This window comes from Leptidea sinapis, chromosome 9 (assembly GCF_905404315.1).
Source record: "Leptidea sinapis chromosome 9, ilLepSina1.1, whole genome shotgun sequence".
NCBI classification, from domain to species: Eukaryota; Metazoa; Arthropoda; class Insecta; order Lepidoptera; family Pieridae; genus Leptidea; species Leptidea sinapis.
This window is the reverse complement of record NC_066273.1, coordinates 1,118,874-1,234,143: the sequence shown is the minus strand read 5'-3', so window position 1 is coordinate 1,234,143 and position 115,270 is coordinate 1,118,874. Positions and strand designations below refer to the sequence as shown.

Here is a 115,270-nt window from a genome sequence, read left to right as displayed (position 1 = left end):
AAGTTAATATAAACTTTGGTAAAAATTCTTCAATCAAGTGAATGTCAAAACAATATAATGAGTACAAAAATATAATACTAGACTTGGACAATGGTGCTGATGGGTTAAAATATATATAAATAAATATTGTAAAATTCATTACACGTAAATATTGTTGTTTTATATTTTTAATAATTTTAAATATAATATTTGATACATTTTAATTTTACTAAAATTATTAATGTAACCCAAGTTACATAATATAGAAAGGTTACAGTATTTAAGGTTACAGTTTTTTTAGTAAGTACTTAGTTTATGTATTAGTGTGCAATTATTGGGTTTCCGAATAAATAAATACATATCAGCTCAGGATTAATTAAAAAAAATGGAGTCTTCTGATTTTTAGCATTATTGATGCTGCGCTGAGAGTAAAAAAGAAAAAAAAATGTAATTGTATTAATCACTATTATGGATAATCCTCCCGCCCCGTGCCACTAATTTGTTAATAGTTTCTGGTATAACATGATTTAAAAATTTAAATTGGATGATATTATAAAACTAATCACAATTTCCCTTCAAAATACAAATAACTATCTTATTATATTTATAAAAGGTACTTGTAATCACTTAGATAGTAGATATGTTAAGTTTTTATTTTTAATTTATGTTCCATTTTTAATTTATGAAGCAAAAAGTTTTTACCTGATTCTATTCTAGTACTCAATAAGTGAATTTGTTATTTTATTTAGTATTGGTATGATATAACGGTAATAATAATTATTTTCTCTTTTTCTTCTATCGCTATTAAGCGAAGTAAAACACTAATTTTGAACCACACATATCGCTAAATGGAATAAACTAGCGTCAAACCACATCAACAAGTTAAAAGTTTATCAATATTTTTGAATGTAAATTGTCCTGTGGTGATATTTTTTTATTGATTGTAGAGAACAAATAGGCCGCTGGTTTCCCTGATAGTGGGTTATCACCTCTACCCATGTTATTTTGCAACACCAGAGAAATCTAGCTTGTTTTAATGTGTTTGTTAATAAATTCCAGCAAGATATAGTATATATAACCACTTCTAAAAAATAGGTTTATGAAGTCATTGCAAAATTCTACTTATGGTTCAGGCATTAGGAGATCACCTACCAATCCAATTCTAACGTTATTAACATAACATAAACATAACACACTTAATATCTTATATCTCAAGTTGACGAGCACAGTTGTAGTGCTGCTCAGAATTTTTGGGTTTTTCAAGAATCTTGAGCGGCACTGCATTGTAATGGGCAGGACGTATAAATTACTATCAGCTGAACGTCCGTCACGTCTCGTCCCTTATTGTCATAAAAAATATCATTATGTCACATTTTTGTTATGTTAGGGACATTTATATATAACATTTTCAGTTAGTACACAATTCATATCAAGGGCCATCCATAAATTACGTCACACGAATTTCTTGACCTTATTGTCACTTTTGGTCACATTTGCTACTCTATCAAGTGCAATATCACAATCTAACATATAGAAATTTATGAAATTAAAACAGCAGTGTTCCGAAATTATTTTTATTTCTATTTAAATTAGTTTTCAATAAAATTAACATTAAATCAAAAAAGGGCATGAAAATCAAGAAACATAAAAAAATATATTATACTAACGGACCCGACAGGCGTTGTTCTGTACATACGTCTTAAATTTTAAAAATCAGTCCAGCATTTAGGTGGAGTTCACTAACATACACATGGGCTGGAGAATTATATATGGACTGAATTGAGAATCTAAACCAATCTAAAATTTACTGCACCACAGAAAAAAATCATCAAAATCGGTCCAGCCGTTTAGGAGGTAGTTCAATTGTGAATCTAAGCCATTCTCGAATCCACCTGAAGACACACATAAAGTTTCATTAAAATCGGTCCAGCCGTTTAGGAGGAGTTCAGTTACAACAGACGCGAAAGACATAAGAAATATATATATTAAGATTTGCAAGTTTAGGAGGTATGTAGTTTAAATTTAGTGTTGTTATACTTAGAGATGTAAAATATTATATTTTGAAAAATTGAGACATCACAAAAATTTGGGACATCACCCCCTTCACGTGTGACGTAATTTATGAATGGCCTTTGATACGATTTCTTGTATTATTTCAAAAGTTAAATTATGTTCTTTTATACATGGTCCTTTTCAATTTCAAATTGTAAAAACGAATACTTAATGTAAGTTGACTATGTTTTGACACTAGTTGTGAAAGAAGCTTCATAATACTTGCATCAAACGCGCATTTTATTCTATATAATTAAATTAAATTATCATACAAAACTTAACGCAATATATACATTAAAAAGAAGCCAACAGTTCGAATTTTAAGTATTGAATTACATCAAGTGACAGGATTTAAGAAATTCCCTAATGTGATCTGGAAATCCGATTGTCCCCCCAAATTATTATTGACCACAGTTACTCAATCCGGCGTGTGTTCTCTTTGTTGGGTCTCCTTTCATACAAATAACCACAACCTGTAGTTCGGCGCGCACTCTCGCGAACCCCTTCACCGCTGTCAGATTTCAGCGTTCGAATTTTAAATTGTAATAAAATGAAGGTGTTATTTGTTTTTGTTGTGTGTGCTGCCAGTGTCTATGGGAAAATATTGCGTAAGTTTCTGATGTTCTTAATTTCAAATAAAAATGTTCCAAATTCTAATAATGACGTCGGTTTAATATTTATGTTTTTTGAAGTTCGAAATTAAACTTATTTTGCTATTATTCGTGTAGTGTATATGAAACTTGAACTTATGTATTCGTTTATTTTAATTTAATTTAAATGTTAAGTAATACTTAAGAATAGATATTAATTTAAGTACATAATTAATTTTGTTAATGATATGCTTTTTTTTTTTTGTAATTCAAAACATATTTTAATGAGTTGTAAAAATATTCGGCACGTAATTTCAGAATAAACACTAAATTTATGGGAGTGTTTAATATAAAAAAATTTTAATACTACTCGTTTGATTTTTAAAATGCTATTGATGTCATTTTACTAATTAGGTAACATACTTTCAATATTAGTTTAAAGTTTTTTGAAAATTGTAATACTTACGGAATAACGGCGTGGTCACACTTAACTATTACATCGTATATAATATAGGTTTGGGGCTTATGTAATTTATACGTCTATAGAGTGCTGTTAGACAACCGATCAAAACAGGCCAGGAATATTAGTTTAGTGTGTGTGACAAGCTACGTCTTGCGATTTGTATGACACTTTGTGTTAGTGTGCGTGCTCAAAATAGAGGTTAGTTCTAAATTTTTTTTTTCGACCTTTTCACAACTGTCATAGTTTATTAGGGTTGGTGTCCATTTAATGTTCCTAGGATTAATCATATTTAATTAGTTTCTAGCATGTAATTAACAGCCAGTATTTTTTCCTCCCAGCCTTGCTGTTTAATTTATTACTATTATCAATTTCTTTTAACTTTCCTATCGACAAGTAGAGTTGGTGCTTGCCTCCCACGCCTTCGCTTTGGGTTGCATATTACATGCGGTTTGAAATGAACTCTTCCCTCCGGAGATGCGTATACAATTTTTTATATACATGTTACCAGAAGATTGCTTTTTTAACTTTTGTAACGCGTAACGTTACGAAGCGGTTTACCCTTCCATAAGAAGTTATCACTTCAAAAATAAGCTGTAAATAAATCAAACATGTTGCTCGAGAAAAACTACTACTGTTAAGACGTTTATTGCACGAAAAATTTAATAAAAATTATGAGTTGCCTGAACAATAGTGATAGTTTCTGGAGACACTAATTGTGTAATATTTCTTTATGTAAGATCTAAAAATACATTTAATCACATAGTACTTCTTTATGACGTACTTCTTAAATAGTGGAGATTGGCCGTCAGTGAACTTTGTCCTTCTATTTTGCCAAGCCAGTAGATCGAATTTGATTTGATTGATTGCAACAGAATATTGGAATTTGAGATGTGAACAACTTTAGTCTTTTTTTATGAAAATAAGGGACGAGACGAACAGGACGTTGAGTTGATGGTAATTGATACGCCCTACCCATTACAATGCAACCTCTCAGGATTATTGAGACCTTGAGACATAAAATGTAAAATCTCATCTGTCTGGTAATTTCAACGCTACGACGCTCTTCGGACCGAAACACAATAATATTTACACATTACTGCATCACGGCAGAAATGGGCGCCGTTGTGGTACAATCTAGCCGGCATCCTGTGCAAAGAAGCCTCCTACTGGTAAAAGTCTGTTGGTATTGGCCCATTCCCAGATGCTTCGAATCCTTCATTTCTTTTGTCAACGCTTCGGTATACTTGTATTGTGCCCATTATTAAGAGTTTTATGTCGTATCTCTCATGACGTACGATGAACGTACATACAGATTTCGAATATCAGGATCACCTGATCGAATGCCATTTCTGCAATTCATACTTTCTTATATCACAGATTGACAACAATCACAATAATATGTTGGTTTCCGATCCTTAAGACATTGAATAAAAGTGCCTAGGAATTCAAAAATATATATAAACACATTGGTACGTGGCGGACGAGGATCGAACTGGGGCTCTGTGGTGATAGTCGATGGTGCCACATATAGCGCCACTGAAACTTCTAGACATGACCTATTTTATATAAATTTAATATATCTATTTAAACCATAACCTTATGAGGTATTTTGATAAAAAAATATTTTATTTCCAGCTGATTATTTCCCACAATGCAAGAAAAGTGATCCACAGATAGAAAAATGTCTGCTGGAGGCGATTGAAGTGGTCAAACCCAGGATAATAAACGGTGTTCCTGAGCTGAACATCCCTTCTCTAGAACCCTTCAACGTACCAACCTTGAAGTTGGACAGAACAGGGTCAAACTTACGTTTGAAAGCTACAGTTAAGAATATGAAAGTTTATGGTGGCAGCAACTTTAAGATTGAAAAGATAAAGTGAGTATAGTATTGTAAGTATTTCTTAAAATGTCTATTCCACAGATTGAGCCTACTAAGAAGACTCCAAATACTTAGATATTCGGAATGCAAACAATAAAGTCAATCAACTGAGGTAAGCGGCCGCGGGGTACTAAACACTCCTTGTTCAGGTAACTGTCATAACTTTTTTGATACGCCCTGCCCATTACAATGCAGTGCCGGTCAGGATTCGTGAAAAAACCCGAGAATTCTGAGCGGCACTACAATTGCGCTCGTCACCTTGAGACATAAGATGTTAAGTCTCATTTGCCCAGTAATTTCACTAGCTACGGCGCTCTTCGACCGCAATATAATAATGCTAACACATTACTGCTTCACGGCACGTTGTCGTACCCAATTATAAACGTAAACAATCGCTAATGGCTAATTTTAATAGGCGTCTATGAGATCGGTGTACAAACGAACAGTACTAGAATTTATAATTACATCTGGGCGGAGCGCAAGGGTTGGGAATTAGTACATACTAAAAGATTGACGACGTGGACGGCGCGGCGGAGCTAATATAGCTCGGACAGCAACCAGTTGCAGCGGCGGACGACGTGGCACTCAATAGAAATCCCGAGAAATCGCCAAAATAGCGTATAATTGAAACCATTTCTTGACGGTTTATGTAAAGCTTTTATTTTTACAAAAAATAATTATATGTCTACAGAATATGAGAAGAAAATTAATTTTTTCTTTACATTTCTATCTTTAAACTAAAGTACCTCTTCACTTATACAGTTGGAACCATGCTTATCATTCAATCTAGATAAAAACTGTATGAAAAATTATGATCTGCTTACGAATACTATTTAACATCTCATAGTTTTGTTATTTTTGTAGAGAAAATTGTATTTTGTTTGTAATAAATTAAAAATGCTTCTAATTCCAAAATAAAACTATGGCGATCTTTTGCGAGAGAGGTAATCTAGCACCGCTCGATTCCTCAAGGCCGTTGGCTTGGTCCCCAGTCTTAACGGCCGTGTAAATCGTGTGTATGTGTGCATGCGTCGATTCGGGCGCTCTAGTATGAAGGTAAAGTACTGTTCTCTTACTGTACTGTGACGAAGGTTAATATTCTTACACGCCTTGTACCTCTCTATGCAAACTAATTTTCTCTATCTTCGAGACCCCTGTTTTAGTTGAAAACTTACCCACGTCTCAAGCATCAATAAAGGGTCTGCTATATATACTATACGGCGGATAGTTTTTTTTCTAAAATATGGTCTAGAGAAGCGATAGCTCGTAGTGTGTCATGTTAGCGAAAGGGTTTATTGTAATAGTAAAAAGGGTGAACCTCTGACCCCGAAGCTATTTTAAAACTGTATTTTCTGGGTTAATGATGACGCGACAGATGACAATGAGAAATAAAAAAAAATTAAATGGTTGTGAGTCTGTGTGTGTACCTATGTGTTTAATTCATAGTAAGTAGGTTACATAAGTCTTTCCGTTTCTGAATACGATAATTGCTTACGACGCTCAGCTTAAGTGAAGAACTATTATGCAATACAGTAATGAAATATTTTTTTTTTGATATAATTCAAGTTAATCAGAAACGTATGACGCACTGATACAGTAACTACATAAAATATATCAATTTATCAAAATGTCTCGTAGTTAAATATTTTTCTACGAAGTAAAAAGTAAAGTATAAGATTTACCAGTGGGAGGCTCCTTTGCACAGGATGTCGGCTAGATTATGGGTACCACAACGGCGCCTATTTCTGCCGTGAACCAGTAATGTGTAATTATTACTGGGTTTCGGTCTGAGGGGCGCCGTAGCTAGTGAAATTACTGGGCAAATGAGACTTAACATCTTACGTCTCAGGATGACGAGAGCTGAAAGTCCTGCTCGTCTTCTCCCTTATTTTCATTAAAAAAATCTCAGTCGTAAATGTAATAACAATAATGAATTATGAAATTATTAGTATGGCATTAATGGTTTCTTTTACTCACGTAGAACTAGTCACTACGGAACCCAAGCCAATAACAACGTGAACGTTGTGAAAGTTTAGCCATTACATAATTTATAAGTTGCAGAAATAAATTTAGCAGTGCGTGAAGTACAATGTACTAATTTGTTGTGCTAGAAATCTCAACCTACTGTAGGGCTTAAGCATAGTTCATAACTTTTACTATTGAAACCACAGACATACAGTATATTAGTGTATAAACAAACAAAGCGTGTGACAGAGGAGTACATCTCTTCAAGAGAATGTATGTGTGTACTTATGTTCACCTAAGACGCCTGAAACACTAGCCCAATTGAAATGAAACCTTGTAAACTTTTTTCTTTTAAGCCATAGGTTGAATTGATATGAATGTAAGCATAAATATTGTTTTTGAAAAAATCTGTTATTACCAGAAAAGCTTCACTTGCGTCGATGTCTTTCATATGAACCTTAAATGATTGTATGACTATTTCAATTATGATGGAACGAGAGGTTTTTTAATGTACTGTTTTCTATAAGAAAATGTTATTGGTCTTTTCACTATAAGGGACGAGTATTGAGCGATTTATTAATTAATTATTGATATAAATAGTCAAAATACATGATCGGATTTGGTCCGTACCATCAGACGCGGTCTGCGGTGCTATTCTCTTAATTTCAAAATCGTAGACGTTAAGTTCCGATCCCCTATAATCTCCCTAGAACGTTAACTATAATTGGATCGCAGCCGCGCGTCGACGAAATTTGAACGACTAGCTCACATGAAGTGAATATTATTCTACCAAATCTAAAATATTTCTACTACTATTTTAAGGGTTATTATATTATATGCTCTATTAAATGAAGTTTTAAGTTGTCATTCAACCAAACGTCAAGATTTTGCAGAATAAGCATATCCCAACAATTGATATTCGATCTTTTTTTTTACGAAAATAAGGGACGAGACGAGCAGGACTTTCAGGTGATGGTAATTGATACGCCCTGCCCAAAATAATGCAGTGCCGCTCAGGATTATTGAAAAACCTGAAAATTCTGAGCGGCACTACAATTGTGCTCGTCACCTAGAGACATAAGATGTTAAGTCTCATTTGCCTAGTAATTTTACTAGCTACGGCGCCCTTACTGCTTTGCGGCATTGTGCAGTTGCAAATAGGCGCCGTTGTGGTACCCATAATCTAGCCGGCATTCGGTCCAAAGGAGCGTCCCACTGGTAAAATCTTGTAACGAGAACACGCATCACACGATCTCCCTAAATACCATACATTACTGATCAATATAAGACCTATACGATACAGGAACGATGGCTGGTCTATGCTTCAACTCGTGAACGGGTGCTGCTTGTGGTGCCAAGTCGACCTGTTATAGTTAATAAATTATTGTATTTTTTGGATGCAATTATTAATTATGACAGTAATCACGACCATCATGTTCACGAACTAGCCTTACACAAGCAATGAATTCCAGCTCTAAAGGTTGATGCATCCAATATACGACAATTTATATTTATACAGTTTATTCGTTAGTAATTTTATGCAATATTTGATAAACGCTTTTAACTTCGAACACGATTCATATATTGGACGCAGCACCTTATTAACTAATTTGTTTTGTATATTACAGTCATTGTATAATACTCACTTTTATTTAAAAGAATGTACGTTGAGTTTCTTGCATGTTCTTCTCACGAGCTCTACTTTTTATGAACACATAGATAAATAATTCACATTACTTAAAGAAAAAATAAGTAAAAATACTGATGATTTAAAAAGCGCTTAGTTTAAGCCTGATTGAATAATCTTTATTTGAATTTTCTTAATCTTAATTTTATTTTAAATATCTTTCTGTATGTAAATTCTATTATTTCTGTGTTATCCATTTATCTTAATGTTTTCAGATTGAACTTGAATAACAAGTATGTGGGTGAGGTTAGGTTGACAATGCCCAGGCTGGTGGTGGTGGCAGAATATGACGTGCACGGATCCAGGATATTGACACTCGACATCAATGGGAAGGGGAAATTCAGGAGTAACTTCAGTAAGTTGCGTTGCAATCTCGTCGTGTTATATTCAAAATTGCAATTTCAGCTAGAAGACACCCTGCCTGACTGCTGGAGACAGGTCTTCCCCAGTGATCTCCATTTGTCCGTCGAGCTATGTGCCCTGCCCACTGCCACTTCAGTTGCGCAACCGCGTCATATAATCCACGTTAATGAAACTTTGTCAAAGTAATTAACAATGACAGTTTTCGAGCAAAATTGTGTTAACCAGAACCTGTAAAAAATCAATTATATTCTGTAAATATAAATCGACTTAATACTAATTCCTGGTAGACGTAGTGTTCGAAGGCCCCCCAACGACGACGAGTCGTCCCCCCTAGAAATTAGGTGAAGTTATTGAGTATTTTTTTTTGATGACTGATGAACAAGATATGGTCAAGATCGCCAGAATAGGTTGAATAATGGCAGGGCAGGCCCGATCGTCATGTCGATCTTTGGGAGAGGCCTTCGTCCAGCAGTGGACGTCTTCCGGCTGAAATGATGATAACTGATTTATTCTTTAACTTAAATACTGAAACTTTACAACTAAGCAATAGATATTTACAATTTGGATGTGTACACTGTACACTTAAAGGCTAAGCGCATATTCGGATTTTGCACAGCCGAACCATCGGACGCTGTCTGGTAACGGACCAGACCAGTGCGATGGTAGGTCTATTTTTCCATCACACAAAATTATTATTATAACATTTGCATAAACATGTTAGATTGATGTTACATAAATATTATAAAGTACATGTTTGCCACATTTATGACGTGCAAATTTTACAAAAAAACCTTTCTAAATCATTAGTTACAATAATATCAATTTAACAATAGATTAGTAACAATATTATTTATTAATATTAAATTATTTAAAAAAAAAAAGTCATTTTTTTAATTTAAAAAATATTCGTATATTTTCAATTTAGATGAGAAATTTCTATTTGACGATACCTCTCTTATTATCTTTGGGATGTGATCATAGATTTTTATGCACATACAAAAGCAGTTTCTCTGAAAAAATGTACTTCTACAGCAAGGTAGTTGTAGTTTGGTGGGGTCCCTGGATGGGAAAAGAGACTTAAGAACCTTAATTTTTTGCAAAATTTATATACCTCCTGTTCAAGACGTAGTTTTCCACGATAACGTTATTGTATAAAATATGTTGTTTTCAGCTGGAATAACAGTAGTGGCCAGAGGTTCTGCAAAACCAATAGAGAAAGAAGGGATTGAGTATCTACAAGCAGAGAAGATGATCACCAAGCTGAAGATAGGACACGGCCAGCTCACTTTAGACGACACCGAGAGACCAGCAGCTGGTATGTGATTGATTTTTTTTTGGAAGAGTGGGACAAATGAGTGACGTCACCTGATGTTAAGTGATCACCGCCGCCAACGTTTTCTTGCAATACCAGAGGATTGACAGTTGCGTTGCTGGCTAGAAAGGTATATAAAAAACGGAAACACTGCACAAGGAAGCTCATTCTACAAGTTGGTTGAACGTGGAAGAAAGTTCCTTGAAAACCGCACTGTGGAGGAACGTCACACATCCATCAATATGATTTAAAATCACTTATTGAACGTCAAAATCTAGCACCCACTCAAAATAGTACCTATACCTCAGACCTGAGAAGCAAGGCTGCAAGAAACTCAGCGGGATTATTTTTGACAGTTGATACATTATACATATACTTATATATACTATATTACATATACATATTTTTGACAGTTGACCTGCTCAATTCCAATAATTGCTACGAAATCGACTTAAGATATCGCTCTAAAAAAATCTCAGCGATATGTTATTTTTTAGTGGAATATTTACTTCTGGTATTCAAACTGTTATCAATAAATTTAATTTTTGTTACGATTAATACAATAATTATCTTTTTCTTATATCTGCTTAAATCTTTATCTCTAGTTGAACTCTATATATATATACACAACTGATTTTTTGTTCCTAAATTGCAGTATCTTGATTTAACAATAAAATAACTTGTTCAATTTACTTAGGCTGGGCTGCATAATATTAGCTGTTATAGGTAAAGATTAAATCAAATTTAACGTTAACAGTAACTCTGACTTTGACATAGACATCTGACAGGTCACTATTTATCTACATAACAATAACATTAGCATTAACCGGCGACAATTGGACGGTTACGGTTGATAGTTAATAGTTATGATGTCATCTTAAAATTGTCAAATGGTGCTACTCATATTTTGCTTAACCGGTAGTTTAATATGTTTGTAATTACTAAAGTTAGTTGGTGCAACCCATCCTAGGCTTACTGACTCTTTGATGACTCACATAACGAAACTTTTAATTGAATGTTATTGTAATCTGAGTATTTCTTATGTTAACAGCAAAATCGGCAGCAGCATTCTTCAACGCCAGTCCTGGTATAGTGTTGGACATTCTGAACCCCCTCATCGAAGAGAGCATCGCTGCCATTTTGAAAGCCTTCTTCAACAAATCGTTTGGTGTCATTCCACTTAAGGAAATATTGCTCGAAGACTAACATAGTAATAGTAATGAGTCTGTTTGAAAGTGTTAACCTAACAATTATGCGGAATTTCTTTCCATATAATTTTTTTATATTTAAAAGAAACATGTTAGCATTGAAACTATGATAATTTTTACGTTTGGATAGACTGTGACAGCTGTGAACACGTTGATAAAAAAAACGGCGAACTGTTAGCCTCACACAACAATCGCGTGTGTAAGACGTAGCTGTCATGCACACTAACCTAATAAACCTGGCCTATTATCATGCGTTGCTTAACAGCAAGAGGCTCTCATTGTCACGTGTCAGTTAAATTGATAATAGGTATTTATTTTTCCACCATTCAACTATCATTATTTTTTAATTTAGTATCTCGTATTTTGTTGAACAAGTATTAGATTGACTCTATTGACTCGACCTGTACTTGAAACAAATTGTCAATTAATTGTAAACAAAATTTTCCACACATATACATACATAACATTGCATTTGCTTATTTAGTAAACAAAGCAGAAAATGCAAAAACTCCTACATGTAAGTTTATTTTTTTGTAGTATAGTTTCCAACTTAAACGAGCTGATAATGAGTTAGTTATAATAATTACTAACTCGTTATTAGATAAACGCAGTAAATGTGTGATAGTATGTAATTAATTATGCACATAATATTGTGTGCACTAAAATATGGGATCTGATGGTAAAATGGTTGCTAACAATGTGGTCACAGCTAAAGGAATTCAAATCAAATCAAAATCACTTTATTCATGTATGTCACGGAAATGACACTTATGAATGCCAAAAAAATCCTATTGTATCTACTGCTACTTCGTAAAGGGTTGAGCTAATGAGAACAAGTAACAAGAAACTCATTGCCACTCTTTTAAATCATTTTATTACAAAAAAAATAAACTATTTTGAATAAGAAACTCTGCAATATTAGTAACAACAGATTCTGTGTTGTTAGTGACAGTATCACTTGCAAAATAAATATCTTGATTATAGATATCACTTCATGCTATACTACAGCATGGAAGCGAAGTTGACTGACTTCATGGTGATGGAAAAACACTCTCATTTTTTATTTTTTTTTGTTAAGTGGAAATGTTGTTCAACTTAAAATAGAACGACATTTTAATCCTCACAGCGTCATAACGCTGTGAGGAATTAATCAGTGATGTGGCGTGAATTTTCAGCGGGCAATAATACCTTATAGCCTAAACAAATGATCGGATTTGGTTCGGTTGAACCATCGGACGTGGTCTGGTAGCGGACCATACGCAATGGTATGTCGCATTGTCCATCGCACAAAATTATTATTATTACAGTCCGGACCTTACCGAGTACGACGCGGTACCAATTGGTGCGAAGTGCCCACCGGACCGTCCAATTGTCCAGCCGTACCAAATCCGACCATGTGTTTAGGCTTTAAGACGTGTGTAACACGATAATTTAAGATGACAAAAAGTTTGTTACTCCAAGTTAATATCGTTGTACTGAAATACTAGTATATTAAGCTATGGTTATTTATTTGACTGAATAAACTTATGATTGATAAATTGGGCGCTGTTATTTCATACCTGTTCCTTTAAATTGTATTGTTTTTAAATTTCGTTTGTTTAATAAGATGATACATTTTTAATTTACATGTAAAAGTATATTTTTTATGGAAGTGGAAGACAAACTGGTCAACTGTTGTTGTGAGTAATCACCGCCGCTCACATTTTCTTGTAACACCAGGGGAATCACAGGAGCGGCCTTATCCATGGCGTATTGTCTTGGAAACATCGCAAAAGGAGGCTCAGTGTGAGTATATGATTTCATTTTATCACCTGCCAATAAGAAAAATATAAATATACAAGTTTATTTTCTTTATCTTTCCTACACGACCCACAAGATGGATTGACGATCTGGCCTAGATCACCGGAATACGTTGGATGAGGGCAGCGCAGGACCGATCGTCGTGTAGATATTTGGGGGAGGCCTTTGTCCAGCAGCGGACGTCTTCCAGCTGATGATGATAATGATGATGAAATAATTTTAAAAAACCTTGTATGAAAATGAAATACATTTTGAATTTGAATATTTTTATTTTACAAATTTAGACCTCGCTGATTTAAATTTAAGAATTTTCTCATTTATGCTACTAACTGAGGATATGAAGGGAATGGACGTAATCTAACTTAAGGTCATATATGCAGGCAATCCGATATCTCCGGTATATAATAGAGTCTACGGTACAAGGCTAAACTATTTCCGTATTTACGGAAGTAAACTTAGTGTGAAAATAAAGTTTTTACTTAAAAATTGTTTCCGGCTTTAACCGACTTCAACGAATACTGGATGATAAGAAGTCGTGTGTATTTTGTATATGTTTGTTGCCCAAGAGCTCACTTGACATCGATGGAGGCAAGGTAAGTGAGAAATTAAAATCAGTTTATTTATATTGGTCAAGGAAATGACACTTATGACTGTAATTTTTTTTCGTTTCACAAATCATTTTAATTACAATATATGTAAAGTGATAATAATACTGCGATGTATATTATATATGCGAGCTCTAATCAAAAAGAGATAATAAAAATATTGACTAGTATAATAAAATAAAATAAAATAAATTTAATTTTAATAACACGAAGCAATGTTCTGGTAACAGGATCGCCCAGCCTCCACAAGTAGCACCCGTTCACGAACATGGTGCAAAGACCAGCCATTGCACATTCCACCATATTAAAATCAAATCAAAATCACTTTATTCATGTAAAATCTTGTTTGCTTTGTTCAACTCTCAGGTTGTGGCTTCATCTACATTATCGACTTTACAGTTGATAACCTGCTCAACCCCAATATTTGCATATTAGGAAATTGACTTGAGATGTCGCTCTAGTAAACTAAAGTCACCGAAATAGCCCAAATGATTGCGAAACAGAAGTGGCAGTGGGCAGGGCACATAGTTCTACGGACAGATGGCTGTTGGGGCAGTAAAGTCCTCAAATGGCGACCACGTACCGGAAGACTCCGTGTTGGTAGGCTCACCACAAGATGGACGATCTGGTCAAGATCGACGCAATACGTTGAATGTGGGCAGCGCAGGACCGATCATCGCGTATATCTTGTGGGGAGGCCTTTGTCCAGCAGTGGCCGTCTGCCGGCTGAGATGTATGTGTGTCAATATTAATATTATCCACTTTAACAATTTAGTTTAATTTTTAACATTTACCCACCTAACAATTTGTTGAAAACTACATTATAAATATAAACATAAAAAATAGAGACCCGCTGGCGTAGGCTCACTACAATTCCGCCGGTGGTAAGGACAGACTAAGGAACTCCCGCACGATAATGTATCTAGGACGAGCCTCTGTAGATGGGTTGAGGCTCTTTGCTATAAAACCGTTTACGGAAACAACTGTCTACACAATTATTGTTGAATCAACAACCAAACATGTCAGTAACCTCGTGTGCTACTTGCTAGGTCTAGATACCTCCACAATTTGTCTATCCCAGCTTTTACGAGGTTATCATCACACAGAACGGTGATATTAACAATAATGTCAAGTTATTTCAATAATAGTTCTGTTTTTGATTATGAATTGTTTTCAGTCGAGTTTGGCACGGCCGTTTTCCAGACTCTGGAGTATGCTCACAAAATTGGACTTCAAAATACTGTGCCATACTTAATGATGTACTGCCGTTAATTATTCGTCTTGATTTCAACAGTGGGAGACTCCTTTGTACAGGATGCCGGCTAGATTATAGGTACCACAACGGCGCCTTTTTGTGCCGTGAAGCATTATTGTGTTTCGGTGTGAAGGGCGATTTAGCTAGTGAAATTACTAGGCAAATAAGACTTAACATCTTATGCTTCAAGGCGACGAGCGCAATTGTAGTGCCGCTCAGAATTTTTAGGATTTATCAAGAATCCTGAGCGGCATTGTATTGTAATGGGCAGGGTGTATTAATTACTGAACGTTCGGCTTGTCTTATCTCATATTTTCATAAAAGAAATCCTGTCTCAAGGTGACGCGCGCAGTAGTTGTGCCGCTCAGAATTTTAGGGTTTCATAAGGTAATTTATTTTGGTTTTCAGTTTCATGGGCAGGGCGTATCAATTACTATCAACTGAACGTCCTGCTCATCTAGTCCCTTATTTTATTTTATTTATTTGGAAAACCAACAGCTTCAAAAACTTAAATGATACTTAAGATAATTACAGAGAGCCACTTAGAGATTCCCACAATTAGTGCTAGAGTACAAAAATTGAACTAACAAGTGAGCATATGCAATTCGAAAATTACAATTTACATTATCATTAAAGTTAAAGTTAATGTAACAACTTAAGAAGATGTAGGGTTATTAGTAAAGAATTTATTGGCTAATGCACGTGTTACAGAGTCTACGCTTGAACAGAAGAGATCTAGATTATTATCACTACTTGACAGATTGTTGAAGCTATTGCTTGATCGCCAAGTAAAAGTATTTCTTTTATAGTTTATGTTAGTGTGTTGAAGTCTTAGTAAATCATGCTGTCGCAGTAATCTAACAGGGGTATTGAACTGAAGCTTAGCAAGAAGGTCTGGACAGTCAATTAGCCCTTGGGCTACTTTTAAAAGGAGAGTAATGTATTTCACGACGATTCTTTAAAGGCAGGAGATGATGTTTACTGTAAAGATTGAGGTAGTCATCAGAGCGGTATGTGACTTTCATACGACAGCAAAGATGTTTGAGGAATTTCCTTTGAATATTTTCGATGCGGTTAACATACTTCAAATAAGATGGGTTCCAAACCTGAGAGGCGTACTCCAGATTGCTCCTGACAAATGAACAGTACAGAATTTTTAAAGTTTTGATATTTTTAAAGTATTTAATAAAGTATGTGATAAAGTACTTATTTTCATAAAAAGAGAACCCGATGAATCCGTGTACGTAGCCTTTGAAAAGATTCTGGGTACTTATTATTATTATCGTATTAATATAAATTACAATGTTTTGTTGGAGCAAAAGCTGATGTTTTTGCATATCTCAAAACCTAGTTAGATACGATCATTGCAATCCACTTAAGGTCATTAGTCTTGCAAGTATTCATCTCCTGTAGACCTTAGGTGCGAGGCCGAATCTCTACCACATATGGCCTATACTAGAACTAGTCCGGCACTATTATAAAGACTCAATGAATTGATTTGTAAACATATCTAGATGTGCTCGGTCGAGTTGCGGTCAATATGTTGAAATCTATCGTTAAGTTTGTATTAGTTGTAAGTCTTGGTTGTGTTTTGGGTAAACATGTGAGTAAAGATGGTACTGATGACAAAATGGAACAAATTGGTAAGTTATAAAATATGTTTGGATTAGGTTCAGGAAGCAATTAAATCAAATCAAATCAATATCGTTTGATCATTTAGGTCAAAGAAATGACACTTATTAAGTTGTATTATAAAATTTTACAATTTATCACCATTTTGGGGAAGGTGGCAATAGACTCATTGCCACTCTTTTAAATTGACATTTACAGCTTCATCGCTTTACAAATTATTTTAATTACGATATTTGTAAAGTGTTGCACCAAAAATACCCAAACGTTTTTTATATATTATTATTTTGAGTTATTGAGTATATTAAGTGCATCAACATACAATATAAATAAATATAGGTATTATTTCATTGTCAGTACATTTATGAAAACTTAATATACGTTCTGAAAAATCGTCGCCTTTTTGCTCTTAATAGTGATTTTTCATTATTATAACACTAGAATTAAGGGATTGCTTGTAACTAATTCTACCAGGCTTCATAAGATAGGCTTTAAGGGTAAATGTATACACTTTAAGTCCCAGCCACTGTTCAGGCATTATCTACAAATAAATTTAAATCTTTTATAAAAAAAGTGGCTATGTCGTAAATCCTATTACTCCACAGCTGAATATTTAAGTGATCGGACAGCCTGTGACTAGTTTATAATTATTTTATAGCAATAGCAATGAAGAATCCTGGGAGAGTTTTTTGCTGTAAGGCGGTAGTAGTATCTAGTATATTAGAAATGACATCAAAAGGAATTCTAAAGGAATCAATTTTGAGAAAATAATTGACTTTTTATTGAAGCATTACATTAACGAAAATAAAGATATATTGATAACCTGATAAAAGATAAACTATTAGGCTAGTCTATTCTTGATACAGCTTCTAAACATAAGAGCGATGGCTCGTCAGATTCAGAATAACGTCTAGAAAAATGTATCGAAACTATGTGTTAGCACATAAAAATTGCAATTGTTATTAGCAAATTAAGACAAAAAACATAGCATTTACTTTTTTGTAAGTAACTCAAAAACTAAAAAATAATAAATTTTGAAAAAGAGATCCTTAAAGAGGGAGAAATCCGACTCCCGGAACTCTAAATATATTGATAGCGATATTATTTACAATTATAAATAAAATTAATAACATCTCTTAAATTTTAATAATATTCTTTTGTGTTATTAACGAAAAACTAAATGATATCTTTTTTTTTTCATATCAATTAATTTCAATTGCAACTTTTATCATACATTTTCTATTTTTATCTAGACGTTATTCCGAATCGAATGATCCATTGCTCATATTATTTTTATTACGAGCTTTATCAAAAAAGTGTCTGAATCAGGTTCTAAATTCATCATACTTGAACTGAATTTATATTTTACATTGCTGCTTATTGACCAAGAATATTTTCAACAACTGCAGTAAATGCGGTAATGTATAGCAGTCGAAGCTTGTTAGGGTGTAATTTGTGGCATGTTCAATATATCTTTGTTTTAATATGACTTGATTCATTTATATATATATAACTTTTTTATTATCTATAATATTACTTTAAATTTTAACTACATGAAGCAGAGTGCTATTTCAGTTGCGAAATTTCATTATTTTTATATCATCTCCCAGCACAGAAACCAGTATGCCACTACAGTGATCCAGGAGTTTCGGGATGCATCATCAGAGTTGCAGAACAAGCCAGAAAATTGCTCGCGCATGGCATTCAATCGTTTGGGATCCAACCCCTGGAACCTCTCAAAATACCAAGCATTCGACTCCGCCAGCACAATATGCCACAGAACAGGTTCAAATACGACGCGTGGCTCTCCGATGTCTCTCTGGAAGGACTCACGAACTACACATTCAACAGCTTAGAGTAAGTGTTATCAAGAATCATCAGCATCATCATTTCAGCTGGAAGACGTCCACTGCTGGACAAAGGCCTCCCCCAAAGATCGCCATGACGATCGGTCCTGCGATACCCTCATACAATCTATTCCGGCGATCTTGACCAGATCGTCGGTCCATCTTGTGGGAGGCCTACCAACACTACGTCTTCATTTCACTTCATTGTCAAGAATAACACGATCTAATTGGTGACTTTTAATTGACGCATTATTTTCTCAAAAATGAATTCCTTTCCAACACTTTTTATTTGAATATTTTTTTATATACGAGAGGGTAAACGGGCAAGAGGCTCGGCAACATCCACAATACCAGGAGTTAAGAGATGCGTTGCCGGCCTTTAAAATATGTTCTTTTTTTGAAGGCCCCTCAGTCGTATATATAGTATCGGGATAACAGCAACCGGTAATCAACTCCACAAAAATCATTGTACGTGTTTTTTTAAATAAGATACGAGACGAGCAATACGTATAGCTCATGGTAATTGATACGCCCTGCCCATTACAATGTAGTGCCGCTCAGGCTTCTTGAAAAACCCAAAAAGCGCTACTACAATTGAGCTCGTCACCTTGAGACATAAGATGTTAAGTTTCATTTGCCCAGTAATTTCACTAACTTCGGCACATTACTACTTCACGGCAGAAATAGGCGCCGTTGTGGTACCCATAATCTAGCCGGCATCCTATTCAAAGGAGTCTCCTACTGATAATGTGTTGGATGCGGTTACTGACTACTTAGTAACCGCATTCTGTTAATTAAATTAATTACTGTCCTTAAGACAGTAAGATCACGACCGTTATGTTCACGAATCATCCAATTTAGAGTTAGATTAATATATATACAATTTATTCATTAGTAATTTCATGAAATATTTAATAGTTAAAACGCTTTTAACTTTCAGCACTATTCATAATATATTAGCACCTTACATAATAATTTGTTACATTATATATATTAAAATACTCTATTAGATTTAAAAAGAGTGGCCGTTGAGTTTCTTGTATGTTCTTCTTACGAGCTCTACTTTTTTCAAACATATTCTTTTTTAGATTCTGTAATTTAAAGAACTTTACCATTTTTCATGACAATTCAAAACACTTAGTTTAAGGCTAAATTTATTAAATATAATAAAGTTTATTTGATCCTGACTTTGTGAAGATAGTTGCAAATTGTGTGACATTCTTCATAAATATTTTTTTTTACAAATAAAGAGCCATCGAAAACATAACTCTGCTCTTCTACCCTAAAAAGTTGCAGGGCCCATGTAATACCGAGTCGGTCAATTTATTCAGTCCTAACTTAAGGGTCCTTCTACGTCTTAAGTTATTGTAGCAGTGTAAGTATTGAACACCAACAACGGATTTTCTTAAAGCCCACACTCTGTCTTATTAGCTTTTCTTATTTTTGTAGGTAGGGTTCTTATTTTGCTTTTCAGGTGCTATTATTAGTGATTCAGCTACGAATAAGACATTTCTTGGGAATGAGTGCCGCTGATCATGGCCACATACTCTAGGTAATGCCTTTTACTAATGAGCATAGCCTGGGTGTCTCATTGTGTCATTTTTTCATTATTTATATTTTTTTTCTTTGTTTTTATTTCGTTTCGTCTCCTTTGCTATTTAATTCAGACATGCTATTATATGTTATTTTTTTTATTTTAAATGGATATATTCAGAATAATAATTATTTAATATTAAAATATTTTTAGCTTAGAATAAGTGAACTCGCTATTCCTCACATAATCACTTAAGTTACATGGGGATAAGTCTTGAAATAAAATGCTTCTTAGTCTATCACAAATTGAGGATTATTGCACTTTAATACTTCCAAAGTCAACATTAATTAGATGTACCAGTTATGTTACCAGTGGGGGGCTCCTTGCACAGGATGCCGGCTAGATTATGGGTACCACAACGGCGCCTATTTCTGCCGTGAAGCAGTAATATGTAAACAATAAACATTAGTGTGTTTCGGTCTGAAGGGCGCCGTAGCTAATGAAATTACTGGGCAAATGAGACTTGAAACTTATGTCTCGAGGTGACGACCGCAATTGTAGTGCCGCTCAGGATTTTTGGGCCTTTCAAGAATCCTGAGCGGCACTGCATTGTAATGGGGAGACGTATCAATTATCATCAGCTGAACGTCCTGCTCGTCTCATCCTGTATTTTCATTTAAAAAAATGTAAGTCGCCCAGACTGGTTATTCTCAAAAGCATGCAAAAGCACAAACTGCATTAATTACTTTGTATTCCCATATATTTTATAAAAGACCCATATTGCACTTATTTTGGTTTTTCCTTGATTTGTACACTAAATACTAATTGTATTCTAAATTTGTTTAGTTTAAGCTTCTATGTCTGCTAGAAGTGCCTTAGAGTTTTGATGATCGGTCTGTCAGTCGGTCAGTAATTGACGAAATTAAGAAACTTTGACTAGTTTTTATTCTTAAGTTACTGGTTTAAATTGAATGAAATTTTGTTCATACCATATAACAACGCCTGTTTGGTTACTAAAATTCACAACTTAGTTATAGGGGGTCGAAAATGGCCTGATCTGCTTCGAGAAAAGGATAGTAAGACCGACGTGTTAATCTTATTTGAATTAAAAAATTGATCTATAGTAAAAAACCAAGGCAAATAGTCGAGGACATTTGTATGGAATTCAAGCCTATTTATATTATAGATAGGTATTGATAGACCAACAAAAAATTCATGAAATATTAAAATTTATGTGAATGACTCGTTAAATGTTTATTTATCATAAGTTTCACAAAAAATGTAATGACGGACAGACGCAGCAGATTTATACATATAGTAGTATATTCCAACATAGAATAATAACGCTCAGAACGTTAGTTTCATTCATAGTTCCTGTCAATAAAGAAGTAATATTTTAAATAATGTGTGCGTGTGCGTCACATACTTACATTCGCCAACACGCACACAGACAGCCAAATAATGTTGCAAGTGAATAGACATTTCCCTAAATCAGTAAATTGTAAGAAATACTGGCTTATATGTAATAAATAAAGAAGAAATAAAATATAAATTAAGAATTTAATAAAAACATCACGTATTTAATAATTATTGTTGCAACAATTATGTACTTACACTTCATGTAAGTAAAGAAGTTCTTTAGAATTGTTGTTTTTTGAAACTCGATGAAACGAAAAAGCGAGACGATTGAGGCGCCGTTCCCAGCTATATCAGGTGCAGAGAACGAATTTGGGATCATTTTTTAAATCCAAGATGGCCGCCGTGCAAAATTATGATTTCAACAATATGGATATCGTATCCGAGGTTCTCGAGGGTGCAGAGAACGAATTTGGGATCATTTTTTAAATCCAAGATGGCCGCCGTGCAAAATTATGATTTCAACAATATGGATATCGTATCCGAGGTTCTCGAGGGTGCAGAGAACGAATTTGGGATCACGTTTGAAATCCAAGATAGCCGCCGTGCAAAATTATGATTTCAACAAATATGGATATCGTATCCGAGGTATCCATTAAAATCATAAATTTGCGCGGCGGCAATGTTGGATTTAAAAAAACAAAATGGCGCGTAACCAAAAATCGTGACGATTTGCAATAAAATTTCTCTCATACGTTGATAAAGAAGTTTCACTTCAAAAATATACCGACATATTGAGAACTTCCTCCTTTTTTGAAGTCGGTTAAAAAGAGTGGCCGTTAATGGTCTCACGAGCTCAACTTTTTCCGAACATATTATGGTTAATTCAGTAATTTAAAAGAAATATTTATAGTGACTTATTAAATCGCTTAGTTTAAGCATAATTGAACTGAGATTATTTGACTTTGAATACTTATAACATCATGTGGCGTCCTACATTACTGCCTCCTATCTACCAATAAACACAAAAATCTATCCCAGCGGAGCATCTCGGGGTATTTAGTACTTTCATAGCTGGCAACATATTTTTTAATGGCGTCTGTCTTGTTTACAAAATATTTTGCTGTTTTGACGAATGTATTAGCTTAAATTAAAAGTTTTGAAATAGTATTTAGGTGTGAAATGCGATTTTCTTATCATAATTTTTGTTATAAGACGCTTTGTGACACCCTTTCACTGCACAGTAAGTCATTTTTCAATTAAATTTCGCGCACTGATTGTCCTGAAAGTTGACAGAATGACACTGACGCGGCGGGAAAGGTATGTGGTCATAAAAGACCACATTGATACTGCTTCATTTCGCTTGGGCCTACGGGCGCAACAAACTCAGCGGGCTCTTTTTTCTTAATTTCGTTACAATATAAAATATCGTACACTAAAATTTATAATTAAATAGCCTGAGGGCATTCGCTCCATTCCCAGTCTGTGGTATCAATAAGAAAATCATTTATGTTATAATAACCTTTACCACACAAATGTTTTTTACACGCTTTTTATTAGCTTCACCTGTATGTTTGTTTGTTTGTAACCGACTCATCTGGGCGCGATTTAGACCCACTTTTAACGGCCAGATTTCGTTTAAACTTCGTATATTTATCGAGGACGGGTGACAATACATTTATCTGATAAAATTATTCCATTTTTTATTTGCAAAATCTATAGTTTTCAGCTCGGTTTTATATAAAAAGCGTGTTTTTTATTTTTTTTAACAATAATATTGAATTTAGTAATACATTTTCGGGGATCATCATAAACAAATTACTTCTCTAAAATGTAAAGTACATGAATTATTTGTTATCATTCCAGCGTTTATCCAGATGAGTTAAGAGTCAGCGGTAACATAAGTCTACCACATCTGATGATGTCTGGAGAATACGTGGTGATCGGAGAGTTCCAGATGTTGCCAGTAGAGTCCACTGGATTGATTTATGCAAATTTCAGTAAGTTAACTGTTAAGGCGAGGTTTTCCCAACACTTTAGGCAAAAAGTGCTCGAACGTATATATCTATAGCGTTAGATATACGTTCGACGCGGGCATGGCTGAGACACTAGCTAAGTGATGCGGGTCAACGACCCCACCCCGGAAGGACCGCGTAATATTTTATAAAACTTATAGTTGCGCAAGAGTACGAAATGCTGTGATATTTTTATGCATTTTGAAGTAATACTTCTTTAGGCGCATGAGGGTAATTTTTTACAAATGAAACGGAATACAGCGTCACGGAAATTTGAGAATCTTATTCAAGAAGAGGCGGAGGTTTTTGTTCAAGGGAGAGAGCGATTGACACCGATTGAGGGAGAGTATTTCTTACTCTCGGGCTTCCCTACTAGTCTTGTATCGTGCAAGTTTTTTTTTTAAATCCAAGATGGCCGCCGCGCAAAATTATGATTTCAACAATTTGGATATCAACAATTAATGTATATTACATTATATTATATGTGCATCAGTAAACCCGAGTACATCTACTGCGCCCGTCAACATAACACAAGTGCTTCACTATCGAGTGGCTGTAATTGTAGCCGTAATAGCATACTATATTACGTAATAAATTACTATGACACTCCTTAGGTATACTTAATATTGAAAGACACTTGATTGCATACCAAACAGACTTAAGAAAAAAAATTATAAACAGATTTTAAAAATACACAGTTTATACAAAGTTTGATAATTATTTAACATTTTATTCATATTTATTTCAAAGATTAATTCAGACTCAGATCATATAATTTCGATAAAGCTAGTGGTGGTAGCAAGAAATAAATACTTTGGTTTTAATATGGTCAATATATCTTCGGGATACTGCGTCAATTACTGTTTTTGATACAGTGCGACTGCTGCATATTTTCAAATATATGGCGTCCAAAAACTCAATCAACGGAATCGCTGTATCCGATGCAAAATTTACATTAAAACTCTAAATTGCATATGAAGCCCTGGTGCAATTTGCTAGGATAACACATGATTTCAACCGCTATGAAAGACATTACTATCACCGCTACCATATTTATGTTCTCCTGGTGTCTTTATAGTGATCATCGTGCGCATAACGTCAGAATATATTAAGCTATACTCGCGTCATAGGTAAGACGATCTCTTCTTCAACCATCCCCTGGTACCAAAACACTGCATAATGCTTCCTATCTCATTTTATCCCACGTCAAATTTTATGAATTTGTGTCCTGTCTCTTTCTACTGTCTCGCTTTTTCGTTTCATCGACTTCCAAACCTACAACAACGAACCTTAACAAGTTTTCACTTCAATAAATAAAAGAAGCGTCCTGTTAGAAGAAACTAGTGAAAATACTGGTACTCGTTTAACAAAAGCAGCTTTGAAGATTAAATGAACTACATATAGAATAACATAATATTTTTTTAACAGCTTACTGTACGGCAGCCCTAGAAGCAGTAGGTGCGAAGGTTCACAAGAGAATCGTGATTAAAGACGCTAACGTCAAGATGCGATGCACCGGACCTGTCGACGCCAGTCTGAAAGAAGCTCACTCCACCACGGGGGAAATGGGTATGTGAAGATACTGATAATAGATACAATATTTAAAGTTAGTTTGGAGATTTACTAAAATTCACCACGTAAATAAATATAAAGGCCTAAGATCACTTATAAATTTAGGTTGTGACAGCTGTGAAAACTCGGTAAAAAATGAGGTTGACAGTTGGCCTCTATTTTGAGCAATGCACGCACACTAAAGTAATATACCCGGCCTGTTTTATCGTTTGTCTAGCAGTAAAAGGCTCTATCTAGACGTATTAATTATCTTAGAGTACGTACCTGGTAATTATTATATATTCAATAAATAATAAAAAAAATATTAAAGAGTTTCTTGCGCTGCTTCTTCTCTCTCAGTGCGTCATTTGTTTCTGAAGCGGTGTAAGTGTTAGAAATAACATCAAAAAGAATTCTAAAGGAATCAATTTTGAGAAAATGAATGCCTTTTATGCCTTTTAATTCACAGAAATGGTGACGAAGCATATAGTGCACATGCATGCTATGGAGTTGACTAAGGAAGTCCAACCAGCGGTGGAGACAGCACTATCCATGGTGCTTGAAGACATCGCTAACAAGTTCCTCAAACATGTTCCACCAAACATGGTGTTTCCAGCCTAGAGGATCTATCATTAATTTACTTGTAAAGATTTATAAATTATCAGTCAATTTCTTAGGGTAATAACATACTTGAGTATTTATTAATAATTTATTATGTAATTGTTAAGTTCAAATAAATATTATGTTGTTAATCCATCTTTTTATTTCAACATTTTACTATTTTTTTGTGGGAATTACGGGGAGTGCTCAGAGGAGCTGTTCGGGTTGATACCAGCGGCCGAATTTCATCACCGGACATTACGTCCAAAATACAACCTGCATCACGTTGACGACTGGCAGTCCACAACCGCGCGTTTTATAAGAATTTTCTTTCCTTATACAGTGTCTTTGTGGTTTCAATTACCAGTTGCTGTTTTCCCTAACCGATACGACTTAGTGACGTTCCAGAAAAGAGCATAGTCCCCCTTTAACTTTTTTATATTCCGTACAACTAAAAAATATATTAGTAATAATTATTATTAAATGTGTTAGTTTCAGATGCTAGAATAAAATGTATGAAAACAAGCTTAACAGTTTAATAATGAATTATATTCTATGGGTGTTCAATCTGCTAACCCTGACGACGTCGGGGTAGGAGACGCGGAGAGAGAGAATGTTCGCTTCTCGACTCAGGTCCCGAGTTAGGTAGCCTGGCTTGTAAATTTTTTTTTGCTTATGATAATAAGGGACGAAACGAGCAGGACGTCCAGCTGATGGCAATTGATACGCCCTGCCCATAAAGGCATAAAGGCATTTATTTTTTCAAAATTGATTCCTTTAGAATGCTTTTTGATGTAATTTCTTAAACTACTAGATACTACTACCGCTTCGGAAACAAATGGCGCTCTGAGAGAGAAAAAGCGGCGCAAGAAACTCTCCCAGCATTCCTTTTTTTTTGCGCTCTTTTCAATAAAAATATACAATATTGTACAGTCATTTCTATCGCTATAAAATAATCACAATCAAGTCCCAGGCTGTCCGATCGTTTAGATATTCAGTGGAGTAATAGGATTTCCGACAGAGCCATTTTTTTATAAAACATTTAAATTTATTTATAGATAATGCCTGAACAGTGGCTGGGACTTTATTGTAGAAGTTTCATTTACCCTTAAAGCTATTATGTATCTTATGAAGCCTACTAGAATTAGTACAAGCAATCCCTTATTTCTAGTATTATAATTATGAAAATCAGTATTAAGAGCAAAAAGGTGACGATTTTTGTGAACATATATTAAATTTTCATAAATGTACTGACAATGAACAGTCATAATATTTATTTCTTTAAATTTTTCTTTGAGAGACTGTCTATAACCAAGCTGATATATAGCACGAACAGCTCTCTTTTGCAGTGCAAACACTTTATCAATGTCAGCAGCATGACCCCATAGTAATATACCGTTCGTCATGATGCTGTGAAAATAACCAAAGTACACTAATCTAGCGGTCGCAACATTCGTGTACTCTCTAATCTTTCTAACTGCATATGCCGCAGAGCTGAGTCTATCTGCTAGATGGGCAATATGTGGACCCCACTGAAGCTTTTTATCTAACGTGATACCCAAGATGACCGCAGTGTCCACAAGTTCCAATCTCTGGTCATTTATAAGTACGTTGGTTTGTACCTCCGCTATGTTTGGTGTAATAAACCGTATACACTTTATTATTTTTTACTGTTTAAGTGCAGGATATTCGTCTCAAACCAACGCACTATCTTTGAGAGTGCATTGTTTACCTCGTCATCAATATCCGCACGTCGCTTCACTTTAAAAATAAGTGAAGTATCATCAGCAAACAATACAATCTCATGGCTATCATCTACCACAAACGGTAGATTGTTAATATATATAAGAAACAAGAAAGGACCGAGAAACACCTATTCCCACAGGTTTACCCGAAGACCGTTTGCCATTTACATCGACTATCTGAACTCTTTCGCTTAAATATGATTTTAACAGATTTAGGGCTCTATTTTTCACTCCATAATGTTTTAGTTTTAGGAGTAAAGTTTCATGGTGGACGCAGTCAAATGCTTTGGACAAATCACAAAAAATACCCAATGCATCCTGTGACTCTTCCCAGGCGTCAGAGATGTGCTCAATGAGTCTAGTACCCGCATTAATTGTTGATAAGCCCCTAGTGAAACCAAACTGATTTTTGTTCATTAATTTACAAAAATGCATTTGTAGCTGTTGAAGCAAAAATTTTTCAAAAATTCTACTAAAAACAGGCAGCACTGAAATAGGTCTGAAATTAGCAGGGTCAAAAGAACTGCCCGATTTAAGCAAAGGTATAACTTTGCTTTCATGAGGTCAGGGAACACAACTTCATCTATGCATTCATTAAATATTATTGCTAATTCAGGTGCTACAATTTCAATTATGTATTTTATAATATTAGTCGAATGGCCCCATAGGTCTTTTGTACTTTTAGGTTAATTAATTTGAATATTTTAATTATATCGCTACCTGTAACATACTTAAATTTCAAATCAGTGGAAGATACTGGTACGTGTAATTTAAGCTTATCATATGCTGCTTTTGACGAAGAGTTAAGGTCTTTGGTCGTGACAATCGGGATTTCGGAGAAGTATTTATCAAATTCATTTGCAATTTCGCGATTATTAAAATTTGAACAGATAGAGGTGTTACGGCAATTCGATCTACCAGTTTAATTGTTAATTACACTCCAAGTCGCTTATACTTTATTATTATTGTTTTTAATTTTATCTGCAATGAAACGTGTTTTCGCTTCATGACAAACTACTTTAAAGAGCTTGGAGTATTTTTTTACATATATTTTAAATTCTTCACCATTATTGTAATGTTTCTCATAATAAAGGTCATATAAGCGTTTACGACTTTTGTGGATACCCATTGTTGCTCAATCATTAAAACAATGTTTGTTGTTTACTGTCACCGTTACTGGAGTAAAAATCCTGTCAAATTCCTCACAGAAGGAATTGAAGACTAAGTTATAGTGAAAATTAGCAGTTTCACCACAGTGTAAAAATGGTATCGTATTTACCAAATTATTTCTAAGCCTCTCAAGACGGCTACCCGTAACTGGTATAATCGTCACCTTTTTTGGTCTGACATTGTCCAATCTTGTATTTACTTTTATAAGTTGCCCACAATGGTAGGACTGAAGATTATTAATTATGAGTTTACTAGTAATAGTAACATCTGTAAAAATATTATCTAAACAGGTTGCTGTTGTAGAAGTGATTCTAGTAGGTTCCCAAAATACATTGAACAAATTAAAACTTTGAAAAAAAATTTTAAGGCTAGTACAATTGGCCGAAGGTTCAAGCAAGTTTATATTAAAATCTCCACACAATATAATTGACTTGCTGGTTTTGCTAAATTTTAATAGTACCTCCTCCATTCTATGTTGGAATTGTTCATATGATGCAGTGGGGGGGCGGTATACACTTACAATAATAAATTACTCTAGTTCTATACAAGCTGTCTCAATTAGTTGTTCTACAGAGAGATTAACAATATCTCTTCTATTTTTACATTTTAATCTATTATTAATAATAATTAGGGAACCTCCATGTATTGCCCTACTTCTACAAAACGAACAACATAACAATTCAGTGTCGCTCAGGATTCTTGAAAAACCTTTACTTTATTTACTTACTGCTTCACGGCAGAAAAAGACGCCGTTGTGATAACCATAATCTAGCCGGCATCCTGTGCAAAGGAACCTCCCACTTGTATCTAAAATAACATGAACATTTAAAAGCAAAGCAAACAAATTGATATTAGTCAACGTACAAAATCTATTACCGAAACTCGTAGTTTTGTGCCAGATAAAAGTATGCCAGTACGGCAACAGCGGTCACTCACCCAAATATTACGTCACTCATTACACCACTGCAATTCTTGTACTCTGCTTAACGATCTATATACTATTAAGTGCAATCTAAGTTATTTAGTAAAAACTGTTGTAAATATGTTGTTTTTATGTTAGCGTCTATCATTTTTACTTTATCAATAATACTTTTGGACCTTATGAATAAATCTCACTCTTTATTAAATTTTTAAACATTTATGGATGATTTATGCGCGAGAATTGAACCACCGCTTCTAGGGATACACCCCAGCGCTCAAACGGTCCAGATGACACATATTTATTATGGTATAATATATAATCAACCTAAATGATAACTCCTAAAAAAGCCATACACAAACTAAAAGTACAAAAAAAACTTGATATGTTTGTGTAGCTTTTGAGTTGTCGCGGATCATTGGATTAGTCAAGTTTATGAAGTCACTGACATAGCCCAGATGGTTGCGGCACATAGTTCGATGGACAGATGGCCGTTAGGGCAGTAAAGTCCTCGAATGACCACGTACCGGAAGACGTAGCATTGGTAGTATTGGAGTGGCCAACCGACGGGCAATAACATTAGAGAATGCAAGAAGTCTGCAAACAGATAGAAAGTGAACTTCTGGAAGGAGCTGGGCTGGTTCTAGTAACTGGTTAACACACACGCAAAATGGAACCAACTAAGTGTTTTAATTGTGGAAACAGGAGCCCCTTTACCATACCAAAGATATTATGACAGTAATCACGACCATAATGTTCACGAAGTATCCTTACACAAACAATGTATTCAAGCTCTAAAGTTTTAATCCAATATAGGGTAATAAATTATATTTAAACACTTTATTCTTTATTACTTTTTATGAAATATTTGATAATTAAAACGCTTTTAACTTTGAATACGATTCATATATTGGATGCAGTACCTTATAAAATATTTGTTTTGTATATATAGCCATGTAAAATACTCTAGTGATTAAATAGAGTGGCCGTTGATATTCTTGTATGTTCTCTCACTTCTCACGATCTCTACTTTTTCCGAACATATGGTAGGAGTAAGTATTTATAGTGACGATTAAAAAGCACTTAGTTTAAGCCTATAAAGAGTACTGGGGCGTGTCCCTAGCGGGGGCTTGAATTTCCCATAAGGAATAAGCTTTGCTGAATAAATTGTATATTTAATCCCAGGAGTGAGTGAATTCACTTAAGTTAGAGATTTGTTATATCTCACAGATAGACGTTGCAAAAACAACATAATCTGAGTTAATCCTCACATTAACATATTTAAATCAAATCAAATGAAATTCGTATATTTCTCCCAATATGTAGTATAGTTACAAATAGTACAGCAATAATTATTATTAAAATGTTAAACTACCCCTGTAGTTTATTGAGTGAGACAGGAGCTCAAACTAGGTAGAACCTGTGCTATGACTCTCGTTGCCCCCCACTCTTAATTAATTATATAATTGTATTTTACTGTCTATATTATTGAGACTAAATAAAAATATGTTGTTGTGTGTATATGTTTGCGTTTGATTATGAATACTTCCAAGAGAGTGTCATTCTCTTTTCAGTTTGTGTGTGTGTTCAGTGTAAAGATGATATTATTATACATTATATGAACCCATATGTCTCCTACCTACGATATGTATATCTCTATTTATTTGTATTATATTAACATTGGGGCCACATTACATTAACATATTGTCTGTGTGTGAATCACGATCAGATAGCACGTAGAGCTAAGTAACGTTCCAACTATTTCACTTAATATCATCACGTATCTGTGATAAGGTATTAATGAAATCATTAGATAGTAATTTTAGTAATGTGCATTATTGTTCAGAATGTTGTGGGGCTTGGTTCTATTCTTCTTGCTCAGTTCTGTGTGGAGTTTGGAAAAGAAGTTCATAAACTGTAAGAAAAAATTTTTCTTCCTCTTAAGGCTAGACCGTACACAAATACCGTACCAGTGGGAGGCTCCTTTGCACAGGATGCCGAATAGATTTTGGGTACCACAGCGCCAGCTATTTCTGCCGTGAAGCATTAATGTGTAAGCATTATTGTGTTTCGGTCTGAAGGGTGCCGTAGCTGGTTAAATTACTGGGCAAATGAGACTTGACATATTTTGTCTCGTCCCTTATTTTCATAAAATATATATATTATAGTTTTTGACTTTCAATAAGATGTCACATCCTATATTTAATACATTTCGCATATTCTTGGTTTATTTTCAAGTATAACTTTATGCTAAGTTTATTTGTAAGGCCGTTCGAGTTTAATGTACGTTAAACCTCCGATAATTCATTATGAATAATACCAATTGTGTTGTAATTTATATAAATTTAAGCTAGGTACCTATATATAATTATAATTATGTGTAAATTCATCTGATAAATTTTGCTCTGACAGTACTATACAGCGTGACATTCCAATCTTATTTATAATGCACATTAAAAGTGTATAAACGTGTAAAGTAGTTTTCACTCCAAAAACATCCGAGAAAAGCCAAAGATTACCTGCCAATCAAGTAACCCTGTGCTCATGCGTTGATAAAATGACAAGTTCTTTATATAATATTCAAAAGAGCGCAAAAAAGAATGCTGGGGGAGTTTCTTGCGCCGCTTCTTCTCTCTCAGAGCGCCATTTGTTTCTGAAGCGGTAGTAGTATCTAGTATATTAGAAATGATCAAAAAGAATCCCAAAGGAATCAATTTTGAGAAAATAAATGCCGTTTATGCCTTTTATTACAGTTGGTGGTTTTGTTTGCCCTCGAGAAGAAAAAGCGTTAGGGATATGTCTCCGAGATGCTCTGAATGCCTTTATACCACAAATTGCATCAGGTATGATTTTGTGTTTCGTTATTTACAAAAAAAAATAGACATAACTATTATATTGTAACCTCTAATCACTCTATATTTTATACATTCTAATATAATCTGGATTAAATGACTTGTGTCTTATGCATTTAATATATGAATAAAAAATTTCAATAATATAATATCTAGTTTACATGCAGAGAATTATTGTCGGGGACCCAGTTCTCTGTGAATTGATGGATCAGTTGATCAGTTGCTTCATTGTGTGTCTTCTACCGCATTTATCACGTGGAGTCTTCCGAAGAGTTGTTTCACCTGCTTCCTGCCGCCAAATTCCACCTTCGCACGACATGCCACAAATTGGGATATCATCCCCACCATCCTCCACAGTGCGGTTTTCAAGGAGCTTATTCTGCGTATTATTAAGCTGTGAAATGAGCTTCCTTGTGCGGTGTTTCCGGGACGATACAACATGGGTACCTTCAAAAAAAGCGTGTACAACTTCCTTCAAGGCCAGCAACGCTCCTGTGATTCCTCTGGTGTTGCAAGAGAACGTTGGCGGCGGTCAATTCACTAAAATGAACACCAGGTGACCCATACGCTCGTTTGTCCTCCTATTCCTAATTTCTAAATAATTATAATTAAAAATTCCTCGACAAAGGAACAAAGAGTTGGCAGAAATATGAACTAATATGGCAATATCCGTTTTGTAATTGTTATTGTTGTTTTATGAAAGAGGAGGACAAACAAGCGTACGGGTCACCTGATGTTAAGTGAGCACCGCCACCCATATTCTCTTGCAAAACCAGAGGAAACACAGAAGCATTGTCGGCCTTTCAGAAAGGTGTACGCGCTTTTTTGAAGGTACCCATGTCGTCTTGTCTCTGAAACACCGCATTGGGAGCTAACAACACTGATTGGTTGTACGTGGAAGGATGTTCCTTGAAAACCGCACTGTGGAGGAATGCCACATATCCAGATAGTGTGGTTGTTAATGTAATTTGTGGCGTGTCGTATGAAATGTTCCATCTAGGCGTTAGATTCCTGGTTCCCTATCTGAAAGATTCCAGGCAGAAGTTGGTGCCCGCGTCTTAGGATTAGTACAGGATATTTTTATTTTATCGAAGAGGAGGATATACGAGCGTCCGGGACAGCTGTTGTTAAGTGCCGCCCACATTCTCTCGCAACACCAGAGTAATCCCAAGATGGCTTTTAAGAGTTTTCATGCTTATTTGTATCGTCCTGGAAACACCGCGGCTGGAAGTTCATTGAACAATTTGGTTGTACGCGGAAGAAACTTCATTGAAGATCCAGAGAATGCCAACTATTCTCATTAACCTTATTTTGTAAACTACAGTACATAAACTTACCAGTATTAATTACAAAGTAAAAGAGAGAAGAGAATTAGAATGATTCTTATTTTCAGAGATTTACCTTTGGATAGCATATTTACACAAATACCGAATTCAAGCTAATAAGGCTTCTTATAATCAATTAAAAACTTTTTTTAAATTATGACAATACTTATATGTTATGAAGTATACAACTCAAGAGGATGTAAATACTACATAATACGAAGCGCAACTGCCTAAGTAAAAATTTAAAGGACATCATTCATTTTTGACTAAAAAATGAAAGTGCCGGGCAAAAAAAAAAGTACTATATTCGCATAGAACACATAATTTCTATCATTTTTTGCTATGACGTCCAATCTGTGCGCACAACGTCGTAATAAAAAAATAAAATTTTTTTTTTTTATTAATTCTTTGGTGATAAAAAAGGTTGGAGTGTTTGATGTTTGAATATTTTAGAATCGCAGCAGCATTAAATAATGCTTATCACGTGTTGATAGTGGATAATGTCCATGCATCTGATTTCTTACAAATAATCCTGAAAAGGATAAACATGCCCAATACACTGGCAGATCTTGTCGCCAGACGTAACTTGAACAGAATGAGAGCACAGTTCCAGCCCATGTCTGCGGATATGGCAGAGTTTAATGGCTTTCCTACGCTGACCGAAGAAGAATTAATATTATTTAGCCTTGGTATATATCAGCTGAAACAAGCGAGAAGTTACTATGGAGAGCATGTTCAACCAGATGGAGCTTTTAGCATTGAGCTCAGTGGTAGAATTCCTCTAGAGCTTGTAAGGGAATTGGAGTGAGAGGACTTGTGGTTGATTTAGAGGGTGAATACAATGCCGACAAATCAGATCCAAAACATACTATGTGTATATTGTCCTGGATAGAACAGCAACCGGGCGTCGAGCAATAAAACATTATTATTGCACATGCCATATAGGAAAGAGAACCATCAGATGTTGCTCCCATACTATGTGCATAATCTGGTACATGGGTTATGCTAAACATGACCTCAGCCCACCCGCAATAAGCTTAGATGACGTATTTGTAAGACTATAAGATGTGTAATCGTACGTCATTAACTGATTTTAAGCAGGAATGTTAAGGTTAATATTGTTTATTTCTCCCAGCGCCATCACACCTTGCCAGAGCGTTTTTTTCTTAGTTAGTAATGTTGCCCTTACCTTGTAAAAGCGATCAAACAAAATAAATGCTGTTTAGTACTTGATAAATATTTTTTATTTTTATTTTATGAGTAAATATTTTTTTCCAACACTATTCATCAACCTTACCACTGTGTTTTACTATCAAGTATTATATCATAACGTAAGATATCCATGCTTTTAATAGTGACACTTCAACCGTTTTATCAACAAAGGATTTTTTTTTAATTATTTTATTACGACGTAACCATTGTGCCCACAGATTGGACGTCATAGTAAAAAATGTTAGGAATTGTGTATTCTATCCGAATATATACTTTTTCTTTTTGGCCAGCATTTTCATTTTTTGGTCCAAAAATGTATGAAACGTGAATGATGTTCTTTAGTGTAGTATGAAACGTGCAGTGATCTGACATAAGTTTGACAAAGTACTAATTACAGTATGGTGATTGGCGACGAAGAATAATCCGGCTAAGTTTGAAAGCAAACAGTTGCTTATAGCGTAGTTGATTTCAGCTATCTCCGTTTTCTTCAAAATTATAGCCGTCATCTGTCAATCTATCAATGACTGCCCGTTTCATACAATCAAGTGAATCACGAAATTTTCTTATAGAGTTTCTCTAGGCTGACCAACTAAATAATAGAGAACTTTAAAATTTTTAGGAATCCCTCAATTTAACGTCCCGCCGTGTGAACCACTGCTCATAAAGTCCATTTCTATCAAGCAAGGGGCAGGACCAATAACGTTGACGTCATCATTCTCTGACGTAACAGTTAGAGGACCTTCAACACTTAAAATAAAGAATGTAGTGTGAGTATATTAACCGTTATTGACACGATTTTAGTCATAAGTATTATAGGTTCTGGCACAATACAAGTATTAGAACAGTAGCGTACCTCAGCTAGGGTTGGTACATACAGCAGTCTCATGCCAGAGTTTGGTGAGTCAACATCTACTGAGGGTGATTCGTGTAGTCAAAACATTTGGACAATTATGGATTTCCGCACAATAACGCCTACTTCAATAAATTTTCTTGGTAAATACAAAAAGAATGACGACGTGGACGGCGCGGTGGCACTAATTTCAATCGCACAGTGCCCAGTTTTTGCGGCGCACGGCATGGCACAGTTTTGTCTTCCCAAGATTGCTTAGCGGTAGTGTAAATCGTGTGTATGTGTGCGTGCGTCGATTTGGACGCTCTAGTATGAAAATTAAGTACAGTTCTATTAATGTATTGTGTTTCTGGTGATTCCATCTACTGTAGAGGTATTATACTCTATTAGCCATATTCACACTGTGTCATTGTATTTTCAACTTTCCTCTTCATCTTTCTATCAATAAACAACTATACTTCCAAACACCTATTAAAAGGCTGTCAAAAAATATCCAAACTTTGAAAAACATTCATTCAAATTTACACCTTATTTCGTGGCAGTGATGTTCAAAGTCTTTTGTATACGCTCATTAGAAACTCGGACCTGAAGACGAGGCAGGAATATTTTGTTTTAGCAATTGAAATTTAATAATTTAGCAAAATGAATAAAAACGTTTGAAACATAATTTTGTTAATTTAAGCACTTACCTAAAATACGACTCTCCATCATTTTAAGTTTGTATCTGATGTTATTTGGACAGTTTTTCATTCAGCACTTTGTCATTGCGTGGCGTTGTATTCAAAGCACGGTCGAAACACAACTGAACAATAAATCTGCCTAATAGACGTGTAGGCAGAGTTTTTGGGTGTGATTGTGAGTCTAGAGTTTAGTTAATTATTTCAGTAGTAATTTCACTAAATAAGGGGCGCTTCAAACCGAAACACATTTTCATCATTTTTTATTTCATTATTAAATTTACTCTTAACCGTGTTTATGCAGCGTTCAACCAGAAAAACAGAGGGTCATAGCAAAATTACACTTTGCTGAGTTAAAGATGAAAGGCCATTACTCTATGAAGGGACAGATCTTGATGCTTCCAGTGGAAGGCGACGGTGAATTTACTGCCAAATATGGTAATTATTTTAACAATTATTTAAAAAGTGAATACTATCAAAATTAATAACAAAGCTGAGGTCACTAAATTAGAATTTGTTATTGAAGAAAAAGTTGAAGGATTGGCTATTAGTCTTAGTTCTGCGGCATATGAGGTTGAAAATATTAGACAATTTACTGATATAGATACGGTTTGCCTAGTTTGCTTTCATTGTTTTTATAATAATATGTCCTATGGAGAAATGCAGCCGATATTAATACAATCTTTGTACTGTAGAAGAATAGTCCACGATATTTATAACCTTTCTCCTAAAGAATCATTAATCAACTAATAGAACAATTTAATGAAATAAATATTTTTACTGTTGCCTCTCAATAATCTCTTGATAATGTTCATGGCATGTTAAAAATCTACATGTGGTAAGGGTTACTATAACCTAAATGAATTTCTTAATCCAATCCACAGATTGAGAATTTCGAATATTCAGGAAATTAAATTAAAATAAAAGTAATTTAACAAATATCAATAAATGATTTAAAATCCCATTTTGAATATCCCTAAAAATTTGAATTTGGAATTCTTATGATAGAACACTATAGAGTATATAGATGAATATGATTATTTATTCATCTATATACTCTATAGCATAGAAAAGAGACCTCTCAATCGCTTAGTACTCAATTTTGTCATCTACGGTTTATACCTTTGAATACCATGTTGACAATAACGTAAGCCAATCTTTACTCAGATTAATCCAATTTTATATTTTCGAGATAGCCACACCTACTTTTGGAATTGATATTAGATGTATTCTAATCAAATATATGGTTTATTTAAGTTTTCCTCCTTCATGCATTCGTTGCTCAAGATGCTATGTTAAATTTCTTTCTCATCAAACACCCATGCTCAAGATTTTTTAATTATGTATTATAATGCTTTTTTCTTTTCATGAACTTTTGTTTTGGATAAATGCGCTTTACTTTTCAGGAAATATCGATGCAACAGTCACCATAAAATTAGGTAGAAGACCGAGGGCCAACAGTTCTGATGCACTGTCCTGTGAAGATCTTCATGTTAAATTTCACATCGGTCAGGCCTCCATGCATCTTGGCAGTTTATTTGGCGGTGATAATGAACTAGGTATTTCATTGCATGCATTTATTTTCGGAATTGGGTAATTTCCATATTAATCAATTCATCGTTTCAGCCGGAAGACGTAAACGCCTCCCTCAAAGATCCCCTTGACGATCGGTCCTGCGCTGACCTCAAATTCAAATATTTTTATTTAAAATTACTTATTGAACGTCAAAAACTACAACCCATTCAAAAAAGACTGCCTCATCCAATGTATTGCGGCGATCTTGACCAGATCGTCAGTCCATCTGGTGGGATGCCTACCAACCCCTAATGAGTCTTAGTCTAGTTCTTAGACCTTACTCAGACTTTACTTACAAGTAATTTTACTGAGTGTGATAAAATCGCGATGTTGACTTTTGCAATGGGCTGTCCTAGCTTAAGCTAAGCTTCAGATGTCAAATGACTATTAAAACGAAATCAAAGATTATGCTAATCTGCGCTGCCCTCATCCAACGTATTCCGGCGATCTTGACCAGATCGTCGGTCCATCTTACCAACACTACGTCATCAGGCACCTAGTCGCCATTCGAGTACTTTACTGCCCCAAACGGCCATCTGTCCGTCGAGCTATGTGAACTTCAGTTTCGCTACCGTTTGTGCTATATCGGTAACATTGACTTTCCAACGGATCTCCTATTGCTGACAATAAGCTTCCTCATAATATTTCCATATCAAAACGTTGATTCCCCAACTAGAATAAAAGATAATAACATGTTTAAATAGAATATACTTCGTAAATTGCAACTCGATCATTTTGCATCGACGATGCAGAAACTACTCTCTCTAACATGGAATCTTTTCATTACTATACTAAAAACTAAAAAAAAATTCTCGTCATAAATTTCCGAAAGAAAACGTTGAAAATATTGATACTACATAGTTAAATAATATTTCCGTATTTGCAGGTAACGCAATGAATAAGTTCTTTAATGACAATTGGGAGCCAATCTCCGAAGAACTCCGTGAACCAATGGAAGAAGCATTGAGAGACTTTCTCCGACCTCTAGCAGACCACACTTTTGGAATACTGGACGCTGATGATATTTTATTACCTGACGACACAGATAAAGAAACAAGTGATAAAAAGCATTAAAATGATACAGAATATTAACAAGTAATTTATTTAAAAAAAAACGTATAATGTATACCTGTAGTGTAAACCTCACTCAGTGATATGATTGATCTGTTTTGTTTGTTAAAATAATTTTATGAAATAAACAGTTTACCTTCCAATATGATAGATTAAATCAATTCAGCAATCGAAACATAATAATAAGCGGTTATACTTTTTGTTTAGTTACTTATTATAAAATTTAATAAATATTTTAGTTTTACTGCTATTTTTATTCGAGTAACATATGAATTTAACATATTTTACTACCAATAAACAAAATTAGGTTACAGATTTTCCAAATGAAAAAAATTACAAATAATTGCAATTTCAAAATAGTTATTCAAAATGAGATAACTAAAATGTTTAATTCTACAACATTTTTAAGTTAGTGCCCAGTTAAACATAAAATATGACATTCACTTCACATTTTTTTAGTAATGCTGATGCGATTTTATGATGTTCGTAAGAGCGTTCAGACGGAACCCGAGAGGCGCGGGTTCGAGTACCGCATCGTTCATAAATTTTGGTACGAATAAATTTTTTATACTTATATACTTACCTTGGCCTTTTCTGCGACCCTTAAACTATACTGCAATGTTTGCGTGTATGTTATTTAGGTCAAACCATGGAAGCTGAACCAATTTCTTATAGTTTATATACAGTCGTGGTCAACTTATTAGGGACACTCTGTAGTTAAACCAAATTGTGAATTAATTTTTATTTTCCAACAAGTCTAAACAAGATTTCATATCCCTTACATGTAAGTATAATTAGTCATTTATGTGCCCGATTATACAAACAATAACAACTTCCTAAACATTAAAACTCTTTACAGTATAGCTGATAGATTATCACAGTGCTATTTGTTCAAAAAATGCTGGCTGGTCATTTAATTAGGGACACTGAGATATTGCGTTCTATTTTATAAATTTGAATCTCAATATTTTTTTATTTCTTCTCCTATTGTTTCGTGGTAGATTTGGCAGCAATCAAGATTATTAATTTTAAATTTTGAAGAAAAATGGGCAAAAATAAAAGTTGCGATGCAACACTACGAAAAATCATCATGAAGTTTGTCGAGCGTGGTTGGTATACCGAGGGATAGCAGAATATTTAAATAAATTGTTAAAGAAACTATGCAGTGCAACATTTCAGGCGCAACAACACAGCTTTAAATGTGTCCAGATAAAAAAGATCGAGAAAAACAACTCCGCAAGAAGGTAGAATGATAACCAGGTTAGCTAAGAAAGATCCATTTTTAGGCTCTGTTTTAATTAAACACGAAGTGTTTGGGGCGGACGAAAGAGCCGCTGTTACAGCGAGGACCGTTAGACGATGTCTGATAGAAGCAAGGATGTTACAGGGGGGGGGGGGGGGGCTCGCAAAGTACCGTTGTTGAAGAAGGAACATAGAAATGCACGTTTGACGTTTGCACGTAAATATTTACGAGGACATTGGACCTACGCCCAATGGCAACATGTATTATTCTCTGACGAAGCCAAGGTTAATTTGATTTCTTCAAATGGAAGGAAATACGTACGGCGGGCTGTAAAAGCGGAAATGAATCCAAGATTCACAAAAAATCAGGTGAAACATGGCGGTGGAAACATTAAAATGTGGGGTTCATTTTCTGGACGGAGAGTGGGACCTGTGAGGAAAGTTCAGGGTAATTTAGACCAATATCAATACAAGGCATGTTATTTATGCATCCCAGTGATATCAAATGAATGAGTCTTCTGAGAAGAATGCTAGAAAGGTTTCAACAACAAAAGACCAAACAAATCTTTTGAGATATGTCTTAAATGCACTACGTTTGAAATTTTCGCAAAAATCATAAGACTCTTAACCTTTTCTTTGTCATATATAGGTCAATTTGTTTAACATTAAGGGCTACTAGAAACTCAAGTGCTGTTATTTGACATTTATTTTTGACACACTTCCTTGTAATATTAGTTTTTATTTTATATAAGCATATTAAGTATTGCAAATAAGTTTTGTTTTGATAATATTCCTTTATACAAGTGCTGACCAGGTAAACATTGTTTTGCCACATAAATTAAATACAATGCGCCCGCTCATTGTATCAATTATAATATGTAATGTAATGTTATTTATTGAATTATTTGTATTGCTAATATATAATATGTATTTTTTGCGAATTTAAGGTACTAAAAAAATAGGTTCTGGGTAAGTTATATAGGTACTAAAACCTTCTCCAAAACATGCTACATCTTTATTATTTATTTATTTATTTATTAGGATTTCCAACAACAAGTACACTAATACAACAAAAAAAAACAATACAATTAAATTAATGCTAAGTGTCTTATCACTTACAGGAAATCACAGCATGCACAAAATTTTACTTAATTAAGATAACAACACACTTATTTTTTTATTACATACATAAAATAGTAGAAAAATTAGTAAGCATAGATTTAAGATCCTGTTTGGGTAATATTATTAAAGATATCTCTTTGAAGAATAATTTTCTTAAAGTTTGAGGAAGCGAAAATATCTAAGGAATCCTTCTTATACTGATCATACAGGGTATACATTTGTGACAATGGGCAGAATTTTCTTAGATTAGTGTGACAATTTGGTAATGAAAATAAGATTTGTCGCTGACATGATCTTGGAATTCTATTTGGTATTTGAAATCTAACATTGCTGAGCAAGTCGGGATAATTAATTAGGCCAGTGCATATTTTTTTTAGAAATACTATGTCCAAATAATTTCTTCGTTCTTCTATGGAGTTCATGTGGAAATATGATAGTCGTTCTTCATATGTTTTAATCTTTTTAAGAACTCCATGACCAAACGCAAGATGCCGTACCATCTTTTTTTGGATACGCTCAAGTCTAGCAACATTTGTTTTAAATTTAGAATAACTTTACTTCGCGTTTATTAATAACATAGATGGTGTATTACTTACTCCAATCAGTTCAGTAATCGCAATATAACCGAAATAATAAAACGGCGCTTCTTTTATTAGTCAAAGTCAAATAAACTTTATTCAATTAGGCTTAAACTTAGCGTTTTTGAATCGTCACTACAAATATTTCTTTTAAATTAATGAATTTACCATATTTCCTTACATATTTGAGCTCGTGAAAAGAACATAATATAAGAAACTCAACGGCCACTCTTTTCAATCAAATAGAGTATTTTACAATGGCTGTAATATACATAACAAATTAGTTTGTAAGGTACTATATCCAATACATGAGTCGTGATTAAATAATATAATATAATATAAAATATATTTCATAAAATGTAATAAAAAATTAACTATATAAATATAAATTATCGTATATTGGATGCATCAACCTTTAGAACTTGAATTCATTGTCTGTGTAAGGATGCTTCGTGAACATGAAGGTCGTGATTACTGTCACAACCTGTCAGACCCGGCACCACAAGCAGCACCCGTTCACGAGTTGATGCATGGACCAGCCGTCGTTCCCGTATCGTATAGTTCTTTTATTGATTTGTAATGTATGATATTTACTTGAAAGGTAAAACTACGCAATCTCGGCACACTCACAGACTTGTTCATAATAAACACTTACTTAATTTAGCACGTGCAATCTTAATTACACAACTTGGCTATAATATTACTGTCACGTATACAAGTATAGGTAGCACACTGAATTAGTTGTTGCGAGATTTATGATGAAAGGGATCTTGTGCAAGATGAGATGCACTAACCATGCCATATTATTTAAGGCGAAGAGTAAGCAGAAAACACGCATTCAAGGTGTTTTTAAACAAGTGTTTTGGTGAAAATATAGCATTTCGAGTTATGAACACTACTTAATCCTTTTACACATATCCTTAAGTCTTATTTGTAGGTTTCTTATGCTTGCTGTTGGTTATAGTTAACACTCCAGAGCCTTTTTGAACTACCACTTTTCCTTGCAGTTAAATAAGTTTTTTTGCATGGCATGACGCATTTTTTTAGTACAACTTTCAGAAAAGTTATTCTTATAGCTTGTACTTGTAATAACGAGGATTGTAATCATATAAACTATTTTCCACCCAAGAATTTTTAAAATATTGGCTTTGTTACATAGATGGCGGCCGGAAACCGTGAACTGAAATCGCTCAAGGTCGCTGGCATTTAGTGTCGCCTTAATGGAATAACGAATAACGAATGGATATCGGAGTGCGATACATATACAGCGGTACATCCCGCCCGTGCCAGTAAATTCTTTTTGGTATAATTTAAATTGAATTGTATGATAATTGAATGTTAAATAATTTAAGGCTAATCGCAGCTTCCACTTCAAAATATAAGTAACTTCCTTTTAATATACTTAAAAATATAATATGTATTGTGTAGTATTGTTTGAACCACAAACACCACTAATATAATAATTCATATGTAATATATAAAATGAATTAATGGGATAAACTGGCATTAACGATTTATGACGAATAATTTAGCGTTATCGCTATATAGGCGACATATAGGGTATTGAGTTTTTTACGACCTTATTAAGATTGTAAACAGAAAAATGAATACATTCTTTTGCTAAAAATATCTATAAAACAATTATTACTACTGTATTTTACCTATTAAACCTCTAAAACCAAATAGTTTCACCTTATTGATGTATCTTAAATATATAATAATATAATATAATATTGACACACTTTTTACACAAATTATCTTGCCCCAAATTAAGCATAATATATAACCTGGGTTATGAGTTACAAGACAATGATATATTTAATACAATATACTTACTTAAACATACATAAATTCATATAAACATACATAAATACATTTAAACATCCATGACTCGGAAACAAACTTTCATATTCATCATATAAATGCATGTTAAATTATTTAGGGGTTTTATTTTTGTTGTCCTTAGTATTCGATTTATATGGATTACCACGACACACCTAAACGGCTTCAATATACTTGGAACAATGCTCTTAATTTTTTTTTATGGAATAGGAGGACAAACGAGCGTACGGGTCACCTGTTGTTAAGTGATCACCGCCGCCCACAATCTCCTGCAACACCAGAGGAATCACAGGAGCGTTGCCGGCCTTTAAAGAAGGTGTACGCGCTTTTTTTGAAGGTACCCATGTCGTATCGTCCCGGAAAGTACGTGGAAGAAAGCTCCTTGAAAACCGCACTGTGGAAGACCGCCACACATCCAGATGGTGGGGATGATATCCTAACTTGTGGCGTGTCGTGCGAAGGTGGAAATCGGTGGCAGGAACCAGGTTAAACAGCTCTTCGGAACACTCCCCGTGATAAATGCGGTAGAAGACACACAATGAAGCGACATTTCTACGCAACGCCAAGTGATCCAGCCGTTCACAGAGCACTGGGTCCCCGACAATTCGAGCTGCTCTACGTTGCACGCGGTAAAATGGATCGAGCTGATACTGGGGTGCGTCAGACCAGAGATGGCAGCAATACTCCATGTGTGGCCGGACCTGCGCTTTGTAGAGCGCTAGAATGTGGGCTAATAAATAATAAAACTAGATCTTATATAACTTTCGATCGTTTTAAGCCATTAGAAACATGGTATAAATCCTAACTCACACAATCTTAACTCTATATAAGTCGATAGCCACATCCAGTCCTTCTTATTCCGTATAAATATAAAATATATTGATGTTTTTTTGTTGAGCAATTTTTATCTACCTTAATTTTTTTGTAATTGTTCACTTTGTTTGTTTTGTCATAGAAACCTAAAGTATTATATTTAGTAGTATATTTACTTGTTAGTAGATTTTATGTTAAATCTCATGACAATAAATGCCTTTTAACCGAACTCAAAGTAAAACCACACAATAATAATAGTATAACTTTAATTCTCATTACATCGTATATACATTAACTTACTCGATTTATTAATGGTATTTGTACATCACTAAAACTAAATATAGCTTAAACTAAATAAATAATTATTAGATTTAGTAAGTCCGGTTTGATATCTCAATATTTCTATCACTAGGAAATTTTTAATCGGCACTTTTGAATCTATTTAATAATTACAGTCTTAAACTTGTTTTAGTAATAACTATATTATGATATCCGTAGTTACATTACTTTGATTTGAAATTGTACTTTATTATTTGTTCGTTGTTCATACCATAGACATACAATATACCAGCAAATAGACAGACTAAGCATGCGAGATAGAAGAACATGCCTATCGGAGATACAACAAGATAGAAAAGTAAAATTTATAAACGATGCGGGACTTAAACCCGCGAGCACTCTCCACTGAGCCAACCGTTCGAGTGACGTATCGTTGAAAAATATGTCTCGATCAACTATCAGGTTGTGGCTTTTAATTAATCCCAGAAGTGAGGGTTATCACTTTTAAAAAACAACAAATTGTTAAGATATAAAAGGTAAGCAAAATCAATGTTACTGTAACCGAATTTGATTGACAGGTCGTAAACAGTCAGCCACACTTGGCATGAGTCCTTAAAATTAAAATTTTAGAACACTATCTAACTTACTGTTTGACAAATTAAAATAGGTCTCGTATTATCGGCCTGTCAGGAAGTCTATACGCTAATATATCCTAAGTCTATGGTTCCATACATAAAAGACTTAATTATACGAAGAAATCAAATATGTGTAGCAGACTTCGGAAAGCTTATTATGTCAATTGTATTGTTTACATTTAAATAGATTTGAATGATTTGAATTAGGTAGCCAAATGTGCCTTATTTTATTTCAAATTTCATGGTATTGGTCATGATCGTTGAAGTATCTTCCATTCGCTTTTAGATACAAGAAACATATATACAAGATACAAGTTAATTATTTACGCTCTAAATCCATAAACTCAATCAGTATTATTAATAAACGTGAAGTAAAGTTATTCCAAAAAAAAATTGTCTTTATCTTAACTTTGTTACTACAGAATTACTTGACATGGAGAAGTAATTTTAAACTTGAAGTAACTTGACATTGCGTTTATTAATAAGTTTGTTGTTCACTGCCTCATAATGTTTGTTGAAATATTTTGAGTTGAGATCTCAATCTGCTTTAGAAATATACTTAGATACAAGATAATACCGCTTTGAATGCGTTAGCCCTGTGCAACATCAGCTCAGGGTATCAGCCAGAGATCCACTGGTATTCTCTCGAAGGCTGCGTTGAGGAACGTCTTGAAGTGCTTCGCGATCGCGGCTGATGCTGCAGGTCTCATCTCATCTATGATCTCTGCTGCATTATTGTTCAAAAACTGGTTCATTGCTTCTCCTGCAAACATATCGCGTATATTTATTTATATATAAGAAAAGAGCAGACTTCAAATTCAAATAAACTTTATTCAATTAGGCTTAAACTAAGCGCTTTTGAATTCTCACTATAAATATTTCGTTTAAAGGGATGAATCTACGATATGTTTGAAAAATGTAGAGCTCGTGAGAAGAACATACAAGAATCTCAACGGTCACTCTATTTAATTAATAATAATTAATAGAGTACATTGGCTGTAATATATATATAACATATGAAACTTGTTCCAACTTTAAAGCGTTTTTAATATCAAATTTGTAACTTTTTAAATTTGAGGTAACAAACATAAAAAAAAATACCGACGAATTGAGAACCTCCTCCTTTTTTGAAGTCGGTTAAAAAAATGAAAAACTTTTCTCTTTTTCTGTAAATATATTACACATCCGTCGTTTTATATCATTGTTATACTAGGCTAGCTTAACCCCTAAATAATTGCGAGGGTAAGACGTAGCTTGTCCCGCACACTAAAGTAGAAAACCTGGCCTGTTTTCATCGGTTGTCTAACAGCAAGAGGCTCTATCTAGACATACTATAGTGTAGATAGACTATACACTATATAAGGTGTAACCATATTTATACTGCCACATGCATATACACAAAACATCCATATTTATCACTCATGATTAAGGCAGCGATCAAATCAAATAAAATCAAAAATATTTTATTTCGTAGGTAAATTGCACTACAATTGTAATATGTCTTTTTTTCATAGAGCTCGTTCGGATGGAATATTTCCTTAGAGAAGAACGAGCAAGATATTCTTAGGTTGCTTTTCAAAACAGAATGGTATTACAATTTCTTATTTTCAATTAAATTTAATAATCAGTTCAATTACAATATATGCAAAGTGATGCAGCAAAAATACTCAAACGTCAATTACTAAATGCCTTACATCAGTAAGTCAAATAAAATGTAAATTAATAAGTATTAACTTTGTTACAGTTATTGAGTACATACATATGTTACAATACAGAAGATGTATCAATCTACACATACCGTAAATAAAAAAAGGCATTATCCAAGCATATAAGCTATTATATATAAAAGATATATAATAACTTTAGTTTAAAAATTGAAGAAAATAAAAAAAACATGAAGCAAACTTCCCGTATAGAGGATCCAACAGATATTATTGAAAAATTATCGTTTAAAAACATTTTTTTGTTAAAATTGATTCCTCTAGAATTCTTTTTGAAGTCAGTTCAGACACGCCACAAGTTAGGATAGCATCCCCACCATCTGGATGTGTGGCGGTCCACCGTGCGATTTTCAAGGAGCTTTCTTCCACATACTACAAAGCTGTGGAATGAGCTTCCTTGTGCGGTGTTTCTGGGACGATAAAACAAGGGTACCTTCAAAAAAGTGCCTACACCTTCCTTAACGCTTCTGTGATTCCTTTAGTGTTGCAAAAGAATGTGGGCGGCGGTGATCACTTAACACCAGATGACCCGTACGCTCGTGTCCTCCTTTTCCATAAAAAGAAATGGCGCTCAGAGAGACACAAATTGGCGCAAAAACTCTTCCCGCATTCTTTTTTTGCGCTCTTTTTATCTAATTTTCAATACAGATCAAACTCATTAACGTACCAATAACACTTCCGTGGTTGACAGTATCTCTGACTTTGAACCGGGAGCCCCTCAGCTTGAAGTCGACCACCATCCGGTCGGCCGTCATAAACTTGGTATTCTTCTTAGTGAACTCTTTGCCAAAGATCTTCACAATAGCCGCAACGTCACCTGAAACGTACGATGCGAGTGGAATTTTGAAATAATTCGAGGAGCTTCGTGAACTGTCAACGAAAGTTCCGAACGGGAGTGGATTACGTGTTTCTTTAACGGAATATCGTAGGAATGCCAGTAATACATAAAAACTAAACAAATGTATAGTATGTAATAGATCCGAACTGTAAAGAAATAAAATAGAACAATTATAAGATGGATGAAGTGGGCAAATGAGACTTGACAACTTGTGTCTCAAGGTGACGAGCGCAGTTGTAGTGCCGCTCAGAATCTTTGGGTTTTTCAATAATCTCGAGCAGCGCTGCAGTGCAGTCCTGCTCGTCTCGTCCCTTATTTTATAAAAACAAATGAGCATCGATGAGTTAACAAAACCTTGCACAACTCGTAAAACTGCCCTTCGAACTCCAAAACCTTATATAACTCAACACATGAGCAGAGAATTATATTATATGGACGGAATTGAAAATCTAAACCAATCTCAAATTCACTGGAACACACAAATAAAACATCAAAATCGGTGCAGCCGTTTAAGAGGTAGTTCAATTGTGAATCTAAACCATTCTCGAATCCACCTGAAGACACACAGAAAGTTTCATTAAAATCGGTCCAGCCGCTTAGGAGGAGTTCAGTTACAACCGACGCACAAAAGAACTATATATATATATTAAGATACATAATTCGAAATAATCAATTATAATTTTCACACTACAGTACGAAATTAAAAATTATTGTTTTTTATTTATGACCTAGAAAATTCCTTAATTCTATCTAATTTCAATATATCAAGTATTATTCAAATTCAAATAGTTTATTTCTCAAAATAGGATAACCGCATCACTTTTTGAAGTCAAGAAAATATTAATATATAATATTAATATTAATATTAAAGGTCAATGACCGCTCCTTGTTCTTCAATATTCTTGCTATTCAGGATTCACTGATGGATGACATAAAATCTTAATTATAAAATAATCTTTTGTCATTTAAAGCGTCGACAACTCGGAAATCAAAATCTCTTGCGTCTCTCTTAGAGTTAATATAACAGTAAGGAATGCGACGAGCACGACGTCCAGCTGATAGTAATTGATACGCCTTGGCCATAACAATGCGGTGCTGCTTAGCGGCATGCAGTACAATTGCGCTCGCCACCTTGATACATAAGATCTCATGAGAGAGACGTAAGGTCTCATTTGCCCAATAATTTCACTAGCTACGGCGCCCCTCAGACCGAAACACAGTAATGCTTACATATTACTGCTTCGCGGCAGAAAAGCCGTCGCCTTTGTGGTATCCACAGGTGATAGTTACCCAAAATGTAGCCGGCATCCTGTGCAAGGGAGCCTACCACTTGTGTTGCTTATATGATATCCTAAACATAAATCCAAAATTCAAACAGGCTTAAATATTTTGTTCGTTTATTTTCACTTACTGAAAGATGCCCAGAAATCTCCCTGAGAGCGAACTGGGAACAACAGGACCTGTCCGCTAACTTCGTATTTGCCGGTTGCTTCAATACGAGGCAGCACTAGACCCATGTCGATTCGTAGTTTCTTCAAATCAGATCTGTAACACACCAGAACCATAATTAATAATTTTTTTTCATAGGAAATTTCCAAAAATGTTTTCACACAGTTTATTAAATTAAAATAGAAATAGTTAGATATCATCACATATAATATCTTGGGTTAATAATAGATGATATATTTAAATGTAGTAATCACGTGGACTATGTATGCAACAATCTTAGACAATTCCTTGCAAGTATCTCAATTCTTAAAAATCGCATAGCCCATACAGTCAAAATAATTCTCTATAACGCGTTAGCCGAATCATACGTTCAGTATGGACTGAGCAGTTACGGTCGTACTTACAATTCGTACCTTGACATAATTAATAAAATTCAAATTCTTAATAAAATAGTATGAAATCAAATTTAACGTAAGTTTCAGGGTAACGAAAGCGGGCTTTTTAAGCATTGTCAAGTGTTGTCAATATTTAAGCAAATTGAATATTCAATACTAAAAGAAAATTATTTTAATAATAAATTAAAAACAGCCATAGATCACCCCGTGTGTATGCGCGCTGTTAGTCTAAACCGGCTGCACATGCCTCGGGCATCCAATGCGTTCGGTGAAAGAACAACAGCTTACATATATGTAGTACCTAGACTGATTAATAAACTGCCTTATAAAGTGACTTGACCGACTCGTTGACTGAGACTAATTTAAAACAGAACTTAAAAAAATACTTTTTAAGACTTGACTGACCACCGATCAACTTATCGTGCTTAACTATTATTTGTATCAAGTACTTTTACTTTTATTTGTAAAATTATAAGTATAATCTGTATAACTAAGTTACTAACGATTGTGAATTATTTTTTCTTTTGTTAATTTAACTCTATTGGGGTAGACTAAATTTAGCAATTGTACAAACCTCAGTGGTTTTTATTGCTTAGAAACCTGCTGTAAAATTTGTTTTTTATTAATAAATAAAAAAAAATGGCGACCCATTAACATACAAGCACAATCTTTATCTTAATATATATAAATTACGTGACACGTTGTTTGACCGCAATGGACTCCTAAACTAATGATCGGATTTTAATGGGGATTACTTCATGGAGTGCAGTTAGGTCCAACTTGAGAGATAGGATACTTTTTATTTCGATTTGGGACCCATAATTATTTTAATTTCCAATATTTGTTTTGTATGGACATATTTTCTATGAGAGAATTTATTGACGCCCGGTTTGACAGTTCTGCTGTGAAAAATTTCATTTTAACAACAGGGAGCATATTTTACGAAATAATTCTTGATGTTATGTAATATTATTGCAAAATTCATGTAAAAACAGTATTTTATTTACTATGTACAGAACAACGTCTGTTAGGTCAGCTAGTTGTATATAAAAATTTCGTGTTACGTTGTTTGTCCGCAATGAACTCCCTAAACTATTGAACCGATTTTAATCAAATTTTGTACATTGTGTACAGTTTAATCCAACTTGAGAGATCGGATAGTTTTTATTTCGATTCGTAACCCTTAATATTTTAAAGTGAAACTTTTATTACATCGTCTCAAACTTTTTCGTCTGTGTGTTGCATGTCTCGTGACGGTCGGGCGGCGCCTATAGTTCGCAGCAGCTGACCGTGTAGTGTATAGACTGTTACTCATTTGTGCCAGTGCTCCACGCTATTTTGTTTGTTTTTAATATGTATTTATAATCTAAATAATTATTAAGTATCATGTATGTCGTACTCTCCCTGATTAAAAATATTGATTGAAAAGTATTGGGAATCAGTCACCTCATGTAAACTATATATCTATATATACATGAAATGGAATTGAAAGTATTAAAATTTCATCCTTAATCCTTTCAAATAAATATTTTTAACCAGGGCTAAGACACAGAGTTCAATAAACAAATTGTTGGATACTTATTCTACTTTTATTATTTCCCATTATCATTCCAATTTTCCAAGTATAAAATTAAGATTGATAAAGCGATTTTTATACCCTTAATGGTCTATAAAATGCGTTCAAGGGATTCATTGAGAGAAAAGTTTGGTGAAATAAATATTATGACAGTACACTGCCAGTACATATACGAGAACCTCCTATACGCTCATAAAAATATTAGCCAATTTAAAAAGAATAGTGATATACACAGTGTCAATACTCGAAATAAACATAAAGTCGCAATTCCATCTACTAGGCTCCGTAAAATTGCTAAATCTTTTAAAGTGGATTGTGTTATATTTTATAATAAACTCCCAAATGAAATTAAAATATTACCTATTAAAAAATTTAAATGTGTCATAAAAAATAAATTAACATCTAAGGCCTATTGTGGCCTTATAATGTGAAAGATTATTTGAATGATAAAGATAGTTGGAATTAATGTTCTAAATTTTGTTAATGAATATTGTTATACTCATTTGAATACTATTGTAACTTTTGTACTTCATCCTGACTTGCACTAAATAACTTATAAAGTTTTACAGTGAATAAATATTACTCCAAAAATTTTTAGTTAAACGTCTATAATGTGAATAAAAAGTTTCACTTTAATTGTGGTTTCATAAAACCACACAATCCTTTTTTTTTATTTCAAATTTTCATGAATAATTCCATGACATCAATTATTGGCGCACAGTTTGACAGTTCTGCTGTGACATTATTTCATTAGTTCATTACAAGAAAAGAGAAAAACTAAATAAAATGTAATGATTGAAATTCTACAAATTTCGTAATAAATAAAAAGATTTTTGATTTATATTGGTATGAAATTTTGTATATATACTAGCTGACCCAGCAAACGTTGTAATGCCTTATAAGGTAATAAAAAAATTCAATAATTAAAATTTTTAGGGTATAAAAAAGAGATGACGACCGACTCTCAGACCTACCAAATATATCGTACTACAATAATCATTATATTTGATTGCCATCTTGCTACTCTATTGCGTATCTGAGGAGGGAATAGAATAATATAAAAAGCAAGAATTTATGTTAATCGTAGATAGGTGAAAATTTGAATCGTATTAAAAAAGAAAACCTTTATTATTTAGGGTTATGAAAAATAGATGTTGGCCGATTCTCAGACCTACCCAATATACAAACAAAGGCAAGAGGTTTCTTTCGCATGCGCGCTTGGTGATAAGTATATATTATCACATCATAAAAACAATTTCACGAAAATGCTTCTGCAATATTTTTTCAGATCAGTGCAGATAGGCCTAAAATTAGGTCCATTACTATTCAGTAACTTAGCTTCAGCGAAATCGTTAATATGTTAAATTATTCAAGTGGAGTGAACTTTAGAACACTTTCGAGTGATATTCGAAAAAACGAACAGTGAAGACATTTTTTCAAATCTCTTTAAATCTGTAATAGTAATCGCTAATTCTAACACGCTATTAGAAAATGATGGCAAATGGAAATACTATCATTGGAGTTTTCAAAATTTACTGTTAGATTACAATAAATTAAATTAAATTACAATAAATTTTAAGCGCGATAAATTAATAAAGTTACATGTTCGAAAACAGAAGATTTACCCGCCTTTGATGTCGTTTCATAATTTCAAAAAATGTTAAGTTTCGCTCACAAATATATTCATTTCAAACAAAAGCTGTAAATTAAAATTACCAAAACTTTAACATCTAATAACACAATTTATGATTACAACTATGTTTTAAGATGTCAATTTGACGGACAGAATGTAATATTTTTAGTTCTTGACATACATTTGGTAATTGAGGATGGATTATTATAATATGCAGTTTGAAATTGTTTGATGATTGTCTTTACACCTTGGTAGTGTTGCAACATATGTCATTGCTTATTATTATTATTGCGAAATGTGAGTTGTAACTGTTAGAAGACCTTCTAATAACTATCTTTACAATTTGATTCACATATTGTAGAAAATACGTTAGTTTCTATGGCTATGATTATGATATGATACTATTTTTATCTAAAAATAGAATTATTAGTTGACGTATTGAAAGTACAGGTACAATCTATACCACCCTTTTGAACGGCGAGAGATATTCAACTGTCTTCTGATTGTTATAATCAAAATAAATTAATTCGAATATCCAGGGGGCGATTGCTCCATAACTAAGGTGTGGTGCTATTTACAGAGTTTTTAATGCTTTATAGTAACTACCTCCATACTTTTTTTAAATATTTTTTCTTAAATTTGAACAATTTATACAGAGTCGAATAAAATATTTTCTTACAATACTTATGCATAATAAGTTTATATATTTTGTCCAAGATTCTTACATTAAAATTTGTTGAGCGTTGACCGCACAAATTTTAAGTCGTATCGACCTGAAATGTTTGAGCATTAATACTTAGCAATTACCTGATTTTAGTTACAGTATAGTTGCTGGGTCCAACCACTGTGATATTGCTAAAAGCCGCGGTCACTCGGACCGGACCAGCAGAATTTTCCATCACCAGCTTGTCTATAAATAGAGGCTCCACCGGAGGAACGTCCAGATCAGTTAGGCCCTTTGCTAGATACGGCCGCAGGTGATTGAAGGATCCTTTGATGCATATATCCAATTCGGGGTCCTTTTGGTTGCATGGTAGAAGGTATTCCGCTGAAACGATAAGATTTTATTATTAAAAAATGTGCAGTTTGGGGCAAATTCACTCATGTAATAATTATCGTCATGACTTATGTATAAGAAATAGGCATATAATATTCTGAACTTATGTTTAGGTCCATAATATTTATATCTTTGTAGAACATTGTATTAACGCACCACTAACTGATATACCAGCACGCAGATATAGCAGTCCTAAAGCTATGTTTCGTCCGAAGCACTTTACAAATATTTAGGGCTACAGCTTAATGCTATCTAAGTTTTTACTTATCCTGATGGATCTGGCTTATATATACAAGATGATTATATTTCGGACCAGTAGATTCATATTTAACTGCATTCAAATAAATATATCACCGTAAATAAAATTTGAAAAACAAAATTTTATGAACGGGATGCGGGACTCGAACCCACAACCTCTGGCGTTCCGTGCCAGTGCTCTAACCAACTGAGCCAACCTGAGAGTTGAACAAAGCAATAAGCATACAAGATTTTATGATGTTACGTCATTCGAACGGTTAGCTCAGTAGGTTAGAGCACTGGCACGGAACGCCAGAGGTCGAGGGTTCGAGTCCCGCATCGTTCATAAAATTTTGTTTTTGAAATTTTATTTGTGTGTCAATCCTAGAAGTGAGGGTTATCACTTTAAAAACATAACAAATTGTTTAATATCACCGTACAAAAATCAGCCTTATAATTATTCGTATGGAATATATATTGTGTAGTATAGTGAATAGACGACATTACATGTTATTTTTATGCCTGAGTAGTCATAATGTATCTGCAATATAATAATGCAACTTAACATACATTCTGCAAGTTTCTTGATATTTTGTTCCCACAAAAATTATAAACTTCTAGAAGTTTACATAAACATCATCAGCGCTGATATAATTAAAGAATGAGAAGAAAGACAGAACCCAAATATCTATAATTCCCCTGAAGAATATCTTCTTCTTCTTCGCGTGCCTCTCCGACTAGCGAAGGTTGGCGGCCAGCTTCGTAGTTCCAATTGTTTGTCCTTCGCGAGGCGAAATAGTTCTGCCGCACTCGCGATGCCAGTCCACTCTCGGATGTTGCGCAGCCAAGACTTTTTTCGGCGACCTACGCCTCTTCTTCCGGCAACTTTTACCATCAAGATGAGTTGTAGGAGTTTGTACCTCTCGTGCCTAAGCACGTGCCCCAAATATGCGACTTTCCTCATCTTGATAGTTTGCCTGAGTTCGCGTTTTTGATTGACGCGGCTCAGAACTTCCACATTTGTGACCTTGTGGGTCCAATTTATGGCCAACATACGTCTATATGCCCACATTTAAAAAGCTTCTATACGTTTTCTGAGGTCTTCTTTTATAGTCCACGCCTCACATCCGTATAGAAGTATGGGCCAGATGTAACAGTGCAGTAAACGAGTGCGCAAGGAAATCTTAAGATCACGGTTGCACAGTACTTTTTTCATTTTACTAAAGGTGCTTCGAGCCACTTCAATTCTGGTCTTAATTTCTTGGTCGCTATTCCAGTTGGCATTTAACCACGTACCTAGATATTTGTATTTGCGCACTCTTTCTAGTTTTTGGCCTGCTACTGTAATGTCAAAGTCATCAATTTCTTTCTTCGATATGACCATGAGTTTCGTCTTTGAGGTGTTCATCCTAAGACCAGCTCTTTCGCTGCACTCATTTACTCGAGTGACAAGTTTCTGAAGATCATTAGCAGATGATGCTATGAGGACTGTATCATCAGCATATCTAATATTATTTATGTTCTGGCCATTTATTTTGACTCCACAATAGAAGTCCTCGACTGCTTCTGCTATTATGGTTTCCGAGTACAAATTAAATAGCGTAGGTGATAAAATACAGCCCTGTCTGACACCCCTTTTAATATCAACTTCTGCGGTCTCATCATTATCAACCCGAACAGTAGCTCGTTGATTCTAGTAAGAAGAATATAAATACCCCAAAATAAGCCCGTCACATCAAATCAAATCTAAATCACTTTTTACACCTATGTCATGGAAATGACACAAAAGTCAAGCAAGTCAAACCCGTTGCAACTCTTTTAAATTAACATAAGCAGCTTCTTCGTTCTAAAATTATTTTAATTTCAAAAACAATAAAATATTCAAACGTCTTACACGAATAAGTCAAAAAATAAAGTAAATAATAGTTAAAAAAATCTAAAAAGCACGCTTTATATAAAATTCAACTAAAAAATAGAAAATAAATTTAAATTGAAAAAAAGCGTGGGGTGTAGAAGAATTATTATTTTAATAATATCTTTAAAAGCACCCCACGCTTTTTTATAATAAAATATATTTTTTTACACTATTTTCAATTTAAATTTATTTTTTAGTTGAATTTTATATAAAGCGTGCTTTTTAGTCTTTTTTAACTATTATTTATTTTTCATCATAACATATAGGTGAAGCTAATATAAAGCGTATAAAAACACAAGAGTGATTGAGTACAATAGATGTATCAATCTACACAGACGGTAAATAAAGAAATGTATTATGCGAGGGTTTTATTAGAGATAATAAAAATATATATTAAATAACATTTATTTTAACAACATGAAGCAGAATTGCCGATAACAGGATCATCCAGCCGCCACAAGTAGCATCCGTTAACGAGCATAACCCATGGTCCATCAACGATCATAATTTAGGGAAAGGTTCGCTCAAATGAATTAGTGCAGAGGAAATTTTACCGACAAAAATTAAATGGCAAGTTTGCGAAGTTACCACTGAATATATTAAGAAATATGTCTGCGATGTTATGTAATTGTCACCTGATGCAAGCGGTCAGTAAGGCAAGGTGATCCGGTGTACGATGACCCACGCCATGTGGAATGTTGACATGGATCATAGCAGCCATTTTACTTTACATAAAACTTTATTTTAAGACGTTTGATTTCTTTTCGTTATCGCCGTTTCTCTTTGATCTTCATCATTGTTTACTATCTTATTGATCTCATGATTATTGTTAAAGAAAATGAATTTGCATAATTTTTTGTCTCGCAATAATAAAGACACAATTTCAACTAATCCCAAGACTACAACAAATTTTATTGACACTAAAGAATCAAAGAACGTATAGAACAATGAAAATGAATTTATAACTAGGATCCTAATTGATCATTAATTATAATTATTAATATCATAGACTTTATTTATGCTTTTAAATTTTTTATTATTGTCTATTAGAGTAAGCAGTTTTTAAGTATCAACTGTTTTCGATTGTTAATTTTTTATTGAGATCATACGAGCTTCGAATTTTACCTAATTGAATCGAACCTTGTCGACTTTCGGCTTTTGCCTTTTTTGAAGATTTCCAGTGAAAATGAGAGGATAATTCAGAGGAGATAATAATAGTAGAGGGGATAGTAGCAGTTTGAAAATTGACTTCAGATCAGTTTATACATATGTTAAAAAAATCTGGATTTTTTTCTTTAAGATCCTTTTTGATTATCAGTTTCTTATTATTATATTTATATTTTTTGGTCTCCACTAAAACTACTTGTAAGCAATTTCTTATTTCTGGTGTTGTATATTCTATAGCAGAATCTCGAATTTTTTCTTGCTGAAAATTTCCTTTTGCAAAAATCTGTAACCCCTTACCACCAATATACCCATGAGAAAGACCATGGAAGTGGACCCATGAGAATCAATCAGTGAAACAAGTAGTACTTCTACACCATTCAAAATAGGCAGAGGAAACCCTCAGTCACAATGTCTACTACCACTGTCTGTGTGTTTACAACTATATTTGTAAATCTTTCAGTGCACAAAACTGGCATGATTAAGGACTCCATCCTGAAGACAGAATTCTCTCACACCTCAGGTCTGAAGATCATACTTTTGTTTTCAGAGAATCCAAGAGAAATGCAGTTTTAAAATAGTCATTGATTTTGAGAACCATTGTAATGAGAATTTGAAAACTTTAATATTATGTTCCATACCAAAAAAAATATTTAAAAAACTAAGCGGATATAATATTATCGTACTTGATTAAGCCCCATTGTGAGTACCACTGCAAATAAAAGAAATGTTTTCATCAGTTAAGAAACTTTTTACGAGAACTATTTTACTTTTATAAAATTTGTGTCATACAATAAAATAATAATAAATAATTACTTTGAGTTTTCAAATTATTCAAATAACTACGATATACCATAATTATTAAAGAAGTGCTGCTTTAAGATGCCAAAAGCACCAAACGACGAGCACAAAATGCTGCTTTATTGATTTGTAATCTAGTTAAACCTCTTATGTTCTCAACTATATTATAAAAAGAATATTACAATATGGTTTTTTTAATGTAATTCACAAAGTGCTTATAAAAGGGTGGCTTACCCTATTTACTCAATTTCATATTATTGTATATTTATATTGTAATATAAATATACGTTATATGTAAATAGGGTATTTGTAGACACTCAATGATTCTGATGCTGATAAATATTAGATAATATCATTTAACTTCCACGGGATGACGAAAGAATGAAGAATTAAAAAATTATAAAGGACATCAGACCATCTGAAGACTCTGATCAAACTACTTCAGTCCTAGACCTTCACTTTATCGATATTTTCATGTCTGAGTGCTTGTTAAATATTACGTTGTTAGCCTTAAGATTGGCCATACTATTTAAGTACTCATAAAATAAAGTAACAGGTATTTAAAATATGTACTGACTTGTTTACCATGAATTAAGCTGGTAATATAAACTAAAGGTAGTTTAAAGGCACTTTTCATTAGTGTTGGATGGGTATTTGCTTTTCACACATGACAGTCATCTATACTCTTATATAAAATAAAAAAAACTATTTTCCTGAATGCTTATGATATTTTATTAAAAAAAAAGCAATTGTGTGGTTTTATGAAACCACTACGCTCGTGAGATTTTTTTTTTCAGAAAATAACATTAATATCAGCATAGAAACAAAAAACAAATTAATATAATATACTTTATATATTCATAACTCCACGGCCTATTGTAATGCGATGGAACTGCGAAAATAATGTCAGGTGATGTAATAAAAGTTTCATTTTACAAAGCCCTGTTATTTTTCGAATTAGTGTTTGTCTGTGTAGGGAAATTAAAATATGTTTTAGTTAAATTTCGTGAACAGGGTAAACTACCCATTTAAATTGTATGACCGACCACGATACTCCAGACATATCAAATGGAATTGGATTGAAAAAGGCGTTACTTTGCGGAAATCCATAATTATACAAATGATTTAAGCTTTATTTAGTGTTAATTCCGCCAATATTCTTCCGAGACAGTCTCGTGCCAGATTTTGGCGAGACAACACGTCCTGAGGATGCCTCGTGTAGAGGCGAAACACGTGTCGAATTGTTTTAAAAACAAATATTGGCGGAGTTAACACTAAATAAAGCTTAAATCATTTGTATATCAATTGGATTAAGACTATTACTTTTCAGCTGTGTAATTAATATAATGTCACAGTGCAATGCAATGGAGAGAAAAGATCAATAATACCTCTTGGAGTGAAAGTATTGAAAGATTTTTTATGTCTTTGTATCTATGTTCCAACTCATCTCCTAAATGGCAACACTGTTTTACTGATAGATTGCCCATGAATATAGGGAGTAACTTAAACTGATTTATTTGTTAATGACTTAATAATTTGTTGTTCACCAATAAGAAACTAAATATCTTTTTCGCATGGCATTACCTACAATAAGGGTAGGTATGTCGTAATTTTTCTAAATTCGACAGAACTAAAAAATATTATAGAGTTACTTAAAAATTTAAGTTACCTTGTTTTAAAATAAATATCTATTTTCGAAGTCAAGTTTGCTTAGACCTAAAAATCTTTAACATTATGTAATATTGTCTACCACTTAAAACAAATGTCAAAAAAAAAACAAAAAAAAAATCGTTGTTAATTATACAGGGTGTACAACAACTACATCCTTAAAGAGGGGGGTTGCAATAAGACCGTGATTCTGAATATATTGGCACTGAAATTTCCAAAAAAAATCATCTGATGCAGATTATTTTTATTATTTACAATAAAAATGCAATGCAGTCCATTTAGAATCAAAGCTATCTAATTATCTCTATTAATAGTCCCTACATTTATAAAAAAAAACAAAACAAAAACCAGTAATGTATTTCGCCGCAACAGCTGACAGCATTAGAAACATTGTACAAGACGTGACATTGACCCTTATTACGTAGGTAATGTACATTGCATTACAATGCTGGCTAAAATTGTTTACAATAAACATTGTTTTTCTGCAACTACAGAACTTTCTTGCTAAAATGCCAATAGCTTTGTACAACAAAGCTATTGGTACTTAAAGGCACGCAAAGTTACACTGGAAAAGTCACAAATATGTCGGTCTCAGTGAGTTTTACATCTTTTTGACGTTTGGTGTTAAGACGCTTGGCCCGTGGGGCCCAGAGGCGCGGAGAATGTACAGTCTTATCGACGCACCTCAATAAGGCTACTGGAAGCCCAAAACTGGCAGCTATTTCGGTCAACGGATCAGCCTAGCTATCGAACGCGGTAAAATACTGCCAGTATTCTTCCCCGTAAGGATAGTTTTTAGTTCTAGTATTATTATTAAGTCTTTTAATAATAATATAATAATGATAACATGTGACATTTCACACATATTGTCTAGCCAGATACCTCGCGCTCAATACTTAGGATCCCTAGCCACTTGGCTATTTGAGTTATCTAAATTGTAATTAAAGTTATATTTATTATTTTCTTATTAGCATCGCCAATACAATAAAAACTTGCTATATATATTTTATTAAATATTATTCTAAATAAGTCTAAAACTGAGTGCTATTGCACTTACTGGCAATGACCAAATGCAAATATTACATACTACCTACACATAAATTTTAAATTGTAATTGCGTAACACAAGAACTGACACTAAGATAATATACAATATAATTAGTTTCTATAATGTAAAGTGAAAATTAATTTAAAAAATATGAACAAAACTTGTTTTACTAACAGCAGAACTAAAATTTTTGTAATTTTTGTTGAACAGCAAATTATATTCTTCACTAACAACATAAATTTATCATTAAAAATGTCTATACTTCGATCAACTTTCGGAAGTACGAAGTGACCTAAGTTAAACTTTGCAATATTAGTTAAAAATGTATCGTGTCTGCTGAAACTATATATTCTTACATTACCGGGCACATATATATTCGAAATATGTAAGTTTGTAAGAAAACACCCAAATCTATACTTACACATAAATCATAGACGTGCCCCGGCACAACACGCTTCGCTATAAAAATAATCCTATGCACACTAACTCTAAATTAACATTAGACAGTTCCAATCCCTACCCAGTGTCAGTTAAAATTTATAATAAGTTACCAGAACACTTAAAAGCCGAAACCAATATTAAAAAATTCATAAGCTCTTTCAAAAAGTTACTTTTGGAAAAATCTTACTATTCTATTAATGAATACCTAGAGGAAAAATATATTTGAATGTCTGCCCCTCTGTCGTTCAGTGCTATGCCTTATTACGAGGTGCATGTGATAATTATTTAGTACTACAATTTTATTTAGTAACTAAGTCGCATGTAACGCAATTTAATTAAATAAAAAACAAATGATTCTCGGGAGTCTCACGGGAGCGGATACATTAATTAACGAGAGAATCGGGGCAGTTAATATTATATAAAAAGAGACAATCCAATATATTCCTCCTATCAGACAGTGTATGCTTCTTAAAATATTTTATAACTTTTCGAAGGCAATTTGCGAATAATTAAATAATAAATAATTCTATTAAGAGTACGTTTATTGTTATGTTGTGAATAAATACCATTGGGAGGCTCCTTTGCACAGGATGCCGGCTATATTATGCCACAGCAGCGCCTATTTCTGCCGTGAAGCAGTAATGTGTAAAATTTACTGTGTTTCAGTGTGAAGGGCGCCGTAGCTAGTGAAATTTCTGGGCAATTGTAGTGCCGCTCTGAATTTTGGGATTTTCAAGAATCCTGAGTGGCACTGCACTGTAATGGGCAAGGCGTGTCAGTAACCGTCAACTGAACGTCCTGCTCGTCTCGTCCCTTATTTTCATATAAAAAATATTAATTAATTGCAACGCTGGTATAATAATAATGATAATGATGAAGTTTTATTTGATTCCATGCAAAAATAACAATTGTTTAATTTTACTCCAGGTTACTAACTCTATCTCTGTTTTTATATGGATCCCTTTTGGGTAAAAGCCTCCTCCATAGAACTCCATTTAGTTTTGGTTTTTGCAGTCTCTATCCAACTTTGCCCCGCCACCGCCACTATTTCATCTGTCCACCTACCACAAGGCCAACGTTGGTATAGTTTGGTAAAAACCGCTTAACTCTCAAAATACTTACTGAATTACAAATCATGTGAACTTGAACAGCGCCGCACTCGAATCTTGCACAAGGTCACGTTTGTTCAACACTTGTATCTTATGTAAGCACTAAGCTGCAACCCATAAACCTACTTTCCGCCGAGCGTGAATAAATTTGTATTCGACGATACGTGCTATGACATTACGACTGTTTGATATAAAATTTAAGTGCATGTATCAATGTAACTGTTAATTAGGTTCTTTAGGCTTTATCTAAGATTAAGGATTGGTCTCCGCTGCGCTCCAACGAGATACCGCACTACTTAAGAACAACAGCTTTCTTATTACGGCAACTATTAGATGGCGTGGCATTTTGACACTCAATGGCATGTTTAAAATTTTCTAACTTATATACGCATTTCAATGAATGTAAAAGAATCACATTCATTGAAATTAATATAAAAAATATTTTAACAAAAATACAACCGACTTCAAAAACACTATTCCAAAACAATAGATATAATATACACTAAAGAGTATAAAATAATTGCGTATTTTTATATAATCTACTTAATTAATCTAATTCTAGTTACGATTATTGTTATTTTTGGAATCGGTGTCCTTCCGCCGCGACCCGCTCTCGCCCCTCGCCTCCTCACGACTCAAGCACATCTCACCTATAACTACATATTTAAAGCTGAGGCGGTCTGGATGACTCCGACTCCAAAAATTACAATAATCGCAACTAGAATTAGATTAATTAATTAAATTGTATAAAAATACGCAATTATTTTAATACTTTTTATTGCATATTATATCTATTGTTTTGGAATAGTGTTTTTGATGTCGGTTGTTTTTTTGTTAAAATATTTTTTATTTTTTAATTTTTAGTGAATTTGAAGTACACTAACTAACAATTTATCTAAATATGTGTAGATTGATAGTTGACTAAGAATTGAAGAGATCCGTTACTTTGTCATAGATTCCGTAATCAGAACCAAACCAAACTCTCACCAAAATATCTTTGAAGTATATCCTTTCCAACAAAAAAATAAAATCATCGAAATCGGTTGGCGCGATATTGATATAGATTTGCTATACGTATGTATAGCAAATTTAAGACTTACGGTTTTCTCATGGATGCCAATGTCAGATCTGGACCAAATTACAATGGGACCACACGGGAAACACCAGCTCTCAAATATAAAAAGAATTATCAAAATCGGTTCACCCAGTCGAACGTTTTGAGGTAACAAACATAAAAAAACGACGAATTGAGAACCTCCTCCTTTTTTGAAGTCGGTTAAAAATACAAAATACTAACTGATTATATTATGTGATCCCAGTGTCTTTCTTATTTCTGGTACTATTATTATTACAAAGTTTTACTACGCAACCCGGCAGATTAGTTTCAATTATTAGCAAAGTTAAACAGAACATGTTGCACGTCAACGTCACACATTGTTCACGACTGGCTCGAGTACGCCCACTTGGTCGTTGTATAAGTTGCCGCACTTTGCGACTACGCCTGCGGTATCTAGTTGGAGTGCAGCGGAGGCCAATCCATACTATAAGTCTAGGGTATATTCAAAAAACACAAAGAGCTACTGCCAAGCGTCGCGGGCTGATAACGACTTGTCAAAAAATAGATTCTTTTCCTCTGCTATCTTGCTGTATCTCCGTAATAGTATAAACGCATGGTCAGTTCTTAGCCGGCTAAAGCTATTGTTGATGTTAAATAGCTAAATAGCGAACCATCAAAAGTATCACATAAATATTCGATATCGGCTTGATATTTGATTTTTGAACTTTTTAAAGTATGTACACGAAGGAATACCATGGTGCATCACATCCGCAGCCTATGTTAAGGTCAGCGTTACAGGCAGGATGATCCTGTTACCAGATACTCTGCTTCATGTTCTTAAAATTAAAGTTATTCTAATATTTTATAATCGTGAATAAAATGCTCGCAAAATACCTTTATTTATTTACGGTGTGTGTAGATTGATGTATCTTCCTAAATAACTCTTGTATTAACATTACATTTATTCTTTCACTTCACTTTTTTGACTTACTCGTCTAAGGCATTGACTATTTGACATTTGAATGTTTTTGTTGCATCACTTTAAAGTAATTGAAATGATTTGTACAAAGATGAAGCTGTAAATGTTTATTTATAAGAGTGGCAATGAGTTTGTGGCCACATCTCATTAAAACTCAACCTTTTCCGAAGTGGTGATAAATGTAAAATAAAAGAAAACTTTTGACATTCATAAGTGACCTACATGAATAAAGTGATTTAGATTTGATTTGATTTGAAATAAAACTTTGCACACATGAAGGGCGACATTACCACTCCTACAAACATTAGGTTAGTGCCGGATAGGTGTCGTTGGTAGCAGTTATTTTTATATTTTGAACCATAGATCGAATTGATATGAAATTTTGTTTATATACAGCAGTTAAACACATTGGTAGATTTTTAGGTGAAGCTAAGCGCTCCGGGCATCAGCTAGTTATGTATTTAAATATGTCAATGCTGAATATATTTTCTCTTTTTAGTAATCGGTCGTAAGAAAGCCTTGCATAAGCTCGCTCTGGTCAGGGTCAAGGTACTTAAATATTACAACGTCTGGGTATCACAAATTTACAATAAAGACGATTAATTATCATACGAATGCCAGAAGTAATCACCTTATTATATTTACACTATATTAGAGGTTACGTTTACATATAATTGCGTTTATATATTGTAAAACCTTCATAACTTTTCGAATCTATTATAGTTTGGTTAATGCTTTTAATAATTTGCGATTAATCATTTAAATTTAGAATTACTGTAGTATGTTAAATTTTTATCACAAGAATATTTAATCCGGAAGGCGCGAAAATGAGGAAACAATAGTCGTATAAGAATGACAGGTTCCAAATTCAAACGTTATGATATTTTTTCTGACTAAAGAGACCTACACCCGGTTTCGGAATTGACAAAAGTAGCAGAAACTATTTAGAGGTTTTGCGTTTCACAAATATGAATTCGCCATTCTTTTACTTATGTCTGCTAGCAAATTTTGAACTTAAGTACACTATTTACTAGTAAAAAAAACTCGATTTGTAAAAAGGTAAGTATTTTGTCGATGACTTTAGTGCTTGAAGTTCGTGAATTAAGTAATAGAAACAAAGTGTCAGCTGTCAATGTTTGCCATTACCTAATCCAAGATGGTGCCAACATAACGTCGAGGTTAACAAAAATTTCAAATTAAGTATATAATCTTTAGGTTTATGTATGATTAAAAAAAGGCATAAAAGGCATTTATTTTCTTAAAATTGATTCCTTTAGAATTCTTTTTGATGTCATTTCTAATATACTAGATACAACTACCGCTTCGGGAACAAATGGCGCTCTGAGAGAGAAGTTTTTGGACACCAAATTAAATTTGAAAATGTGCAGCAGTTGCACTGTATCACCAACAAGATCAAAAACTGTAATTGACGCCGTATTCGAAGAATATATTGAGCATATAAACCAACGTATTTATTTCATACTTTAGTTACCATATGCCTCTTGTATCATTTATCGAAAATGTATGCTCTGAGTCTGTAGTGTAGTCTATGTAATATATATGAATAAAATGTTAAATAATTATTCACGAATCTTGATACAAAAAATTTTGAAGGTATCACTTCTACCATGTATGAATTGCACTTATGTTTTTTTTATTTTAACTACTGATGTATTAATACTTTTCTGCAAATTTTTCGAATACAGGCTTGAAATGCTATTTTAACTACTCTAATAAAAATAAATCTCATAAAATGAGGAAGTCTAGGGGTCTTTAATACATAGAAACATGTTCCTGGAATTATTCGGAGCATACGTAAATAATATTCAATAAAACTGTAGTGTCTTCTTCATTGTTTCGTGTTATTTGTATTTCTAATACGCACTTCGTATTACTCATAAGTTTATTCTGCAAACTGATCGCCTCATAGACTACAGCTCCGCATATAAATAGGACAGAAATTATTGAACTATTTCCGTAAACAACTTTGTATTAGGTACTAATATTTATTAGTAAAGCAATATTACTATATTCGTTTTATCGTACTGTAATTTGTAAAAATCGTTTTGAGAGTGAGATTTTGTTGGGTAAATAAGCCAATTTCAACTAAAAATAACGGTCAAATCCGAGACGGAATTGGACATTAAGGGTTCTCTACCATCATGCAAAATAAGTTTTAAACCTCATTTTCAAAACCTCAATATTCTATAATTCCCGTGCTTATATATAGTAGAAATATTGAAGTTTGTTACAAATTATCCAAATTTTACACCAAAATCATAGACGCGCCCCTACAATACCAACTATTGCAAACCAAATCTAAATTATCATTACACAATTTATATCGTTATCCAATGTTATTGAAATTAAAGGCGGGGATACACATGCCAGTAAATCGGGAAAGTAGCTGGCATGAAAGTTACTGGCATTTACGAGTAATTAGCACAATGCGGATACATTTGCAAGTATTACTGGCATGTATGTTGTGCCGTTGTATGGCAGTGGACAGTTCATGAGAGAACTGTATCTATTCTTGCGCGTTAAAAATGGATAACAATCGAACAATCGAAGTGAATTCACCAAAATCAACGAGTCAGCTACTGGTATGCCCGTAGCTGTCGCATCTGTTCACACGTGCCAGTTTGGCAAGTCCCGCGACCCCTCCCTCAACGGGCATGCGAGTAAATGTGCTAGCTTCATGTATGCGAGTTAGCCTATATACATGACAGTAGCTGCCACGTGCAAGGAGCTGGTATGCTGGTGTGTATCCCCAGCCTCATAATAAGTTACCAGAATGCTTAAAATCCGGAACAAATATTTAAAAAAAAATTATAAGTTCCTTAATAACAACTACCATTTGCCGTTCATTACTATGCGTAACGCTTGTAACGCAATTTATATATAAATAATTAATATTAATGTTTCTCATGAATATTGTAAAAGACATTGTGGGTGCTATAACAATTTGTAAGAAAATTGTAAATTTGAAATTCGGCATCTCGTATCACACTTTTGCGGTTGTGGCAGCAAAAAAGAAAAAGGGGGACGATAAAAATGGTTAAAGTGCACATGTAACGATAAAAAAGCGCTAAAAATGAAAAGACAAAAAAGTAACAACGATAAACACAAGCCTGTACAAGTCACAAAGTGGTCTTAATTTATTTTGACGACTTTATTTTTTTCCAACATCTCCAACAAATATCGTTAATGTATACAAAAATGTGTAAACTAAAAAAAACTAAACAACCTTCCTCGACAACCACGCTAAATCCATTGGTGAAATAAGCATGAAAATCGGTGCAGTAATTTTTGAGATTATCGCGAACAAACAAACAGACAGACGTGGTGAAGTACTTTGTTTAATAATATGTAATGATGAACTTTGTAATTTGCCATTCTGACAATTTTTTCTGCCGATTTTTGATAAACCCACAATTCCGAACAGCATCGAAACTGCTCTCGCCACCTAGATGCATAAAATAATAAGTTGCTTTAGCCCAGTACAGTGCCGGATTAACAACGTATCAAATGCTATGGGCCCCTAGCGAAAGGGGCCCCAGCAAATTTAAAACCACTCAACTCTGCCTGGGCGTAATTTTTTGAGTAAAATATACTAAGAATGTTATACTGAATTTACTTAGAGTGAAACGTAACAAACGTTTTATGACTAAGGCAATCCACATCAGATACTCGGAAACCAATTATTTCCAATACAGATCAAGGGCTCATTGAAATAATTTGCTACGGGCCCCGCGATTGTTAAATCTGGCCCTGGTACAGTAATTTCACTATCTGCAGCGCCAAGCCGAAACACATGAACATACACAATGGCAGAAAAAGGTGTCGCTGTAGTAACTAGCTATATATATATATTGGTTGTTGTTGTGATTCGAGACATATTATATATATATATATATATACAACCGATAAAAACAGGCCAGGTTTATTTCTTTAGTGTGCGTGACAAACTACGTTTATACTCGCGATTGACTACTGTCCACCTCAATTATTTTTGACGTTCCCACAGCTGTTACAGTCTATCTAGATGAATAAATGATCTGAGACCAAACACATCAACAAATAATGCCAATAGTAAGGATAATAATGCGCATTTAATTATTCTTATGTCAATATTTTAATGTATTTATTACAACAACAGTAAATACATATAAATATTTACTATTGAATGACCATCAATACAGTAATGAGCTCTATACGATTATAATAAAGAAATCCTTTGAATTGTGTATGTTACCGGCCAAACCCAATTTTAGGAAAAACTAGTTTATCCTAAAATCGGGTTTGGGGTTGGTTACATGGATATAAAATCGATGGGAAAAATGTATGTATAATCCCCTTAGTCTCCAAAATAAACTGTAGTTTATAATGAAATATTTAGGTGATCTTCAAATAAGCACAGGACTATGGTCCTTTGAAATTTTAATCGGATCAACAAAAATTATCTCTGGTTGTCGGACAAAGCAAGACCTCTGGTCTATATATACACATAATATATCAATGTGTTTATATTAAAAGGCGTAAAAGGCATTTATTTTCTCAAAATTGATTCCTTTAGAATTCTTTTTGATGTCATTTCTAATAACTACTACATACTACTACCGCTTCGGAATTAAATGGCGCTCTGAGAGAGAAGAAGCGGCGCAAGAAACTCTCCCAGCAATCTTATTTTGCGCTGTTTTTAATAAAAATATACAATATTGTACAGTCATTTCTACCGCTATAGATAATGCCTGAACAGTGGCTGGGACTTTATTATAGAAGTGTGTATACATTTACCCTTAAAGCTATTATGTATCTTATGAAGCCTACTAGAATTAGTTACAAGCAATCCCTTATTTCTAGTGTTATAATAATATTTCTAATGAAAACCAAACCGGATGTTTATTTAAGCTTAATTTCAGACAATATTATTTTACAAGGTCTCAATTTTATTATAATTTGTCATGACGTGTTTTTTGCAAAGTGAATTGCCGAGCTCGGTGCGTTAGTCGGTTGGTATGTCTACCTATCTAGTAACGGGGCTATCTGAAGAACGTTGGTGGTGTAACGGCAAGGGTGGTTGATATTCAGGGAAGGTCCTAGTTCGACTTTCTCCAGGTACGGATATGTTTTTGAGTTACGAATTAATGTACTGCTGGGCCTAATCGCCATTACAGTGTTGTCGATATGAGAGCCATTAAGACTTATGATTGTTACTGAATTTAAAAAAGGTTTTTTTTAATGATAATAAGGGACGAGACGAGCTGGACGTTCTGCTGAGAGTAACTGATACGCCCTGCACAATACTATGCAGTGCCGCTCAGGATTCTTGAAAAACCCAAAAACTGTAAGTGCTACTACAATTACGCTCGTCACCTTGAGACATAAGATTTGTTGAGTCTCATTTACCCAGTAATTTCACTAGGTACGGCGCCCTTCAGACCAAAACACAGTAATGCTTACACATAACTGCTTCACGGCAGAAATAGGCACCGTTGTGGTACCCATAATCTAGCCGGCATCATGTGCAAAGGAGCCTCCCACTGGTAAAAAGTACTTGACAATAAAGTTGTTTTTAATTTCACAAATTATTGTAACCGCCAGCGTTGGGTGGACATATATAATATATGTGGCTATACGTAGAATACAAAATGAAGTTGATTTAATTTGCGGACTTTACTCAAAAGGCTTGGATTATACTAGATATATGCGGGTAAATATTAGTTTACTCAACCTTCAGCATTACCCATAACATATACACATTACATAGCTACGTACGCTTGCAACGCTCTGGATGTTAAGAGAAAACTTATGCAGAAATACTGAGCACACGTTCATAGTTTTATGTGTGTTTTCGTTCATTTTTTTATGTGTTTGTTACCAATGTCCGAGCTCGTTGATTACTCGGAAGGTATGTCGTCCTATCTAGCAACGGAGCTATCCTGACAACGTTAGATCGGCAAGGGCCGTTGACATTGTTTATGAAGTTTTTGAGAATATTAATCTTAAACCAATTCCACTCCGGGGGCCATCTATATAAGCTGCAACCCAGGGCCCCATGTATTTGAAGGCCCCCACAGCCCATTGAAAACGCCCACGCTAATACGTTGCCAATCACTAGCTGTGAATCGTATCACTCTTTCTCCAGGATTCTCACTCTTCCGATTATAGAAATAAATAAATAAATAAATTTCGTTTATTTCAAAGATTACATATACATTTTTTAGTGGTTGAGACTTCCCAGTCTTAGGACACTTGTATTAGGAATATCTCGCAACTTCCTTAGCAGATAATTTTTTATTTAGTAAACAATATAGAAATAAACAGAAATGATTAAAAACCAAATTTTACAATTTACAATTAATTGTGTGTGTGTGTGAGTGAGTGAGTGAGTGTGTGGATGTGGGTTTGAATTGGACCTTTGATTGGGTCCATCTATGCAATGCGTGTGTTTATAGGACAACAAAACATTATAGGACTAAAATGTCACACCATAAGTCAGAAACGCTGCTTTTTAATATTCTGTTTAATATTATTACACATAGCCCGTTGATTTCTTTAGCAATAATGTCGTAGAGTTGGTTGTTGTGTGTATGAGTCACTTTAAACATATTTTTTACTATCATCTTTCTTCCTATCTCACTATACCAGAAACAGTTCTTATAATGCAAATTTTAGACTGATAATAACACAGGCCCCAGGCCACAGCCGAGAGGGCCTCAAAAACTCACAGTCCGCATCTGATTCCACTATACATATTACATATTATATATGTATTTTACGTCGAGTGACACATTTTTGTCAAAATAAAATAAAAAGGTCTGGTATAAAGTTATATATGAGTATAAACCAAGAATATGCATTAGGTTGACTATATCGCTGACAACACAGTCTATACAAACATATTTATGGACCAATGGACTTGCATTCCGTGCCACTAAATAAATTAAAAAAAACATATATGTGAAGTTTTGCAAATGTCAAGCCTTGCAAATAAACGCGGGAAACGTTATACGTCTGAAAAAAGTAATCATAAGCAAGATATGTATCTATATTGGTAAACATATTTTAGTTTATTCTCAGGTATAACTTTATGTCAAGTGTATTTGTAAGTCCATCTCCTGACGAAATCTACTGTACAGTCACTTGTTTTCGTACATGTGTCAAACAGCGGTAATAACTAATATAATATTAGAAGGATTAATGTTGAAAGTGTTTACCTTGATTGATTGACAAAGATTATGAGTTGGACACATCTGAAAGGAGAGGCTTCGCGTGTGGCATGTCTCTTTAGGAAACAACTGAATGCGTTTCGCAAGTTGTCGCAATGGTAAGACTGCCGCGCCGGCGAGGTGTCAAGGCTGCGTCGATTGCGGGACCGTGCTAGTGGTCAAATTACGACTTCATTTTGTAACACATGCTCATTTATGTTTGTCTATGTTATCTGTAAGTCGGCAGAAAGTATTATTCAGGGCTATGACGTTTTATACATATACGGCCGTTCCTAATTACTATCTACAGATAGAGATAAATTACTACCTTCTACTGTCAGTAATTAGCTGTCAATAATCTGAAGCTGTCCCAAGACGCATGAGTTGCAATTTCCATACATTCTTCTATCGCTGGTAAGCTATACGTCGTCCCATTGACGGACAATGTGTACAGAGAAGGTGAGTTACCGTCGATAAGTTTATTAGGACAGAAAAGTCAACGATAGTTACGATTTTTATCTCAAGTAAGATATAGACTGAATATTGGGAACGGTCGACAAGGACATATCATTCGCAGTCTGATAGCGGAACTGCAATTGTTCTTAAAGACAATGTTAGCACACTTTTCTGTCACCGTCGGAATCGATACATAACTGCTGCACCTTAACCAAGAATATTTTAAACAACTGGAGTAAATGCGGCAATGTATATATAACAGTCGAAGCTTACTATGGTGTAATTTGGGACATGTTCCAAATCTCGGCCTTGTTTTAATACAACGCGATTTGTCTATATGTATTGTCATTGAGTCAGTGTTATTTAGAAAAAAAGTAAACTTTCTTTTTGAAAAAAAAAATAGTAAAATACAGGATAGTAAACCGTAAAAATGAAGATATAAAGACTTAATATAGATCGAGTACACAGTGTATATTTAAGCTTTTTGGTAAAAATTTGAAATAATCTCTGTGAATTTAAAATTTAATGTCATTAATACGTTAGCCATACTGTGAACAAAATCTGTCAATCTATTCATAAGATTACATTCAGAACTTGTAGTTTATGTCAACATAACAGTTTTATAAGTAATGCAACTTTATAAATAAGTTTTGGTTTATCGTTGACAGATTTTTGTCATGAGTCAAACTCAATACAAGAAGGAACTTAAGGTACTTCTGTTCGGGCAAATACGCGTAAACACAATCAAAACTAATGCTGAGACCTATAGAGCGCACTTAGACTTTACTTATTAATACCTATTATGTGTACAACAACGGCGCCTATTTCTGCCGTAAAGCAGTAATGTGTAAACATTACGGTGTTTCGGAAGGGCGCCGTAGCTAGTGAAATTACTGGGCAAATGAGACTTAATATCTTATGTCTCAAGGTGACAAGCGCAATTGTAGTGCCACTCAGAATTTTTGGGTTTTTCAAGAATCCCTAGTGGCACTGCATTGTAATGGGTAGGGCGTATCAATAACCATCAGCTAAACGTCCTGCTCGTCTCGTCCCTTATTATGCTTACGTTAAACTTAGCTAAGTGTGATAAAAGGCGAACTTGACTTTTGCATTGAGCTGTCTTAGCTTAGGCTTGAGGTTACTTAAGAAGAGTTTTATTAGTTTTTGGCCATTCTTTCGATTAGCATCATAAAAGTAGAGGTGGTTTTTTTACATTGAAGTCGGTTCGACGAGGCAAGTAATTTTTAGAAAATCTTTGAATGCAGGATTACTAACTTTTAAAAATAACATAAAGTCTTCTCTCAGTAAAATAGCCTTTCTTCGATATTAAAGGTACTTTCCCTTCATGTCCCATAACTTTGGGATATATATAATTTCTATTATATATAACTATATAATTTCAGCTGTCAAATGCCAAAAAAAACGAAATAAAAAGCTAAGCTTACACTCAGCTTAAGTTTTACATAAGTAAAGTCAAAGTACGCTCTAAACATTAGGGTCTTATCTCTATAGATATCAGTCTTAGACAATCCCCTACCAAATCAAGGAAAACTAGAAACTTGTATTCGACAAGAATGAGTCAAACTCGGCAAACGATGCGTCAACGATGTCCCAATATATTATCATAATCTCATTCTTGCCACGTACAGCGCTATTTATGTATCTGCAGTAAAAGGTAAGCCAAGGTTGATCACCTAAATTAGCTGAAATGTCCTCCTGTATTTAAATATGATGGCCGTTATATTATTTTTCTTTGTTATTCCAAAATGATGCTCTATTGTTAGATGTATGAGTCAAGAAGCGAGTGCGAAATAAGTAGTGTGCTGGTGTTTTAATTTTAAATTTTAATTGAAAGCTTTCAGCATTGACTTTAAGAGAAAAATATTTAAATATCTAATTTACTCAAGTTAACTGTAGGTATAAACCGCGCGCGTTGTAAATGGGACAGGCCGTCATCTTAGTAAGGTCACTGTTATTTTTATGAAAAGAAGGGAAAAGACGAACAGGACGTTCAGCTGGTGGTAATTAAAACGCCCTGCCCATTACAATGCAGTGCCGCTCAGGATTACTGAAAAACCCAATAATGGGCGGCACTACAACTGCGCTCGTCACCTTGATAGATACGATGTCGAGTCCCATTTGCCCAGTTATTTCACTAGCTACGGCGCCCTTCAGACCGAAATACAGTAATGCTTACACATTACTGCTTCACGGCAGAAATAGACGACGTTGTAGTACCCATATTAGACATATATTCATTTCAATAGACATTTATTCATTTATTTACTCTAGCCGGCACCCGGTGCAAAGGAGCCTACTATTGGTGACGTCAGATCTAGGAAGACACTTTAAAAATCATCAATATAATTACCGTTTACAAGCTAAGAACTGCTAGCTGACGTCACGTAGAATTTTATACATAATATATCCATTTATAATTAAGTATATATGGTCATGATTATGGCTATGGTTTGTAAAGTGGCTTTAGTACAGTTCAGTGCCGCCCTGTTTGACTGTGACCAATGTGATCTATTGTGATAGTCACTGTTAACTATAGCTCACTGATAACTTAGTCTTATTATATCTTTTGAGCTGACATATCTCAAGTGGTTAAAGAATTGGACTTCCTAAGGAGATGCTACGTTTACGCATTAAAGGACCACATTCAGAGATAGGATGTGTAACGGGGTTTCATCTGCACTATTATAGAATCTACATGCTCTGCAATCTGTGAGACCTAAGATTGAGAGGTGTTTGTTTATTCTGCAGTACCCTGTTAGTGTCCTGGTACGCAGCCTTCTTATTGAAGGCTTGTTGCAGGCTTGTTGTTGTAACAATAAAATTGCTTTCCTTTTCTATCTTGCTGTTTTTTTTTCAGTTAATGTTTCTACAAATTTAAGAAGGCAGATGTTTGGTCTTGACAGACATGCAAATATTTCAGTGGTTACGTTGCAGGCTTGTTGTTGTAACAATAAAATTGCTTTCCTTTTCTATCTTGCTGTTTTTTTTTCAGTTAATGTTTCTACAAATTTAAGAAGGCAGATGTTTGGTCTTGACAGACATGCAAATATTTCAGTGGTTACGTTTTACAATTATTATTACAAACTAACAAAAATCAATAACATTCAAGTTGGCCAACGTAAAAGCATACCTAAAGAAACGCTACATTATACAATTAAAAGAGATACTATCACTATTATTATTATAATTAATACAATTATCATCACCAATAATAAAATATATTAAGAATAAGCTTGGTGCCAGTTACCACTTCGTTTGATAATATTCGTGTATTGAGTAAAAGCAATATTTTTTAATAGTGTTAATAATTTTAATTCAAATCTATTTAACACTGTCTCCTCTCTTATATATTTTGGTAATTTATTAAATATTTTACACACATAGCATCACAGTTTTTATGGTATAAAGTGGTTCTAATGTGGGGTTCTACTCGAAGTCTGTTGTGTCTTATAAGTCTACTAGCTGACCTGACAGACACTCTTCTTGGGTCAATAGAAAAATACTCAGTAATAATATCTCAAAGGGCTTAGACAGCGTTTTCATTGAAAGCTCGTTACAAGTGCAAATATCGTTAATGTATACAAATATGTATTCAAATATGTATACAAAAACTTAATCATATTATATAGTAAAACCTTTCTCGAGAACAACGCTATCTATTAGTGAAGACAGCATGAAAATTGGTGCAGCAGTTGCTGAGTTTATCGCGAACAGACAGACAGACAGACGCGGCGGAGGACTATATTTATTATATATAGTGATAGTGGTGAATCAAATTATGTAAATTCCAGGCTATTTGTTATTGATACGATGACATCACTAGAGGATAAAATTGATCAAGTAAACTACTTAAAATGCACAACCATACTGTTTTATACTGATGTATTATGCAAGGGCGCCCTCGTTCACAGCTTAATTTTAATCTTCATGCATGACAGAAGTTTTAATTTATTTCCATTCCTATGTTGAAAGAGTTTGAAATCTCTTAAAATGTAATTGTATTTTAAGCAACCTCTAAATCGAAGGATAACTTTGATTTATTTTGACTAAGATTTCTTGCCTCAAACTTCAACGTTACATTATGGCCGATTTTCTTTTTGAAGTGAAAACTTCTTTAGCGACGTTGAGCACTTTTCTTGGGATGGGTATTAAATGTTAACCTCGCGTCAGGACACGTGTCCTGATCGAAAATTCGTAAGACAGTCGTTGAAAGTATGGATATAAGTTGATTTTTCTGAGAGATAAACTGTTTCATGTAAAATAATTGTAATAGTTCTGAAGTGTTTATTTTTCTAAGTAATATAAATTGTCATTTTTGTAGACGATAGCACAATAAATGAATATTGTATTTAACCACATAATTGACTTATATAACTTTTATACTGATAAATAAAGCGATTCGTGCGAAATTACTCCCTAAGCATTTCAAAATATTCAAAAATGCACGTAAATGTTCAAGGTTTCACTTCTGCTGGCACTGCCGGAGTGAAATCCATTATTTTATTTAAAAGCTATACTTGCAATGATGTGACAGATAAAAAATCCAATTTTTTATTGCAAAAAACAGTTATATGTCTAGTATTCGTTAGGTTATACATTAATATGCATGACACGCCACAAATTAGGATATCATCACCACCATCTGGATGTGTGCCGTTCCTCCACAGTGCGGTTTTCAAGCATATTTCTTCCACTAACGATCAAGGTGTGGAATAAACTTCCTTGTGCGGTGTTTCCAAGACGATACGACTACGACATCTTAAAAAAGGTATCTTAAAAAAATGCGCGTACACCTTTTTTAAAGGTCGGTAATGCTCCTGTGATTCCTCCGGTGTTGCAAGATAATGAGGGCGGCGGTGTTCACTTTACAATAGGTGACCACTCACTCACACTCACCTACTCTTCCATAAAAAAAGTCAAACGCTTTTGAAACAGATATCAAATTAACATGCAAACTACAGTTGATAATTATTAACAAAAAAATGCAATAATAATGGTAGTAATATTTTTTGTTTCGATCGAGATATCATACTAGAGTTATTTAGCTAATTGCGATTGAGTAAATTTTTCGGACCTCAGCATAAAACTGATACACGCGTGATAGGTGCGTGATACTTACAACAGATAATGACATTATATTAATGACGTTCCTTAGACATAATATATGGACATATCATTCGCAGTCTGATAGTAGCAACTAACTGCAAAAGTGTGCTTAAAAGACAATGTAAGCGCACTTTTATCCTTAGTCATGTATTCGGGTTCTAAATTCAAGTATTTTTATTTATTGAAAAACAGGACAAACGAGCGTACGGGTCACCTGGTGTTAAGTGATCACCGCCGCCCACATTTTCTTGCAACACCAGAGGAATCACAAGAATTATATAAAAAGATACATCAATATTACGTATTTTACTGAGTTGAATGCTGTACATTGCTGCTTATTGACCAAAAATATTTTAACAACCGGAGTTAGTGCGGCATTGTAATAGCTAATAATTTTAAATATATTGTGATCGAGAAGTTGATAATGACTTAAAACATACGCACATACACACACAGACACGCAACCACAATACAAAATCTTTATAAGTTATATTTTTTATTTATCTTTAAATTATAGTGTAATTAGAGTATGTTGTACCTTAAATAGTGTGTACCTGTAACTTTTTTTTTATGGAATAGGAGGACAAACGAGCGTACGGGTCACCTGGTGTTAAGTGATCACCGCCGCCCACAATCTCTTGCAACACCAGAGGAATCACAGGCCGGCTTTTAAGGAAGGAGTATCCGCTTTTCAGCTAGCGCTTAATAGATTAGTAATTAGTTAACTTTTCATGTGCTGATGGTTCAAAAATAAACAACAAAATGGCAGTCGAAGGTTATTATTTATTTATTTATTTAAAACATCACAAAATCCACACAACTTAAATTAAGTTATAATAATACTATTTTGTAGAACTTACATCTAATAACGGATTTACAATTTGACAATGATGATTTTCTTTTGTATACGAAGTGATTTGTCTATATGTTAGAAAATTTATACGTCTAGGTAGAGCCTCTTGCTTCTAGACAACTGATGAAAATAGGCGAGGTTTATTACTTTAGCGTGCGCGATAAGATACGTCTTACATTCGAGCGTATTGTATGTAACTTTTTGTTAGTCGTGCTTAGCTTAAAATAGAGGTTAGTTCTACACTCAATCATTTTCGACGTTTTCACAGCCGTCTATATAGGCGTGTACATGATCTAAGATCATTGCATTACATTAACTTAACTGCTAGTATAAATACGAATGTGAGTTTGTTTGTTTGTAACGAATACGTTGCGTTCCCTAAACTAATTATTAAACTAAAACTAAAACTTAAACTTAAACTAAAGAAAACTAATTATACGAGCATCATGGAATTTAAAAAAAAAATCCAATATTTCATGGTACGGAAAAGGGTATTTAATCAAGAAAAACAAATCATCTCAAAGTCAAAGTGAAATCAAATAAACATTATTCAATTAGGCTTAAACTTTGCGCTTTGAATCGTCATTAAAAATATTTAAGTAATTTTAATTACTCAATTTACTATATATTCGGAAAAAATAGAGCTCATGAGAAGAAGCTACAAGAAACTCAACGGCCACTCTTTTCAATCACATAGAGTATTTTACAATGCTTGTTAATTTATTAGTTTGTAAGGGCATCCAATATATGAATCGTATTCAAAGTTAAAAGCGTTTAAAATACCAAATGTTTCATAAAAACTAATAAAGAAAAAACTGTATAAATATAAATTATCAACCTATAGAACTAGAATTCATTGCTAATGTTTTTCCGATTGACAACAAACATGCTCTATTTAAAAAATTGGGCAATGAAAATGAACTTTCTTTTTTGAATGGGTGGTAGTGACGTTAATGAAGTGATTTCAAATCCTAATTGAATAAAAATATTTGAATTTGAACATAACCTAATTCCTTGTATTGTTATTCGTTCTTAGTAATTATAAATTTTAATTGTACGATATTATATTTTAATCCATAGTTTTACAAAAAATAAGCCCGCTGAATTGCGCCCGTTCTTCTAAGGTCTGAGGCACACTATTTCGAATTGTAGTGTGTTTGAAGAAGTAGTAGAAGTAGTAGTTTGTTGTAGAAGTAGTTTATGACGTTCAATAAGTGATTTTAAATCCTATTATTTCGATAGATATAAATAAAGATCAGCCTAGTTATTCAAAGCGGCAACACTGCCAGTATTTTTTGTACACTTCCCCGTAATGATAATTTTAATGTAATCATAGTATTGTAAATATAGTTTCAAGGTTTTGTTTTGTTTGAATAAATTAATATTATAAAGATATAGTATATCTACATAATATAATATAATTGGCTTGTTGGGGTTTACTTATTGATAAAACATTGTTGTCGACAAAAATGTCACCGGTAATTCAAAACCCGTCCATGTTTTTGTATTTTTTTACCTCTTATTAAATTGTAATGAACATGCGTCAAGTGATTGTAAGCACTGAATAACCTTGATGAAATACTAGTTCCCAGAATTCACCAGAACTGGTCGATTTGTTTGTATGTTTGTCCATGTGATTGCGCTTCCTACTACAGCTAAAAACTAAGCCTTACTACTCTTCAGCTGAATAACTAATTGATCGTACAGCCTGGATCTATATTATGATTATTTTATATGCAATAACAATGACAGTACAAGATTGTATTTAAAAAAAAATTACGACTTTAAAAAGGAGGAGGTTTTCAATTCAACCGGATTTTTTTTTGTTTACATTACCCCGATTACGCTGAGATTTATGATCCGATTTACGTAAATCTTCTTTGGTTTGATGCGAAATAGATGCCATTTGGTCCTATAAAAATTTTACATAGTTTGGCCCAGTAGTTTTCATCTTATGAACATTTTGTTGTTTATGTTGATGATGTAATTGTTTTTTGTGTACGATTTTTTTGGTTTTCATTCAGGTTAATTATATTTTATTATTACTAGCTGACACTAAAAAACCTACGCTTAAAAAACCCACTCCAAAAACTGAAAAGTATAAAATAACTTAATAAAAATTTAATTTAATACACATCTTATGCAAACCTCTTTTTAGGTTGGTTTTTTTAAACGTAGTTCTTTTTAACCAAAAGAGAGCAAAAAAATAATGTTAGGAGAGTTTCTTGCGCCGTTTTTTCTCTTTCAAAACGCCATTTGTTTCCGGTGGTAGTGTTAGAAGTGACATCAAAACAAATTCTAAAGGAATCAATTTTGAGATAATAAATGCCTTTTCACTAAGTACCAACCTATTAGGTTCTTATATGAAATTTCATCGAAGGCAGAAGAATTACAAAAAAGCTTATTAAAATAAAACACAGCTGTTATCATTAAAAATATTCATATATCTCTTAAATTTATTAATGTGTGTTATTATATTCAAATCGTACAAGAATGCTTTAAGCAATAGTTCTATTCAAACAATAACTAATAAGATATACACGGTCTACATATAGCATGCAACTTTTAAGTAATATGGGCTTAATATGAGTTGGTGATGTGAAATAATTTTGAAGGTTCATTTGGCCTTGCGTTACAACGCGCCACTTTCCAAATGTTAATCTGTGTATTCATTAAATATATTTTATAGTTCGTAATTGTTACTAATAGTAATTTTATATCGGTGTGATTTTCTGGAACATTAACAGCTGCCATGCACCTCAAGCTTGATTTTTTTATTTGAATAAAATTGGCAGGTGATACTGCAATTATCTATATACATAATATACATTGCAAGGCAATCAAACAAAGAAACACAAAGAAAGGGATTAAAACTCTTGGAGTAAGGGTCTTCTGTCCCTATCTCGAAAAACAAACTTTTATATAGAGCGACTGTGGCTAAACTAATATAACTTATAATACTAGAACTTGCTTTGCTTGTAACTATTCTAGTAGGCTTCATAAGATACATAATAGCTTTAAGGGTAAATGTATACACTTTTATAATAAAGTCCCAGCCACTGTTCAGGCATTATCTATAAATTAATTTAAATGTTGTGTTAAATAATGGCTCTGTCGTATATCCTACTACTCCACAGCTGAATATCTAAGTGATCCCACAGCCCTGAACTAGAATATGATTACTTTATAACAATAGCAATGACTGTTTAATATTGTTCCTTTAAAAGAACGCAAAAGAAAGAATTTCATGTCTTTTACGTGTGTATTATTACACACACCCTTTTTTTATTCTGTCATGAATAGGTTTCGTAGTGCACGCGATCTATAGAATATTTTAGGTCATTTTTTATACACCTTACTATGTCACCTGGGGATAGTGTAGCTTCCCAACAGTGAAAGCAAGTCAAATCGGTTTATTAGTCTCGGAATAAACAAATAAACAAAACTAACAATAAAATCTTTCCTCTTTATAATACTAATACTTAAAGATGAAATATTAAGATTGGCGCTAATTTCGATCGCGGTTTATTGCGTTAACGGAATTACAACACATAATTCGTGAAACGGTTTGGATGAGTTCGACTGATTGATGCAACAACCATTGGACTCTTCGAGTAAACAGCGTTGGAATATTTTTTTATTTTGTTATATAAGTGGTAGCGAAATTGATGGTGATTGTCTATGATAGAGCCTAAAAAAAATAATAAGATACAAAGTAGATCACGTAAGTGAATTAGAAGTACTTTACAGACATTTTGTGTATGTTTTTAGAACTTATTTTGGTATATTATTTAATTATTAGTTAGTTTTTCATATTTAAATTTTGACGAGTGAAATATATTTTTAGGTTTGCTCATAATATTTTGATTATTAGGTATGCGGTCATTTTTAGATTAACAAGTATTGCCGTTTATTACTGGGTCACTTTTAGTTTAAAATGTATTGCGATAATCTTTAATGTTTAGTTTTTATTTTAATTTTAGCATTAAATTTAAATCTATATAACAATACTTACGTAAAGTTGGTATTCCTTCATCCTCTTCTGCGTATCCAAAGTGACAGAGAACCGTCAGACAAAGAACGGAAAGGGTTTTAATGAAACCTTTAGCCATTTTCATATTCCAAAGTCAAAACGATATAGCACTACACATCAATTTTCAGACAATTTTCCAGCCGCGACGGGTTCTGTAGTTCGGAACGCGTCTTGATAGGTCAGTACGCGGACAGGCGCACGTTTCGTATTGTTTGAAGTGAAAGCTGTAGTTTGTTTTATTCGGGCGCTATTTTCGTCACCCTCAGGTATTTCCCCACCATCTAGCACCACGTGTTGAGCGGCGCAGACGATAAACTGCCTTTGAAGCATCATGGTCGCATCTTCTGTGTTTTCTATATATATAATGAAAATGGTCTTTGTTTGAGGGTTAATCACGCCTAAACCACTGATCGTATCGACATGAAACTACCACCATTCGATGCGAAATTTATCCTAGATAGTTTATGGCTACTATTATTTTTCCAATTCAAACATTCCTTCATTAATTTATTTCCTTTTAAAATTCGCCCAGCGAAGCGGTCGGGAACGGCTAGTAATAATATAAAGTTTAAAATAAGTTTAATTTAACGAACAATTTCACCAGTTCAGAACGAGAAGGACATTATGAAAGATTTTGTATATAAATTTATTCATAGGAGCCATTCGATGGCCTCATAATTTCAAAATGGGTTTTCCCTTTTTATATTTATGGAAAGCTATTATAAAACAATTTGTTTAACATGCTTCATCTCTAGTCATGTCTAAATTATTTTATGTATTAATTATTTCTTAATATTTTTACGAATCAGTTATTTTATTAATATTCAAGTTCATTAAAAACAATAATTATTTGTAAAAACGTGAATTATTATCAATCAAAACTTTACATTGGTAGATATGTCAATGACCAAACGCTATCTATCTCTAAGTTTTTATCCATTGTTTACATTACTTAACGCAATTAAGACGTTATTTAAGATAAAGTTTTAGGAAAATGGTTGTTAAATATATCATTGTTATTTTTGAAGTAACATCTGCTTGAGGCACGTTTGGCACTAAACTCGCATATACTATACGTACCTATTTTGACTATAAATTCAGCTATATTATACCTAATATAATATATTCATGATTAATAATAAATTGCGTAAATTTGTTTATTTATGAGGAGGCAAACGGGCAAGAGGATTACGGGATCCCTATCCCGTAATCCTCTGAGGACCGATCCCGTAATCGGTGAGGCAACCGCCCATGGACATCCGCAACATCTGGTGTCAAGAAGAGATGCGAAGAGATTTTTATACTTTTTAGAGCATATTATATCTCTAATGTTTTGGAATAGTGTTTTTGAAGTCGGTTGTTTTTTTGTTAATTTTATTTTTATTTTTAGTGAATATGAAGTACACTAGTCACTAACCAACAATTTGTCTAAATATGTGTAGATATGCTACATTTAAGACTTTTATGGTTTTTTCATGGATGCCATTGTTAGATCTGGACCAAATTACAATGGGACCACACATGAAGCACCAGCTTTCAATTAAAAAAAAATATCAAAATCGGTTCCCCCAGTCGAAAGTTTTGAAGAACAAACTAAAAAAAAAACAAAAGAAAAATCCTTAGATTTTCTTATTTCGCCTGCTACATAAGAAATGTTTGTACGAGAAGTCATTAAATACAACAAATAAAAATATTATTTTAAAATTTACTAAAATAATGTTTATTTGAAGAAAACATTATTTATTTTACAACTTAAGATAAATAATATTCAATTTATTTATCTTTCGTCCATTGCTTGTAACCACAGTTGTACTAGACATAACATGAGTTACTAGAGGCTTATAGTAACTGAAGTATGATATGGTCTAGTTGACAAACTCACATCAGGGTGTTGAATTTCCATAACGGTGAGTAAAACTTGAAAAAAGTGTATTGCCAAGAGCTTTCACGACACGATCTAAAACAGTATTGCCAAGAGCGTTCACGACACGATCTAAGACAGTATTGCCAAGAGCGTTCACGACACGATCTAAGACAGTACTGCCAAGAGCTTTCACGACACGATCTGATACAGTATTGCCAAGAGCTTTCACGACACGATCTAAGACAGTATTGCAAAGAGCTTTCACAACATGATCTAAGACAGTACTGCCAAGAGCTTTCATGACACGATCTAAGACAGTATGGCCAAGAGCTTTCACGACACGATCTAAGACAGTATTTCAAAGAGCTTTCACGACACGATCTAAGACAGTATTGCCAAGAGCGTTCACGACACGATCTAAGACAGTATTGCCAAGAGCGTTCACGACACGATCTAAGACAGTATTGCCAAGAGCTTTCACGACACGATCTAAGACAGTATTGCCAAGAGCTTTCACGACACGATCTAAGACAGTATTGCAAAGAGCTTTCACGACACGATCTAAGACAGTACTGCCAAGAGCTTTCACGACACGATCTAAGACAGTATTTCAAAGAGCTTTCACGACACAATCTAAGACAGTATTGCCAAGAGCTTTCACGATACGATCTAAGACAGTACTGCCAAGAGCTTTCACGACACGATCTAAGACAGTATTGCCAAGAGCTTTCACGACACGATCTAAGACAGTATTGCAAAGAGCTTTCACGACACGATCTAAGACAGTACTGCCAAGAGCTTTCACGACACGATCTAAGACAGTATGGCCAAGAGCTTTCACGACACGATCTAAGACAGTATTTCAAAGAGCTTTCACGACACGATCTAAGACAGTATTGCCAAGAGCTTTCACGACACGATCTAAGACAGTACTGCCAAGAGCTTTCACGACACGATCTAAGACAGTATTGCCAAGAGCTTTCACGACACGATCTAAGACAGTATTGCCAAGAGTTTTCACGACACGATCTAAGACAGTACTGCCAAGAGCTTTCACGACACGATCTAAGACAGTATTGCCAAGAGCTTTCACGACACGATCTAAGACAGTATTGCAAAGAGCTTTCACGACACGATCTAAGACAGTATTGCCAAGAGCTTTCACGACACGATCTAAGACAGTATTGCCAAGAGCTTTCACGACACGATCTAAGACAGTACTGCCAAGAGCTTTCACGACACGATCTAAGACTTTGTTATTCTTAAATTATAACTCTTACTTCTGGGATTAAATACGCAAATTCAATTTATAAACAAAATTTATGAACGACTCGAACCCGCAACCTCTCGCGTTCTGTGCGAGTGCTCTTCCACTGAGCCAACCTTTCGAGTGACGTTGATAAATCTTGTATACATCTTGTTCACTTCTCAGGTTGTGGCTTCATCTACAGGATCTACTTTACAGTTGATAACCTGCTCAACCCCAATATTTTCCATATTAGGAAATTGATCTTAGATGTCGCTCTTGCAAATCTAAACAATTTGTTATTTTATAGTGGTAACTATTAGATACTGCTTAGTGAATTAAGTTAAAATAAGTTGCATTTTACCTAAATTAGTTTATAATTAAAATGATAAAATCTATATTTTATCATAAAAGGTAAACAAGAGGCTTTGCCACTCTCTATACAATATAAATGCCTTAATAAATTGTTAAGTCTGGACAAAAGTCATGCGGCATGTTATAAGACGGTTGAAAGTTCAATCTATTATTATTTGTGTTATATTATTATTAAATAATAATCATTATCAGTTCGCTCAGTTATCGACGCGTCTCCAGAAAATTATCACGTTTGTTTGGCGTTCTGATTGTGCTATTTAACATTTCTGTTGACCCGTCTGTCTGTCGCTAATGTAATATTTTAATAATGCGTCTTCAATTTACGAGCAGACAATGGTCTACGGTTGTTGTGATATCAATCGCAGATTTTTGCAACGCGATATGTGTTGCGTTGCAGGCACCGTTCTTTCCCCAAGAGGTTAGTATTACATAATTAAATGATTAACTCTATTTTGTTATGAAAATAAGGTACAAGACGAGCAGGACGTTCAGCTGATGGTAAGTGAAACGTCCTGCCCATTACAATGCAGTGCCGCTCAGGATTATTGAAAAACCCCAAAAATTCTGAATGGCACTAAGACTGCGCTCGTCATCTTGAGACATAAGATGTTATGTCTCTTTTGCCCAGTAATTTCACTCGTTACGGCGCCCTTCAGACCGAAACACAGTAATACTTACACATTACTGCTTCACAGCAGAAATAGGCGCTGTTGTGGTACCCATAATCTAGCCGGCATCCTGTGCAAAGGAGCCTCCCACTGGTGACAACTCTAACAAACGCTGAAAATTTATATAATTTACTTCTGGTATATGCTTTTCTGTAATTTTTTTAGTCTGAGGTTGGGAAACATGATATAACACGTATTTAAAAACAAAAATCTTAATGTTATTTTTATATTTTCGGTACTTGTACTAATTATTACTATTTTTGAATGAACCTTGATCTTTAAGCGACGGCATCAAAATTTACTTTTTAGTGTTCAAATTGCAAAAAAAATAATTTCATTTAATTTCATCCCTCGTAGATAAGTAATAAGTATTAAGTACCTGTTAAGTTTGCAAAGATCTTTTCTGAATTTGATAGGACTTGAAATTGTGCTGTTTATTGAGTACAAAATTATAGTGCTTTCGTAAAATATCTATGAATTTTATTATCACTTACTTTTGTCACACAACCCTATGAAAATGCAATATCTGACCGAAACACAGAAAGAACTAATATCCTAAACACAGCGGAATTTCAGAGTTAGAGGTTTAGCTCGACCATGTACTCCTGAATTGTTGTCATAATTGTAGACTGCCTATTCGAATTCAAATATTTGTATTTTAAGTAGGATTGTAAGTCACTATTTAAACGTCAAAATATACCACTCATTCGAATATATTATATCTCAGAACGAGCGCAAGTAAATCAGAGTGCTTCTTTGTTCTAAAAACAATTTTATTACAATAAATATATTAATTATTTAAGTCTGAGAGCGATGGCTTCAATTCCAATCGATATACAATATTTTAGTATAAAGAAAGTCATTTAAGTTGCAGTACCACATAAACGCTTTATAACAATTTCTTAACTAATTTATTTTGCACATTTTTTGGGATTGTGTTTTAAAAGCCAGTTGGAGGCTCCTTTGCACAGATCCGGCAGACAAAAACAAACCTATTTCTGTCGTGAAGCATTAAGTTCGTCTGTAGGGAGCCGAAGCTAGTGAAATTACTGCGAAAATCAGACTTAATATCTTATGTCTCAAGGTGACGAGTTTTTCAAGAATCCTCAGCGGCACTGCATTGTAATGAGCAGGGCGTATCAATTACCATCAGCTAAACATCCTGTTCGTCTCGTCTCTTATTTTCATAAAAAAAAAGCATATACATAGTCCTAAAAAGGATTTACTAGCTCGATTGAACCGAGGCGTAAGCATAACAAGTTTATGTTTATTACACCTTAATACATACATTCAAGGATATAATTTCACCAAACAGCTAACTATATTGTGGTGCCTCTTCTGTTACGTCTTTTATTTATTTATTTATATAAATATTTTCAAAATATGAACAAATAAAATACATTGTAAAAACCACAGAGGTTTGACCTCTGGTCTGTTTCACATAAATCTACTATCTGACGTCTGTGTGGGCTTAGTTTATTTGAGAAGTCCTTGAATATATCAAGTACGGACCCTTCTTCCCTAAATTAATTTAGCTGATGTAGCCTATTTAAGACTTGTAAATATTTATTCCTAGTGATTAGTTAAATTTACTATCTTATAGGTACACGATTTTGTTGCAGACGCTTTCGTAGCCAAATAAATTACTTGTATTTTTTTCTTATAAATTTTCAATATTCATGATGTATGAGATTTAATGGACTTACTTCTGTTAGAAATAAATTAATAAAAAATGTTCAAGATTTTACCACTAACAGGGTTAGTTAGCAGTTGTAAAGTTACATGGGCAGTTTATCAAATTTGGAGTAAAAAAACCCACAGTGCAGTACAGTATGAGTTCTCTTTCATTTATAAGTGTAAATAAATTTTTGGCTAAATGGCCTAACGGAAGACAAATTTATGGACGATGCCGGATTCGAACCCGCACTTCTCGGGATACGCCCCAGCACACTCACCAACTACGCTAACCGTCCGAGTAAGTAAATTGTGGTACCAATTAAATTTGTACAATTAATCCCCCAAATGAGGGATTTTACTTAAAAATAACAAATTGTTTAGAAGTACTACTTTTTGAAGTATAGAAATAATATTTCACCATTTCTTATAATATGCTAGTTGCTAGTATCGCGCACCCGGTCATGGTCATCATCTTAATTATTTGGGGTTAAAGTATGAAATTCCCGTCTTCCACCATCTCTTTAAATTCATCGTTATTGTGTGGGCGGTCTTCCACGTGATTTGTCTTTAAATCAAAGTTTCCATAACGAAAGCGTTTAAACCAAAATCGTACGGTGAGTCCATTACAAGTCCCCTCTTCAAACAAACATTGATATTTCGAGCTGTTGCTGCCGCGTTAGGTCCGCGTCGGAACTTACAGTATCCATCTTTCTTGTCTAAGGTTAATAAAATAACAACTAAAAGTAGATAATCGAATGTTGCACATATTTTACAAGAAGAGCTATATAGGTTCCGTGTAAAAAACGTTTCAGTCGAAATCTCACACCATGAAGGTTCTATGCTAATTCGATGTACATATTACAATAAAACGGCAATTTCATACTTAAACCTCTATTAATAACATACTTAATTGTCCAAATGATGTAGCGTAAAAGACAAAGTCTAGCTACTTTACATACAAGATGCGTATAAAAATTAATTTATCTACTTTTAATAACAGAAGCGATAAAAGAGTTTATTTTGATATAAGAATCAATCATCTATCATCACATATGGAGTATGTGCATTAAAATAAATAATCAATTTTTATTGTATTTATGGTTCACTATATCGGAGATAATAGCTTAGACATATAAGATCGATAAATTGAGAGCTTTTTTATAGAACTATTTATGAAAATAATTTCCATTATACATTATGTATCCACCGGTTTTTGCCCCGCACGCGAGAATGTTTCGCAGATGGCATAGTTTTTTCCTCCTTCGTTGATACTTTTCGTTATATTTTGGATAATTTACACTATAACTTTATAAATTATAGCCTATATGTTATTCTGATGTGTAGGCTATATTATTGTATAGTTTCATCAAAATCTATTCTGTACTTTTTGCGTGAAAGAGAAACAAACATACATTCTTACAAATTTTATAATACTGCGGGTACTATTATTACATTTACAAACCTACTACTACTATTTACTATTATTGCTTATTATTATATATTGCTTACACATTTCTGCTTCCCGGCAGAAATAGGCGCCGTTGTGATACCCTTAATCTAGCCGGCATTCAGAACAAAGAAGTCTCCGGTAGAAGAACTGGTAGATGTCCTAAATCGCCTCTTACTTTACCCATGGGCTTAGGACTTCCCTTTTATTTTTATGCCCCGGGAGGGCACAGGGCAAACTGACTGATCATGTCTTGGAAGCTGAGTTCCGGAACATTATATTTAGTTAATATCGTAATAACATAAGTTACATTGATCTGTAATTTCCTTGGCCTAGTTTGATTAACAATAAGATACTAATTAATGAAGTCTCTCGAATAATATTCGTTAATATAAACTATGATAGAGCATAATTACAATATATTACTTTATGTATCTTAGATTTTAATATTGGAATGATTTATTATGAACAAGTACGTTGTTTTGCCATATAAATTAATATCCCGCGCCCGCTCATTTAATGAATTGTCATATGTATTGAAATGTCATTGGCTGAATTATTTGTACTGCAAATATATCGTCGTATAGTCAAAAGGAGGATAAGTAATAACTATAAGTTATGTATTTGTTTAGTGTTGCTGAGTCACTTCTTCTGGAAAATGTTAAAGAATGCCAACAAACATTCAATTTTAGTTTTGTTAGCCCTGGAGAAATAATTAAAACTTTTAAGTCTCTCGACATGAAAAAAACTGGTGATATATGGAGCATTTCTGTTAAAATATTAAATTCAATAATTGATGTCATAGCACCATATCTTGCAATAGTATTTCATAATTGTATTAGTCGTGGCGTGTTTCCTGACCTTCTAAAACATAGTAAAATTACACCAATATTTAAGTCAGGATGCTCTTCTGACCCGAATAACTATCGTCCTGTGTCGGTTTTGCCGACCCTTAGTAAAATTTTTGAAAAAATAATTTTAAACCATTTGGTTTAAAATTACTTTAACTCTCATAAGTTACTTGATTTGAAACAATTTGGCTTTACTAGGGGACGTTCAACAACGGATGCAGGTGTTGAGCTGATCAAGAATATTTTTGATGCCTGGGAGGAATCGCAGAATGCACTTGGCATCTTCTGTGATTTATCTAAGGATTTTGATTGTGTTCAACATTCAACGCTGGTCAGGAAGCTACACCACTATGGCATAAAAGGAACTGCGCTCGATCTTCTGACTTTATATCTAAACAATAGAATTCAGAGGGTCGACGTGAATGACAGGAGATCTCCTGGGACTCCTCTCAGTATGGGGGTACCACAAGGGTCTATTCTTGGACCGTTCCTCTTCCTTATCTATATAAATGATCTTCCTAATCTTATAGAAAAAAACATAAGGTAGTATTGTTTGCGGACGACACTTCACTGATTTTCAAAGTGAAAAGAAACCAAGCTATGTATGACGAAGACGAACGATATTTTATCTGACATTGTGTACTGGTTTAGCGCTAATAACCTATTGTTAAATAGCGAGAAAAGTAAATACATTAAATTTACCGTACCAAATGTCAAAAATGTAAATGCAAATGTTTTGTTAAACGGAGAGGTGATTGAACCAGTGGAATCTGCTATATTTCTTGGCATAACTCTAGATTCCAAATTACAATGGGGCCCCCATATTGAAGGATTGGCGAACAGACTCAGTTCTGCAGCATACGCGGTTAAAAAGATCAGACAATTAACTGACATAGATACGGCGCGACTAGTATACTTTAGTTATTTCCATAGTATTATGTCCTATGGTATATTGCTATGGGGCAACGCTGCCGATATTAATACAATATTTGTGCTGCCGAAGAGGGCTATTCGCGCTATTTATAACCTAGGTCTTGACTGTTGCTTCTCAATATATTCATGATAATGTAATGTATGTTCATAGGCACATAAGTGAATTTGCCAGAAACTGTCATAACCATAATGTTAACAGCAGGAACAGACATAAACTGATGATGCCTACTACTTGGCTAAGTCGAGTTAGTAAGTCTTTTATGGGGCGATTTAGTCCCTGCTCAAGGGTTCTTCTGTCTTAAGTTATTTCATAATTACCTGCCAACATCTTATAGTAACCATATCAAGATTGAAAATATTTTATGTATATAATACTGGATCTGATTTTGATTGCCAAGTCGTAAACAATCAGCCACGCTTGCCATTAGATCATTGCTAACTAACGCACACATATATTGTGGAAGGCTCCTTTGCACAGGATGCCGGCAAGATTATGGGTACCACAACGGCGCCTATTCCTACCGTAAAGCAGTAATGTGTAAACATTATTGTGTTTCGAGCTGAAGGGCGCCGTAGCACTAGCTACGTCTAGTCTAATTTGCCCAGTAATTTCTAGTGAAATTACTTAGAAAAGACTTAACATCTTATGTCTCAAGGTGACGAGCGCAATTGTAGTGCCACTCAGAATTTTTGGGTTTTTCTAGAATCCTGAGCGGCACTGCATTGTTATGACTGCATATCAATTACCATCAGATGAGTAAGTACTTAGCAATTTAAATATTAAGATAATTGTAAGAATTGTTCTCTGACGGTTTTTAGGTAGAGTTTTGGTTGGTTGGATCGATAGGCTATTCCTTAGATCCTAAGTCTGGATAGACTATGACAGCTGTGAAAACGTCGAAAAAATTTGAGATTGACGGTTTACCTCTATTTTGAGCACGCACACTAACACAAAGTGACATACAAATTGCGAGTGTAAGACGTAACTTGTCACGCACACTAAAGTAATAAACCTAGCCTGTTTTCATCGGTTGTCTAGCAGCAAGAGGCTCTATTTCGACAAAAATTATTAAAGGGCTACGCAAATCAACACACTGAAATGGTGGAATTTAGAAAATGAGTGGCCTTCTTCAGAAACTACGTCTTTTTAAGTTTCCTCCTTTCCCTTACTGTGTAGTAAACTGGATTGTTTGTACACAATCTTAATGCGACATTTAATAAAAGTTTACATCGCACAGACATTCAAAACAAAATGTCAATTTAAAATAGCCTTCGAGCAATGCGTCATAAGCCTACGTAAGTTGAAATTATACAATATTATGTGCTGATTTACGATGAACTACATCAATTACTTGAAAACAATTTCTATTGTAATATATTATTGCCATTTTACTTTGTATTCAAGTTGATAAGAAAATATACGTTGATATTAGTCAAAGTCCAAGTGAAATAAACTTTATTTTGACCGAAATGGCCCGTAATGGCAGTAGCCCTATTGAGGCGAGTAGATAGTAGGCTAAGATGTTATATGGCTCATCTTTAAAAGATGGGAGTTTCTTATCAGTTTTTCTCCACATATCATAGCCCCTTTACAAAGTGATGTAGCTCCATGATGGTTACCTAGTGTTGTTGAAATATGTTATGTTATCGTCACTATGGTAAATAATAAATTTGTATTTCTTAAATGAGTACTGCGTTCATTAGGCTTCTATCAGTACCTTTGTGTCATAAATATCTAGAATTTGTTCAAAAGCGTTATAACTGTTTTAAAGTCAAATTGAAGTTCTTCAGCCATGTCGTTACTAGTAATATGCAGATACTGTTCCTTTTTTTTTCAAAAATGCAGTCCATTTTATCTGGAATATCGTAACCAGAGCGATGGCAATCTTTGACAAAAAAAAAGCCCGCTAAGTTTGTTGTACCCATTCTTCTCACGTCTGAGGCATTCTTTTTGGAATGGCTGATAGTTTTTGACTTTCAATAAGTGATGTCACATCCTATTTTGAATAAAAATATTTGAATTTGACATCAAAATTCCCGGATTGAAAACGCTTAAACCAACTAACTGCTACTCTCATTGATACTGCAATAGCTTCAAAAAGTCATTAATATATTTCGCGACTTGCTTTGCATTTTATTCCTTGCTTGTAATAAAATGTATCGATTTTTTTTACGAACAGAAAGAAAAATATATGAACAGGCAAACTCTAAGAAAAAGGCGATTCAATTGATTGTATGAAACGTGTAGTGATTGATAGATTTACAGATGATGGCTATAATAATAGTTTGATAATTATTTACACTGATTTTATCCAAGCTATCGCTTTGAAGTTAAAATTTCCAACGCCTTGTTTTTTTTTAACAGCAAAGTTTTGTGAACCAACATTGTAAAATTATTTTTACATGATTTAAATTTACGTAGAAAACGCAACGAATTATTTGAAAATTAATGATATTATGTTGTTTAAAAACCATTCTCACCAAAAATATCCATCTTAACGGCGTGCTCTCTCTGTGCAACTTTGCCTTATTATTAATTAAAGTGGATAACATTAGATAATACTGTAAAAGATCTCTAAAAAGGGTAATCAGGAAAGACAACGAAACCAAGTTAAAATTACACGAGTTTTAAACATATTGTTTAAAAGTTGTGTAATTTATAAATGAATGAATTTAATATGTTGCAAATAGAACGAGAGAAAGATTGAAACATTGAGTGAATTTACCAAGATAACCCTGACGCCAGTGTTCGGGTTATCAAGACGACAATACAATTACTACATGTTTTATTACATGTTTTATGTAACAGTATCTGGGCAAATCAATTTCACTTTGACGATTGTATTTACTACAATATCTTTATGATAATATAGAATACGCTTTGTTGTTTAATAATTACTTTTATTATTTCAAAATACGGTTGTTGATTTACAAAACTTATTATATATAAGCTATAAAGAATTTTCGACAGTTTCCCTATTTGTACAACCTAATAAACTCATTTTTTAAAAAATCGGGTCGTTTTATATGTTTTCTGTCCCTTTAGAAAACACAATACCATAAGAGGTTTTAATCTTTTGAGAATATTACTGATGTATACATGCATAAAAAGTTTATTCCAAATTCAAATTTAAGGCACAATCGGATTTAAAAAAATTGCATCTAATTGGGTATCGTGGCGGGAATTTAGAGTTAATACGAAGTAGCTCTAAATCATTTTTAGATAATCTTGATACCAGTATTTAGTCGTCTCTAAAATGGTTGATAGAACGATAACAGCGAGCAAAATTATAGCGCTACTTGAGGAAGGGTGTAGTCAATGTTATGTATCCCCAGAGGCTAAATGTGAGTCGTTCGACTGTCCAGAGAACTTGGCAACGATATCAAGAGATTGGTTCCATCAGTAGAAGGCCTGGGTCTGGAAGAAAACCTATAGCATAGAAGCTCGAGATGACCGCTTTTCGGTGAACCAGGCATTGAGAAATCGTAGGTCTTCTTATGTCGACCTCAAAAAGACTCTAGAGGAAGTGAGAGGTGTGGAAACCAGCTTATGGACTGTAAGGAGGAGGCTTCTCGCTGCCAATATATGCAGTCGCCGTCCAGCCCGTGGCCCTAAAATTCTCCGCGAGCAAAGAGTTGCTAGACTTAGTTACTTACTCACTGGAAATTGTGCGACGTAGACTCAAGTGGACTGGGGTAGAGTATTGTTCTCGGATGAAGCCAGAATATCACTATCGGCGAGTACTGCGAAGGCCAGGGGAACGTTTTGCAGAAGTTTTCTTTGAAGAAATAACCCCTTATGGTGGAGGCTCAGTTATCTTTTGGGCATTTATTAATGTATTGGACTGTACGGAGTTTATCTTCATAGAAAACGGCACTTTGAATGCACACTGGTACATTTCAGAAGTCCTAATTCAATCTCAATCCCATAGGCCACATTTGGGATGTTTTAAAACGAAGAAAAAGATCGGTGCAGCCCGCTCCGCAAAACATCAGCGAGCTAAGAAATTTGATTGCTGCGCAGTGGGAGCGTATTCCACAAGAAACTGTTAAGAAAGCATCGAAAGCATGCACGGACTTATACAAGCTCTCATTTTAACAAGAGGACACACTCGATATTAAACTTTTACTTTTTATTTTAATGTTAAGAAAATCTTCATTTTTTCACCGGCTTTTTTATTTAATGAACAGATACGCAACTACATAGTTATTCTTAGACTCTTGGATAATTTTTCATTAATTCCATCGAAAATTAATGACAAAATTTAAGAAAAACTACTTTTCTCATATTTATTTAAGGTGTTACGATGATAAAAGCGACTTAGAATTATGAAATAATCTGAAGATGTCATTGAAACTGGGTTTTTTTTACAAAAGAGTATATATATATACCGTAGTATATTTGAGTAAGAATTATGTAACATTTTGTGTTATTATAACACTTTCAAATTATAAAATACTTTCATAAGTGTAATATTTTGTAAATTTCAGGCAGAGAAGAAAGGTTGTTCGGCGACAGAATATGGCCTCGTTTTCGGTGTGTTCGAGCTAGTTGTCTTTGCTGTGAGTCCTTTGTACGGAGCCCATTTGAACCGGCTGGGACCTAAGGTTGTCTTCAATGCGGGAATATTAACCACGTCGATTTGTGCTATAATGTTTGGGTAAGACATCTTTGACATATTTGTTAGAATAAAAATAGAAAATGTTTTGAAAAGAGACGGAAGATGTGAAGGAGATATTGAAAGGAGGGTGACTGCGGGAAGCTGTGTGAATGGAGTGCTGCATGCCTTTATGAACGGTTAGACTGTGCCAAAAGAGGCGCGAATGGCGGTCCATAATAGAGTGCTTGTCGCCACGTTGATGCATGGAAGAGATAGTGGGTATGGCAGAAGAAGCATAAAAGCAGAATTTACGCAGTTGAGATGCGATCACTGCGTAGTATGTGTGGGTAGACAAGTGACTTTACACGTAACAAGGATTGAGAAAGGAATGCTGCAATGGTTTGGATACGTGGAACGAATGGGTGAAAAAAGAATCAAATAAGTATTAAAAATAAGGCAAGTCGGTCGCGGAAGACCTCGTAGAACATTCGTCGACCAAACTGGGGACTTATTCAAGAAAGGAAAGGTTCGAAGCACCCGGAACCAGTGAGAAAAGAGTAATGAATGTAGATGAAGCGCGTGAGGTTTGTAAGGATAGAAACAAGTGGCGTTCTGTTGTCTCTGCCGACGGGAAAAAACATGTGTTTTGAAAACATTCCAAAGATAAGTGGGCCGTTAGAGAATATATAACATATAAAAGAAAAGAGAACACATATAAGTATCAAATAGATAGTAGATATTAGCAAAAGGCGCACTTTTGTAAGAACTTCGCCAGCCTTTTATTAGGAGGGTATACGCAAAATAAATCAAATCAAAAAAATTACTGTTATCTACCACAGCAAATTTTTATGTGTAGGAGGTACTTCTGATGAGTAAATGTTAATATACTTAAATGTTAACAATACATTGTACTATTTTAACCAACTTCAAAAAAGGAAGAGGTTCTCAATTCGCCGGTATGTTTTTTTTTATGTTTGTTACCTCAAAACTTTCGACTGGATGATCCGATTTTGATAATTATTTTTTATTTGAAAGCTGGTGCTTCCCGTGTGGTCGCATTGGTCCAGATCTGACAATGGCATCCATAAAAAAATCATAAAAGTTTTATATGCTATACGTATGTATATTGATTCCAAAAATAACAATAATTGTATCTAGAATAATATTAATTAATTATTTTTAGTTAATTCAGAGACATCTCCATATATATTAGTAAATGTATTAGTAACAATATCTATTATGAACTACGTTAGTATTATTAGTGAAATATATTTATAAACCTAGAGCTAACTGTATCCAGTGTTTCTGGAAGGAACAGTCAGCTCTGGCAGCAATCATCTTTAGGATGCTGTTACTGCTTACACGTAGACGCTGCAACATGGAGACCGCTTTTTTGCGCATTACGGCATGGAAACCGTCCACACATGCCTCAGCAAACATTCCAGAAGCGCTACAACGCCACGGCAGCCCTAACAGCCTCCTAAACGCATTATTATATGTGACACATAGAACGCTATAAGCCCCGCGCGAATATGACACCCACAAGCTGCTCGAGTAAAAAGACTGGCAGAATGCTTTGAATAATAACGCTTTAACATTATTTGTGCTTCGTGCAAACCTGCGGGCGAGCATATTACTCCTCACTGACAGCGCTCTACGCTCCCGCTCTATGTCATAGTCATCTCTTAAGTCATTCGAAATGATGTGACCTAAATATTTGAACTTATCAACAATCTCTAGCTTTTTATATACGATTGATACGATAGATTGTATAAAAATACGCAATTATTTTTATACTTTTCAGTGCATATTATATCTATTGTTTTGAAGTAGTGTTTTTGAAGTTTGTTTGTTTTTTTTATCTCTACTTATTTAAGTTTTCTTACTTCTAACAATACTTTTGAATGAATTGGGAACTCATAAATGAAAGCTGTTTAGATGGATTTATGTCAAACAATTTTGATTATTTAATATATTTAAACAGGTTTTTAGACAAAGTTGAGGGTCACATACCATTTGTAACTCTGGCGTTCGCAATTAGAATTATAGAGGCATTGGGAAATGCGGCCTTTCTTACTGCGTCCTTTGCTATTATTGCGAAAGAGTTCCCGAATAATGTGGCAACCATGTTTGTAAGTATATCCTTATATATATATATTTTAGAACTAGATATATTTACGAACTTGAAATATTTCTTCGTAGCAGCTTTGATATAGATGAGGAACATCTGACAATATATTTCTTAATGTAAATTGAATAAAATACCACGTATGGGAAGAGGTGGTGTTGGTAGGCCCCCCAACAAGACCGACGATCTGGTCAAGATCGCCGAAATACGTTGGATGAGATCGTCGATCCTTGGGAGAGGTTTTCACCCAGCAAGACTTCTTCCGGATGATCATGATAATGATAATGAAAAGAAAACTTAAATAATCTACTAAACAAATTCTAATTATATATTGTAAATACCATTAAAATCGCAGTTGGCAGGTAAGGTGCCTATGTAGGTAGCTGGTAAAGTTACTTCTCTGTATGGCCAAACTTATTCTGTGACACCGGTACGTACCAAACCTTGGGTCACTAATTGTCAAATTGGTAAGGTGTCTGGATAGCTTTATTATGAGTTTTTGTGCTGATGAAACCCAATGATCGCAGTTAAAAAACCTTCCATCCTTAGTTTTTTGAACAGATAGATATGTAGATGACACATCAAATATAGGCAATTAAATGTTTGGCTAATAATATATACATTTTAAATTGTTCTTATAACGAAAATGACGCTGATTTCCGGCTGATTTCGTCTTCTATTACAATTTAAAAATTTTATGCCAATACGGGATGAGTATGTTTCTACAATTACAGTGTAATGTAACTGTATCTGTTTTTTATAAATTTTTATTTTTAAGTCTGTATGGTATGCAATAAAATGTGTATCTATCTATCTATTTAATAACTTACATTTCATTTTCTTTTAGGCGTCGTTAGAAACATTTTTTGGGCTAGGTCTCATCGCAGGCCCCATGATAGGAGGGGCCCTGTACAGCTGGGGTGGTTACTGTTTGCCTTTCGCAGTGCTTGGGTTTACACTTCTTTGCACTGCCCTGCTGTGTTACGTCACGCTGCCGAAGTCAGCTGACGACGAAGATGTTAGACCAACTGGACGTAAGTCATTTAATGTTGATAGTGAATTGAATCACTTAGGGTTTCCGCAGCTGTCACTAAAATTCAACACCATGACGTTAGCTGGTCAACTTTACCATTTGTAACATACTTCAGCTACCAAGCCTCTTGTAACTCATGGAATATGAGCCCAAGCCTCATTATGAAGTAGTTGAAGTATAATACAAAATTCATTGTGATATTTTTTCTCTATTGCGCCAATAGAAGTATAACTTTAGAAACCAATAACGCCATTAACAATTCAAGCAGGACATCTAGAGTCTGTCAAAACTAAAATAGTGTGAAAATATGTATCCCTGGTCACCACGGAGGAGTAGTGGTTGTAGTTTTCAAACTAAATTTTAAAACATTTATGCTACATCAAAAAAATTAAAATCTTTGTTCATTCAGAGTTATTTTTTCTTTTCAATTGCGGAAATTTTAAGTTGACAATGGGCAAGGAGCGATACTCAGAATTAGTTGTTCCTGGAAGTTAGCTATGATTTTTACCAATATCAGAAGTTCAATTTATTTTCTGTTAATGTTCCTTGATATATTATTTTCAGCATCGATGATGAATCTTCTACGAGTTCCTGGCGTGCTGTTAGCGGCCATCACCATCATCTCCACCAGCATGAGCATAGGATTTTTACAAGCGACGTTAGAACCGCACTTACGACAGGTATTCAATATTTTCAATAAAAAAACTAATACTAAAACAAATTTAACTATTATCTGTGAAATTATAAATAATATATCGCATTAAGATCGCAATATGCATGGAAGTCCCCAAGAAGCTGGCAACGTCGCCTCTTTGAAAATATAACTAAAACTAATAATAATAATTCCTACTTATACATAATATTCAAATATGTGCGTGCTATTCCCTACGCTGTTTCTTCTGCATATCAATGATATGCTGCAAATCAGCAATATTCATTGCTATGTAGACAACAGCACAGGGTATGCTTCCTACACCGGCCGTGCCAACATGTCCCGGGATAGCGTCAACGAGAACCGGAACAAACTTATGTCTGAATTGGAGACTTTGCTTTGCAAAGTCTCGGAAGGGGGCCAACAAAATTTTGTCCAAGTCCAACCACAAGAAGACACATCTTTGTGCGTTCACAGCTAAAAAGTCTCCCTTTGTCGTATCCCCTCGATTCGAGATCACTCCTCTAACTGCCACAGCCTGTATTGGAATACTTGGCGTCGATATATCGAGTGACGTTCAGTTCCGTAGTCACTTGGAAGAGAAGGCCAAACTGGCCTCAATAAAGCTTGGTGTACTCAGTAAGGCGAGACAGTACTTCACTAAAAGACACCGCCTGCAACTTTATAAATCGCAAATTCGGCCTCACATGGAGTACTGTTCTCACCTCTGGGCGGGTGCTCCCCAGTATCAGCTTCTTCCATTTGTCCGCATAATAATAATAATAAATTCTTTATTTCGACCAACAAAGGATCATAATGTGTTAGGAACAAAATACCTTAAAACCTAGTGTTAGTACAAGATGACTTAAAATGTAAACCTTCTAACCTTAATCTAGGACAGGACCGACTTGTCAGCACATGTATCAAACAGCAATGGTTCAGGTACTGACAATCTAACCTGTGAGAATATGCCCTCAGAATACCATTGGGGCTAGCCCGGACCCTACTCAACAGGGACGTACACCGCTTACGCATAGTCGCGTAAAAACTATCTACGCGTGCCTCAGCAAACATCCCCGACGCGCTGTAGTATTGTGGCAGCGCCAATAACATTCTGAACGCATTATTATACTGAACACGCAGAACATTGTACTGCTTCTGCGCATAGTCGACCCACAGACTGCTCGTGTAAAATGAGGTGCAGTATGCTTTGAAGAGTGTAATTTTTACTGGCACGGTACAGTGAGCAAGTCTGCGGATGATCATATTCGCCCTAAAAGACAACGCCCTGCGCTCTCTCTCGATATCTGCATCATCCTTCAAGTCAAAGGTAACCACATGCCCTAGGTATTTAAATTGATCCACTCTCTTCAGTGGTATCCCATACAATTTGATTGTCGGAATAAGGGATGGGAGTGGTTTCTCCTTCGCCTGAAAGACCATGCACTCGCTTGTAAAAAAGATTTTAAATTATAGATCAGACCATGACTGAGGGCATAGTTTTCACATATCCCCATCAGTTTCCTAAAGCCACAGACAGACGCACTCTACAGCACCATGTCATCTGCGTAACTAATATTATTTAAACAGACTCCGTCAATATGACAACCGACACGTGTGCTGCTGAGATCGCCTATCAGTCCATTAATGTAAAGGTTGAAGAGTTTAGGCGAGGTTAGACCGCCCTGCCTCCAACCTATACGGTCTGGAAAAGCCTTCCGATCATCGCACGACATTGATCTGGTTCCGATACCAAAACGTGAAGGTTTTTATAAGCTTCCTTTCCTTAGTTTTTGCCACATCATATCATAATTAACCAGAACCAATCGAGAAAGCAAGCATATACCGGCGTTTGTCTGTTTGAGTAATACCTGACAGGTTGCTTTAAACACAAAATGGCAGACTCCGTGGACAGGCCGGGTCTAAAACCAAACTGATTGTCGTGTACGTTGAGGTATCTGTCAAGTTGCGCACTAAGCAAACCGTCAAGTACTTTAGCAATAATGGTAGCAAGAGAAATCGGCCTGTAGTTGGATTTATCCCTAATATCCCCGGTTTTGTTTTTAACAATTGGTACCACCACAGTTTTCATGAATGCCGCAGGTAGGTATGAATGTCTGATACATATGTTAAATAAATTTGCAAGCATGCTAGGGAGATGAGGACCCACATATTTCAGATGTTCAATGCTTAGTCCGTCGTGGCCAGGAGACTTTCCCCGCGACATAGAACAGATTACCTTAGTAACGTTACTCGCTGTAAATCGCATACCATACAACGAAGAGCGCCTCGAATCATCGACGATCAAGTCATCTCCGATCGGCTTTATCCTCTAGCATTGCTTAAAGATGTGGGTTCTCTCTGCATCTTCTATCGCATTTATCACGGGGAGTGCTCAGAGGAGCTGTACGGGTTGATTCCAGCGGCCGAATTCCACCACCGGACATTACGTGGAAAGTAGACGTAGACGTCTGGCATTCGACAACCGCGCGTTTTGTTCGAAATTTCTTGCCTCGCAAAGCCACTTTGTGGAATCAACTACCGACAGCGGTCATCCCGAACAGATACGACTTAGGGACCTTCAAGAAAAAAGCATACTCCCACCTTAAAGGCCGGCAACGCATTTCTTAACACACCTGTTGTTGCGGATGTCCATGGGCGGTTGCCTCACCTCTCCCCATCCCGTGAGCCTCTTGCCCGTTTGCCCCTCTGATATAAAAAAAAATGTACACCTTTTTTGGTACCAGAAGAATGTCCAAATGGAACTCTATCCGCCCGTGTATCTGTCAATTAATCTGTCAAATTGACAGACGCAGAAATGGACAGCGGTGTCTTCGTAAATTTTCCCGATATGGAAGTCTAAGATAGATTTTATACACAAATCTATACAGTAAATGAAGTTAGGAATGTCGGAATTCGTATAACGTATTCGTAGTTTTGCTTTAAGGAAAAGGGGTAGCAAAAGACTCATAGCCAATCTTTACAACTCTTAAAGATTAATAATTATAGTTATCTATACTATCGAATAGAGAGCCGTTTTTTCCTTCGGTTATACTGCGAAAACCACTGAACCGATCGGAATAATACTTGTACCATAAGATGCAGCGTGTTTCGGCCAATGTTTTAGTAAATGTTAGTTGGTGATTACTTATCTGGAACTTATATTTTTTTTACTTAGAAATACCTGTATATTCGCAATACAAATAATTCAGTCAATTTTATTAAGGGTCATCACTAATTGTATAATATAATATATGACGTAATAAAAATACTATAACGTTTCGTTTTAGGAAGTTGGGTAGGTAAAAAAAACTTAATAAAATTAATGATTTATTTGGATGATTTAACATCTCTTTACACACGTTTTTACACTTTTTTTTAGTGACGAGACGAGCAATACGTTTACATATAGATAGGTGATTTATTTATTTATTTATCAAAGATACAATGTAACATCACAGATTCAATCTAAAGCGTTACAAAGATATTATACTAAAGAAAAAACAAACAATGAAAGTTATAAACTAGTTATTTATAGAGCTTACAGGCATCAAACTCTCAAATCTTTTCTTACATTCTTTGACCAAACATTCCATCGAGCTGGCAAATAGATCACCTCAAGTACAGAGTTTAGAAGACAGATGGCTCGTATTACAGGCGTGTGCTTATGCGCTTGAGTGCGTGCAGGTGGCTGCGCTAATAGTGCGTGTTGCCGCGCGCGTACGTACGAGGTCGGTACAAAGGAACGCAACAAACGTTGTAATAAGTATATGCAGTCCACTCTGCCCCGAATTATTTTGAGAACAAACTTAGTAAGAGCTACGTACCTACGTAACTGCAGTGAATCAAAGCTCAGATGTCCTTGTAAAAAGAGTGTTGGGTACATAAATAGATAGTATCCATATTGCCTCTTATACAAATGTCTAAGGAATTGTTTTTGGACTTGTTCGATCATTAAAGTATATTTGCTCTCATGTGGGTTCCAAACAACTGAGTTGCACTCGAGAATACTACGGACTAGCGCCATATAAAGGATACGAAGTGCTTGGTTCGTTAAATGAGATGCATTACGTAGAACAAATCCAAGCCGTCGGTTAGCAGCCTCAACAATAGTCTCCACATGTGAGTGAAACGTGAGTTTAGGATCGAATACAACCCCAAGATCTCGTACTTCCTGTACTCGCATCACCGGCACATCACCAATTAAATAATTGAACTCTTGCACGGCGGAGGAGCGTGAGAATGACATGAATTCACATTTCGACAGGTTAAAAAACAGCTTATTATCAACACTCCACTTGTAAACCCGATCTAAGTCGTTTTGTAGAGATAAGGAGTCCTCTGAGCTCTTTACTGCCTTGACCAACTTTAGATCATCAGCAAACAGTAACACCTCAGAATCCTGTATGACTTCTGGGAGATCATTTATGAATAGGATAAAGAGCAAAGGTCCCAAATTAGACCCCTGACTAATTCCAGAACGCGTTCTATAAGGGTTAGATACAAACTCACCATATTTAACAAATTGCTCTCTTTGAGATAGGTAACTTGCAAAAAGCTTTAACAGTTTTGGCGAGAAACCCATTATCCTCAATTTGTGAATCATGACGTCGTTATCAACTCGATCGAACGCCTTCTGGAAGTCCAGGTAGATGACGTCCACTTGGTTGCCTTGCTCTAATTCCCATGATACAAGATCCACAAGGTGGAGAAGGTTTGAGCTTACTGATCGTCGTGGGACAAACCCGTGCTGCGTCTCAGTAACGAAGGGAATACACTGCGGTAAGATTATGTCGTACAAGGCACTCTCAAAAGATTTAGCTAAAGCTGAAAGAATTGCTATTGGCCGATAGTTTTCCACCGCAGTCTTGGATCCCGTTTTGAGAATAGGAGTAACTCGAGATTTCTTCCATACTGAGGGATAGTTACCTGTCTGTAAAACCAAATAAAAGATATAAGTGATTGGTTTAATCAAAATATCAACGCAACCACGAATTACATATGCTGGTATTCCATCAGGTCCTGGCGGAGAAGCAGCCTTAAGGTTTTTGATAGAAGTACGGACGTGAGACTCCGAGAAGCATTGTATATTCACGTGCCTTGCATGGGAGTATGAATTCGCATTGGTACTCTGCCAGTCTAAACGCGGCTCCTGATCTACAAATACTGAACTGAAATGCTCTGCAAAAGCATTTGCACTATTGACTCCCTGATACTCCTTACCGGCTCGTGTGACTTTAATCTCCACACCACCTTAACTCCGCAAGGCATTAACAAATGACCAGAACTGTTTTGGTGATGCCGCTAGAGATTCTTGAAAAACACAAAACAAGTTTCGTTAACCACAGTATAGTAATAGAACAGTACTTTACCTTCATACTAGAGCACCCGAATCGACGCACGCACACATACACACGATTTACACGGCCGCTAAGCAGTGTTGGCGAGACAAAACTATTGAGTGCCGAGAGTCTCTGTGCGGATTAAATTAGCTGGTTAAAATTAATTATTTTATCTATCTTTTTCTTAGTATCTTGGCAATAGTGCTATTTGGTAATGGCGGTAGCGGTTTATTTTTTTTAATAAAACATTTATAAAGATGAGATTTTTTTATATAATAAAACTTAATAACAAAACTTGCCGCAGTAGACGATATATAGATATTTTTTATTAGTCTTTTATAATATTCGACACACATGTTTTATTGCAGTTCAACTTTTCGCCGGTGATACTCGGGGTGATATTCATAATAAACGGTGGTATATACGCGCTGTCAGCTCCGGGCTGGGGCTGGCTGTGTGACCATCACTCCGTCAAGGCGAAGGTGGTCACCGTCATCGGTCACGTGTTCGTTGTCGCTGCTTTCCTATTGGTCGGACCTGCGCCCTTTTTTGATATGCCCACGTAAGTTATTTATACAATAGCGATATTTAATATATTATACATATTGACGACCCATTTAGCCGAATGGTTAGTGACCCTGACTACTAAGCTAGAGGTCCCGGGTTCGAATCCCAGTAGGTGCAATCATTTATATGATGAATATGGATGTTTGTTTCTGAGTCATGGATGATTATATTATATGTATTTATGTGTGTCTTCTGTTATCAAATATATGTATTATGATATCAATAAATCGTTATACAAAAATATTCCATTTTATGTTTAAGAAATTTTCTTATTCATATAGGCACTTCTTCATAGTAATAACAACGTTATTGGACAACAAACAGATTCTAGTACAAAAAAACAAACATTTATTATTAGGCGGCGCAAGAGACAACTGTCATAAGTTTCGCCTCTCAGATGACAATGCTTCTGTTGTCTATGGTATTTCTATGTAAAGAAAATCGTCGGCGCTATAAATTGCCATAACCAAATTACAAGAAAAAAAATAATTGCGGCGCATCCACAGATCATGATGTTATTCCCGGGTTCGAATCCCGGTAGGTGCAAGCATTTATATGATGAATATGGATGTTTATTTCCGAGTCATGGATGTTTAAAATGTATTTATGTATGTTTATATCTATTTATGTATGTTTAAGTAAGTGTATTGTCTTAAATATGCCGTTGTCTTGCATCCCATAACACAGGCTATATATGCTTAATATGGGGCAAGATAATTTGTATAAAAAGTGTGTCAATATTATTATTCTTTCTTTGAAAAACGAATATATTTAACTTATTTATTAAGATTTATTAATCAGATATTATAATATATTTCAGAACGCTTTGGGTAACTATTCTTGGGTTGGTACTCCACGGCTTTGGCATGGGAAGTCTTCTTGTGTCGTCGTTCTCAGATGCTCTTGGAACTGCAATGTAAGTTATTCATGTACCGCCTCAGTCATAATAAAAGACTTATCGAAGGTCTAAACCTTTAAAAGTTACTAGCAGTTGCCCGCGACTGCGTCTGCGCATAATTTCTGATTTCCTATGAGGTTATTTTCCCGCTGGAAGGGCAATCAAGCTTATCGACAAAAGTCCTACCGCTAATAAAATCCCGCACTTCACAGTTCATACCTAAAGAGGTCACAATTTACATGTTTTTTTTTACTTTCATACAACCTTCGACCCTAAGCCATACACACCACATACAACACCCGACATAAGCCTATCGAATGTTCGATATGTTTTTATTTAAAATCGTTTGTTAAAAGTCCGTTAATTAATATGCCAATTCATAAAATATCTCTCTCAATTGGATTCCAATTCAGACTGTGGAAGGCTCTAACTATATGTCTGACAAATTTTATTTCATATTTTACAGTTTTCTATTTTAAGGATTTTTTTCATCCCTCATTTAAAAAAAGAGCTGAGCTATAAGTATTTTATTATTAAATCAAAATAATACAACAGACCCACAAACCACATAATATAAGCTGTGATAAAATACTAGTTGTTACTAAATACTTGTATCAGTAACCAATAACAACTGTTACTCAATACTAAATACTCTATCTCGATTTTCACTGTGATTTTTGATATGTTATAACAGTGACAACCGTGATATTTTAATACCTTTGACGATAAATACATCTTACCCCGTATCACCAATAAACTACACCTTTCTCCGAAAAACGCTGCATCTTGTGATATAGGTATTATTCCGATCGGTTGTGTAGTTTTAGTTTTACCAGTGGGAGGCGCCTTTGCACACGATGGCCGCTAGATTATGGGTACCACAACGGCGCCTATTTCTACCGTAAAGCAGTAATGTGTAAGCACTACTGTGTTTCGGTCTTAAAGGCATCGTAGCTAGTGAAATTACTGGACAATTGAGACTTAACATCTTATGTCTCAAGGTGAAGAGCGCAATTGTGGTGCGCAATCATCTGAAAGGACTGCTCGTCTCGTCCCTTGCTTTCATTAAAAAAACGAACTTTTGCAGTATAACTACTTCTAAAGGACCAAAACTATTTCTTTGTACAGTTCGAGTGGCTTGCCAAACTCAATAGAAACTTATGGCCTAGTTTCTGGTATGTGGACATCAACGTTCGCTCTTGGCGCCTTCTTCGGCCCGAGCATTGCAGGCTTGCTGTTTGACTCAATCGGCTTCAGATGTGCAACGCTTTTTATATCTGTTCTACATGTTATAACGGTAAGTCTATTGGGTACTATGTTAACTTATCTATGGATCTGACTTCAATGACATCACATCGTAGCTTTGTTACTGTGTGTAAAACAAATATCACAAGGAAATTATTAATATTATAAATAAACTACGTTTTATTTTGTCAGTATTATAGATTGATGTAAATATGTTGTGTTGTGATGTTGATTATTATTATAATAGCGAAAAATCTATGAAAGAATCTGGGTTAAGTAAATAAGAAAAAAGATTTTATTTTTCTGGTAGAACTATTATAGCGACACGAACAACAGAAACTACAGAACTCAATATTAGTCAAAACGTAACAATGAAATATTAAATAACAAAGCAGTTAGAGCACGAAAATATCACGACATGTACTTAACTGCAAACCGTACTGACGCAACAGCACGAGCGCGAGTGGGTGTGGGGCTAACGGGAAGGGGAACCAATTCTGAATTGTCAATGTGAGCGTTAGCTAGTCCGTAGTCGACGAGTGGCCCCGCGCCGCGATGCCTTAGATCGGCGCGATGTTGGCCTGTATTTTACGTGTATTATAGTATAGTAGATTTTCTTATAATTAGGATGATTACAGTGAATGTATAAGAAAGCTATTGAAACAAGCTATAAGACCATACAATATAAATTATTTAAAAAACCAAATGTGGGTCAGAACTTGGTCAGGGCGTAATGTGCCGTACGGCAATTCCGATTTTGGTGTATCTAAATAATCTAGTGACATATTGCACTTCCCGATTTCGGAAGGTGCTTAGCTTATTTTATTTTATGACAGTAAGGGACGGGACGAGCAGCTGAGGGTAATTGAACGCCCTGCTGGGCAGCATTGCATTGTTATCAATGCAATGCTGCCCAGGATTCTTGAGGAACCGAAAATTTCTTAACGACACTACAATTGCGCTCGTCACTTGAGATACATATATGATGCTAAGTCTCATTTGCACAGTAATTTCACTAGCTACAGCGCCCTTCAGACCGAACTGCTTACTGCTTCACGGCAGAAAAAGGCGCCGTTGCGGTACCCACAATTTAGCTGGCATCCTGTGAAAGGAGCCTCCCACTCGTAATAATAATTATAAAACTAATAAATGAATTACCATTTATTTTTGTGTATAGAAAAATAATCTTGCAGCGTTCGGAAAACACTAGTTGAATATCACTGCATAGTATAAAACGAAGTCCCTTTCTCTGTCCCTATGAATGCTTAAATCTATGATGGAAGAGGAAGTTTTATATGTATAATGACATCGATTAAATATTGGAGAAATACTGTTATTTTTGAGGTTTCTAATGTGATGTCGTAAATAAATACATTTTTTCCGCTTACATTACAAACGCTGGCTGAACCCTACTAGATTTATCAAAATAATGTATATATTATGCTATATATTTTATACCTGTGCGAAGCCGGAGTAGACCAGGGTCGATAATTTTTGAAACCAAAAAAAATTACAGTAGGATGAAACCCATTGGTAAAGGACGAGAATATAACAAAAATTAAGGGAAAAATAAATTACGGGCGATCTGAGGTCGGGAAGTGGAAAAGGGGGGGTGTTTTAGGGTAAATAACGGTTTATCTCGATTTCCGGCAAAACTACAAGTCCTATGGCAAAAAGTTAATTGGCAAAGTTGTAGGTAATAAAGAGATCTACAATTTTTGTAATTACACTTTTTTCACATAACCTCAAAATTTAGGTGAAAAATTCAAAAAACCAAGTTTTTGGTTTTTTATTTATATCTTTTTCAAAAAAAAAATTTTCTACGAAATTTGGTGAAAACTTACCTTATTATGTCCCAAATACACTGTAATTTATTTAATTTAAAATATTTTTTTTATAATTTTTGTTATATTCTCGTATTTTTCCAATGGGTTTCATCCTACTATTATTTTGTTTCACTTTTTATCATTTTCAAAGGCTTCGGCACTGGTCTAGAGCGGGCGGCCAGAAGAAATTATTTCTAACACATCGCATCATTACTATCACTCAGTTATATCAGTTATTAAGCAGTAATGTGTAAACATTACAGGGTTTCGGTCCGAAGGGCGCCGTAGCTAGTGAAATTACTGGGCAAATGAGACTTAACATCTTATGTATCAAGGTGATCAACGCAGTTGTAGTGCCGCTCGGAGTTATTGGGGTAATCAAGAATCCTGAGTGGCACTGCATCGTAATGGACAGGGCGCATCAATTACCATCAGCTGAACGCCCTGCTCGTCTCATCCCTTATAGTCATATAAAAAAAATCTTTTTTTTACATGACGATTATATTCACTCGCCTTAGATTTATCGATGAGCAAAAATTGCGAAAGTCGTATTGCTATTAAAGTTACAAGGATTTCCAGTTATGCTACTTATGTCATTTGTTTATTACTTGGCCGTTACGAGTTTTTATTTGATTTTATGGAAAATTAGCTGTTTTAGATAGATTACCGGGTATTTTAATGCATCGACTCCATTTCTAGTAATATTCGCAAAACTCAGGATTAATCATAAGTTTTGGATGATATTGGATAAACTTTTGTCTTACTTGCAATGTATACGCATTTTTGTTCGTTTAATTGTATCTTTCAACTTAATTTTATATAGCATAGAGAAGTTTTGTGGTGTAATTAATTTAACGCAACTTTTAGATGCTGCTGGTAATAATATACATATGTATCTGCGATCGACCCAGAATGGAGGTATCAGTGTCGGCGGGAGACCTTCTTCAGATCGATGGAACCTTGGACGAGAGTGTGCTTATCGGAGAGAAGTATTTACCCACTACGAGACCTAAGAGGTTTGTTGTATTACAGAGTTTCTTGCGCCCTTCTTCTCTCTCAGACCGCCATTTGCTTCCGAAGCGGTAGGAGTGTAAGGCGCTAAATTTATACTAGAGAATACAACATATACCACACACGGGCTAGGAGTTTCTTATCAGTTCTTCTCCCCATGTCAAAGCCCCTTTACAAACTGATGTAGAGCTTCATGACGTTAACCAAGTGTTGTTGCAATATGTTATGTTATTGTCACTCCCTATAGTATATAAATATATTCTACTCTTTTCACAAGTCCGGCAAGGCTACTGTGATCACCACAGATGATCTAAACTAAATAAAAAAAAAAAACTAAATGGTGATCACAATGGTATTGCAAGAGAATGTGGGCGATGATCACTTAACATCAGGTGACCCCGTACGCTTGTTTGTCCTCCTCTTCTAAGAAAAAACAATCACACTGAAATGATCTACAATTGCCTTCGAGTTTAATTAGTATTAATTTAACAGTAGACAGCAAAATCAGCCTAAGCTAATTTAAAAGATCTGTCTATCGTTTGTCTCTAACGACAAATATATTAACGTCTAAAAGGGTGTTTCCATTATTAAATTTGATGATACATAAATGAAATTGTGGCGTTTAAAAATAACATATGTTTGAAATAACAGATCATACGAGTACAATAGATACAGATAATACTAGAAGTTCATTTACACCTCTACCTTAATTTACAAAACTTTACGCCTTAAGCTGTATTTACATCAAATTTAAGGTTGAATCAGTATTGGCGATGCCAATATTTCTTTACGTAAGATTTTGTAAGCAGGATTTTATATACAGCTTGTGTCAACCCTGCATTGTTTACTGTGAACTGTACATTTAAATTGTGTTTTAAAACTCCATCTTTATTGAACAATTGATTCTATTAGAGATTAAAAAGAATATCAATGCAATGTTGGAAATAAAACAAATTGCTGTCAATTTTCATTAAGTTCCGAAATTTTCTAAGTAAAAATTAAAAGTTAGTACTCTACTAGGTATTACATATTTTCTTTCTAAAGTTCATTTAATCTTTAGAATATTGTAATTTTTATGAATAACAAACCACCACCACCACCCAATTAGATAAAAAAACAGAATGGATTACTTAAAAAGCAAATAGGTACTGTGTGGTAACGAGTGTCACCAAATGGACTAACTCAAAAATAAGTTGCACTGGCGTGGCACCAATGTAACACGGTAGCCTCAACAATGGACTCATGTCGTTCTTAAGTCTCTCAGCATCTTCTGCCGCATATATCGCGGGGAATGCTCACAGGTTTTGTTTGTGGATACCAGCAGCTGAATACCACCACCAAGCATCACGTCAAAATGCTAAATTCCAATCATATCACGTTGACGTCTGGCATTCCACATCCACGCGTTTTGCAAGAAATTTCTTGCCTGGCACAGGCAATTTGTGGAACCAATTACCAGCTGCTGTTTTCCCGAACCGATACGACTTAGGGTCCTCCACGACAAGAGCACACTCCCATCTTAAAAGCCGGTTACGAATCTATTGACCTGGTGTTGCGGGTGTTAATGGGTGGTTGACTCATCACTCCCATCACATGAGCATCTTGCACGTTTGCCTTCTGTTATATATAAAAAAAACAGTTAATACATTGACGCACTAGGTACCACTAGACTCCCAATTGCCTGATAAAATGTCGTCAAAAAGAGTCAAAGTCTATGAATGAAAACTCACATTAACTGATACAGATAATATTAAAACATTTATCCAAAATAACACATTATTTCGTGGCAGTAATGTTCAAAGTCTATGAACGGAAACTCTGCCTGATAGACGCGCAGTCAGAGTTTTGGTTAAACAACTAATTAAAAGACTAGCACGTCACGTCAATGAGTCATTTATTGACTTATTATTTTATACTAATTGTTTCTTGTTCGCAGCCGTCGCTTCGGTATAACTGTGGAACAATCTCGACCTCCTGCCATGAACAGTCTGATAGCGTGCTCCAGCTTCAAGAACCGCCGTAGTCCCTGGTCCCAGCGAACCCCGCGCTACCGGCCCTCCTATGGCAGCCTCGACACTAGGTTTAGAGGAACTGTCTCCATCACGTAGGACATTGGCCTAAAAGTCCGTATTTTATATAGTCTAGATATTAACAATTGCTGAAATCAGTTTGTTCACGTTTCTTAAGGGCATAGATCTATGTTATTAATAAATTCGAAAGTAAAGTTATTCCAAATGTGAGACTTTTATGTTCGTCACTACAGATTTACATGAAAGGGAGAAGTAATTTTAAACTTGGAGTTACTTTACACTACGTTTATTAATAGGACAGCATGAGCGTAGCTTTACTGTAAAGAATGAATGAATGAATGAATTAAAATACTATATTCAAGTTAAAAAAATATTTTACTCATTGCACAAAAGCTTATCGCTTACCCTGGTAACCTTAAGTTGTAGAAGATTTCATTTAAAAAACTTGACTAGCCCGTTATACCTTTCACCACAATACATTTTTTTTTTTTCAATTTGCGACTATATTAATCAATTAAGTGAAAATATTTTCTAGTAATGTATTTTTTTAATATTTTATATTTCGTTGTTTAGTATTAAAACGTTATTACAGTAGACAGTTTTGCATATTTTTTGTACTGAGAACATGTAGTCATGTTTCAGATATTTATAGTGTGATAAAGTAACAAGAAGAGCATGACTTAACTTGATTAGTGATACGCCCTGCCTATTACAATCAAAGGCCGCTCATGATTCAACAACCAGTGGGAGGCTCCTTTGCACAGGAAGCCGGCTAGGTTATGGGTATCACAACGGCGCCTATTTCTGCTGTAAAGCAGTAATGTGTAAACATTACTGTGTTTAGGTCTGAAGGGCGCCGTAGCTAGTGAAATTACTGGGCAAATGAGACTTATCTTATGTCTCAAATTTTTTTCACTCAGAATTTTTAGGTTTTTCAAGAATCCTGAGCGCCATTGCAATGTAATGGGTAGAGCGTATCAATTACCATGAGCTGAACGTCCTGCTCGTCTCGTCCTTTATTTTCATAAAAATAAGCAATATTCAAGGCGACACCAATTAATGCCAGCGACCTTGAGTGATAGCAGTTCATTTAACGGCTACCCGCCCGCCATCTATGTAACAAAATAGTAAAACAAAGTAAACCTGAACCTAATATAAATAGGTCAAAACTAATAATACCACACGCGCTCTAATAGGTGAAGGTAGGCAGACACTCTGTATGTGCAAGTGTAAGGTCTGGCAACGTCGCAGTTCGAATATCATCTTTAGCAAAGCATAATGAAGCGCCTGATCATATTCTCGAGCAAAATTCTTGCGTGTAATTTTTGTAATATTTTAACGGGCGCAAACAGTTTATACGTTTACAATCCTTGTTATTGATTACTAATCTAAATAAATGTACCTACACAAAAAAGTATAAGCTGTAAGTATAGCACTTATCTGAGTTTCGTACAAAACAAATGTGCCTTTTCGAGAAAAAACCAGTTCAACTATAATGAAAAATGGTAGTTGAAATACCTCTGGAGTGTTAACTTTAACCAATAGCAAGGATTGACAACCTACAAAAAAGACTTAAGGGTATGTGTAACTATATATATATACTATATTTTCACCATAAAACTTGCCTTAAAACTACTGCTGCGTCACAGCACTCACGGCTTACCAGTAATAAAGCTAGTACATGCGCCCTTCAAACAGAAACAATAATACTCTAACATTACTATTTAATGAGAAACAGAGAAAAAGCACATTTTATTTGAAGGTAAGCCCTTAAAAAATAAAGAGTGAAGACGACGATAATCAGATTAATTACTACCTAATGATGATTTAGTTGTCGACTTAATTGAGGATTGTCTAGTGTTATAATATCTTAAGTTAAAATAATGCATTTATATGTTGTTAGATAATTTGTGAATTGACTTTTTCTTGAATTATTAACTATCATATCTATAAATACATCACCATACAGCATTTAAAAAATGTTATGAAATATCTAACTACGAAATAAATATTGTGCCATTCATGTATTTATTATTTTAATTATAACCCCTTTCATGTGCGAGTAGCAAATACTTTAAATCACATGTTGGTCTTCTATATTCCACCTATTGTATTTTCTTTGTCAGACCCTGGGGAAAACCATGGACTTAGAATATACTAGAGTATAAACAAGCTGACAGCTCGATAGTGCGGAATTTTTGGTTAATGTGTTTTTGATTTGTTAATGTGATCGTTACTTTAAGTCAAATAAACTTTATTCAATTCGAGTAATCTAATCGCTTTTGAATTGTCACTTAATATTTCTTTTAAATTACTGACTCTACCATATATTCGCAAAAATTAGATCTCATGAGAGGAACATACAAACTCAACCTCAACTTTTTTCAATCAACAGAGTATTTTAAAGCTGTAATATACAGAAAATATAAGTTTGTAACGTGCTGCATCTGAGTCGTGTTCAAAGTTAAAAGCGTTTTCAACATCAAATTCTTCATAGAACGTATATTAGATG

General features: G+C 34.5%; 5 protein-coding genes across 6 annotated transcripts; 4 read left to right on the top strand and 1 right to left on the bottom strand.

Moving 5' to 3' along the window:
* Positions 1 to 2,511: 2,511 nt before the first annotated feature.
* Positions 2,512 to 13,036, top strand: LOC126965873 (uncharacterized). The gene is made up of 5 exons (XM_050809644.1): positions 2,512 to 2,639; positions 4,720 to 4,960; positions 8,831 to 8,970; positions 10,150 to 10,293; positions 11,342 to 13,036. The coding sequence occupies exons 1-5, from the start codon at positions 2,582 to 2,584 to the stop codon at positions 11,494 to 11,496; spliced, it is 738 nt and encodes a 245-aa protein (XP_050665601.1). The 5' UTR covers positions 2,512 to 2,581; the 3' UTR covers positions 11,497 to 13,036.
* Positions 13,037 to 16,686: 3,650 nt separating this feature from the next.
* Positions 16,687 to 25,711, top strand: LOC126966071 (uncharacterized). The gene is made up of 5 exons (XM_050809946.1): positions 16,687 to 16,801; positions 18,398 to 18,644; positions 23,391 to 23,524; positions 24,968 to 25,108; positions 25,560 to 25,711. Exons 1-5 carry the CDS (start codon positions 16,699 to 16,701, stop codon positions 25,709 to 25,711), a joined length of 777 nt encoding a protein of 258 aa, XP_050665903.1. The 5' UTR covers positions 16,687 to 16,698.
* Positions 25,712 to 31,371: 5,660 nt separating this feature from the next.
* Positions 31,372 to 39,221, top strand: LOC126966070 (uncharacterized). Its single transcript, XM_050809945.1, has 6 exons — positions 31,372 to 31,441; positions 32,278 to 32,367; positions 35,533 to 35,680; positions 36,745 to 36,878; positions 37,847 to 37,999; positions 38,902 to 39,221. Exons 1-6 carry the CDS (start codon positions 31,372 to 31,374, stop codon positions 39,087 to 39,089), a joined length of 783 nt encoding a protein of 260 aa, XP_050665902.1. The 3' UTR covers positions 39,090 to 39,221.
* A 5,714-nt stretch (positions 39,222 to 44,935) lies between these two features.
* LOC126965869 (uncharacterized) lies at positions 44,936 to 82,586 on the bottom strand. The gene is made up of 5 exons (XM_050809639.1): positions 82,347 to 82,586; positions 54,017 to 54,257; positions 49,568 to 49,701; positions 47,986 to 48,135; positions 44,936 to 46,360 (listed from the first exon to the last, which is right to left on the bottom strand). The coding sequence occupies exons 1-5, from the start codon at positions 82,447 to 82,449 to the stop codon at positions 46,209 to 46,211; spliced, it is 780 nt and encodes a 259-aa protein (XP_050665596.1). The 5' UTR covers positions 82,450 to 82,586; the 3' UTR covers positions 44,936 to 46,208.
* Positions 82,587 to 86,096: 3,510 nt separating this feature from the next.
* LOC126965852 (MFS-type transporter SLC18B1-like) lies at positions 86,097 to 114,753 on the top strand. 2 transcript variants are annotated; one of them, XM_050809614.1, is made up of 10 exons: positions 86,097 to 86,267; positions 95,917 to 96,086; positions 98,011 to 98,158; positions 99,002 to 99,188; positions 99,752 to 99,867; positions 105,550 to 105,743; positions 106,569 to 106,664; positions 107,775 to 107,943; positions 110,585 to 110,733; positions 112,665 to 114,753. In XM_050809614.1, the coding sequence occupies exons 1-10, from the start codon at positions 86,157 to 86,159 to the stop codon at positions 112,834 to 112,836; spliced, it is 1,512 nt and encodes a 503-aa protein (XP_050665571.1). In that variant the 5' UTR covers positions 86,097 to 86,156; the 3' UTR covers positions 112,837 to 114,753. The 2 variants fall into 2 exon arrangements, with proteins under 2 accessions (XP_050665571.1, XP_050665572.1); XM_050809615.1 differs by lacking the exons at positions 86,097 to 86,267; positions 95,917 to 96,086; positions 98,011 to 98,158 and having other exon boundaries at positions 98,983 to 99,188.
* Positions 114,754 to 115,270: the final 517 nt, after the last annotated feature.

What these genes read in the sequence shown, in the direction of transcription:
- LOC126966071 (XM_050809946.1), top strand. Translation starts at nt 16,699, where the DNA reads ATGTTGAAATCTATCGTTAAGTTTGTATTAGTTGTAAGTCTTGGTTGT. An exon ending in TGACAAAATGGAACAAATTG is followed by an intron (nt 16,802 to 18,397) that starts GTAAGTTATAAA and finishes ATCATCTCCCAG; the next exon opens with CACAGAAACCAGTATGCCAC. An exon ending in CTCCACCACGGGGGAAATGG is followed by an intron (nt 25,109 to 25,559) that starts GTATGTGAAGAT and finishes TTTAATTCACAG; the next exon opens with AAATGGTGACGAAGCATATA.
- LOC126965869 (XM_050809639.1), bottom strand. Translation starts at nt 82,449, where the DNA reads ATGAAAATGGCTAAAGGTTTCATTAAAACCCTTTCCGTTCTTTGTCTG. An exon ending in TATACTGTAACTAAAATCAG is followed by an intron (nt 49,702 to 54,016) that starts GTAATTGCTAAG and finishes GGTGTGTTACAG; the next exon opens with ATCTGATTTGAAGAAACTAC. An exon ending in CAACCACGGAAGTGTTATTG is followed by an intron (nt 46,361 to 47,985) that starts GTACGTTAATGA and finishes ATATGTTTGCAG; the next exon opens with GAGAAGCAATGAACCAGTTT.
- LOC126965873 (XM_050809644.1), top strand. Translation starts at nt 2,582, where the DNA reads ATGAAGGTGTTATTTGTTTTTGTTGTGTGTGCTGCCAGTGTCTATGGG. An exon ending in TGTCTATGGGAAAATATTGC is followed by an intron (nt 2,640 to 4,719) that starts GTAAGTTTCTGA and finishes TTTTATTTCCAG; the next exon opens with CTGATTATTTCCCACAATGC. An exon ending in CACCGAGAGACCAGCAGCTG is followed by an intron (nt 10,294 to 11,341) that starts GTATGTGATTGA and finishes TTATGTTAACAG; the next exon opens with CAAAATCGGCAGCAGCATTC.
- LOC126966070 (XM_050809945.1), top strand. Translation starts at nt 31,372, where the DNA reads ATGTTGTGGGGCTTGGTTCTATTCTTCTTGCTCAGTTCTGTGTGGAGT. An exon ending in CTTAAAATAAAGAATGTAGT is followed by an intron (nt 35,681 to 36,744) that starts GTGAGTATATTA and finishes GTGTTTATGCAG; the next exon opens with CGTTCAACCAGAAAAACAGA. An exon ending in TGAATTTACTGCCAAATATG is followed by an intron (nt 36,879 to 37,846) that starts GTAATTATTTTA and finishes TTTACTTTTCAG; the next exon opens with GAAATATCGATGCAACAGTC.
- LOC126965852 (XM_050809614.1), top strand. Translation starts at nt 86,157, where the DNA reads ATGCGTCTTCAATTTACGAGCAGACAATGGTCTACGGTTGTTGTGATA. An exon ending in GATGCTCTTGGAACTGCAAT is followed by an intron (nt 106,665 to 107,774) that starts GTAAGTTATTCA and finishes TTCTTTGTACAG; the next exon opens with TTCGAGTGGCTTGCCAAACT. An exon ending in CTGTTCTACATGTTATAACG is followed by an intron (nt 107,944 to 110,584) that starts GTAAGTCTATTG and finishes CGCAACTTTTAG; the next exon opens with ATGCTGCTGGTAATAATATA.